We start from the raw sequence: 141,225 nt of genomic DNA, 5'->3' as shown, positions 1-141,225 counted from the left end.
TGTCTAAAGCTACACGTATAATTTGTTCGTGTATTATGTAAAATAGCAAAACCAAACTCAGCTTTAACTGTTTGAGTGACATTTTGTCTCAGTGAAACCTTCTCTGAAGAGGTGTATCCGAGATACAGATGCTTGAGGAATTTGGAATGTGACCCCCATTTGTTTGAGGTCAATTTAATTAAATCTGGCTTAATCTTCCCACAATTCTTGTTTATTACCAGAAGAATCTGCTGCTGAAAATATATATTTTATCCATCATGAAAGACTAAGCCAGGCCTGTTATTCTTCTTCTGTGTCATAACATACATATAGATCAGTGTTTCTCAACCTTGACAATTTTAAGGCATGTGGACTTCAACTCCCAGAATTCCACAGCCAGCAATGCTGGCTGTGGAATTCTGGGAGTTGAAGTCCACATGCCTTAAAATTGTCAAGGTTGAGAAACACTGATATAGATGTTTTGAAGAATTATTATGGAGTTGGGTGGCCATATAAATTTACCAAATAAAAAAAAGATTAAAGAAAAAAAAATGACTCTTTCCTCCCCTGTCCAAGTCTGTGCTTTCATAATACTGCTTAATTGCCAGTTTTATTCTGAAGCACAAGAATAATTATTCTGGAACTATTTGAATTTAACATAAGAGTTAAAATTTTAGAAATTTATCTCAAATATTCTTGTATCCATCAAGGCTGTATTGTAAGATTTCTGTCCCTTCAGGTTACAGATCAGACAAAGCAAACATATGAAAGCTATGTGCTGAAATAGGTAATTTCTGTGTTCTCACAAACAATATATCAGTACTCTGAAGTTGTTTTTATTTAAAAAAAAACACAAGCATCATGGGAATCTTGTCTTATGGTGTATAACAGACATAGTGTCATATAATTGCAATTTAGATGTGTCAGAGATTAAATTTTGCACGATAGAAGTAAAATGTACTTCAAGTCAGTTGCCTGAAGTTTAGTATTTCTGCTTTCTAATATTGGTATGACAGATTCTTAGGAAATACTAAGTTATTTTATATTCTTCAGATGAAATTTGATAATGGTATAAATTCAAAAACCAATATACACACAGACAAACTTCAATATATGCATATATATATATTTATAAAGTTCAATTGGCAGTTGGATAGGTATTAATAATATTAGTCTATATGCAGCTTCTTTATTAGTTTGAATCATACCATGATACAATTTACAGACTTTTTGATCTGGAATTCTTGAATCTAGAACAGTGGTTCTCAACCTTTTTAATGCTGCGACCCCCAACCGGTCATAAGTCGAGGACTACTCAACCAGTTGTAAGTCGAGGACTACTCAACTGGTGCAGCACCATTTGCAGAATGGGACTTTTGGCGGGCTCAGCAGGGCAGAGACAGCCTGGACAATTCCTATTGGCACAGCTAAGGAAAAGGGGGGAAAAAATGGTGGACTGCGTTGTTTGGCGACCCCCGTGAAATAGTCGTTTGACCCCAAATGGGGTCCCGACCCACAGGTTGAGAATCACTGATCTAGAATAAGGTGGCTATATTTTCTTGGAAAAAATAAACCAGAAAAATGGGCAAATCTGAAAGAGGTTTATAAGGATAAAAAAATAAATTATGTTTCTAATTTTTCTTTACAAAGGAAAATTCAAGAGCAAAAAAAAAAACTTTACAAAAATGCATATTCTAATAAAAATATTTAAAATCATGCAAAGTCATGCAGGTGAGATGGCCTATATAGAAATGTGATAAATAAAATCAGTATATGTAATTTTTTTTAAGGAAAAGACAATTCAATTTCCATATGGTTCATATGAATGTGAAAGAGTGGTGCCATTTGTACAGTAAAAGTTAAATGACCAAAATAAAGGACAAAAGTGAGATTTTGAAAAAAATAAATCTAAAACATAGTTTTCTGAAATAAAGGGCTATCCTTTATAATAAAGGATGTATAGTCACTGTAATCTACGATGGCTACGCAGCTGAGAAAACTAAATTGGTAATCTCTGAGGATCATGGTAAATTTATTTCACTGCACACAAACGGAAAAGGCAGTGCAGAAATTGCAAATATACAGCAAAAAAAAAAAAATCTAAACTCCACAATCAGCCAATGCACCTTTATTATGTTTTAAAACATAATAAAGCATATATTGAAAGAAAGTTGACTTGAATTTGGTTTTAGCAACTAAGGAGTGACTTTCTTTGATTTCTGAAATTTGCAGACTTTGTTACCCCAAGTCTGACAATTCCTAATATGTATGAACCAGGCATATATTGCCTCCTTCAGGCCAATGCACAAGATGTATTTTACACTGTAAAAATTGAGTTTTACGGAAGTCATGTAAAATCTTATCTCTGGGATATGTAGCACAATATAAATACCTGCATCCCTCTTTCTCTCTATGAACATTTAAAGCAAGGTAAATGGTATTTACCATTTGTATAGATTCCCAATACTGCAGTATCTGCTGGAGCCACATAGTTGAGGGTCTTTTCCTTTGGAATAGCCCTACTCCTTGATACATGGCTCATTATCTGTTGTTATGTGCTGAATTTTTAAAACATTTCATGTAAAGATGTTTCTATATTTACTTTCTCTCCACTTCCCCCCTTTTCTAAAAAAGTGTTGCTGATTATGCAAAATAGATTATTTTAAGAATTGTCACTGTAAATATATCTTGTGAACACTTAAGCATTGCCGTTGATTATAATAAATATTTCTTCTAGCATCTCACCACATATTCCTCCTTTTCTTTTTCTGATGTATTATCATTGGATAGTCTTGTTGATTGTTTGTTTTACTTCAGGAAAACTTTAAAATATTTGATGAGACTGCAGATGCTGCTGCTGCTATTGGACTATGCAGGATGCATTTAAATAATCCTCAGCTTATTTTGTATGGATAAGAAAAACGAAACCAAGCCAGGGGTTAGACGCAGGTGGCTGGTTTAAACTAACTCTTTGACCTACAAGTCCAAAAGGTTTCAAGAAACAAATCTATACTTTGAGGAGCCAACTCTTTCATCCGCATTTATGCAAATTAATTATTAGTCATACCAAGTTTTAGAAAGACATAGAAAGCAAACACCGAAACTAGAAGTAAAGTTTATCGCAATAGCTGCAGAAAGTTGCAATTCACTTGGCATACTGAAGGGGGAGTCCGCATTCCGCGGGAGAGCTCGCCGGCTGCTTCCGTCAACAAGAGCGCATTCAGCTTGGCGCAGGCGCAGTAGCAATTGAATTATCTTCTGGAGTTCTGTTGATGAATTTCCAAAACTGGGTACCAGAAAATTTCAGGTAGGCGCTGCAGAGGGTATTGCCTCGTCGGAGCTAAGAGCTCCCGAATATCTTTTGTAAATCAGCGCCAGCATCAGGTGAGAGGAGCCTTACTCTGCTGGCGTTTTTTTCTACTTTAAAAAGGGCTCCTTGCATTTCTGTTAGCTCCGGTGGTGTGGGTAGAGATGGTCTTGGTATTGCCGAGTGTACGTGCAAACTGAGCCACGTGGCATTTTTTCGTTTTACTGCAACATTTCAGGGAATAAAACGTGTCAGTGCAATTGCTGGCTTTGGACAGATTGAATATGGACGTATGTTTTTTGCAGCTTCACAGTGACGTCGTCAAGCCAAACTCCATGCTTGCAAAAAGGAAGGAAAGAGACTTGCAGAAATCCGACTGGCCTCGGGCACTTTCAGAGTCACACCACTCTGTGGGGAGTTGTCTAATTGCCTAAATCAGTTGTTAAAGAAGCTAGAAAAAGCTCCAGCCATTCACCTTGTGCTTCTATAAAACACAAAAGTACTTTTTATGCTAGAAAAAGTTAAAAGCTTTACCTTCTGGGACAAACAGTTAAAACATTAAAGAGCAACATTGACATGTTGATTCTGCAATGTGCTTTGCAGCAAATGCCTGTATATTTATTTGCCCATTTTTTTTCCTTTCGTGGTTCTTGTGCTTTTGAACCATTGTGTGTGGCAGAAAAAATAAATAGATGCAAATCTTCTCAGTTTTCTGAAACAATGGCTGAAAATATTTTAGACTTGACACCAAGGCCTTAGTTAAGAAAAACAAAGTGATCAGCATGTTTGGGAAAAAAGGATGTACAGCTACCCACTGAAAGTAATAATGTACTAGAAAAATTAAAGGATGTTGTGTGTCTCTCAGAGAATTACATTTTAATACTTCTTTATTGTATTATATGCTGTTAATTTGACTAATGTTAATTACTCCCAGATCTTATTAAAAAGTCTTGTTTTTATTTTCCACTGTTTAATGAAATCCAGACTTTTAAAAGTCTGTAATTTAGGATATATTCTGTTTACTTACATGCATAGGTACAAGGCTGTCAATTTTTTCTTCCCCATTTGTGGGAAGTTGATTTGAGAGACAGTTGTGTCTAGTGATTAAGGCATCAGGCTTAGAAAACAGGAGAGTGAGTTGTAGTCCTGCCTTAGGCATGAAAGCCAGCTGGGTGACTTTAAGCCAATTGTTCTTTCTCAGCCATGAAGTCAGGCTTCGGTGACAAATTGGTTAGTCAATTCCTATTGTAAACAATGGATCAACACCTTGGTTATCTCAGAAAAGTGGACCTGTACTTCTGGAAAAAAAAACACTAGAAAGAGAAAAAATTGTTGACAAATATAGAAAAAACTCCCATATATCCAAGAGTGATGAACATTTCATAAAGTGAAAATGTATATGAAAAGTGTGGTGAAATTCATTCATGAAAGGAACATAATTGTATCCTCATGCTGAAAGAGAACACTCCTGAAAACCAGATGAAGTAAAACAATGCTAGAGCATTGTATTTGTGCACCATTGTAGCATTATTGTGCCATTGGCAAGCTGTTACCAATAGATATTTTTCCAGTCAGACATCAAATGTGAACTATTGAATTAACTCAATAATATTTTAGAGAAAGAATGGACTTATTCAGAATTCCGGAGTTCTCAAAGAGCTCCTGAACAAATGTGGAGGAACCATTGAGATACAGAACCTTCAACAGCTTCTTTCTTCCTTTCCCTTTCCCAGAATGGAGGGCTGGTACTGACTTTTTGGTTGATTGTAATACAACACAACAAAATGTATATTTGTCTTGTACAAAATGCATACAATTGGTACAATATTCCCAATGTGGTATATAAAAGAAGCAATTTCCCAAAGCTCTATGAAGATGGAGAGTTTGGTTGCTTACAGTGAGTGGTATATTTGCCCTGCCTCAAAACATTTTTATATCAAACTTTATATCAAATCCCCCCCTCTCTTTGTGTGTGTATGTGTGTTCCTATTGCCTTTTATCTATCCTCCCTCCCTCCTTGTATTTTTCAGGCAAGACAGACAGAAAGTCACATGATGCCTTTAAAATGATAATGTAGGTGAATTACACAGGGCAGATTGCATTTCTATGCTACAGTTGGTAATGCAAGGAACAGTATTCCAACTGGTAAGCTGTGCCTGTGTATTTGTATATATGGAGGTGAGGGCAAGCTTTAAAAATGGAAGCATGTTCTCCAAGTTGACCTGTTAGGGGGAAGACTTAGAACAGCGTTTCTCAACGTTTGTGTGATGGCGACCCCCGTCACACGAACGTGCTGCGCATGCATGGCACGGCGCGCATGCGCGGAGGCGCCCCCTGAGGGGGGAAAATGGCGGATCGCATTGTTTGGCGACCCCCGTAAAATGGTCAGTCGACCCCAAATGGGGTCGCGACCCATAGGTTGAGAACCGCTGACTTAGAATGTAGGTCCGTGGTTGCCAGTTTCTGCCCTTCTGTATATGGGATAAGGGATATGTCTGGTTAATTTTTCCAGCACAGCCCATTTGTTATAAGATGTATACTAAATTCCTTGAATGCTCTGAAGCAGGCATCCTCAACCCCTGATCTGTTGGCTGGTACCAATCTGTGACCCATTGTGAACCAGGCTGTGTAACCAGTGGGTGAGTGTGCGAAACTCCATTTGTATAAGTGACAGGCACACATACACAAAACCATGGGTCCTCCCTTCTACTGCCGCTGCCAGTCTGCAGAGCCAGAAAAGTTGGGGACCACTACTATAAGGGAAGGGGATGTACAATAGGTGCATATTAAATAAGTTGCTTTTTCAGTTCATACCTGGGATCAGATATAAATGAAATGTGTTTTTGGCTTAGCATGTTTTCAGAACCTACATCATGGATTGAATTTCAGATCTCAATTCTAGCTTGAAATCATGATCAGTTACTGATTTGTCTACTTCAACAATTCTGTTGTTCTGGACTTTCTGTCAATTGAAAAGTCAGAGGGCTCCATGCAGTGGTCCTTCACGAAGATCATTGTGATTGTTGAATTGTGTACCACAACTAGAACTTATAGAAATGGCTGTGTTGATTATAATTCCTAATGTTTTTATGATGCTTTTGGTTTCATCACTGGACAAGCAAATGTTTGCAGATATACCATACTGGTCTTCTTGATATAGTTTATGTTTGCAGTAAAATAATAAAATAAAAATAAAATATTTATCAAGTTGATTGTCAGGATATTGAATCAAAAGAACAAATTTGACTTACATAGCCTTTTGGGGGAAAAAATTTACTCAAACCAAAAAGAGAGCTAGCAATATGCTGGTATTGATTCCTGTTTTTCTATTTAAAATACTCTTCCCCCAATTTCACTTGTCCTGATCTACTATTTGTATCAAACCATTGATGAATACTAATTAGAGGCAGCTTTTACTTCTGGACTGTCACCTTGAAGGCACTTTTTAAAAATAATCCTATTTTAACCATTTTTAAACAAGTATTTTAATATGTGTGTAGCGGGGCTGGCTGAAGGGCTTTGCGGGAGCCTGCCCGGGGAGAGGGAAGTTCGGACAGCTGCTGCCGGTTTTGGGCGCAGTGGGCATGAATTGGGCGGAAGGACAGAAAAAGGAGGAAAGAAAGGGGGGGGTGGTTGCTGTTGCTGTTGTGGGGGAGAGACCAGGGGAAGCTGAAGAGGGATTTGAGGTTTTAGCTGATCCCTTTCTTTGAAGGAGAGGGAAAGAGAGAGTGAGAAGGTGGAATTGTATTGCTTTCCTTTGCAGGGGGGATATCCTGAGTGGAGGCAAGAGAGAGAGTGAGGAGAGAGAAAGCTGTGGGGTTGCTTAATTCAGATTTTAACAATAAAGGAAAGGGGGGACGGGTTTTGACACCGACGAGATCTGAGACTGCACGCAACGACAGAAGAGAAGGAGAGGCTGGTCGCTACTGCTTTGGAGACTAGCGGCCATCTGAACTTTGATTACTGTTACTTGTGCAAGTTATGGACATTGTGGGGAGTTGCCCTCTCAGGATGAGCTGTTACTGCAGAACGCTGACTACCTTCGTTCGTGTTTTCCATTGCTGCCTGGAGCCAGGGCTTTCCCCACCCCCTTGTTTCCAAACAGTTGCTGTAAAATCATTGACTATTGCTGCTACGATTGCCTGGGGCTGTTAAACACTGCCACGCATTGACTATTGGGGTTAGGGGCTGGTCATCTTTGTTCCTGAAAGCCCCCCCACTGACGAGAATCTGCCATCTCCTCACTTCGTGTGAGCTCCCACTAGAAAAGGCACTTTATTAACACCTTGAGAGCTGCAGAGCGCAACGGAGAGTAAAGTACAGCCTAATGACTTCCTGTTTAGTAATCATTTGAAGTTATAACAGTACTGAAAAGGCCATTGCACTTACAATTATCATATCCCCATGTTTACGTGATCAGAATCCGGGCACTTCACAAATAGTGGGCACGTAGGCCTTTACAGCATCTTGTGGTCACGTGATGACCATTTACACGCTTCACACTTGCTCCCGACAAGTAGGATCAATGGAGGATCTGGCACTAAAATCAATGGGGACGTTATCTTACTTCAAATGAGTGTGTCTTCTTGGGCCCAGGTGACAGGCATAATCTATAAACCATGATCAACCTGCCTTGTCATAAAAAGAGGCAGAGGGGGGGAAAATGGACTGATGGAAAAAATAGGTCCAGAAAAATAACCTGTTATAATTTGAGTATGATAGAAATATCACAGTTCAATGATATTTGGGTCATGATTAAGTTCTGTGTTTTGAGTAATATGATCATTGCAATTATAGTTATTAACAATGAGAACATAACAGAGATTTCGGAAAAGCAAACAAACAAAGCTGTTTCCCCCCCCCCCGTCCTCTCATCAATTGATGGTCTGCTTTATAATTGCTATATTTACATGGAGACTGAAAACAGTATTCATTTGGAATCAAAAGCAGCTGCATACAAAAGGATTGCGATTACAATTGGAAACTTAGCACACAAAAAATATGTATGTATATTTATTCATTACCGTTTTTCTCCCTTAAGGATGTATATACTTAAGGTTATTTATAGAAGGCTGATTTGATTGAAAATTACAGCACTGGGTCTGAAATCTGGAATGGAGATCCTGTCTCTTAAAACTATATCTGGGTGATGCCTGCTTTGTGGCCTTGGATGCATTGGAATCAGTGAATAACTCAATACAGAATTGCAGAGTGGGCTATTAAAGTAAATAATGTGGGCATCAGCGCTTTGGTTTTCATCATGGTGGTGCAGCCAAAGCAGTTCTTTTTTCTGCTTCCAGTTCATACAAAATTTATGAAGCCACAATAGAAAAGGCTGGAATTAGCTACATCTGCAGTGGAGGAGGAAAGAGACAAGGCTGTGGTGATAAGAATAATGTAGACGATATGTTGGTTCTACATCTGCAGTGGAGGAGGAAGGAAACAAGGCTGTGGTGATAAGAATAATGTGGATGATATGTTGGTTCATGCATACACTGTTGGGAAATAAATTATTGGATGTGGTTAAAATACTTTAAAGGAATCATTTGGTTTTATTGGGAATTTGTATCAGAGATAATTGAAATGGTATTCTAAAAGGGTCAGATGGACTGCATCTTTCCACATACCAATTTCGGTGTTGTTTTATTTTTTACATAATAAAATGGAAACAGCTAGTGCAGTGCAGTGGTTAATGTACTGGAATAGGACCTTAAAACTCGATTTCAAGATTACCCTTACTGGATGTCTTTGAGCCAGTCACTCACATACATCTGAACCACCCTGAAGAAGGAGAAAAAAAAAATAAATGAGGGAGTGTTGTAGACTTAAACTTATGTGGAAATGTTGGGTTATACAACTGGAGAAACGAAAATAATATCTGCTAACGTCATGGGATAGGTTTGTGCTTGGAATCAAATAAATGCATTATTTGGCATGTTTTTTATTCACCATAGATGCAGTGGTGCATTGACAGCAAAATTCTCCCTACATATTTGTTAAATTTAAGGGCTGCGCAAAAGCCCTTTGAAAATGGCACTTCGAAATTATTTTAGCACAAGCAAAGCATTCCTTCCAAAAAGCCTTGAAGCATACTAATCCTTTGGATCTGCCACAGCTAGTTATGTATGTACAGTGTGTACTGCATAGAATGGTACACAAAACACTGGAACTCCAGTGAAGCAGGATGCACTACACACATCCACACAAGCATGTCCAGTCAGGTGAGAGTAGCCTTCATCCTTTGCCAATATTGTGGCTTTGAAAAGAGGTGCTCTGCTATTCCTGGACATGCTTTGTGAAGCCTCTCTTTCAAATGCTTTGCATAGCCCTGGCCATTTTGCATTGGGTTTTAGGAAAGTGAAAAGCACCTTGCAAACATCATAAACCAGAGGAGGGGAACTGTGGCCCCTTTATGACTTGTGGATTTCAACTTCAACTCCCAAACTTCTGGAAGTTGAAGTCCATGGATCATAAAAGGGCCATAGTTCCACCCACCCACCCCACCACCATCATAAAGCAAACTGAAAACTGCCATTTTAAATGTATGGGATCTCTGAGCAAAAATGCAGTGGGCTGAAAAAATGATGGGCCATAATAATAAACAACTGCATGCAGATGCTTTCCCCATTCAGAGAAAGGTATCAGAAGTGGCTTTCCAGATCCTATTGTTTTCCACTTGTAATTCTCTCATATTTTCTCGTTGCTGTATCCCATCACATTTTCTTAACTTGGAAATCTTTAAGGAAATGCATATTGTTTTCTATTGGTGGTGCTAAGGATGATCTGCTTGGAAGCTCTTATGGAGCTCAATAATGGTAGAACTGGGGGAGGGGGGGAATAGAGCAAAACATGTCACAATCTTGGTCCAAAAGAGTGGAACAGTACTGTCAGGAAAGTACAACGGACAACAGGTGCTCAGAAGTCAAATAGATGATGCTATTGAGAGCTTTACTTTGTAACACATTTTGAAGAAATTTTTGGCTGCAAAGGTGACTAAGAAATAGCTGAAGTCTGTTTTTTTTTTGACAACTGTAGTCATAACACATCTGGAGGGCACCAGGTTGAGGAAGGCTGTGCTAAATGATTATCAACAGGAACGGCTAGCTTCTGAATGGCTTACTCTGAAATGCTTTCTCAACATGATCTCTCTTTATGTCTTCTGTTTGTCTTTATGTAAAGAAATTGTTCTGTTGTAGATCATGCATGTTTGCTGCACCTCTCCAGGCACACAGTTCAGGTGTGCATGGGCTTAATTGCTTGTGTTACATTGGAAAGGTTCTTACCAATATCATAAAGTGATGTTATTATACTGAATGTGTATACTGGACCTGTATAGAAGGTTGAGTAGTAAGAAAAGAATATAGATAGTCCTCCTTTAGCGACTGCCTCTTTTAGCAATTGTTTACAGTTATGCTCGTGATGAAAAAATAACTTTTTGATCAGTCCTTGCATTTCCAACCTTTCCAGGTCTGTAAAGCAAAGGAAATCTGAAGTCACAGTTGCCATTACACTTAGTGACCATTTTGCTTAATGAGAGGTTGTCAATCTCAGTTGTAGTCACTAAATGAGGAGTACCTGTATAAAGATTGACTTTTGGCATGGAAGTATAGTTCCTTAAGCATAGACCTGTGCTTCGAATACTTGCTAGCCTCTTTGTGCTAAAATTCCTAAATTAGGTTTGATGGTAATAATTATCCTTCTTTGTCACCAGCATTCAGGGGTACGTTTCCTCTGTGTATTTATGGAATATATTGTGCCCTATCAATAGCTATAAGCTAGTTCTTTAGAGTTGTAGGGAAAAAAAACCCCACATTTCAGTATTTTTTGAAAAAAGGGCTCTTCTTTTAAAGCCATCTGTAATAGCTCAGATTTTACAGTCTTAAAAAGAGTAGCAGAACTGACACCAAACTCTCTTTCTGTAATCTAATATTTTCCCTTCAGTCCTTTGTGGTATTTTTGTAGAAAGCAGTTTCTGCCCTGTTTATGATTTGAAGGAGTTGCCCACAACCCAACCTCAATCAAAGTGGAACAATATGTCATCAAAGACCCCGTGCCCCATGGATGTTCCTGGAAAGAATTTGAAGAGAAAACCCAAGAGTTGTCTGAAGCCCACTTCCTTGGTTGCATTGCTGCATTGTGAAAATGAGCAGCACATTTTAGACATTTGTCAGGAAGATGGAGGGAAGCAGAAAAGATCTCCTGTCGTTTGGCAGTAAGTAAAACCAAATGGGATTATTTACCAAAGTAAATGGTTTATGCCCACACCCAGTAAATATTGAAATTGTGTACATAATTTCTTAGGTTTGGGGGTTTGCGGAAAAGAGAACAGAGAGATGATTTGCGGTTCAGGATGGACAATGCTATACATCCTCTTTGATGAATTTCTCATTTTTCAGCTTGTGTTTGACTTGTGTTTGGCTAGTCTAAAGAAAAGAAGAAACAGGGGTGACATGATAGCAGTACTCCAGTATTTGAGGGGCTGTCACAAAGAAGAGGGCATCAAACTGTTCACCAAAGCACCAGAGGGCAGGACAAGAAACAATGGTTGGAAACTGATCAAAGAGAGAAGCAACCTGGAATTAAGGAGAAACTTCCTAACAGTGAGGACAATTAATCAGTGGAACAGCTTGCCTTCAGAAATCGCTCCATCGCTGGAGGTTTTTAAGAAGAGACTAGACAGTCACTTGTCTGAAACGATATAGGTTCTCCTGCTCGAGCAGGAGGCTGGACTAGAAGACCTCCAAGGTCCCTTCCAGCCCTATTCTATTCTAAATTTCTAAACTATAAGTTCTTGCTGTGTTCTTGTATATAGCTCAAAATGAATGAATAAGTACACACGTCATTGGGCTTCCCATTTCTTGATCAGATGCCTTTTGGGCATATTTTCATCTCTGTGGATTTTTCCCCCCTGTATTGAGTTTCAGACTAGATCACAAAATTAAGAAAATTCATATTTCAGTATGCACCTATTTCTTCAATTCTTCATTGTATTAATAAAGGGTAGGATTAGATAAAAGCAAGTAAACGTTCAACAGCTGAGTATTCTTGTTTATTGTTTTAGAATGGAAATATACATACTTTTGCTGATGAAGTTCACTATAGTTTTCATATTATATGTATATGTACATGTATGCATACACATACATATTCACACCTATATACCTATTCATATGTATGTATGTATGTATGTATGTGTATATATGTGTGTGTGTGTGTGTGTGTGTCATAGTGTTGTAAAACAGTATAATGTAGCTATGTGTGTTACTGTATTCTGCTTGATAAATATTTCTTTATAAAGTAAAACTAGAGGAAACTAAGTAATCCCTGAGTAAATCCCTAAGTAAATAGGGATTGTCTTTGGAGAGGCTAAATGACATCCATAAGGGGAAAGAAATGTCCACTAGGAGAAAAGCTGGTGCAATTATAGATATCTAATGATTTAGATTAGCATTCTCCTTGTTGGTGCCTCTTAGTATTTCCGGGAAGCATGGACTTTGCTGGGTAGAAATTCCAGGAAGTATAATTTCAACACATCAAATTAATATCACAGGCCCTGTTTTTTATGCATATGGCTCCTTTTAATAGGTAAGTATACTTGTATGCTTGTGTTAAGAACTAAATCATTCCACCACATCATGTTTTGTATTCTCCAGTAAGTACTTATATATGGGTAGTCCTCAACTTACAACTATAGTTGAGTTCATTGTAAGTGGCTTAAGACCGTTTGACACTTATGACCTTTGCAGCATCTCCCATGGTTATGTGATCAGAATTTGGATACTTGGCAACGGACTCATATTTATGATGGTTGCAGTGTCCTGGGGTCATGTGAAAACTTTTTGTGACCTTCTTACAAGCAAAGTCAACGTGGAAGCCAGACTCACTTAACAACCGTGTTACTAATTTAACAATTGCAGTCATTTGCTTAACAACTGTGGCAGGAAAAGTCATAAAATGGGGTAAAATTCACTTAACAAGTGTCTCACCTAGCAACAAAAAAATGGAGCTCAGTTGTGGTCGTACGTCAAGGACTACCTGTAATTACTATGTATAAAATCAGTCTTCCATAAATCTTATCTAATTGGCTTTCCATAAGTCCCTATTAGAAAAGTTCTGGTTTCATCTGAATATTGGTCTAGAATTCTTTGTATCATTGTATGTATTTCTTTCTATTTTTTTTCTTTTTTTCACATGTTCACCATACATGATAAGATGTCCCTTCGTGTTTCTCTCATTTTCAGCATTGATTAGAAGTACCCTATACATAATTGATAATTTCTCTGGAGTCAAATACCAATCATACATCATTTTATGAAAGTTCTCTCTTAAATGGTAACACAGTTTGTGAATGGAGCACATACTTGTGAGTGGACCTATAACAACAAGGGATGTTTGTGAATTATAAGTAAGACTAAAATAGGGACAGGACTTGGCTTAGATGGCCTGTCGGCTTCCTATTACAACTATTTTGCATTTCAATTCGGTTTATAACGTATATGAAACCTCCAGAATTCTGGTTGACTTAGATCAGGGGTCTTCAAACTTGGCCTTTTTATGACTTGTGGACTTCAACTCCCAGAATTGCTCAGCCAGGCTGGCTGAGCAATTCTGGGAGTTGAAGTCCCCAAATCATAAAAGGTCCAAGTTTGAAGACCCCTGTCTTAGATTCTTACATACTTACATACTGATTTGAGTGGTTATGCTTTTTAAGATTGAAATATTTTTGTATTAAAGAAGTAAGAGGGAACAATACTTTTAGCTGATTTTGATCTCAGTGTTAAAATGTTCAGATGAAAGAGGTTGAACAATAGATACGTCTTAGAAAGACAAGAAGACGACACTGCAGTCTAACTTACAGCATTGGGTTATGACGTGTTCCAACTCAAATAACCTAAATATTAATGTGGGAAAAAATGCTAGGTACAAATGTAGTGGCAAAAAGATAAAGCATACTTTGCATTTTTACAAATTTGTTCATATTTTAGGCTTTTCTGATGATAATAGAAGATGCATTCACAGTTTAATGTATTAATTAAGTACATCATTTCACCACAAACAGCTGACATACCATAAGCACCTTGCGACAGACTATATCTTGGCTTGAGGCAAGAATTTAAAGAAACTGATACAAGAAGCAAACTACCATTTTTCTTTTACAGGATCATTTTTAAAAGTTGATTCTGATTCACCACCAGATGTCATCCCTGAGTAGGAAAATATGATTTTTCTAAAGCAACTCAGCATTCATAACATTTTTAAAGGTGGAAAAGTGAAAGGAAAGTTTGAGAGAGAAAGAGAGAGAGAGCAAATATTAGGAGGTGAAACACTCTTTTAATAGTATTAATGTGTGATTGTGTATATCCTTAAACACCTCACAAAACGCCTTTGTCTTTCAGTCACTAAGGAAATATTTCAGGTCCTTTTTTGAGGACAGATTTTAAAATATTGTTGATATTTTAAAATCAACATTTAAAATGAACAAAAACTTTAATTTTGTATGAAAAGCTATAATAGGGCCACATAGTCCCTTTTTAATCAATTCCTGAGCAATGTGAAGAACATCCAAATTATTTTTAAATTAAATTAAATTAAGCTGAACCTAAATGAAAACCGTTTCCAACAGCACTGAAACTCCAGAAAGTTTAATATAAATAAAGCTCAATTCAGTATATAGCTTTGACCCACAAATGGGATTAAGGAACAAATTGCAATGAAGGGGGTCTGGGAAGTTCTGTCCCAAATTTCACAGCAAAATGATTGAAAAATCACACCCCACCCAGCTGCTCAGAGAGAATGAGGTTGGGTTCCCACATCATGCTAAGCCATAATCACAGTGTCTGATATTATACAAAATACTGCATTAAAACCAAATGAAACAAACTATATTTTGGCTTAACGCAGTGAGCATGGCTCTTCAAGAGAAGACAAGGGTGACAAGGGATATCAGGGTGTCACTGTGCAAATGATATGAATGACATACCATATTCCATGATGTGGCTGATGCAATATACCTAATCCGTGTCACTTATGCAATGACTTCATGATACATGCAGCATTGTGGGTGCTACTGTGGATGCCTGAGATAATGAGTACATTCAACATTTTCTTTGTGCAGATGCAGTCCCTCAATCGTTAGGTTGAAGAGAAGCAAGGAATCTAGGAGATTTGGGGAGGGGAGAATTCTTTTTTGGGATGTACATTTTTAAGCTTTTATTTTGGAAATCGACTTCCCACTCAATAGAAAGAGTATGCTAAGAAAGTGGAATGAGATTTGGAAACATATAGGTTAAAATCCCAGTGCCCAGTTCCCAAAGAATAAGAAGAGAGAGGGACCTACCAGGAAAACTGAATAAAGAGATAGGTAACCCCCAATTTGATATCATACTGATCTGTAGAACTACAGTGTGGACCATTGCTGACTGAGGAGATCTGGAAGTTGAAGTCCACCCACCTTAAAGTTGTCAAGGTTGAGAAACACTAATGTAGAATTCTTACAGTTCAAATGATTATGGCTGAGGGGGGATTGTTCTCAGAATCATTGATCTATTGGATCTCCCTCTGCTTATCCCAAGTGGGATTTCTAATCCTAGTCCTCTGAGCCCGGATCCTAGCATGGATGCTACATACAGCACAAAGGATCATTCTATCTGAACCCCAGAACTAAATACTGTACAAAGCTTGTTGTCTTGTAATGCTTTCCAAATCTCAGGGATTAGGGCAGTGGTGGTGAATCTATGGCACGGGTGCCAGAGGTGGCACTCAGAGCCCTTTCTGTGGGCATGCGCGCTGTCGCCCCAGTCCTAGGCCTTTTCGCTTTAGGCCTCCGCCACCGTGTGCAAAAAAAAAAAAAAAAAGGTTCAATCAGTCAATTTCAACTTCTCGCAGGAAAAAAAAAGATCTTGCAAAGTTGGAATTGATTGATTGAACTTTTTAGTCCCACCCAGTCTGCTGTTACCACCACAGCCACGCCCACCCAATGGGCCACACCCACCCAATGGGCCACACCCACCCGGCACTCGACGATCCATAAGTGGGTTTTGGGTTGCAGTTTGGGCACTCAGTCTCTAAAAGGTTCGCCATCACTGGAGTAGGGTAAACAGCACCTTCACGTATCTCTTCTAAAGGATAATGAAATAAGAAAATACTTCTCCAGCTTCTCAATTCAAAGTGAGACCTTCCTAAGAGGGATGACTAAGGGTCTTTCCCTACTTGCACCTAACCATGGCTCATATTTGTCCTGGCAGTGTCTTCTGCCACATTATCTTCATCATGTCTCTAATCCATCAGCAGGACAGACTTAAATCTTTCATAGTTGTATTGGTAGCTAAAATAGTATTTTGCCCTTAATCTGATACCATCCAAGGGCTGTCTCAGGGTGTATAAAATCTGTTAGACTTTGTCACCATTTTCTTAGAGGGAAATCAGGTGATTGCATTGACTTGAAATCGAGGCAATAGAGCTAGGAAAGAGATCAGCAATAAGGATAGCAAATATCTTGGTGGTAGAATATTATCTTATTCAGGTTTATGAGAAAGATTGCAACACAGCAGTAGAGTATGGCCTAAGATGTCACAGAACTAAAACATTTTTGCTGACATAGAAGTCAGCATAAGGAGGACAGGGCAAATAGGAAATTGCCTCATTGCCTTATATTATTTTTTTTGACAGAAGCCTACTTGTAATACTGTAAACACTTTTGAATAATAACAATATTTACAATGTTATAGACAGATTGTTTATTTCTATTCATCTGGAGACAGTTTATCATTAAAATCTTGCTGCTTTAATACATCCTGCAAACATTTTTATCATCTCTGTATTTTTATTGACATAAACTGTATGATGCACATATACTGCAGAACTTTGAATCCTAAGTTTGAACTCAAATCATAGCAGCTTATAGGAGAAAAAGTGTGTATGTGAGGGGCAGATGTTTGTCTCAGCTTGTCATACAAGGTAAATTTAAACAAATCTGTGATTTAAGTTTAAACACTGAGCCAAAGTGGTTTGGATTGTTCTCATTTAGTTTGCTGGGTGATCCTAACCAATTGTGGTTTAGGAAATCAAAGCTAAGCAGATCATAGGTTAGCACAATGTACAAAAACAGCCAGTGTTTCACAGGAACCACACAGTAATGGAATATATTATTTTTTTGACCCTTTATTGTAGTGTTTTTAATAACAGTTAACTTACTCTGCCTTCTGCATTTGGTTTATTTGTCAGCCAAAGAAAAATATGCCTGTTATCTTGAGGAATCTTTTGGAATGAACAAAGATTTATTACTTAGTTTATTTTAAAAAACTGTTCTGAGTTCATGGACTTCCTGTTTAAGTTATTTACAAGCTATTAGGCTTCCTGTTAACTACTCCACTTGTGAAATAAGATACATTGTTTTTAGTATGAGAGCCTCCATAAGTCAATTGAAGAATAGGAGGAAACACACATTTGCATAATATTTTGATCTAATTATTTGTCTAGGGATTTTTCCCTATTGCATATCTGCTCTTTTGATTTTTTTGTTCCAAATGGGATTACCATTTTTAAAGCCATATTTCAGTCAACCTTGATTTTGCTAATTTAATGGGAATGTCCATATAATTTTCTTGGCAACAGAATGGAATTGCTTTTTTTTCATTTTTTATTTCCCAGTCTAGCCTCCAGTCCTAATATTCCCTGGTGTTCTGCCATCCAAATGCTAACCAGACCTGACCTGGCTGAGTTTTCTGTGACCTTCTAAAGAGCTACTCAAATCCATAAAAAGCTAGGATGTGACTTGTGGTGATTAAACAAGGGTCCTAGTTTCGCAAAATACTGTGTAGTAGCCTGCACCTGTTTAGTTCTTACTTCCATATTGCACTACAGGTAAACCTTTTTTGACTGTTACAGCTGGCCACTGGATTATTCAATAGAGGATTTTATCAATGTGTCCCGTGCTCTAAAAATGTATTCTGAAGAGCTTAGTCCAAATTACACTGGAATACAGATACTCCTTAGTTAATAGCTTTGTTGCTTGCATCTTATGATTTATAATTGATTTAATATCCTATGTCATTAAGTGTTGTGTCTTGTGATTTATGATGAATGTATTTTATGATTATGAAGTATGTAGACTGAGAGCTTATGCACCTGAGACAAATTCCTTGTATGTGTCCAATCACACTTGGCCAATAAAGAATATTCTGTTCTGTTCTGTTCTGTTCTGTCCTGTTCTATTTCTAATTCTAATTCTAATTCTGTTGTTACTGAGACTGGAATGTCCAATGCCAAGTGATGTGGTTGTAAGATGCAGTGTCATGTGACTGCATCATTTAGCAACAGCAATCCCAGCAGTCCCATTGTTAGCCAAATCTTACCTGGTCATGGGATGAGGATCTGTCCCAATCAGCGCCGTTTCCAGCTTGGTTCCTCATAACCAGAGCCTTGGTAAGGTAAGGGACTGCCTCCTCTTCAACTTCTCCCTTCCCCGTTTTCCCCATCTCTGTCCTTTTGGCCAGCCTGCACTCCTCTGCCCCTGTTCACCCTGCCACCCTGTGCTGCATCCACAGGTCTCACAAGGAGGATTCCCCGTGCAAAGGCTGCATGTGATTTGAACAACATCGTGCAGACCTGTGGGAAGAAGGCCTGGTGCAGCCAGCAGCTGCCTTGCAAAGGGCCAGGCTGTGCACGCTTCATCAGCAGCAGGAGGAAGAAGGTCCTCTGGGGGCAGCAGGGTGGTGGAGTGCAAGAGATTGGGGTGGGGAGATACCCAGGTGGTGGGAGTTGAAGCGCCCCTGCGGTCATAGGTGTGGGCTGGCTATCAAGCACTGACATATTGACCAGGTGATGGGGGGGAGAGCTTGCAATGGCCATTACTTCAGGGACTACCCATAACTATCATTTGTTCAGCCCCACTATAACTTTGAATGGTTGTTGAATGAATGATCATTACTTGAGGACTACTTGTACAGTAGTTGCTATAAGAATAGTGATACGAAGTATAACAAACTGGAAAGATGACGCACACTCTAAAAAATTCTGAATGAACGTCGAGTGGAGTTTAATAAATAGAGTGGAAAACATTGTTCTTGCCGCTTAGGGCTCTTCAGAGCAACTTGATGATCACCAATGAAGGCAAATATCCATGACCCAGGACAATGTTGCAGGATCCAATCTTGGTTGGTCACTGGGACCAGATTGGATCCTACAACTTGATGGCTTTTGTAAATTCTTAAAATACAATTTTCTGGCAAAGAGTGTACCTATCCCACACAAAAAAGTTCTCCTTATAGATGTTTTTTCTTTCTTTTTTGAGGAGTAGAGGAATAGAGTTTATTTAAAAACTGTATTAAAACTACTTTAAGACATTATGTAATTAGTAGGAAGAAAAGTAATAAAAGATGGCAAATAGTTTTTAATTTCACTTTTTCTGAAACTTGAATGTTACACAGGGTAAGGGGCAAGTTAAAAGTAAGAAACTCTGAAAAATCCCCTAAGATTATGCTGCCAAATTTTGGTGGAGCTAAGGATATCTGTAGGGTTATGTCGTTCTAAGCTACGTTGAAAACATTTTCTTCTTACACTTTCTGAGATGTAGGGGGGAACATGTTCTTTATAGTTTCTTTGCTTTTTATAGCTCCTTAACTATAGACCTTCCTTCCTTCCTTCCTTCCTTCCTTTTCCTTCCTTCCTTCCAATTCAAACTTATACTATATTTGAGTTTATGAGGAGCTTCCAGTTTCAGACAAGATGATCCTCTAATAGAAGAGCTCCTAAAAAGAGTTTTGTGAAACCTGGACGACTGCATGATTGTTCATGGGGTTTTAATTCAGCAAAAGGGTGTTTTCCTGAGAAATCAATGTCTTCCCCCAAACTCGATGTATTGCTCTTTGGAAGTAAAAAAAGGTGAGATTATGCATAAAAATGCATAAAATAGTGAGATAGAAATACAAATCATAACCATTGGAAATAATTATTTTATTCCTGAAAAGCGGAATTTCTCCCCCCGCTTTCAAAACCAAGTCCAAGACGAGTTTCCCAGCACCTGCGTTATCAGAAGAGAACCCAGCCGTCCCTCACACTTGTTTCCTTTTCGGCAAAGCCCCCGTCTCATCAGGGTGTAACCCTCCCCCGCCCATCTTACCCACCGGGAAGGCGCTGAGCTGGTCCCTAAAACGAGGGGCAGCAGCAGGCGTCTTGCAGGAGGCAACGCCCCCTCTCGGGGCGGAGAGGTTCCAGCAGTGACGGACAGGGGACCGGGAGCCGCGTTAACAGTTGCCTTCGCCGCCCATCAAGAGAGAAAAAGAGGCGGGCGCTTCTGCCAGCTGGATCGCGCTACCTGTGAGGCTCGGCAGCTGAGCTCGCAGAAGTGACTCAAAGCTGCCCCGGGTGGCGCGAGGAGAGCGCGTGCTGTTAGGATTCTCTCGAAAGCTCCCCTCATCCTTCTCGCAAACTTCTACCGCGGGGAGGAGGGCGAGAGAGAGAAAAACCATCGCAGGAAAGCCGGCTGTGTCCGCCACGTTTTTGGCCTGGGGCGGGGGGGGAGAGAGAGAGAGAGAGAGAGAGAAAGGGAGGAGTTGGATGATTAGGGGGGGGGGGTTGTTTTGCCTTCTCCAGCCCTTTCCCGCCCAGCTCATTCCTTTTTATTTTTATTTTATTTCCCCCCCTCTGAGAACTTCACTCCTGTGAGGAGAAAAGGGGCTGCTCTCACTTGTTCTTGGCGCGGGAGAGGCGCAAAACACTGCCGGCTACCGGACTGACTCGGTGGAAAAAGAGAGCCCGGAGTTAGCTCCCTGAACTTGCCTGGTCGGTCCAACCTCCCGCGCAGGAGTAGCGGGAGATGTAATCCGGGTGCGAGATCCAGAAGGTTTTGCACCTGGAGTTTGCAGAAGAAGGGGCCAGGAGGCCAGAACCCCTTGCGGCGGTACCCCCCAGCCCCCGGGGGCTGGTCGGAAGCTGGGATGGGGGTCATTGACCAGGAGGGAAGCCCCGAGCGCTTATCTTCCCTTCCCATGAATTAGCACCGCTGCCACCCCCGAGGGAAACGACGGGGGAGGAGGGTGGTGGTGGTGGTGGAAGCAGAAGACGAACGAGCTCCGGCTTCCACGGCAAGACTTAGCTGTAAGTGAACGTGAAGGGCGGCGAGCAGAAGCGGGAAAGCGATGCCGTTGAGGCTGCACTGGTTTTGGTGGTGGGCGGTGGTGTGTGGTAGCTATTGCTGCTGTCCCCTGCCTGGGCTGCCTCTCCTCCCCGCCGCGGGGGCGCTTCTCCTGGGCAGCCGGACCGCCGCGGGCTTCATCCCCGGGAGCGGTAAGACTCAGCCTCAGGCGCCCGTCTCCACCTCTTCCTCCCCGGCGGGCTTCCTCTACCGTCGCCTCAAGTCCCACGAGAAGCGGGAGATGCAGAAGGAAATTCTTTCCGTGCTGGGCTTGCCTCACCGGCCCCGGCCCGCGCACGGGCTTCAGCTGCAGCAGCCGGGAGAGCTCGAAGTTCCTCTCCCCCAGCACCGCCGGCGGCAGCAGCAGCAACAGCAGTCAGCGGCCCCGCCGGGCAGGCTTAACTCTGCGCCCCTCTTCATGCTGGATCTCTATAACACACTGTCCGGCGCGGAGGAAGCGGCGGCGGCGGAAGGAGAGGACGAGCATCGCGGCGGCGGCGGCGGCGACGACACCCGGCACACCTCCACTGCGCGACCCCTGCAGCGCAAAACTCTCCTCACCCACAACCTGGGCTCCCCCGGCAACCCTAGCCTGGCTAGCTCGCAGGACAGCGCTTTTCTCAACGAGGCGGACATGATCATGAGCTTCGTCAACCTGGGTGAGTGAGGTGGGTTGAAAAAGGGAAGAGGCGTTGGTCCTCACCTGCGCAGATGCCAACAGGTGGTGTGGTCCTTGTTTAAGGCAGGCGTGGAAAAATACAGATTTGAGCTGGGCGATACAGGTTAGTCCTCGCCTTACGACCACAAATGAGCCCATCATTTCTGTTGCTGAGGGAAACGTTTGTTGAGTGAGTTTTGCCCCATTTTAGGACCTTTCTTGCCCCAGTTCTTGAGTGAATCACTATAGTGGATAAGTTAGTAACGTGGTTGTTAAGTGAATCTGGCTTCCCCCTTGATTTTGCTTGTCAGAAAGTTGCAAAAGGAGATCACGTGACCTTGGGACCTTCAGCAACCATCATAAGTATGAACCACTTGCCAAGCATCTGAGTTTTGATCACGTGACCATGGGGGTGCTGCAATGGTTATCAGTGTGAAAAATGGTCATACGTCACTTTTTTCAGTGCTGTTGTAACTTTGAAAGGTCACTAAATGAACTGTTGTAAGTTGAGGACTATCTGCATTGTTAAAACCTCAAAGTGTCTTAAGGAACCCTAAACTCTGTTATTTATTGCCATATATGCTCTTGTACTACAGGAGACTAGCAGCTATCTGCCTGTAAACTTTTCTTTATCTTTTTTTCTCCAATGACCACTCTCATCCCCCTTCTTCCAGTTGCCGTGTTATGCCAAAACTACTTGCAATGATCCCATCCCCTCTCTCTAGCACATGCTAATGACCTCTAGTTCACAACAGCAGAATAGAGATCTAAATTATATAGTCAAACTGCATTCCTTGGTGTAACTACATATTATGGTATGAAGTTGGCCTGGAACCAAGCAAACAGAAAGTTACGTATCTGGGCTTGATTGGGATCCTGCTGAATGAAGACAGGTCTCTTATTTCAAAGATTATTATGCGATATCCATCATTTGGGTTAGTGGCCCACAGAATATTAATATACAGCAAGTCCTGTTAAGAAGATCCAACTTAAGGATGACCCATAGCTAAGAACTGAGCCTACTGTAGCAAAATCTGAGTTAAATACATAATGATTCAAGTTAATAGTTCAAGTTTAGTACACAATACTACTTACAGTATACAATATTGTACAATAATACCGTTCTGGTTCACACACTATAGAAATTTGATGTAAAGACCTTTCTGGTTCACATAGAAATTTAGGGAAAGGACAGACCTTGGGAATGCACCTCATTCTTAAACTAACCTGAATTCAAACTAAACAGCTTCTGTAATTGCTCTTGATAGACTGTTATTATCAGAAATAGAAATGGCCTTTGGTTCTTTCTCTTTCATCTTTATTATAGACTCATTTTTATATTTTGATATTCCAAAAAGCCCTTATGACCTGCATGTGTTCTCAAGCCTGCAGCGACCAAGCAACCAGAGGCTTGCTTAGATGGCTCTACTGATGAGATGGTCATTTTTGTCTTTCTTCATCTGGAGTTTGCATTTCAAGATTTTATCATACTCTTAATATGGAGTTTATATTTTTGTTTTTATTTGAGTTGATTATTCTTTACTGCCTAGAGTTGCCTCCAGTGAAATGGATGGCTATATCCATTTGATTAATAAATACATTTGCCAAGATGGCAACTTATACATTTAATAAATAATTGTGAGAGAGATATTCAGTATTTCTTAAACTTTGATATACTGGAAATTCTTGTACATGCATGGTATCCTAAATTCAGTTCCTAGTGCCTGTTAAATCAGTGAATTATTGATTTTAGATGGTGGAGTGTAGTATTTATTGAAGGTAGCAATGAGAAATAGCAATTTGTTTTTGCTATGCGTTGGCTTTATATGAAACCATATCTTTGGGATTAAAGTTGATTTTGTAATCTGGGAGAAATCGACCTACTTAATTTAAGGTTCTGTTCTCACTGATTCTGAATATCCTTAAATGCTCTGCACAATTTTGTAGTCATTACACATATATTACCTGAATTCACTGTCTGTATTATAGATTGCTGACATTCAATTCCATGCTTTTGGGGTACTGACCATGGTACTGTTTTGGTGCTACTTTGAGCAGGTTTAGAAATAACTGGTTTAAGAATGCTAGGGAGGGGGTTGGTTGTGGATGCTGTTCCCCTGAACAGATCTTCTGCTAGTTGTGTGGTTGTGCAAACAAAAACAAATGCAGGTACAATTCAAAGAAGGGATTGTTCTCTATCTGTATAGTAATGAACCTGCATATCGCTAACTTGGAGAAAAGTAGCTATTGTATACTGTGGGACTTACTTTTGAGTAAACAGGTAATGGGATTGCTTTATTATTCTGCAAAACGCTGTCTGTGTTTTTCAGAGTGAAAAGTATTTGATACTACAGCAAGTACCTGGGGTTAAGAATGCCCTGGTTTAAGGACAATCCAGAGTTGAGATCGGAGCCTATCTTAGCAAAATTTGAGTAAAATGCAAAATAATTCAAATTAAATACACAATAATTTAAGTTTATTATACAATACTACTTATACAATATGATACAATGATACTCCTCTACTTTACAAATTCAACTAAGGACAACAGGAAACAGACCCCCTTCTTAAACTAGGGACTTCCTATTCTTTTGAAATTATTGGTCTAACTTGTCTAATATTATTTATCCTGATTGAAAGTTACTGTCCTAGGTTTCAAGCGAAATCTTTCTCAGTTCTACTAATTGAAATGTGTACTACCATTGACTACAATCTAAGATTTCTGAATGCAAAAATACCACTAAACTATGATCTTGTGTTAGGCATCCTTTCTTCTCTGTCATATATTCTGCTACATTCCAGAATGTACTGTGCCTCTCTTTATTGTTAAAAAGTATTTAAAACATCAGTGAGTGCCCTGTGCAATTAAGGACTAGTGCACTCTCTAGGACAGACATGTCAAACACAAGGCCCAGGGCCCGGATGCGGCCCATGATGTGGTTTCATGTGGCCTGCGAAGCCATCCTGGAAACAGTGAGGGAACGGCCCCCACTGCCTTGGCCCTGGCCCTGGCCAGCCGGGAGCCAATGTACAATTTTGTGGTGGCCATCTATACTGAAACACATTCAGTTTTAGCACCACAAGGCCATCTGGAAACAGCAAGGGACCGGCCCCTGCCGTGTTGGCCCCACCCCCTGGGTGCATGCTGGGGAAGTGTCATCTTTTGTGAAGAATGAAGAAATGCACCATTGCCTGGAAGTGGCCAGCAAATGGCCCTTGCCTACTTCACATATCCAGCTGGGTGGGCTCCAGGGGAGAGGTTTCAGCAGGCTCTTCCAGTGGACTATGCCTTGGCACTTGCCTTGGTCCCACTCCCTTCTGCCAGAGACCCTCAGATCTGTCCCACTCCTGCCCAGGCCCCCACAGGCACCCTTAACGCGAATGATGTAAAGCTGGCCACGCCCACCCAGCAGGCCATGCCCACTCCAGCCGCACCCACCCAATAGGCCATGCCCACCCTGGCCACACCTACCCAGCCCCCCTGAAGACAACCGCAATGCTGATGCGGTCCTCAGTGAAATTGAGTTTGACACTCCTGCTCTAGGAAAGCATAACTGGTCTTCCCTGATGCAGGAAAGTAACTTGGTAACTTCCTCTTCAGCTTTCCTGATTTGGATGAACTGTTGCAGTTGTTTTTCGGATATGAAAATAGGAATGAAGTAAATTGGACGTAGAAGCACATATTAAGTGCATATAGCGTGCCCCTTTACTATTGTTTAGAAGAGATAAAGGCATAGAGATGGGTTTTCTTCTTCAGATGGAGATTTTTTTTTCTCCAAGGAAAGAGCTACAGTTTATTTACAAGTAATCCATGACTTATTATCAGTTACTTAGTGACAGTTATGATAGACTCTGAAAAATAGATTTATGTCCCAAATTCTGATATTTGCCTCCACCAGTCACATAAATGCATTTTGGGTGTTTGGTAGCCAGCCCAACATTTAAATGTCCTGTGGCCATGGGGTCCCAATTTACATTTTTTCTGGAAACTGGTGATTACTTTCAGTTTCCGGCAAAAAAACATGCCATAGCGAACAATAGGTTTGCTTAACGGTTAACCAATGCAGCATTTAATAACCACGGCATTTGCTTAATGACCACTGGTTGTAAAATTGGATGCGGCCACGTGATGACCTGCTTTATGACCGTCATGACTTGCAACCAAAATACAGGCTCAATTACAGTTGTAGTTGACAACCTGTTCTTGAATGTATTTATTTTGCCACCTCCAAGTAATATTATAGTTACGTAAAGTAACATTGCATAAATAACATCATAACAAGACCTAGACGTGTAAATTATTTCTGAAGACAAACATTACAATAGATTCAGCTGGTAAGCATTAGAGATTATTTGGTTGGAGAGAAATCTTGGTGATGCTGAACATTGTTATAGTAATCTCAGAAGACCCTAATTGCAATTTGAATACTTGTGTTCTTGGTATAAAGACTCAGAAAGTTTGTCCAGTAATAGACACTGAGCATGCTATCCCTGTGTTTCTTACATGTACAGGGCAATTGAAACATTGGTGCATCCCGTATTTATCCTCCTTAATCAACATAAAGTAGTGCAGAATAGTCATAGAGTTTGCATTTTGTGCACTCACGCTTAGGTTAATGTGATGGCTATAATACTCTCACATTTGCTTATCAAGTCTATTTTTGTTGTTTTGTTCTTTTGGTTGTGTATTATGATATAAATGCAGTGATTATTTACCTAGCTTGATCTGTATATTCAATAAGGATTTCAGCACATAGAAGATATGCTGAATCTGGATGAAAGTGCTCACAAATTGTGATTCCGAACTCAAAACTAAGAATAATGAATGACTACTAGAAAACCTAGAAAGACAAATGTAAAATCTACTAATGCAACTTGCTTAAAATGTTGAATTAGAAAAAAATATATAATGTTTCTGAAGAGTAATTTATGCTGCTCAAGAAGAGGGAAAAGAACTAAAATTTATTTCAGTGATAAATCAGAGATGTATCTTTTTTTAGTGATATCTTGATGCAGTAAAAACACTGATATTACATTTCAATAAAAATGATAGCTATTCGGGAAATAGTTTTCTTAATGATTGATGAAAATAGCCCGTGAATCCATGCTTTCAAATATGATCCAATATTATAATTGTAGCAATGAACAAAACACCTCTACCTGGCAGCCAACAGAGGAGGAAAAGAAGGAATGTTGTGTTAAGACATGTTTAAAGAAGACTGTTAATTAATTTCATTAACTTGTGTAGTAAATTTATTTTCAAAAAAGCCTAGGAATTGCTATACATATATCATTTTGCTGTGGGGAGGAATAGAATACTAGTGCCAGGACTGCATTACATTCATGTCTTAGTGTCTTCCTTGTACTAAGCACACTCTTTCTCAGTTATCACTTCAGAATTTAATAAGTAGGAGGCTTCCTTTCTTAGTATACTTGAGATTAAACTTCAAAATAGTAATGTGTGGTTCTTTTTCTCATAAGTAGGATTGTTGTGCATGTGGCCCCAAATGGGGTTTGTCTAGTTTAAATCTTCATGTCTTAAAACATTATCACCAATGAAGTAAACTTTTCTTTGCCGTTCATTCACGTATTGGATCAGTTTTGCCATATTTTAAAAAGACAAAGATTATGCTTTGGTCTTTTGATGCCACTTCTTTCCCACTACCCATCCCAATCTCTTTAGTTGTAGTGGAAATTCTACATGGTCATATTGGAGAAAATGAAAATTTAATTTGGAGAGAAGCTTAAGTAGAAAGACATAACAAGAAATGGGAATAAATACAAAATATGATCTGCAGGGATGTTTATGGCATTTGTAGGTGAAGCCAATCATGTATGATCTTAAGAACTGATTCTTGATACCCCCCCCAAAAAACCTGGAAAACATTCAATTTTCTCTTCCCTCCCCTCTTGTAATCTATCACAAATCGTCTAAGAAAAAGTATGGATATTTCAAATACTAATTTAACTTCAGGAACAGAATCTTTCCAGTTTCATCCAGGTTACTAGCTTTGAAAAAAGGTAACCTTGGTTTAGCAAGAAGTGTGATATTCTTTTCATTATTATTTTCTGTATGGTCATGTTTGTATTTTTTTAACAGTCCCTATATAGAATGTTAATAACATGCAAAAGAGATACAATGTTCGAAATATTGACTGGGAGTATCAGTATCTAATAACTCTCTCCCTCTCTTTCTTTCTCCCTCTCTCTCTCCCTCTCTCCCTCCCTCCATAACATAAAAAAATAAATAAAGTGTTATTTATTTAGTTAGATACATTAATTAGATACTCTAGTTAGATACTATATGACTTTAAAAGAATATTATTCTTCATATTTAAGCTGTTGATGTCTACATTGTTTGAATACTTCTGAGCAATGTACATGAACCCAGTGGATAAAAATATCCTTGGTTCTATTTAACAAAGTATTGTTTAATTCCAAATAATTATTGACCATGTATTTTATGAGCATCATTTTTTAAAAAATGAATTTATTGGTTGACTTCCAATTTTTCCTGGTGTTTATCTATATCTGTAAATATTTTACAATTGTTTAGGATTTTGGAATTTCACAGCCATATTTGTCATCAGTGTACTTTTAATAGGGAGTTAGTTCCAGAGTGCTAAGATTGTATAGTATTAGCAATATATTCATTAAGTCAAAATGTTAGATGATTTGAGCAAATATGATGAATCAGCCAGGAAATCTTTAATGCAAATTCTATAATGTCGAACTAATGAAATTAGTATTATATTTCTCTAATTGTTAATAAGATAAAAAGCTATGAAAATAGTTTTGAGAATTTTATTATTCTGCAAACTTATTAGAACTGCATGAATAGCAATTTTCTATTTGCAAAACATTTATAATTTAAGCTGTTGTTTTTAGTAAGTTTCCCAACAGGTGCACATGCAAAACTATTTATCTTCCTAGTTGTAAAAAGGTTCAATGCTTGTTTACACAAGGGCTACAGAGTGACATCATGTCTCTTCAAGCAAAGATATGTCTTCCACTAGCAAAATTTTAAATGAATCTGGAGAAAGAATTCTGATTTGCATTGGATGTTTGCACTTTAACATGAAAACTAAATAAAAATTATTAAACAGTACAGAAGACACAGCTCCATCATGTTTAATTAGCAATTAGTAGTGTCTGAAATTCACACCTTAAGCTAAGCCATGGTGCCCTGATAATCTCAAAGGTTTTTCAAACTATGTTCAGTGGAATTCAAGGTCTCCATGAGAACTTGATGGGGTTCCATGATACACTAAGGGAAGAACAATGTTTATTTGAATGCAGTCAAGGTCATTTGTAATGGAAAGAGTTTGATTTGTTATTCCATGAAAAACAAACCATGGCCTCCATTTTACGGATCAAAGTTTTTTATTTTTTTATTTTAACTAATAGGTTCCATGACTTGAAAAAGCTGTGCAACTCTCTTAACAAGTGCTAATGTAGGAAAGTATTTAGAATAAGGGTCTAGGACTTGGAAGATTCAGACATGAATTTATGAACACTGTGAATGAAAAATTGAATACATAATAATTAACCAATTAAAATAATGTCTTATTGGCAACGGTGAATGTGGGACTCATGCTGCATAGGCAGCTTTCTGTGGGGTCCTTTCCTCAACTGGAAAGGAAAAGGGAGAACGTGTGTCCATGGTTTTCTGAAGAGCTTTTTTGTAAGCTTATGGGTTACTTGGACATAAACAACTGCTTTGAATCTGTACCCCAAAAAGAGATATGAATAATTTTGTACCTTGCTTGTACTTCCCCACCCTCTGTTTCTAACTAAACAACTGATTTGCCTGTTTGCAGAATCCAGGAGTTTAAACTATAAAGAGAGCAGGCTACTTCCATATGGAACTATTTCTGTTCCTTCTAAACTACAGTACTTTGAGCTGGTTGTATGTATAATCATCTTCACTCTTGGACGTTTTAATACAGTTAGAGAAGAATACCAGCCAGTCAATGCTCCCTCTGGTCAACCAGAGTGTGGTAAAATTGACCAAGCAGTTTGTTTTAAAGTTGCAGTGGTGCAGAGCAATTTATGCTATAATTACTTGGGTTCTGAAAACTTCAGAAATGATTTAAAACACATGCTTCTGATATTGCATGAGTGCAACACCTCACTGCTATGCGTTACCTTTTTCAGGCTTTTGCATAAGTCTAAAATAAAGGGATTATTGCATATTGTTTTTAGGCCTGGGCGGAAGCCTGAAAAAGATCAGGCTCCTTAAACAGATAGTTTTGAAGTGCAATGCTCACACAAGGTCTGGAACACTTCTCCTGAATTGTTTTGAAAGCCATAATCATGAACAATCAGTCAAAATGTTGTTAATCCTCATTGGTAAATATACTGAATGTGAACATTTTTGAATATGTTGGAAAGTTCCAGATGGAACATATGAGAATTGGACTTATGTAAAATTTAATATTTGAGAATTAACTTATTTTCCATGATAGGTGATTTTTTTCTGTAAATATTTTCCACCATCATCTGTCTTGTGATTTTTGGGTTGGGACATATATTTCACTCTTTGTGCTTTTCTCTTCTTTCCAAGAAAGGAAAAATTAGAGCTGCCAAATCTAATCATGCAGCAGGTATGAACATCTTTCTTATCCACAAACATTCTGCACTTCACATTGCAAGAAGGGAACTCTATTGCTTAATTATAGAGGCATTAGAAACACTTTCATGTAACCACCAGGAAATAAGCAGTGATTACAGAGGGAATTCTTTATTTTTTTAAATTATTTAACTGATATAACAAAAAATACACATCTGTGGCTTGTCAACAATATGGATATAATTCCCTTCTTCCCATTTAAACTGTAAGAGAAATAGATTTTCACATTTACAATGAGTTTTCTCTTATACATTGAAGGTATTACTGCAGAAAAATATTCTTCTTGATTAACACAAGGAGAATCATTTCTCTTTGCTGCTTTCTTCAGTTATTAAAAGTATTTAGTATGTTGTAGTCTAATCTATTGATTGAATTCATTTGGTTATTATCCCATGTAGGTAAGAATAGATAAATTGCATTAATAATTGAGACAAAACATTCCATTCTATATTGGAGCATTTTTTCACTAACTTGGAAAATGTTAATTATAGGTTTCTTTTATGTGCTGTAATTATAAAGAGCTTACATTTGACAACAAACTATGGAAGGTGGATATTTGATGTAATTTTGCATTTAACATTATGTAGAAATAATATATAATGATAATTACTGTACTTACTGAACAGATTGAGACAGTACCTAAAAAATTAGCAAAATTCAAAGCATGATAGTCTTTGTTTCATGATTCTTGCTTCTGTTGAACATTTTAACTTGAATTCCTGTATTATTGAACAATTTATTATCTTGTCTGTCCAAGGAAATCTAAGTTGATAATTCAAAGGAATCTGTCTTCTTACTGTTGCATAAAGTCTATTCTTCATATCTGTACATCATAACAGTAAATGCTATTGATCTGGCTGTTCTAACGTTTGCCTTGATTGAAATGTTTCAATTTTTCATGAGTTTTCTAGGCCTCTCCATGATTTTTTTTTGCCTATTATTACAATTCTTTGAATCTTTTTTTTCTCAACACCCATCATTTTTATGAATTCTTGCGCCTAAAAAATGATCAACTACTTCTACAGACTCCTTGTTTATCTTAAATTTTTCTAATTTTCCAGTTGACATACTCCTGAATTTTCTTGATGTTCAAATGAAGCCCTACCTTTTAGCTGTCCTATTTTACTTTTAGAATGATCATTTTTAGGGCTTGTTCAGTTTCTGCAACAAGGTAGTATTGCCTGCTTAAGTCTGATTGCTGACATTAGTTTCTCCAATTTTGACTCCATCCTTTAGTTCCTCCAGACCTATCATACGTACAATGTGTTCATTTTCAGTACCATTCCTATTCTTTCCCTGCTCTTCTTTTGGTGTTTTGCAATCTTGCACGAAACAGATTACGTTCTTTAAATCTGAATAGCATATCTTTATTGCTAAGAAAAACCAAATGTACAGGTATGGTATAGGGGGCACCTTGCTCAATAGTAGTAACTGTGAGAGGGATCTCGGAGTCCTAGTAGACAATCTCTTAAATATGAGCCAGCAGTGTGCTGCAGCTGCCAAAAAAGCCAACTCAGTGCTGGGCTGCATTAACAGAGGGATAGAATCAAGATCACGTGAAGTATTAATACCACTTTACAATGCCTTGGTAAGGCCACACTTGGAATACTGCATCAAGTTTTGGTCACCACGATGTAAAAAAGATGTTGAGACTCTAGAAAGAGTACAGAGAAGAGCAACAAAGATGATTAGGGGACTGGAGGCTAAAACATATAAGGAACGGTTGCTAGAATTGGGTATGTCTAGTTTAACGAAGAGAAGGAGAAGGGGGGACATGATAGCAGTATTCCAATATCTCAGGGGCTGCCATAAAGAAGAGGGAATTAAGCTATTTTCCAAAGCACCTGAAGGCAGGACAAGAAGCAACGGGTGGAAACTAATCAAGGAGAGAAGCAAACTAGAACTAAGGAGAAACTTCCTGACAGTGAGAACAATTAATCAGTGGAACAGCCTGCCTCCAGAAGCAGTAAATGCTCCAACACTGGAAGTTTTTAAGAAGAGACTGGAAAGCCATTTGTCCGAAATGGTGTAGGGTTTCCTGCCTGAGCAGGGGGTTGGACTAGATGACCTCCAAGGTCCCTTCCAACTTTATTATTATTATTATTATGGATCATCGCACAGTCAGCCAGATGTTCAGACTGGATTTGGCATTTTGTCTACCTATCGAGTCCTTACCCAGGACCTGGATAGGCAGATGTGGATGTTTGATGGTATTACAGGTATCGTCGCAGGATGGAAGCAGTTCCTAATAAGGCCGCCTTTTGCAATTGACTAATAGCAAATTTGTCAATGCCAATGGTGTTCAAGTGGTGCTCCAGTTGTTTTGGGATTGCGCCCAAGGAGCCTATGACTATTGGTACTACCCTTGCTTGCTTTTGCCACAGTATTTCTATTTCTATTTGTAGGTCTTTGTATTTTGTTATCTTCTCCAGTTCTTTCTCTTCTATTCTGCTATCTCCAGGCACTGCCACGTCCACTATCCAGACTTTTTTGTCTTTCTTATCGACAGTTGTATAATAATAATAATAATAATAATAATAATAATAATAATAATAATAATAATAATAATATACAGGTCTCTTGCTTGAAAGGCAGCCCAGTAGTGCTAGTCACTAAGTCACCACTGGTAAGTCATTTTTATAGATAATCACACTCATATTATGGTGACCCTCCAGCTGCCTACAGCACAAGCAACCTATTGTATTTATCTAAAGAAAAGGCAACACTGAATTTAAGATGTCAAAGAAAAGAATTATTAGACAAAAAGAAGAAGCTATAAATATATACAAAAATCCTATGCATTATATTTTCCTTCCTATCAAGTAGAATGGCCTATTCCAAGATAAACCAATCTTGGAGAACTTTGTCCACCTAACAAGTGTGACACATCCATTATAGAGATATACACATTGGTCAGAAGTCACATGCAATAAAATGGCAAAGCCCAAACACAAACTTATTTAATTAAAAAATCATGTTTATAATCAAAGCTGAAAAAATGTTACATTGGAAACATGCTTTCAAATCGACCAAAAACATACTTTCAGGAATGAACAACAGAGATTTGAAATGGCCCATACCTTAGATCTGAATATTATATAAAATCTGCAGGGAGATCTTAAATATGTGCATGAGAAGTCCTTAAAAAAATCTCAAAAAGAAAAAAAAGTGTTTCAAAGTACAGGTTGGAAAGGTGAGCAGCCTTGTGCATTTTCTTATTTTTAATGTGTAGATAACTGCTCGTGAATATAAAAATGCTTTGAAATCTGGAGAAGGATGTTGTGTTTAACTATCTTTTGAAAAGATGATAGTCTAATAAGTCTTTACCTGCTTCTTATCAGACCCTGTAAAGGAAAAAGAAGGAAAGCAAAGTTGATTCCTATAGCTCAGTGGTTCTCAACCTTTTTAATGCCGCGACCCCAACTGGTCGTAAGTCGAGGACTACTCAACCGGTCGTAAGTCGAGGACTACTCAACTGGTGCAGCACCGTTTGCAGAATGGGACTTTTGTCGGGCTCAGCAGGGCAGAGAAAGCCTGGACAATTCCTATTGGCTTTTGAAAGCCAATAGAATTAGACTCTATTCAAGAGAGTCTATTCTATTGGCTTTCAAAAGCCAATAGAATAAAAGGGAGTAGCACAGCTAAGGAAAAGGGGAAAAAATGGCAGACTGCGTTGTTTGGCAACCCCTGTGAAATGGTCGTTCAACCCCAAATGGGGTCCCGATCCACAGGTTGAGAACCACTGCTATAGCTCAATGTTGCTCAACCTTGGCAACTCTAAGATACATGGACTTGTGCTGCTTGGGAATTCTGAGATTTAAAGCCCTTATATCTTCGAGTTGCTAAGGCTGAGAAACACTACTCTAGCGGCTTTTACTAATCTTACTAATTACACAGACATACAGGAGAATTTTTTTTGAGAGTTTAGGCCTTTAGAGCTAAGTAAGAATATCTTGAATTAGGTTCATAAATAAATTAGCATTCTAAGGCAAGGAAGCCAGAATTAAGGCCAGTTTTGTTTACATGTTACAGTCTTCCTACGTTTCTCCTTTTAAAACAAAAGTTATATTCTACTTAGAAGCTGTATTTTTACAAGTTGTTTGTTTTTTTGTTAATTGCAGATGGTGGCCTTATGGACTGACAGCTATGAAGCTGTAACTTATTCTTAATAGGACCAGATGTCCCATGCCAAAATTTTATCCTACCTATCATTTAGTTACTGCTGGACTTCTGGCCAATAAACTGTAATACCAATAACAACCAATTTAGAATTAATTGCCATAGTTTAACTGCTGCCAGTTAAAAAATGAAACACCTAGCAATTTGCTTTTGGCATGGTAATACAGAATGCTTTGGTACAATATGTTCTTGCAGTATTTCTTATTTACTCAGGTAGTCAGGGACCAGTCTATTAAGCAATATACATAGTAACTCTCCTATCTAATGTACAGACCAACTTTTAATATATAGCTGGAGATGTTTGCCTTATGATTTGAAATATGAATAGTAATGACAAAATAAAATGTATTAATAAAAACAAAATATTTTTTCTAAACTGGAAAAATGCCATTAATACGATTAGCAATAGGAGCATGGGTTAAAATTGTAGCACAAAACCTGGATTTTTGTCTGGGTTGAGGTTAGAGGTTTTAATCAATTGTTCCCCTTTCAATCTTGGATGGACTGATCTCTCGTCATCAGATCGGTACATTGGAAGAAAAACATAGATCAACACGTATGGGATAGCTTGTTCCCATGCAAATAGCGGGGAAAAGTTGCCAATTTCCTAAGGATTTTGCCTGCTTTCTTAGGATACAATCTGGATCATATTCTGCTTGGTGTTTACTTTTTGAAAGCAACTCATATTAATGTTAATTACCTGAATAGTTTCATCTTGTGGTGGCTTTTTTTTTGAAGCTAACTTAAGTCTTTCCATTGTTTGCTATATTTTAATAGCAGTTCCTGTGCCATTTTACCAGTCAATGTCAGCGCTATTGAACTGATATATTATTGCCTAAAGAAGCTAATTGTTCCTTCTCTGGACAAAGTATACTCTTAATCACATCAAACAGAGCACTATATTTGCTTTTATATGAGAATGATAAGTAAAACTCTTGTTTTCTGGGAATGAATCCTTTTTTTAAAATATTATGCAATTTTCCCTTGACTAATTGTGATTTACACAAAGCATTGTTTAAGAGCTAGGTCATTAATCCAAATCTGAAAACAAATGGCTTTCTGTCTTAATGCTAATAATAAGAACCTCCATTTACAAAAGGTAACTCTTTTAGGTCATACATAATAAAAGAAACGTAGGTGGATAAATGGGTGATAAATATTCTTTGCGTTGGGTAGCAGGATGAGTTTTTGAAAGTATGTTGTAAGATTTTTACATTCATAGGCAGCAATTCTGTTCAGAGAGGTAATTTTCCTAATATTAATCATGTCATTACACTACAAACTTAGTTAGAAAATTACCAGTTATTGATAGGATTATACTTTGCTTTGGTTGGTCAATGTTTTAGTTATGATGTTTCCTCAGGGTTGTGAAACGATATTGTACTAGTATAAGGAACAATAGCACACTCTTTTGTTTGATTTGTGAGTACATCAAGTGGTCTTAAATGAGTGTTTCTAACATTGTAAAAAATTTCTGTCTGAAAAGAATTTTTAAAAATATTAATAACTTAGATTGCTAGCAACTGAGCCATGTAACTCTAGTTGACAGAGTTTTTCAAAACCTTTTTTTCTTCTCCCCATCCCATTTTCTTCCAATTTTTCTGTGCAATATTTAATTTATTACAAATTTGAAATACTTGTAGTACACAGATGTTTTACAAAACTTGTTATTTTCTATGCAGGAGGTTATGAGTCAGATTACTGTTAAGTAAAATGTTTATGTGAAATCATTTCTGAGTCATATATTTGCATCATATACAACCTGTCTGACAATCAAAACATTCACCACTTTGCTAATGATTATACTAACTTTCCAGTGCTGTGCTCCAACATAACATAATTACACAGAAAAAATGCAATAAATTACCCTGACAGAGTTCTCCATTTGCCTTATTATGATTTTTTGACATTATCTCACCACTACCTGTGATTATAGAGCTGACATTTAGTTTTACATATGAATTCCATTCTCTAAAGATAAACTTCTTTTCCTGTTAATTAAATGAAGTAAAAGAAATTGTCATGCAATTAATAATCACTATAGAAGTTCCATGTAATGTGTGTGTGTGGTAACTCATAATGATAATACAGTACATATAATCAAAAACTATGTATTATCACTGTTTAGTTAAGGAGTAGCTGAATGGACTTTGTCTCTGATCTTCTTCAGATATCTTAGCCAATTATAAAGGGTGTTACCATATCAAGAACTTCTGTTTGATGATGCAGTGGCTCCTCTTGGTTTAGTCTGTTATGTGCAGTCAGTGAATTAACATTGGGAATTCTCAAGCATTTTTTGGTGGTTATCCATGGTTCAGTTTCCTGGAAGAAAAACACAAGGGGTTGTTAGAGATTTTTGTACTATAACTGTATTTACACATTGTACATGTTAAATACAATATGAAGGTTCACAAACTTGGGAAAATCACAGATCTTCATCAGATTTCATAGTACCAAATGGTCTCTTGCCAAAAGCTATTTGCTTCTCTCAAAGGCTACTTTTGTTCATATTCATGATCCATATACTCTGCTACTGGTTAGAAGAGCCATGAAAATTTAAGTCTTCCCTCAAATCTTTAGTGAAGGAAAATGAAACTCCTGGCTTCATTCTGTCTGATCTGTTGCACTTGCCTTCTTTTATCTTTAACTTTTCCCTTTTATTTACTATATTGTAAATTCTTTGATTCTGTGAACCACCCAGAGTTGTTGAGGGTTGGGCAGCATACAAGTTTAATAAATTATTAAATCATCACTGCTGTCAAGATTCATTCATAACAAGCAGTCTTGGTCCTGATTGCAAGTATCACTGGATATCAGCACCCTATTTGCAGCTGACAGAAATATAAAGTTAAGATTTACAGAAAGGAAAGTGATCCCCTGAAAATGTTAGCCAACTCTCAAACCCATAACAAGACATCAAATCTCTTGACATTTGTCTGCTCTTTCCTCTTTATGTTAAATGCTTAAATACTAATCCATTTAATAAAACAGAAAGCAGCCATCCTAAAGAAGAATATTTTCTAAATTTCCTTCAGTGGTGCTGGAGCAAAACTATGCTACTCTTCAAGGGCAGCTCCATCTAGAACATGTTACAGTAGTTCACTTTTGAACTTGTCTTAAATGTAACAATTATGGAATCTCCTGGTAAGTTCTACATTTTTATGGGATTATAACTTTTATGGAAGTGGCATACTAGTATTCTGGACATTCTTTGTATCTATGACAAACTGTCAAATGCCACAATAACCTTTTAAAATATATATGAGATAGGTCCAGCTTTCAGGACCATGATTTTCCTGTATAATTTGGAAAAGCTTTTTCCTAAACAAAATTTTTGAGTAACACAAGTGACCAATGTTTAATTGGACTAAGAGGACCAATATATTGTAACATGTAATGGAAAATGCCACAAAATATTTGCTGGATGAATTCCATTATCCTGAGTCAGTTCCTAGCTCTGTAAACAAACACAGCTGCTTAGTGTAGAATTAGTGAATAAGAATAGTAAAAATTGGTAGTGAGATCACTTCAGAAAAATATGTAATGCACAGTCCTGCATAAGGACTGAAGACTATCTTCAACTGAGATTGGTCTTTTCTGTTTATATAGTCCATATATTTATGACACTATAGGGTACAGTTAACACAAGCAAGTTCTCATTCCTGAACAGCTCATGCAAAAAGGCAGCCAGAAATTTACTCTGTTCAGTTGATGCTACCAAAATTGGAAAAATGGTCTTAGATTTTCTGTTTCTAAAATGATCCATTTTATATTTGGTAATCTCTTTTGGGAAGTGAAGAGACGTTCTTAATATGTTGTTGATTCAAGATTTCTTAATTAGATACTTGATTGATTCTTTAAACTTAACTGCAGTGTAGTTGTATAATTACATACTGTATCCCAAATAAGTTACACAGAAAATACTCTGCTACCTTGGAGCTATGTTTCTTAATGCATCTTCAATGTCAGTTTGTCTTACAGCAGTTATTTTGCATGTTTTGTCATTATTGAGATGTTTAATGGGTCAGCAGAAGGATATGTTTAGTTACATTGCCGTAAGTTATACATTTTACAACAGAACTCCTACTTCCGCTTCATATTATTTTTATAGTAGAACTACTGTAATTTTTAAATATTAAGTGATTGCGACCATTGGTATAATTTATCGCTTCACTTTTTAAAAGTAAAGAAAATAAAAGCCTAGATTTTTTTTTGAAAAAAGGATATCAGAATGAAGACAAACAATGGTGGCAAAAAATATGAGCACCCCAGAGATAGTTCTAGTTGACTACTGTGAGAAAGTATTTCAGATTTGACTTTCCCTAGTTGTTTTTTTAGGATAAAGGCAAGAAGAGGGAGGGACATTTAGAGTTGCAAGATTGATGTCAGCTCCTTAAGGTTACCTAAACTTAATTGGGAAAAGTTCTGATTATGATGGAATCATCATCTTGAAGACATGAAATCAAGTGTGTGATCCAACACATTCACAGAGTAGATTATTCTTGAGACAATGTTTTGATTCTGATTCATTCCTGAAATTCATGCTGTGACCCTCCCTTTTATTCATAGTAACCTGACCAGGTGGACATCTATATATCAGTCTAACTGAATAATACATTTACATGACAGAAAATTTCCTCTTTAGAGAAATAAATTTTGAGGTGTGAGGGATTAACTACGCAGACTGGTATGCTATGCTCTTTTTCTCATCAGAGTTGAATGAGCTTGTACAATAATATGTTATTGATCAGTTAATATCAAAGCATGAGCATCAGTCACAGTAAAATACAACATGAGATAAAGTAAGGTACAGTGAAATAAGATAAAATAGATTATAGTGATATCAAATGAATGGAATGGAATTCTGAAGAATACATTACCTGAAAAGTCATCATCATAGGTCTCTTGTTATAAATTATTTTTTTCCAATACCAAATGTTGTTTATTCTCTTGCTAAATTAACATCTTAAGGAACAAGTTGTTATTTGACATATATGATAAAAGCTTGAGAGACATTAAGCGTATAATGGCTATAAACAAACTAACCGACTAAAGATAAGGGAATATTCACTCTGTCTGATAGCCATGATTAAATATACTAAAAAGCTGTGTCTAACAATACAATATACAGTATTAATTGGAATCATCCTAAAATAATAAAAATATGAGAGTTTCAAATTAGGGAAAATTCACACTGAATGATAATGTACTTTGAGAATTTGAAAGCTGTTGATCAGTGCCATCATGAAATTCCATACTAGCTTTCTATATTTAACGTAGAACTTACATTTTTTAGCTGTGCAGCATATTTAGAATAAATATTATTCAATCAATAAAACATACCTGAGGTAGTTACTATGCTTGCAGTCATAAAATATTTACTTAGTGGGCAAATTAAGCCACTAGTTAAATAGTCTTAACTCATTTCTTGACCAATAAAAATATCAGGATCTCAGAAATGAAAAGATAATTCAGATTGCAATCCTATGTTCACTTCTGGCATACCTGAACCAGATTCATTGAACTAAATGCAATCCTAAACAATGAATGGGGCATCAAACTAAATGCAATCCTAAGCCATGAATGGATTATTGTTCAACACACGGATCCAGGAGACTTATGTCTGTTAAAGGGAGATCTATTAACTAAGGATGTAGTGTAATGAAAAACTACAGTTAATTTCAGCTTCTTTACTTGCACAATTATATACGGTAAAAGGAAGACTAAACCAGCTGCATGCAAGTACCAAAGCTCTCATGTTTTTATAATCAATGCAAGACCACCAAGACTTCTTTAATTGTGAACAAAAATTTCAATGTTTAATTGAAAGCAGTTTTAAATCTATTTGATTTGTATGTGTCTTGTTATGTTGACAATTCATGTATGTATTTTTAAATTGTTGATGAACTAAGAAAAGGTAAAGTTTCTTGTTATTTCTCTTATAATTGAGAAAAATTAGAAAGATTTGATATCAGATTAGTTTTGTGATTCTTGAGTGTCAGGCCATACATTTTGCTTTTCCCAATGGAAAAATTATGACTATCCAAAAGGAGTCAGATACTTTTTCAGAGAACTATATTAAGAATGATATTTTTAGGCACCAGCACTTAAGAGGGAAGGTAATAGCTTCTATCTTGAGAATGCTTCCTTCAGAGAGACACTTGGATGTGATTACTGGATGGTGAAGAAAAACCAGCCTGCATTCGTTCACAGTTGATTTTCTACCAAGAAAAAAGACAATGGCAAATAATTTCTATACTATTACCAAGAAAACTATATGGACAAAAATTATCTAAACTGTTTATGAAAGACTGAATATAACTAAACAGTGATTATTTTTCTAAAGGGAAAAAGGATTGAAGAAGAACTGAAAAAAGTGACTTATGACCATTTTTCATATGACTGTTGTAGTATCCCCATGGTCACATGTTCAAAATTCAAATGCTTGGCAATAGGTTCATATTTATCACAGTTGCAGTGTCCTGGGATCATGTGACCAACTTTTGCAACCTTCTTATAAAGTCAATGGGGAAGCCAGATTCATTTAACAACTATGTTACTAACTTAACAATTGCAATGATTCAATGGGGCAAAACACACTTAACAAATATTTCACTTAACAATATAAATTGGGGGCTCAATTGTGCTCCTAAGGTGATGACTTAGTATAATTTTCTTCTTAGAACATATTATTAACAACAGCAGCAGAACAATTTCTTTCCAATTTTGTATTGTTGCATATATGGTTTTTTTTCTTGTATGTTGCTGCCATGACTTTGTATATCACCTGGTCATTGATGTTCAATCTTCAAAAGGCATTAGAAATATTAATTCCACAGCACTGAGGAATAAAATGGTATCAGACACAAAATAAATAGGAGTAAACTCTACAATTTTTAAAACACGATTTCTTTTGCATAACCCTGTTGTTATCTACCAAAGTTCTGATTCACTTTGCTCAGTTTCTCATTTACAGTAGGTGTGAACCCTGAATTACCATTTAAAATCAGAATATGTTAGTTTCTACTTATTGTCTTCACCTTCAAGGCAGTAGCCTGCCTATTTGGTATAGCTTTGAAACCAAAACGCCATTAGTGTGTAATAAAATTCTGTCAAAGATAAGAAATATTAGAAGCTTTATACCAGCAAAACCAGAAAGTAATCTGGATTGCATAGGTATCTAAAAATGCAATTAAGCCAAATTATATGGCATTATTTAATAAATGGAGGAACTGAACTTTCAAATTATTTAGTTCTTCAATAGAAATTTCTGTGTGATTAGTCAGAAGTGTTCAGTAGGATTTTCTCTTAAGTAAATGTGTATATATGACTATAGACTAAAAACATCTTAGACAACAGTAGCTTTGTTATGTATTACTGTACTCCACAACAATCAATAACATTGTATAATTACTAAATGTAGAAAACTGTTTTGTCCACTGAGATTGATGGGAAAATTTTACTGTCCTTCTAGCATTTCTTCTGCAGAATGCTAAAGTCTGAGAAAAAAAAGGCAGTCCAGTAGAAGAACTCTGCCAAGAAAAGTGCCAAATGTTCACAAACAGTTTATAAAATTCATTGCAGAAGCCAATTGCAGCATATGGCTTTTCCCATCTGAAATAGTTGAAATAACTTTGTAATTGTTACTGGTGTTGTTAGTACGAGTGGCTGGCTGTATGGCTGACAACCAAATGTCTTATTTTCTTTGTGTAAATGTAAAATGATGTTTTTCGTGGTGTGAGGGAGGAAGGTTATTTGTACTATTTTTCATAAGTGTCCAGTTTATTTTTTCCCACATTTCATTGGCAGTGAAACCCAAGTTTTAATATAGTCTTGTCAAACTTTGCCTTTCTGAGTATTTTGAATTACCACTTCTATAGTAATCTCCGACCATTGACCTTATTAGTTTGGTCTAATGAAAACTGGAATCTATAACATGTGAAAAAGACCATAAATAGATAAGGATGTTTTAATGAAAATATAAGGTTTAAGCAATATTTGTTACAGCTCTGTCATCTGTATTTTCTGAACTGAAACAGTAGACACCTGTCTCTTGCCTTGAAAAAAGATTTCTTTCAGCATGTAAGAATCAGCATGTCCTCTCATCAAAGGAACCATACTTTTGTTTCTGGGAGACTCAGTGAAATGAGGCAAGTTTGAAATAGTGAGAAGTGATGGATCACTGGTATCATTAGTTATAAAATGACATAAAAATGTATAAAGCCATGGTACAATTGTTTTAAAATAAAATAAGTAAAACATCAATTGCTAAGCATTGAGCAGTGTGTGTGTGTGTGTGTGTGTGTGTGTGTGTGTGTGTATGCATGTATGTATGTACATATATATATATATATATATATATATATATATATATATATATATATACACATATATATAGGGAGTGATGTGTGTGTGTGTGTGTGTGTGTGTGTGTGTGTGTGTATGGAGTGATTTATACCGGAGGCAAAACTGAAGCAAAATTTAATTACTGAAATTGATCAGAAGAATCTGTCAAAGGTATAGAAATGAAATGACCATCATCTCCCAAAGCTCAGTTTGGTGCAGAGATACAATGGATTAATCTCCAATCAGAATGAGCAAGGGCAGAAATATCTCTCTTTTTTTTTTTTATTAAAAAGTTTTATAAATTTTATAGAAAATAAAAGACAATACAGAAACAAAAAAACAACATATACAAATAAAAAACAAACATTACCCAACAAAAACCCCCCTTCCCCCACCCCTACCCAAACCCCCCCTTTCCCCCCCCCAGGGCCTCCCAGAGCAGAATATAGGCTTAATTAAAAAAAATTAAAAAAAATTATATTTTAAAAAAAAGAATATAAAATGAAAAATATATGTATATATAATTAAAAATTATGAGAAAACTATATAATATTTTTTTATATCAAGTTTAAATTGTATGAATTTTATCCATTTATCCCAAACAGCAAGAAATTTCTCTTGCGTTTGTCCCTTTAAGAAAGCCGAAATCTTTGCCATTTCCGCCAAATGAGACACTTTAAGAAACCACTCCTGCAATGTAGGCAAAGATTCCTTCTTCCAATATTGTCCTACTAACAGCCTCGCAGCTGTAATCAAATTTAACATCAATATAACCTCCTTTGTATCACAATCAATAACTATACCTAACAAAAATAATTGTGGAGTAAATTTTACCCTCCTTTTAAAAATTCTCTGGATATTCCACCATATCTTAATCCAAAATGCTTTTATCTCTCTACACGACCACCAAATATGATAATAAGTAGCATCCATACAACCACATCTCCAACATTTAGGTTGTAAGTCGGGGTACATAAAAGACATTTTTTGTGGATCAAGGTGCCATCTATAAAACATTTTATAAAAATTCTCCCTTAAATTCTGTGCTTGTGTAAATTTGACATTTCTCACCCAAATAGTTTCCCAGGTATCCAATGGAACTGGCTCGCCAAAATTCTGCGCCCATCTAATCATACAATCTTTAATTAGTTCCGTTTCTGAATCCAATTCAACTAAAACCCCATAAATTCTCTTAATGTGGGTTTGTCTTGGATCCTTCACTTGCTTGATAAGATTTTCATCTTCTCTGAGAAAACCCACCTTACAATCCATCTTCCATCTATCTAATAATTGCCTATATTGGAACCAGAAAATATATCTCTTATTCAGACTTTATACTGTACTTCTTTAATTCAGGGTAGAATCAGGGCGACTGGATGGAGCTGAGCATTTACTGGCCGGATGCCCTTCCTGACACCACACAGAGATTCTAGTAATACACAAACTCTTAACAATCACATTTTAAGAGCAATTATTTTAACTTTCAACTTCATCTATGGAAATTCTGCTTTTTTAATGTAACCTATTATCTTAATTCTCATGCTTTCTTTTCTTGATATAACAAAGGGAGAGTAAATCCAGATTTTATCAGTTTAAGGTAAAAGATTAAAGATGCAGAGATCTGGGATACAGTTAAGATACAATCAAATATAAGTGGTAAAATCAAATTTGTTGTGAAATCTGCTTTGTAAACTTTTATTATCCTGGGACGCATCTACATATTAAAATACAACAAGTTAATTTGAAGGTCAGAGCCAGTTATCAATTATATTCCATGACTTAATAACCAGGATGTTTCTATTTATAAGAATGAAAGCTATATCTAATAAGAGTTTAAGTATTAAGCATTCCCACAATCTAACAAGGTGATTGAAGTAAATTTAAAATAACTAACAGAACTGTAGCAGAAGCCAATTACAAATAAGGCCAAAAGGGTCCAAATTAAAAAGGGCAGAAATGAGTTCATTCTGAAATATAGCTGCTGACACCCACAAAAACCAGGAAGTTTGAAGACAGCAATGCCCCTTACTAAAAGAATCAAAATCTAGGGTTTGATTCAAAATAATTGTTAATCCCCATTACTAAACAATTATTTAATAGATTTTGAAAGACAACATAATTTTTATATTATATCAACAAAAAATAATTTGCTTTGAATGTTGTTTACAGTTGAATATAATCTTCTATTATGAATGAAATTACAATCATGTGATGATTAAATTCCTACACAGTTCAGAAACTATATTGTAATATTCTACCGTTTTATGTCTTTCTACTGTATTGTTGAAACACGTTTCCTTTCATTCATTTACCATGTCGTTAGTCTTTATTGCATTTATGTCAAGCTTTTTTCTGAAAGTTCAAATTAATATAATTGAGAGTCTCCTAATTTTATCACAACTATCCTTTTAATGGCTAGGCTTAGGGGAGTTGAGCCAAAGTCATTAAGTGAACTGAACGTGTATTTTGCCAGTCCAAGTCCTAAACGTTAATCTTACATTATTTTGAAAGAATTTCAAAATAAACCTACCTTGATTTTGTTTGGTTTAAGAGGGATACTTTGGCAGACTTTCAGGATTCTGTTTTTTTTTTATATATATTCTATAACTGTGGTGGTGAACCTATGGCACGTATGCCACAGGTGGCACACACACCCTCTCTGTGAGCACGCACCCCGTCGGCCCAATCCTTGGCCTTCAGCTGGGTTTTATAAAACCTTTTTGCTTTAGGCCTCTGCCACTGTGTGCAAAAAAAAAAAAAGGTTCAATCGATCAATCAATTTCAACTTCTTGCGGGAAAAAAAAGATCTCGCAAAGTTGGAATTAATTGATTGAACTTATTAGTCCCATCCAGTCTGCTGCTACCACCGCAGCCACGCCCACCCAATGGGCCATGCCACCAATGGGCCATGCCCATCCAGCACCTGACAATACATAAGTGGGTTTGGGGTTGCAGTTTGGGCCCTCAGTCTCTAAAAGATTTGCCATCACTGTCCTATAACAATAGAATTCCAGTTGGCCTTTCATTGTCTATGTCATAACCTGGCCTACTTTGGAGAGCTGACAAGTAATATATTAATTTTTGTATTTACTGTAAATATTTATTTTTGTAAATATTGAACTATTATATGCTGAAAAATAAGTCAGTTATTAGTGATGTCCCATTAGTAGCAATAGTACTATCTAAGATTAAAGTATCAATATTTTAATAATTGTAACTAACTTAGTCTGAATTTAACCCAGTGTGGTTTCTAATAAAAATGTATATAGTTGCTTTGTTATAGTCTGTTTACATGGCCTGAATAATAGTAGAACAATATATCTGCTGCTGAAAGGAATCAAATTTCTGGGCTAAGAAACAAATTCATTCAACTCTACTCCTGATTAGTAAGCAGGCAGGCAGGCAGGTTTTCCTCAGAGTACATTGTAACTGAATGACAGCAACTAGGCCATCTGTCTTGTAGTTCATCATGATTTAAAAATATAAACAGTGAGATCTTAATAAAAGAAATGTTTTGCTCTCTATAGATTTTCCTTTGAAAAATATTTTGAGGCAAGAACACCATAGAACAAGGATCTCCAACTCCTGGGCCACAGAATTGTGGCCTCTTAGGAACCATGTTGCACAGATGGAGGTGAATAGTGGGTGAGCGAAACTGCACATGCGTGGGATCTAGATTGTGTCCGCCTTCTCCCCCCCTCCCCCAATCCATGGAAAAATTGTTTTCCATGAAACTGGTCCCTGGTGCCAAAAAGGTAGGGGACCACTGCCATAGAAAACTAGACCAGCCTGGCTTTTTAGAAAAACAAATTTCGATTTTATATGCTAACCTGTTTTCATATCATCTACATCTGTCTTAAGACTTCACAAGCCTCTGACGATTGATTTTTGGTCACATTTGAGGAAATAAAGTAAATTTTGTATCACTAAATATAATTTCCTGTTTTTAAAGTCAATTACGAAGAAACATGAAGAAATATCTAGAGATGCCTTTCTTTTTTAAAAAAGTAAATAAGGCATGTTATGACAAAGACTGTGGGCTTTCTCCAATAATTCAGCTTCACATTTTGAATGTGAAAATGTTATATTGGCAATCTTTATTCAGACAGTAACAACTTTGAGTGATGGATGTTGTGAATGAATAGTGAGTAGGAGAACTTAGTGGCATTCTGAAAACTTAGTTTTAGGTACTGGATATCCTGGGGTATACATTTTTTCAAGACTTCTTTGAACATTGGGTCTTTCAATGTAAGGGGGCTCCTAACGTTAATAATTAAAAGATAATTATAGAAAATTCATTAAAGAGAAGGAAACTTAAGAAAAAATAAGGAAATTAGATTATATATGGATTATATAAGGAAAATACAAAAAATCATGGAACGATAAAATCCCCATTTGAAAGCATTCCTGACAGAAGCAGGAAGAAAAATTGCTACAAATAGCATATATATGCTTCTCACTACATATCTTTCTTGCATGTTAAGGCAGATAGCATTAGGAATGACGCCAGTTTGTACAGTTTAAACAAGTACTTGCTAATGAAGTTCAGTGGTACATAGGCTCCAGACTTGAAAATACAAGACAAATTAAACTATTTCACTAGCAGGTTCAAAGAACTGATCCCAGCCAACAGGTAATTGCAACTGCCACGTGAAATTTGTGAAATATCGCTTGTCAGACTTATCAGATTTATGGTACTATAGATTGTGATAGCAAATAATAACTGTTGCTCCCAGATCTCTCACAAATAGAATGGCCTGTCCCCTCCCTTTTCGCCTGAATTTGTTCCATTCTGCTGGCTAGATACAACTCTCATTAGCTTCATAGATTCAACTATATAAGTAAGAAAGGCAAAATATAAAAATCTGGTGAACAAAATATGGTTCCTGAATAGATGTTTCTCAAATAAATGCAATAATACTATTCATGTATGTCTCAAGGCTTGCAAATCTGGGCAGAGGAACATACCTACTCTTTGTAGCATGTGTACTTTATCCTTTGGTTTTTTTCTCCCCCTTGGATCCATGAAATAGAACTAATGATTAAATGAGATCTATAAAAATGCTGCATTCAACATATTTTGTTGGACACACAATTAGAGTTGAGTATTTTTTGAGTAGTTACTGCTGAAAATGGATTCTGATGAGACCAAACAATGAACAAAAATGTGAGGTATGTCATTTATAGACGTTTCCTTGTTTTTGTTTTGTAAAGAATATGGCCCAGTGTCAAAATCCAGACAAAGACTGTAATAAAACATTTCTCCCCCCCCCAATGAAGTGATCTTTAAGGACACAAATCTCAAAACTGTTCAGTTGAAAAATAGGTTTCCTTTTTCCAGCTGGTATATTTATTTTGTTACCTCAACCTAATAATTCGTTACATGTCATTCACAACCTTCTTGTCTTATCCAAGCCTGCGTGTCCTGTCTGGCTTCAGAGCTGTAAATTTTCAGAGAGAAAAAAAGAGAGAGATACTTTATGGTGTACTATAATACAATGGTATTCTCTTTGTGGTGATTCTAGGAGCCAATTTAATGAGAGTCACATAAAAGCATATCTTAGATGCTGTTAACACGGATTTCCTGATAATATCTGCCAAAAATGCTTTGGCTTTTTTGATAATTTGAGAAAAAAATACTGCTGCCTAGGAGTACTGAACATTTATTTGCTTCTAGAGTTTCCTCTCTGGGGTATGAAACATTGCAATTCTGCCAAAAAATAAAAAACTAAGGAAAATGCAGGGTAAAAAAAAAGGATTTTATTTATTTTTTTCAAAAAAATATGTATATGGAAGTGATTTCAAATCTTGCTTATTGCTTTGAGTTTTGTACCTGATCATTGGGAGAGATTTGAGATATATTACATATAGACTTCAGTTTACTGTAAATCCTGATAAGGCTTTATGCAGTTATCTCGTTCAGGGCTTTTCAACCGGTGGTACGGGTACCACCTGTGGTACATTGGCACCTGGCAGGTGGTATGCGACCATCCTAGAAAAGTGGTAGCAGGGGAGAGGAATGAGCTGAACTGGTGGCAGCACCGCACAAGCCTGAGCGAGAGATGACTGGAGCTGCAGGGCTGTCAGGGTTCAGCAGAAGTGCCGGGATCAGTGCTGCTTTCCAGCTGATGGGCACTTTTTTGGGGCTGTCGGGGCTCAGTGGAAGCGCCAGGATCAGCGCCAGGCTCCAGCTGGAGCTCGGCACTGATCCTGGTGCTTCTGCTGAGCCCTGAAGAAGCACCAATCAGCTGGAAAGCAGCACTGATCCTGACACTTCTGCTGAGCCCAGAAAAAGCGCTGATCAGCTGGAATGTTGCAGCATCTCCAGGGTCTTGTGATTTACATTCAGATGCTTGGCAACTGATTCATATTTATGAAGGTCACAGTGTCCGAGGGTCATGTGAAGTGACCAAAACCTGCTGCAACCACCCAGCAGACAGGGGGAATAAAAACCAAACACCCCCACCCCACCCCCACTGCCAATCCTCAACAGAAATGCTCACAACAATGAAAACCTCAGACAGGAGGAAGAGCGCGGCCAGGTGAGCACGCAGATGTCTTGCTCGGCTGTGGCTTGGGAGGCACTTTTTTCAGTGCCATTGAAACTTCAAACAGTCACTAAGCAAACTGTTGTAAGTCGAGGACTACCTGCACTTTATCAATTTTTTCTTTTTTTTGATCATCAAGTTTTTGACACCTTCCTAGGCGTCTGGTGGTACTCGGATATTGCCATATTCTAAAAGTGGTACAATGGGTGAAAAGGTTGAAAAGCCCTGATCTAGTTGTCTCTCCTTTTAGGAAAATGTATTCCAATATGTTCTGGGAAAGCTTTGCTATTCTCAGTTAGGAAAGGAAATTGATATCACTTTATTTAGGCTTGCCATTCAGGCCTGTGGTCCATGTTTTCTTGTGTAATTTCTTGCTAGTACTGTATATATAATGAAAAGGAAAAAATGGCTCAGATTTGCCTTTTAAACAACCTGATTCCTTGGACCAATTCAGAATTATTCTGGAAGGATAGTGATTTGACCTTTTCAGAGATGATTCCTGTCCTGTCAGTTGTACACTACAATGATGAACTGCCCACACAGGAAATTTCCATTCAGATGTTGCGTTTAAAAACACAAGCAGTAACTCTCACCCCTCTAACTACAAGGGAAAAGCATGACAAGGAGGACAGAGGAGTATTGTGTTCAGGATTTGGATCTGGATTCCAGGTGGATGACTGGGAAATCTCTCTGTATGTTATGTGTTTGAGTTGGCAGAAATAGTAAACAGATGAATAAAATGAGTAGGAGACACGAAAAGTGTACAGAACAAATAATAGCTGCACTTAATCACTATTTAGTCATGTGAGTAACTATGTGGAAGAATTAGGAAAATTGATGGACAAATTTAAGCAAATCAAACTTCAGCTATGCTTTATAGAGCTTCTAAAGGGGATAGAGACTATGATGATCTGTGGAAGCTTATGGTATTTGCATATAATTAATACTTTTAAACATTTATTTTCCTACTTTTACTCACCATGTTTCTTCCTTTTGACTGTATTGTATTAATTCACTGTTGGAAATAGAGGATTAAGTTACCTCACTAATTCTATAGATTTGAACAAGTTCTTCAAGAAGGCAAAGAGGATAGATGCAGCTATAGAAAAAGCTTGCTTCTGAGCTCCCACCAGATGACTACACTTAATAGAGGGATCTGGAGGTAGCCTACCTTATTTCATCTAGTACAGGGGTGGGGAACAATGGCCCTTTTTATGACATGTGGACTTCAACTCCCAGGATTCTGGGAGTTAAAGTCCACAAGTCATAAAGGGACCATCATTCCCCACCTCTGATCTAGTGGGATGGGTAGACATCCTGTGAAACAATTGTATGAAAAGTAATCATGGACTGGGAATAACTTCCCTCTGAGTGAATCGTAGCTGAATCTTTTTAATTTTCAAAAGAACCCTAAGAGTAGATATAATGTGTTTGTTTGTTTATTAAGGAAATTTATATGGCTACACATCTCATCTATAATAGCCCACAGCAATAACAACATATAAGAAAAAGCATCCAAAAAACAGTGCCCAGTGCTAAAATAATGCTTCTCAATAATAACAACAATCATGACTCCATCCTCAACCCATCCCAGTGCTTGGGGGAAAAGCCAGGTCTTCAAAGGCTTCCAAAAGTCTAGACTCTAGAAGATTAGAGGTCTATCAGATATGAGGGAGAATGGTGTTGCACATGGTAGAATTAAAGAATGCCTTATGAAACCTATAGAAATAATTCAGCAGATGAGGCAACATGGGAAGAACAGTTCTCTTAAAGTTTGAAAATTACAAGTTCTTACAATGGTTTGATTTAAGCAAACAATGAGATAAAATATGCAGAGTTTTATTGCACTTCCAAAATGTCAGGATTGTGTTTTGTTTTTTAAATTAAGTGGCAGCTGGAAGATTTTCTTTCTTTCTTTTTTGGATAAGAATAACATAGTAAGTACAATGGAAAAAAACAGATGTCTTGGCATATACATGTACCAAGTTTATAGAGATGGTATGCAAGTTATGTCACAATGTGATGATAGTTTGCTTTTATTTTTTTGTATTTTAAAATATTTAACGATTTTAATGTGTGTGTGTGTGTGTGTGTGTGTGTGTGTGTGTGTGTGTGTGTGAGACAACCCGGGGAGGGACTGTCTTTGAAGCAGTCTTGATTCCTGATTCCTGGAAATTACATAATCTTCAATTTTTGGGGCAAAAATTTCCATAGTGGTTTGCCACTACTTTCATCATAAGGTTGAGAAGGTGTGACTTTCCCAAAGTCATGCAGGTAGCTTCATGCCTAAGGCTGGACCAGGCTCCTGATTTCTAACTCGGTGCCTTTAAACACTACAAGGAGCTCTCTCTTATTTTTTTATACATCATCCAGTTAACTGTAATAAATAAGTATGAAAGCTGATCTCTTTTTAATAAATGGACACTATACAAATGTTTTATAGATGTATATTTTTCATCCCTGTTCTTTAAACTGCTTTTGAAAATAGAATATGCCTTTGTAAAAAGTGTTTAGAAAGTTATCAGTGAAAATACTATTGCCTTATAATTTATGCCAGTGGTGGCGAACCTATAATTTACGCCAGAGGCGGCACTCAAAGCCCTCTCTGTGGGCACGCGCGCCGTCAACCTAGTCCTAGGCCTTCAGCTGGGTTTTATAAAACCTTTTCACTTTAGGCCTCCGCTGCCATGTGCAAAAAAAAAAAAAAAAAAAGGTTCAATCAGTCAATTTCAACTTCTCACGGGGAAAAAAAAGATCTTCAAAGTTGGAATTGATTGATTGAACTTTTTAGTCCCACCCAGTCCACCATTACCACCACAGCCACACCCACCCAATGGGCCATGCCCACCCAATGGGCCACACCCACCCAATGGGCCACACCCACCCGTCACTCGATGATGCATAAGTGGGTTTTGGGTTGCAATTTGGGCACTCGGTCTCTAAAAGGTTCGCCATCACTGATTTATGCTATCCTATGTGAGGGCATGATATTTCTGAAGCCCACTTTATCTGCCATGCATTTTTTTAACTAAATAATTAAAGTAGTACAAAATTAATATAGTTGTGTTTATGTGTGCAAATTTGCATAGCTTTTAAGCAACTGTTTATTGAATGGTAAATATTTTGACAATATAATATGGAAAAACCAACATTTTAAGATAGTCTGTGTTTACTACAAAGGTAGATGATAAGAGCTACAGCAACTTATTATTTCATTTTTGTTTTGAGAATTTTTTTCTTTTCCCTTTTAATATGTTTATTGTGCATGAGTATGGAACTGAAAAAAAAACACTTGTATATAAAACAGCTGCTAAATTAATCTCCATACACTGAGATCAAGAGAATATGCAGAATATGTAGAAATTCTAAATATCTTTCAGCCAACTTGGATTTTCATTCAAAAATAAGTACTACTACAACTTTTGGGTAAGTTAGTTACTAAAAAATAAATTGAGCTACTTAATCTTTAGCACCTAATACTTGTTCCAAATATCCAAAAACTTAAGCTCATGCATAGAGTGGAAAATACATATTTTACTAGTAATCATGGAACTTGATTATGGGTGTTCTAAAGCAATGCTGGATGATAATAGGGGTCAGATTTTTAAATTTCTTTTTACTGATTGATCAAATCTTGTAGATGTGCTGAAATACATGTTTATGTTTAAATCTGGCTATGCATTTTATAGCCCTTGCTAATGGTCAAACTTATGGAACAGCTTTAGAGGATCAAAGTAGGTTATTGAAAGTAACACTCACAAGGAAGACATTTTCTGCTATGCTGCGTCACCCTTTAAATATCAGACGTGCCCCTAATGAAATGGCATTTTTGAAAGCCTTAAAAATCAAATAGTTCCAGAGAGACTAGTCCTTGATATGATTTTGCTGGTTTTCTTTTATGCTATTATGTGTGACAGGTATAAATGATTATAATCTAATTGTATTTTGATGAAATGGGGTTATTTTTGTTCTTACACTGTGCATGCTTGATTGCTTGTATATACCGTACTTTCCAGCGTATAAGATGACTTTCAAAAGTGTTGAAATCGGCGTCGAAATCGGGGGTCGTCTTATACGCCGAGTCGTCTTATAAGCTGGAATATACGGTATTTAAGTTATATCTTTAATTTTTAAAATTTTGATGTAAGGCACTGTGCCATGTTTTATTATGGCATATCAATTCAACAAATAAACAAATAAAATATTGGTAATCCATGTCCACATTTACCAAACGACTCAATAATCTTTCCAAAAAGAAGCAAAAAGAACCTAAAAAGTATTATGCAGTGTATTATAGCATTATAATTTTGGAGTTTCATAGAAAACAAGAACAAGGAAAGGGAAGTAGGATAATAAGACCTAACCCAGATATAATTTATAAAATAGTAAGTTAAATGGGCACTGTGCCAATATAAAGAGAAAATGTGGGAGAAATGCCTGCAGCGGTACGGCCATGTTCTACAAGCAGTACCCCGCACCATTGCCTACATTGCCTTCCAGTTTAATATAGATGGCAAGAATGGAAGGTCGAAGCAGAGATGGCAAGATACAAAAAATACAGACATGAAAAATGCCCAGTGGGACCTGGATGCAACATTTGATTACATATGGTGGTATTTGTTGCCCCCAAAAGTAGACTCTGTACTTGCAGGAAAAACACTAAGATGATGATGATGATGATTAAGTTAAGTTTTAGGTCATGTTATTCTTCATCTAAATTATACAGGACTTGTGATAGGCTATAAAGATCTGGCATGAAATCTCATAAATTAATTGCTTTTGCTTTTTTTAAAAAAAGTAAAATGCAGGGCTTTTTTTGTCATAGAACGCCCAGAACAGAGTTCCGGCACCTTTTTTGGATGGAACCTTGTAGGGTAGGCAAGGCGGATTGTATGACGTGTGTGAGTTCTGGCACCTTTTTTTTTTTTTTTTTTTTTACAAAAAAAGCACCGGCAAAATGTATATAGTGCATTTAAATGTGCTTTTGTGCACATATATGAAAATTTTAGCTTGACTGGTAGTAAAATGGAGATTCATGCATGACTTGTGAAATACTGCTTTGACTGCCTCCCAATATTAGTATACAACTACATACTAATAGAATAACAGAATAATGGAGTTGGAAAGGACCTTGGAGGTCTTGTAGTGCAACCTCCTGCTCAAGCAGGAGACAAATCTATGAGTGAATTAGTTGCCTGCCATCAAAGAAGTTTCTCCCGTAGCAACTTTAGGAACAAATGCAGACCTGTTGATCTATTCCTTATGATAATCCATAGTTCTTCCCAAGATGTTCCAGTTATCTCTTTGATCCCAACCATTTATGTTATTTATTATTTTGTGTTTCTTCTATTGCCCTTTATACTGCCAAGCATAAGAATTTTTTTTAGTCTGTCATTCACTTGCATACATGCCCCAAGTATATGAGCTGACTTCAAGTAGCAGTCAGTGTCTATTTGTCATGAATAATTTATTGGTTCTTCTTTTAGTGTATGGTACTTTTACTATCTGTATCAGATAATGTGATGGTATCTATCTTTCTCTGACTTTTCTCAATGTTTTGCCAGAGCTGAATTACAACAAGAGAAGCCATTGCTTTAAATATTCTGTCTTTGTTGTTATAGGAACGTCATTATCCTTTATGAACTTATCCAAGTTTGCCATTACGTTCCTCCATAGGATTTATCTTATTTTTCCCAGCCCACTGTCTATTTCTATTTCTGAACCTGAAGAAATAAAATCTATTTATCAGCTGCAGTTCTACACCGTCAAGTGTGGTTTAATAAGCATGATAGTTATCTTTATTTTTCTCTTAATATTTAACATTAATTCAGATGTTTCATTTTCCGTTTTTCACTTTCATTGTGAGCTTCAATCCTGCCATTCTTATAATATATTGGCTCTATGTTTTAAACAGTCACGGGGAGAATAAACATCTTTATTTCTCCTCCTCAATCTGAGCTATTCCAAATTCCATTCTTACAATAGTTTGTTGTTCATTGTAAAGATTCCTTAAAATAAGAACCATGTGTTCTGTCATACTTGTTAATATATTTTATATTTTGATACGATCTGCTATTGCAGTAGTAAGAAAGGTAAATGTATTTCTTAAATTGTATTTGTCATCTTCATTAACTGTCTTACATTAACCCATTCTGCCTTTTCTACCTGTTTCTCTCTCCACATATTGCTCTATTTTTGTAAAATCGTAGCAAAACATCTTAGCACAAGGAAAGAATGGTATAATAGTTCATCAATCTGTATATTCTCCTACATTATCTTTGGTATAGCACAGTGGTGGCAAACCTATGGCACAGGTGCCAGAGGCGGCACTCAGAGCCCTCTCTGTGGGCACGCGTGCCGTCACCCCAGTCCCCTGCCTTCAGCTGGGTTTTATAAAACCTTTTCACTTTAGGCCTCCGCCGCTGTGTACAAAAAAAAAAAAAAAGGTTCAATCAATCAGTCAATTTCTTGCGGGGAAAAAAAAGATCTTGGAAAGTTGGAATTGATTGATTGAACTTTTTAGTCCCACCCAGTCTGCTGTTATCACCGCAGCCACGCTCACCCAATGGGCCACACCCACCCAATGGGCCATACCCACCCGGCACCCGACGATGCATAAGTGGGTTTTGGGTTGCAGTTTGGGCACTCGGTCTTAAAAGGTCCTCCATCACTAGTATAGCATATATGCCATATTTTCCTATTTCTAGATCACACACTATTGTTCCATATTTACTGGAACAGATTGGTTAAGATTTTGTCTTTCCTCCTGCAGTTCAATAGGAATTTCTGTTAGCCTATTGATAATTGACCATATACTTCAGTTTTAGCAGAATTGTTTCCTGAAAATGCTGTCTTGTTTTCTTCAGTTTCATACTCTGAACTGGATATCTTTCCTAATCTTTGTTTTATAAGTCTTCATTCAGCTAGAATAAGTCCTCCGAGTTGCTTAAAGTTTTCATCCACTGTTTTTTCCTGGCTAACATTATTGTTTGTTCTAAAAGAGACTTGAATCATTTCTTCTTTGAAATTTTGGGTACATTTATTTTAGTACATTTTTCAGTATATATTTCAGTACATTTTCATTTATTTTCAGTACATCTTTTTTCCATGGCAAACAAAATTCAGTTAATTTACGCATGTTGAATTGGTTTCCTACATTGATCTCATAGCCTAAATGAATATCGTCCAGGTCAAATCTTCTTCTTGGCAACCCTATTACCTTTGGTTAACTCATATATTTGACACTAGTTTATAACATTTAATTGTACTCAAATGAATTTATTTCTTGAGTAATTTGATTACGATTGTCCCATAAGGTTTAATGCACTCTAGGCAGTCCTCACCTTATGACCATTAATTTAGCGACTGCTCAAAATTACAATGGCACTGAAAAAGTTACTTAAAACTGGTCCTCACATTTACAGCCACCAAGGCTTCTCCAAGATCATGTGATCACTATTTAGGGACTTGGCAACTGGCTTGTATTTATGATGATTGCAGCTTCCTGGGACTCCATGATTGTCATTTGCGACCATCCCTCCTGGCTTCCGACAAACAAAGTCAATGAAGGAAGCTAGATTTGCTTAGCAACTGTGGCAGAAAAAGGTCGTAAAGTTCGACACGGTCATATGATGATTCACTTAACCATATCGCTTAGCAATGGAAGTTCCGATCCCGATTGCAGTTGTAAGTCAAGGACTACATGTATAGCGTTCCTATACATTCAAATGCTTGTCCGTCCTTCTATGTGCAGATCTAATTTTCAAAATCAAAGGAGCAGGTTTATCTTCCTGAAGCTTCTCCAGGTTTTTCTTGTAATATAATACTTGTAACCATAAAACTCAAGGGTTTCTCTTTTTTTCTTTTCCCTTTCCTTTGTGAGAACTCACTTTGGGGTAATTATTTATAAAGAAGGGTAAGAAACAGGTTTTCCCCTGTATCGCCCTGCAACACTTGAATTTTGAAAACACAAACATTAACAATTACTTTAAAAATTAGTTTCCATTTTATATGTAATTGAGATCTGGATGTATAGTCTTGGTGCTGCCATTAACACTTTTGTATGTTCATTAATTGTCCTCTCAATGTGTTCTGCACTTGGTGTAGTCACATCCATAGCTTTGCGCAAATACACTGCAATGTTCCAGTTGAATTTTTAATAATAGTTTCCTCAACTTCCATTTATATATTTTGATGCTTGATTTAGCACAAACACACCACAAGAGTACTTCTGTGACACACTTCTTTGGTTTGCCTCATGTCTGAGTGTGTGCTTTCCAGTAGGCTGACCTTTCTTTTAAAGCTGTATCCCTTTAAAGTTTCTCAGGAGTGCAGTACAGATGTTTTATAGTTCACTTCCAAACAGCTGCCTTCCCTTTCTTTAGTCTGTTTTTCCTTATTTATCAAATCCCACGGGAAGTCTGTCTGCTTGAAACTTTGGCAGTTGCCTTCTCAGTGAAAACATTTGAAAGCTGCACAAAAAGAATGCTTCATAAGTAGCACCTGTTGCTAAGTAGGTTTATAGATTTAACAGGTTGTTGTTAGGAGTATCAGGGATTAATGTGTGCACTCATATATGTGAGAGAAGGAGAAAGTATATGCAAGAATATTACCCAAATTCCATCCGATTAAGGAAGCTTACAGCTTCCTCAGCTATACACCTGACATATCTGGCATTCCATAAAACAAAGTGGAGAGAAATGGAAATATATGGATAAAAAAATGCTTCTTGGTTTTTTTCATCAAAGGCTGAAGCCTCACCCCCATCTGGGAATCTAAGGCACACCAATTTAAAAGGCTTCAATTAGGAGATTTATTTTATTATATCCCGAAAGTTTGATTCTAATTTACATAGCGTAATCCCATTTTAGTTTGATTTCTCTGAAACATGTACCGTATTTCTTAACTTCCAATGCTATCTAGTTGACCAGAATGCAGAAAAAAGAAGGCACCAGCAATGCTGTTCTTAAACTCCTAAGCGCAAATTCTGGAATAATCTTTCCCTCTCCCTCAGAATGGAAATTGGTGACACTGGTATATGTACAGTATTGTAGGATCTGTTGCTTTGGAGAGACCTTGAGTTTACTATGATGTTTATTTTCACCTAAACATGTTCATTTATGTAAGCACATAAAGAAAAATTCAAATAATTTATCCTTAAAATCCAAACCAAAGTTAGCATCTTCAGAAGAAAGATATCTAAACTGGGAGAATGGTATAAGAGGAAATAGTAAATGCTTTGTCTTAGTCCTGCAACTCAAATCCTGCCCATAGTCTCTTAAGAAGAAGAAAAAAACAGTATAAGGATAGGTTTAATGAGTTCTCTTGTGTTATATGGTTTATACCTGATATGTAGATAAAAGTATTATCTCGCAATGAAGGCAAATATACACTATGTGTCCCAAAATAATGTTACAGGATCTAATCTGACTCTTTGGTCCCAGTGATTGGATCCTGCAAATCTATTATCTACTTACTGAATGGCTGGATGGGAGGAGAACTTTTAAGGTTAAAAATAGGTTGATATAATAGTTAATTACAATTTTGGGGGGCAGTATAAATTCTGGTTTGGACAAAACTCAGCAGCGCTTTTTCGTGCAGCTGCTGATAAAAACAGGATCACCAACATGATCGCCAACGTCCGATAACGGATATGGCACAAAAAGAAGAAGTATAAATTCTATCCTTTTCTTGTGGAGAAGAGACACCAATTTTTACCCCCAAACTTCAGTATAGCTGGCAAGCAAGGGTGGGGACAGTTGGTTTATTTACTTTGGCTCTTTCAAAATTTAGGATTCCTGAATGAGAGTGGTCTTGTGCCAATTATTATCTCAACGATTGGGAATTGATTTCAGTTGAATTCCCTAATACGTTTAATTTATAATTAGGAAAAAATATTTGAGAGGGGGGAAAAAAGTGGAATGACTTCACTCAAACATGTTCACACTTAAAATGAAGTTTGGAAGCATCGTGTCCCTTTCTTTCAGATGTTATTTAGGAAAAAGATTTTCGTTTGTTACTTGACATGTTCCTTTTTCATTATTGTGTCTTTTAACGTTGCACTATTGCTGAGAAAAGCTGTTTTGCTAAGCTGAACTTTCTCTGGAATTTTGTTGAATTCCTGTTTTGGAGTCAAATATCTATGCAGCCCTGTAAATTGATCGCACTAACTAAAGACAGGCTTTGTTCGGAGTTGAAACACTCCTGACATAACCCTTGCTATTCGTCAATAAATAATGTTCCTGGCACCTCTTGAAATGTTTCTCTTGTATCATCTTTAAGTTGCTGCTTGTGTTTTGCTGTCACTACACTGTTGGCATTATTCTTCTGGAGGGGAAAAGAAAGTTTTGACCCAAAGCCTGATTTGAAGAGTCTTAATCAAGCCAAAGCTTGTACTGTTCAAGTGTTTGGTGCATTTATGACTTACAAATAGTAGAGCAAAGTGTTTTCCGTGTTACTTTCCCTATTTCTTCCTTTACTGGACAGAGGTTTTGCCTATTTTGCCTTGCTCCTTTCCTTTTAAGTAAATATATATAGCATGCATGATTAGGAAGTCTCTATAGTTTTAGGTACAGTGAAAATAACTACTGCCAGTTCCCCTCTCCAAGGTCTGGGAAATATGCCTGACTTTTTCTAGTATCCTTGTTTCTGGTATCCAAATTTTCTTGTTTGCATTGTTGTTCTCTTTGCAATTTGAATCTTATGCTTTAATAAGGACAGAAACGGGAATGCACTGAGATATCTTTGTTATATACTCTTTCTATTGGGAGTGTGTCATCTGCCTCCAATCTTAAATAACTCTTATTACTCAACTTTTAGTAACCTCACCTTGACTACAGTTACCTATATTTTCATAGAAAAGAACTGGATTTTCAATGCTCCATTCAAGCTGGTCAGAAAGAGTAATTCTGGACTACTTTGTGTTTCTTGCTGTAATTGGCGGGATAAGATCTTGGTTTTTGTTCTGTTGCCATTAGCAAAAGGAAATGCATGTATTAGAGAAGAGGAACATTCTGCTATATCAAGTTTTCTTCTACAGTATTTATCTATAGATGTGTTCCTTCTATGTGTTTGTCACCAAAATCTGTTTAACAGGGATTAAGAACATGTCTTATTAGTCTAAGCCACATTTCTGACACTCTTTTCCTAATTTCTCTTCTGTGATGGCTTTTTACTAGCAGGTAAAAGCTTCTCTGCTTAGAAATGGCTTTAGCTTTACAGACTGAATTTTTGTTTAGGTAATATTAAGGTAAAGTTTTATTGGGATTTTTGAAAACTGATTGTTCTTTATATTATTTAAATAAATGATAATTATTTATCATTTATTTGTAAAGCATCTTTTGTTCCCAGACGGATCCTAAAGATACTTGGATGGACATGGTAAAGGGACAAATTTGCTTTTTTGTATTGTGTGAATTAAGCTATTTTGATTTGTAAACTATGGTTTAAAGTTAGCATACTCAGTGAATTTAGCCCTTTGTGGCTTATTAAAAATGGCCTTATAAAATATGCTGAACTTAAGTATATATTCTTCTTGCTAGGGTTAATATTACTTGTATTATTTTTATTTATGTATACATGTGTATGTCCATAGAGTTTCCTTAGCAACATTTTCAGAGGTGGCTTCCTTCTTGCTAAGGCTGAGAGCGGGTGACTAAAAAATCTTCTGACTAGCTTCTGTACCTAAAGCAGGACTAAAACTCAGTTTCTGTACTTCTAGTCCAGCATTTTTAACCTCTGAACTAAACTGGCTCTCTCCTATATCTATAATCTATGTGTGTTTGTTTCATTTTTCTTTCATTATGCCATTCAAGAATGAGCACACCAAGTTTCTAAGTGGTGTATCATTCATTGTCTGCTCTCAGATCATATTTCTATAAATTGGCTGAATAAAACAAAGTTATTTCCTCTTTCCTTTGCTCTTGCTTTCCTGGCTGGTAGAAATGAAAGCTCATGCCAGTCTTCAAGTCTCTAATGCCAGACCATGTAGTGGTTGTGGTGAGTTTGTTGGCTGGGTGAAATGGGAGGAGATCTTAAGCTACTTACACCTGCACTTTCTCTGGCCAGTACATAGAAGCTAGCTGGCCTCATTCATTCCCTCACTTTCTATTATTAGCTGCTGTGACTTCTAATGGAAAAAGGCATTGAAATTATACAATTGCGGTATTTAAGTACCTGTATGGTTTAATTGCTGGTTTAATTATTGTATGTACAATTTTCTGATTGTTTAATAAATGTTATTAGTATTTTGAAGGCAGAATAAAAAGTAACAAGAAGTAATATTTAGAATGAAACAAGAGGAAAAAAGGAAGGAAAGAGCAAAGACACAAAGCAAATCTGTACAAAAGAGTACAGAAATCAAAGAAAAGAAAAAAGGATTATAAAAAATGATTTCCAATTTTCTTTTAGAGAGGTTATAAGTGTAAATATAAATTAACTTTTACTGTTATGTCTACAGCACTGTTTACATTTTTCTATATATTATTTTTCTTCCAATCATCAAAACTATGTATCATAACTTTATTTTTTCTATTTCCTGCAAAAAGGCAATAAGAGCTTTTCAGTCATCATTAAGCTTAGAAATGACCTATCTTTAATTAAAGCAATCATTTTGGTCATCTGAGCAAGTTCCATCATCTTCACCATCCATTCATTCATTGTGGGTAAAGTCGAATCTTTCCACTCTTGTGTATATAATACTCTTGCTACAGTTGCCGTATATAAAAATAAAGTTCCATAATTTTTTCCATTTGCTTATCCATCAGTCCCAAAAGAAAAGTATCTGGTTTCAATTGTATATGGATCTTTAAAATTTTCTGTATTATTATATGTAATTGAGTCCAAAGTTTTTTGGCCTTTTTACACGTCTACCAAGAATGATAAAATGTCCTTTTTTTGTTGATTACATTTCCAGCATAAGTTTTAAGAACTTTTATACATTCTAGATAGCTTTTCCGGTGACATGTACCAACAATACATCATTTTATAAAAATTCTCTTTTAAGACCATAACATAGTGTAAATATCAGTCCTTTCAATTACATATTCTCTCACTGTTCCATTTATATATCAATATAACATTACCTGACTGAAATATTGTGACAATTTATGGCTATCTTAGTTTGTTATTGGAAATTATAGCTTATGAAGTCCTATGCATCAATGTCTCAAAGGCAATTGGACTTTACTTGTTTTTCCTTGAAGATGCTTTGCTTCTCATCCAAGAAGCTTCATCAGTTCTGATTGAATGGTGTTGGGGATGGAATGATTAATTCTGATAGGAAGTTAGTTCTGACAGGATGTCAGAACTAATGGAGTCCTTCCATTCCCGCATCATCCAGTCAGAACTGATGAAGCTTCTTGGATGAGAAGTGAAACATTTTCAGGTAAAAACAAAGAAAGTTCAGTTGCCTTTTGAAAAAGCACCTTTGAGACAACCATGACCTGGATGATGGAGAATCTCCATAAATATTCATGCAATGGATTATTGTATTTATATTTCATCAATAGTAGCACTAAATCCCTTTCAAATGTAATTTTAAATGCTATATTGTTATAACCTTGTCTATAGTTCCAAACAGTACTGCCTTGAAAATACTTAAGAGGTATGCATTGTGCTACACAATAGAGCAGATTGTCACTGCTAGTGTTTTTCTGCCCAAAACTTTCCCAGAAGCAAAAAACATTTCCAGAAACAACCCCCCCCCACAAAAAACAACACCCTTTCTGCCAATGAAGGTGTGGATTGATCTTGTTTTAAGTTCTTGCTAAATTACTTTATTTCTTACCAATGAAACAGGAAACTCCAGTATTCTTTTTTTTCCTTTCTCCATCCCCCTCTCCCTTCATTAACACTGCTTTATGGATAGAAAGAGTAACATCTAGGGTGATAGTGAAATAAATAAACATTATTTTGAGATTTTATTTCTGAAGTCTGCATTTATTGTTTGCAACACGTACGTAACAACTGTGCTTTTCTTTCTTTTTTCTTTTTTCTTTTGAGCAGGAATATGCAGTAAACAGGAAAGCTTTCTGCTCAGAATTCCAGAAAAGCAGCTGTGTTCAGTCTGATTTTTTTTTTTTTTTTGCTCTGAATTGTGACCTAAATGCTGTGTGACTACTCAAAGCTGCCAGTTCTTAGTTTTTTTCAGGATCTTATCAGTTTGCCCAATTAGTTTAGAGTAAGATGAAAATGGGATAATAATTCTGGAATCTTTATAGTGTGTCTGTCAGCAGTGACGTGGCTTAAAATGCAGTATGAACTGCATGTTGCCTTACAAAAGATATTCAATGCTTTATATCTTAACAGTCTTGACAATTATCTGTAAACTAGGAGTAGTGATTATTTACCCTGATCAGAAATAGCAAAACTCTTACTGTATTTCATTACAATCCACCATTGCTGCCCTGGAAATAACCTGTTATATTCTTTCTTTGGTATGGAGAATAGTAACATTGATGATTCTCAGTAAAAGGTAGACTGTGAAGCCTTTTTTTATATATTGATTTTGTTGTTGTTGTTTCTTTGAGTCATTATCAATGAGAATTCACCATTATCCAGTTTGTAGCCTGGTCCTTAACCTTTTCACCACATCCTTTCCTCCCATTTGAAGGAATGGGCAGATACCTAATGTTATAAGGTTGACCACTATGGGTGCAATTTGTAAGTCAGGCTGAGTGTCTGTCTGAGAGAGAGTGTAGTACTAATGAATGTGCATGGCTAAACATACTACAGGAATCATGGTTTCTCTAGTCTCAAGCAACACTATCACCACTATAGAGTGGTAAACTCTATCCTTAATCTGTCTTTCTAAGATGTCATCTGTAGAAAGCTGAATATCTGAGTTGTGAGTGATCATACTATTTTTGATAAACATCAGGCAGCTTTGGGTGGTAAGGGCTTACACTTTTGGTTGTGTGTTGTTTGTGAGACTAGAGATTGAAGGTTTTTGATTATGAAGAAGCAAATAGCAATTTTGTTATTTCTGGAAGCTATGTTTGGGGGGATCAGACAGGATTTTATTTTGTTGCATTATTTGTGAGATTATTCAGTCAGTTTTCCCTATTTTTAACATACTGCCCCATTAATTTGTTTACATTTAAGTCAGTTTATCAAATTTATAAAAAGGGAAAATACAAAAGCATATGGAGTCCAAATTTTGATAATGATAATGATTGATCTTAGCAATAATATGTAAATTATCTCAATTATGACAAAGGCAAAATGTATTCATATGAACTTTGTGCAGTTATAGTTGATGTGTAATTAGTATAAATACTGTAACTAATAATACTGTGAAAATAAATAAATTAACCTGAAGGATGAGTGAATGTTGACTTCTAGACCAGCGGTTCTCAACCTGTGGGTCGCGACCCCATTTGGGGTCGAACGACCATTTCACAGGGGTCGCCAAACAACGCAGTCCGCCATTTTTTCCCCTTTTCCTTAGCTGTGCTACTCCCTCTTATTCTATTGGCTTTTGAAAGCCAATAGAATAGACTCTATTCAAGAGACTCTATTCTATTGGCGTTCGAAAGCCAATAGAATAGACTCTCTTGAATAGAGTCTAATTCTATTGGCTTTCAAAAGCCAATAGGAATTGTCCAGGCTGTCTCTGCCCTGCTGAGCCCGCCAGAAGTTCCAGTCTGCAAACGGTGCTGTAAGTTGTCTTCAGCTAAGGCGAGCTTTCTGGATGTTTCCACCCCTCCCTGCTGAGCAACTAATAAATGTAAGTAAAAGAGGGCCAAGGGTGGGAGGTGGGAGGCTGGCGGGCGCAGGGAGGGTTGCTGGCACGCGTGGACCCAGCGGGTGGCTTACTTCCCTTGGACTGGACCAGCTGGTGGCCCAGCCAGTGGTTGCCCTGAGCTCTTGCTGCCATGAGCCATGTCTGCCCAGGAGAACTGGGCCTGCCTGCTGCTGCACCGAAAGTGCGGTGACCAAGGTAAGGCTAGCAGGGCAGCGGCGGGGGCAGGGAGGGTTGCTGGCGCGCGTGGGGGCCCGGTGGGTGGCTTACTCCTTTGGCCTGGGCCAGCTGGTGGCCCAGCCGGTGGTCGGCCTGTGCCGTCACTGCCGCTTGCCAGCTACGCCTTGGCCAGTGCAGGGGGTGGCACCATGCATGCACGGTGCTCTTGGGCTGAGGCGGTTGCTGGGTGATAGCCCGCGTGCACCCTCAGCCTGCCCAGCGTGTGCTCCAGCCGCAGGAGAGGAGGCGGAGCATGCGTGCCTCCTCCTGCCCCACCCGCAGGGAAGTACAGGTAGTCCTCGACTTACGACCACATGGTTGGGGGTCGTGGCATTAGGAAGGTTGAGAACCACTGTTCTAGACTGTCTTGATATCACAAACATAAATATCAGCAGTGACTTCTCACAAATATCTTAAATGGCACAGTGATTGTAGGAGCAAGATACCAGCCCCCCCCTTTTTTAGATATGTGTGTAATGCATGTAAAAAGTAGCAGGATTTTGATCATGCAATCAGAGCCACCATCATGATTTTTCTGACTTCACAGGTACTCTTGGATATAGAAATTTAGTCTCTGTTCCTTAATTAAAGAATATTTGATTGGGAAAAAAGAGACTCTCTGTGATAGAAGATAGTCTTTTTTTCAGTCATGACATCATATAGACTGTGCTTCATTTGTCCTCTTGATAATTTTGACTAGATTTGTACATAGTTTAAAATAAATGACCAATTAGTATGTAAGGTAATATCTAGCCAAAAAGGAACCCTTCTGTCAGAATCCAATTATATTTCATCTTTAATTATCAAACATAGAAACTCCCAATTCTGCCTTCTCTGGATTCTGCCATAAGAGGGAGAAAAGGGGGAGAGCAAAGGGGCTTTATGGCCCTCACTTCCTTCAGCACACTTCAAAGGACTGAATGTGTGTTTATTGTGGCCTCTAAGCTTTAACATATCAAAGAAGAGTAATTGCCTTTCATGTAGTTATCTGAAGTCTCCATCCAGACGGAAGAAGAAAGGGGATGGAATTGTGATACTTGAAACTATCACTGGAAGGGGGGTTGATTGGGTGGGACTACTGGGGAACCCCTTAAAACCTTGAATGGGAGAGCTTGAACCCCAAGTCCTGTCTAGCATGCCTGCAACCATTTTCTCTTAATAAAGGATTCCTGTTGGAAGAATTATTCCAAGAGTTCTGTCTTCTTAAGATGCAAAGTGGGGTGGGTCCTTACATTAGACAGGACTTGCAAAATTAATCCACCTGGAAGGTAGACCCTTGCCGGGGGATTTTGCAAAAATTTACCATGTCAGACAACGAAGCAAGAGAGGGAGAAAACTCCCTGGAAAGAGAGCCGCTGACCCAGTTGGAACCTTGCCAGATGTTGGGATCCGAGAGGCCAGATTTCTCAGAAGAAGAAGTGGTGGAGACACAGGACCACAAGCCTCGCTGGTCGATGGGCGTTGGAAAGAAAAGCGAGTGGGGAAAGGAATCAAGAAAAGTGACCCTGAGACGGGGACCAAGCAACCAGAATGGAAGCAGGAGATGGAGAAATCCCTGCACGCAAGTGAAGAGGGAGGAAGCTGTATGCCGTACTCAGACTGGATCCTAGAGAGAGCTATTGACCTGATGAAGAGAACTCTCAGCTCCCTAGGAGAGGAGATTCCTGAGCCCTACGCCCGCCCCAGTTCCTGGAGCCACAAAGGGAGAGACACCGAGGGGGACGTGGAACCTGCAACCCCAGGGACATTTACTGATCCAGGAGCTCCCACCCCCTACCGGACCACAGATGGAAATCTGGACGGAAGACACTACCACCCACAATGGAGGCACCGATCCATTCCAAGACGTCCACCGTTGGAGGTGAAATTCAAAGGGGAGCCAACACGCTTGGGGTTTTTCCTAACCCAAGTCCTCAGCTACATGGAGGAATATGGGCAGGACATCCCCAGCGACAAAGCCCGCATCCGGATCGTGCAATCTGCCCTGGATGGACCAGCTGCAGATTGGGTGGTGAACCTGCATGACTCCAATGCCCCAGAACTCAGTAACTTCAACCGTTTCATGTCCTCGTTGAGAAGACGGTTTGAAGACCCCCTGGCTGATCGCAAAGCCCGTGAAAGAATAACAACGATGAGGCAGGGCAAACGCCCAGTGGCTGAGTATACACAAGAATTCCGAGCCATTGCCAGCAAACTGAATTGGCCAGAAGACATCCTCCTTGGCCGTTTCAAAGACGGACTAAACTATGATCTATATGATGCTTGCCTGCCCCGAGGAGACCCACATCGACTTGAGGAATGGTACGTCTTGGCAGAGGAAGCAGAGATCGACATATTGAAGAGGCATCGCCGAGGAAAACAATGGAGCCGCCCCCCGCCTGAGCTGACACACCAACCGGTGAAATCATCGGATACAGCCAAGAAGCAGATGGGGTGTTTCAAGTGCGGAAGAGAAGGGCATCGAGCTGTAGAATGCCGCTCAAAGGCCCCCCAGCACAACCCAGACAGATCCCCAATCAACAAACCCAGAGGGTATTCAGCTAAGCCAAAAGAAACAGCCATGAAAATGATGGAAATTGCAGAAAACCCCACCTCTGCTCACCAAGGGGAAAGAACTCCAGCCTACACCACAGGGACGGTGGATGCCTCAGATGACAGCTCGGAAGGCGAACCCCTGGTAAGTGGACGCATCACACCCATCTTCAAAACAGTGACTATATTAATCCCCCCCATGCCCGAAGCTGTGAAGGTGAAAGCCTTAATAGACTCTGGCTGCACCCGCTGCCTCATTAGCCCAACACTAGTGGGGAATCTGGGCATCCCATCCAGGAGACTGGAACAACCAATCTCATTTGGCCAGCTAGATGGATCCATAGCAGGGGGGGTGCCAGCTACCCTAGCCACTCTGCCAATACACCTCTCCCTGGGCAACCATGAAGAGGACTTAACGTTTGTGGTGACCCCAGGTATGGAATGCCCAATGATTCTAGGGATGGAATGGTTGAAAAAATGGAACCCCTGGGTAAATTGGAGGACGACAGAAATCAAATTCCCGAAGGGGGACCCTATGGACTTAAAACCCCAAGAGAGGCTACCAGAATCAAGAATAGAAAAAGCATCCATAGGAGAGGAAAAAAGATTAACAGAAATACCAGAGGAATATAGGGACCTTGCTGAAGTCTTCAGTGAGGAGAGGGCGAATGAGCTTCCCCCCCACCGACCCACAGACTGTACCATTGAATTCAAGCCTGGGGCAAAACTCCCGAAAGCCCAGATTATACTCCATGAGCCCAAAGGAGAAGGAGGAAATGGAAAGATTTATAAAAAAAAACCTGGAGAGAGGTTTCATTGAACCAGCTAAGCCTAAAGTGGCTGCCCCGGTCCTTTTTAGAGAGAAGAAGGATGGCTCTTTACGTTTATGCGTGGATTATAGGGCCCTGAACACAATCAGTGAAAGCAACCTATACCCGCTGCCCCTCATGAAAGACATGCTGTCACACCTATCGAAAGGGAAAATTTTTTCTAAACTAGACTTAAGGGAAGCTTACTATCGCGTGAGAATCAAGGAAGGGGACGAATGGAAGACTGCATTTAACTGCCCCATGGGGTGCTATCAATTCAAAGTCTTGCCATTTGGATTACAAGGGGGCCCTGCAGTCTTTATGCAATTAATCAATGACGTTCTAAGGGAGCACCTGTTTAAGGGGGTCCTTGTTTACTTGGACGACATTCTTATCTTTACCGAAACAAAAGAAGAACACGTCAAACTTGTCAGAGCGGTTTTAAAGAAGCTGCGAGCCGCTCACCTATATGCCAAACTCTCAAAATGCGAATTCCACCAGGAAAGGATAGACTACCTAGGCTATCGCATATCCCCACAGGGCATTGAAATGGACCCAGAGAAGGTCAGAGCAGTATTAGAATGGGCACCACCCCGCACAAGAAACAACTACAAAGTTTCCTGGGCTTTGCAAATTTTTACCGCCAATTCATCCCCTCATTTGCACAGATAGCCTTGCCCCTCACCAACTTACTAAAAACGAAGGGAACATCCTCAGTAAAACCTAGCCAGCCACTAACATGGACAATGGAGTGCCAAGCAGCGTTTGAGAGACTAAAGAGACTTTTTTCTGCCGAACCAGTACTAAGGCACCCAGATATGGACAAGCCCTTCATAATACAGGCAGATGCAAGTGATGTGGCAGTGGGGGCTGTGCTATTACAAGAAAATGATGATGCAGTATTGCAACCCTGTGCATATACATCCAAGAAACTCACGGAAACAGAACAGCGCTGGCCCGTATGGGAGAAGGAGGCTTATGGGATACGTTGGGCATTACTCACGTGGCGACAGTTCCTGGAAGGCAACAAAATCCCCTTCCAGGTATGGACTGATCACAAAAATTTAGAAGCCCTGAAAACTTCCAGGAAACTCAATCCCAAACAAGCCCGCTGGTCCCAGCATTTTCACCAATTCCAATTTAAGCTCAAACATTTACCAGGAAGAAAGAACTTCCTGGCAGATGCACTATCTCGCATGCCCCAATATAACAGCGCACGAACCACAGACTCTAGACCAATAATGGCAGAATCACAACTGGCAGCGCCAGTAACCACAAGAACCCAAGCCAAAATAAAACCACAACTGGACAGCCAAACTGGGATTGAATTCAGAAAAAGTTTGGAAACAGATGATTGGTTCCAGAAAAACAAACATGTGTGCACAATGAGAGACGGATTGCCTTGGGTAGGGGAAAAGTTATATATACCAACAACTCAAAGACTAACTTTCATGCAACTTTGCCATGACACAAAATCAGCAGGGCATTTTGGATTTGTAAAAACTTTACACTTAATAAAACGGCAATTTTGGTGGCCATCAATAAAAAAGGACATAGAAAGTTATGTTGCCAGCTGCCCAACCTGTGCATCAGCAAAGAGGTTGCAAGGGAAATCGCCAGGGCTGTTACAACCAGTGGCAAGTCCCTCAGCCCCCTGGAGGGAAATAGCCATGGATTTTATAGTGGAATTGCCTGAAAGCAATGGGAATACTGTTATCTGGACAGTCACGGACCTATTTTCCAAACAGGGGCACTTTATCCCTTGCCAAAAAATTCCCACTGCAAAGGCCTTAGCAAAACTTTTTATCCAGCACATTTACAGATTGCACGGGGCACCCCAACGCATCATCTCTGAGAGGGGAGTGCAATTTACGTCTACATTTTGGAAGGAATTTTTATCCCTCTTAGGGACCACTCAGGGACTGACATCTAGCCATCACCCTCAGCCAGATGGACAAGCGGAACGCTGCCAGTCGGTACTTGAGCAATATTTGAGATGTTTTTTAAATTTCCAACAGAGTGATTGGACGGACTTACTTCCTTTTGCAGAAGTTGCCTACAATAATGCAGTCCACTCCAGCACAGGCTACACTCCTTTTCAAATAGCCAACGGCCAAAGTTTCAAACCTATGCCAGAGTTAACCCCAAAAGAACCAACGATCCCTTCACTGAAAGAATGGATGGAAAGCCTACAACACACCTGGCCAATAGTCAGAAAATCACTAGATGAAGCTAGGCGGGCATACAAAGCACAAGCCGATAAAAAAAGGGTTGAGCCTACACCATTCATTATGGGAGAAATGGTGTACTTATCTACAAAATACCTAAAGTCCCTACAGCCCTGTAAAAAACTTGGACCAAAATATATAGGACCTTTTCCAATTAAAAGGATCATAAATCCAGTAACAGTAGAATTAGAATTACCCAAAAACCTCAGGCAAATACACCCAGTTTTTCACTGCAGCTTGCTGAAAAGAGAGCATCAGTCACCTCTACGGCCAAAAATTCCCCCCCCACCACCTCCAATCATGGTGGAGGGGGAACAACACTTCGAAATAAAAGAGATCCTTGACTCTAGGAGATATCATGGAACAACTCAGTACCTAGGTGCCTGGAAACACCTCCCTGCCTCACAAAATGAGTGGGTCCATAAACGTCACGTCAGAGCCCCGAAGCTATTGAAGAAGTTTCACACAGAGTATCCTAACAAGCATAACTAAATTTTTTACTTGTGTTTTCTTTCAGGTGGATCTCTCTTATTGTTAAGAGGTGCCGGATGTCAGAATCCAATTATATTTCATCTTTAATTATCAAACATAGAAACTCCCAATTCTGCCTTCTCTGGATTCTGCCATAAGAGGGAGAAAAGGGGGAGAGCAAAGGGGCTTTATGGCCCTCACTCCCTTCAGCACACTTCAAAGGACTGAATGTGTGTTTATTGTGGCCTCTAAGCTTTAACATATCAAAGAAGAGTAATTGCCTTTCATGTAGTTATCTGAAGTCTCCATCCAGACGGAAGAATAAAGGGGATGGAATTGTGATACTTGAAACTATCACTGGAAGGGGGGTTGATTGGGTGGGACTACTGGGGAACCCCATAAAACCTTGAATGGGAGAGCTTGAACCCCAAGTCCTGTCTAGCATGCCTGCAACCATTTTCTCTTAATAAAGGATTCCTGTTGGAAGAGCTATTCCAAGAGTTCTGTCTTCTTAAGATGCAAAGTGGGGTGGGTCCTTACACCTTCTGACATAAGACCACACCATATAAAAATGCATTTTTAGACCTCATTCTATCCCCAAGGCCAAGTACTTTCTTACTATCATTTAGGAGAATAAAAACTGCTCTTCTACAGATAGAAGAGCCCCTGATGGCAGTTTTGGGGACCTGACTGGTGTTAGCACTGATAATAAAGTTTTATGCTTATTTTAGATATCTATTGGCTATGACTGCAAGCTGCTTAGACTGAATCCTAAATATATTAGCTTTCAACCCATCTAGTTTCTGCTACTAATCACAAGTATCATGTGATTTCTTTAGCAAACTGTTTCCCTTTCAGTACTTGTTAGAACCATGTGTCTGTTAAGCAATAGTATAAGAAAATGAATTATGCATAAATGGACAAAATATCAAACACCTGTTTCCACTGACACTAATTCAAAGAGATGAAGTTTGTTTATTTCAATCTTCCAGTTTTGTTATTCAGCCAATGCTCCAAATACTTAACACTTCTTGAACTTTCACAGTTTGACCAAACTTGTACAGCTTGCAAAGATAATCAAATGCCTAAATCCTTGGAATGTTTGATTTAATGGCAATTTTCTTTTAATTTTGGCAGATTTAAAGAAATTGAGTCATTACAAACAAAAAGGAAAGAAACATAGTCCTGTTTTGGAAAACAAAATGCTTTTAATATTCTACTTATGGATTTCCCCCAAGCTGGACAGCTGTTGGTGGCTAAGTTCTCCATGTTGATAGTCTCATCTCATTGCCCTCAATAGTTACTTTTTAATGAATTAAAAAATATTACCATAAGTAAACTTACAATTTAATTTTACTTCAATTTGGAGGTTTTTTGGATAAATCTGAAACAAAAACAGAATTAATCTGAATACTGAACATGAAATGTGAATATATCAGAACTTCCAATCTCATTCTTTCCCTCCCTCCCTCTCTCCCTCCCTCTTCATATATGAACAGAGAAATGTTATTTCTGTTTGAATCCAACATTTTTATTCCAGAATTGCATTAAAATTAGATATGTAGCTTAGTAGCTTTTTGTGTAAGGTTTTATAGTAATTAGTACAGACACAATCCGAGGGTTAATTATAAATGAATGCTGTGTATAAACTACCACTCCTAAATCTCAGAATAACTAGTGTTTTATCAAGCTAAAATTACCTATGAAAATATTTTTGATGAGTAAGTGTAAAGGAACACAGAGATAAGATATACAGAGATTAACAAAACATGAATTCAGGGGAACAAGGCAGCATGAGGAAAAAAAAACCTTAAAAGGTGCTCTGCCTTGATTCTCTTTGGGTATAAGAGAAATAAAAAGAGAAACATGATCAGGCTTTCAGGATTGTTTATGCCCATTTGCAGCATCCCTGGTCACATGACCACAATTTACAACATTACAACCTTTACTTCTGTTTTCTGGCAAAAATCATCCCACAGTTGACAAGCATCTAAATTTTGACCGTGGGGATGCTGCAACTGTGTGAAAACCTGTCACAAGTCATTTTTTCAGTGCGGTGTAAATTACATGGTCACTACACGAACTGTTGTAAATCGAGGACTATCTGTATATCTATTGCATCTGGAGGCCCGCTAGACAAACACAGTGAACCTTAACACAGATTTAAAATGGGCTGTATCTGCTGCTGTCCTGGTTCATAATACTATCTATTTTGGGGAGGTATCAGTACTCTACCAGAAGTTTATGTTATTACAATAATCAAAAAAATTGTCTTTAAATGTGGTACGCTAGAATTATATGGACCAACTGCATTATTAGAAAGGAATTTCTAAAGAGAGATTTTTTTTTAGTTCACCATAGTTGCAAGAAAAGGATGCATGGAAAGTCCTTATTTAAATATTAATTTAAATGTTTATATTTTAATTAGACAATAATCTTAATACACATTAATTCAGTTCTGTTGTTCTGTACCTCTTTCTATATAGTTGTCAAGTTCTTTGATAGCTGTTTAAAAATGAGAATAATTCTTTTCCAAGCATGATTCCCACAGTGTTCTGTTGAGCAAGATTTATTGAGATAAATGGGATGGATGAATTCCAGCAACTAAACTATTTAGAACCAGTACATATAGCCCACGTACTTTAGAGCATAGACTTTGTGATTTTCTTTCAAATTGGAAGGATTGGGGAATGAATTTGTTCACTGAGAACACAGAAGCTTGCAGCTGACTATGTATATAAAAGTTCCTTGAATCTTTATCAGCCAGGGAACCACTATTCCAGGCATTTTAAATGTTGTATTTGTCCATATAGTTTTGAAGTTGGTAATGTTGTGGAATTAATTAATTCTGTTCAATCTCAAGTAGAAAAATGTTAATGTTGTAAAAGAATCCATGTTGTATTTCAAATTTCAGCATCACCACCCAAAAGGTTATCTGTTTACAAGTCTGTTATTTTGTGTCACCATGAAACTGGCTTTTGATAATGAATTTAGTACTTTAACCAAATTAATCTGCTGCATTGGGGCAGTTGTCTATCTGAGCAGGGTATTACTTATTACGATCAATGATCCACATAAATATGTTTAAAAATAAAAAACATCAGGGATTCACTATTGAATGGTATGTTTTAATCACAGCAACATAAATCTTTATTTCAGGACTAGTAATGCTAGTGAGGGACTTGGAAAGTAGAAGTTTATTTCTACTAGTAAAGAGTTGTTCATGCTGGATACATCTCAGGATAGACATGCTATAAGTCTGTACAGAAATCGCAATACAATAGTGCATGGGCAATTAGAGATGAAAATTTAATTTCATGACTCAGGCCATCCTGCTCAAAAAGGTTAAAATCCTGCTGTCTGCTATATATGGTACTCAGATAGGCTGACTTAAATTATGTTTTGACCTATTATTATTCATTCATATAATTTCTATACTGTTGCAATCAAAGGGACTCTTGTGGCTTACAATGATATAGAAATATGAAAACATCCATGATAAATCTTAAAAAACTGTATCAATCTAGAATGAAGTAAACTGTCAATTCCAAGTGAACCAGGATTAAAAATAATGGAAAGAGATAAAAAGAAAATATTCCTAGATGGTTAAAATATTTTCTAGAGAAGTTTGAATGATGGCATCCTCCTGAATGCCATCAAGGAAGGTCCCAATTTGTTCTCTACAGGGAGACTATTCCAGAGGACTGGTACTGACCCTTGAAAAGCCATGCATTGTGCCTTCAGTTCCTAGAAGTAGGGAAATAGTAATAGTAATAGTAATAGTAATAATAATAATAATAATAATAATAATAATAATAATAATAATAATAATAGAAGTTGGAAGGAACCTTGGAGGTCATCGAGTCCAACCCTCTATTCAGGCTGGAAACCCTACACCATTTCGGACAGATGGCTGTCCAGTCTCTTCTTAAAAACTTCCAGTGTTGGAGCATTCACCGCTTCTGAAGGTAGGTTGTTCCATTGGTTAATTGTTCTAACTGTCAGGAAGTTTCTCCTTAGTTCTAGGTTTTGCTTCTCTCCTTGATTAGTTTCCATCCGTTGCTCCTTGTCCTGCCCTCAGGTGCTTTGGAGAATAGCTTGACTCCCTGTTCTTTGTGGCAGCCCCTGAGATATTGGAACAATGCTATCATGTCCCCCCTCGTCCTTCTCTTCGTTAAACTAGACATACCCAATTCCAGAAACCGTTCCTCATATGTTTTAGCCTCCAGTCCCCTAATCATCTTTGTTGCTCTTCTCTGTACTCTTTCTAGAGTCTCAGCATCTTTTTTACATCGTGGTGACCAAAACTGGTTGCAGTATTCCAAGTGTGGCCTTACCAAGGCATTGTAAAGTGGTATTAATACTTCACATGATCTTGATTCTATCCCTCTGTTAATGCAGCCCAGCACTGAGTTGGCTTTTTTGGCAGCTGCAGCACACTGCTGGCTCATATTTAAGAGATTGTCCACTAGGACTCCGAGATCCCTCTCACAGTTACTACCATTGAGCAAGGTACCCCCTATACTATACCTGTACATTTGGTTTTTCTTGCCTAAATGTAGAACCTTACTTTTTTCACCATTGAATTTTGTTTTGTTAGATAGCGCCCAGTATTCAAGTCTGTCCAGGTCCTCCTGTATCTTAAGCTTGTCTTCTGGAGTGTTGGCTATTCCTGCCAGCTTGGTGTCATCCGCAAATTTGATGAGTTCCCCATCTATCCCCTTGTCCAAATCATTGATGAAGATATTGAAGAGCACTGGGCCTAGAACAGAGCCCTGGGGCACCCCACTACACACTTCCCTCCATGTAGATGCGGTTCCATTGAGGACCACACGCTGAGTACGGCCGGTCAGCCAGCTACGAATCCATCTGGTGGTGATGCTGTCTAACCCACTTTTTTCTATCTTATCGAGTAGTAGGTTGTGATCTACTTTATCAAATGCCTTACTGAAGTCCAAGTAAATTATGTCCACAGCATTCCTCTGATCCACTAATTTTGTCACTTGGTCAAAGAATGCAATAAGATTTGTCTGGCATGATCTATTTTTGACAAACCCATGTTGGCTTTTAGTAATGACTTTGTTTGCCTCTAGGTTTTCGCTCGTTCGTTGTTTGATTATCTTTTCCAGAATCTTCCCAGGTATTGAGATCAGGCTGATAGGTCTGTAATTTCCTGGATCCATTTTTTTTCCTTTTTTGAAGATAGGAACTACATCAGCTCTTTTCCAGTCCTCTGGTAGTTCCCCAGTGCTCCAGGATCTTTGAAAAATATAGTTCAGCGGTTCTGAGATCACATTTGCCAGTTCATAGGTCAAAAATGGCACTTTAAATTTTACCTGGAAATGAGGGGTCCTTGGTGCTCTCTAAGCTTGGTTGTTTTCTTGCAGAGGTTTCATTACCCAAACTAGGTAATGTCATTGGTGCACTGATGACATTACCTAGTTTGGGCAATGAAATGTTTGCAAGAAAACAATGAAGCTCAGAGAGCACCAAGTACCCCTTATTTCAACCCTGAGCTATAAATATTCTCCTTTATTGTTACCTGGAAATGTGTGGATACCAGCACTTCTTTCTTACAGTCCAGGGTGATGATGTGCAATTGAATATCATCAGCACACTGATGATACTATAGCTTGCACTGTCAAACAAACTCTCTCAATAACTTCACCTAGATCAGTGGTTCTCAACCTGTGGGTCGGGACCCCGTTTGGGGTCGAACGACCATTTCATGGGGGTCGCCAAACAATGCAGTCCGCCATTCCCCCCCCCCTTTTCCTTAGCTGTGCTACTCCCTTTTATTCTATTGGCTTTTGAAAGCCAATAGAATAGACTCTCTTGAATAGAGTCTAATTCTATTGGCTTTCAAAAGCCAATAGGAATTGTCCAGGCTGTCTCTGCCCTGCTGAGCCGCCAAAAGTCCCATTCTGCAAATGGTGCTGCACCAGTTGAGTAGTCCTCGACTTACGACCGGTTGAGTAGTCCTTGACTTATGACCGGTTGGGGGTCGCGGCATTAAAAAGGTTGAGAACCACTGACCTAGATGTTAAAAGTAGGAGAGAGGATAGACTTTTGTGCGCTCCACAAGATAAAGGCCAGTGAGCTGATCAATTCTCTTCTACCACAACTGCTGACTGAAGCTACCCATTGAGGAAGGAGCAGAGAACTCCAGAACGGTGCTTCTAGTTCCCAGCAGATGGTCCAGGAGGAAAGATGAGAAGGTACCAATAACTCTATATCTTTCATAGTTGTTCTACCACCCCAATCTCAACAGAAAGGGGACTTTGGATTGATAGTTGTCTCAAATTTCCAGGTCAAGAGATGGACTCTTCAGAAGCGGGCACCCCACAGGTCTTTCAAAGTTGATTGAAATAGTATACTTTTTTGTTACTCAGATTTGATATTCTGTGAGTTAGTCCTGCTGTTGTATGAATTAACAAGTAGTGACCAAAGGACAAGAATTTCTATTTCAGAATAGCAAATGGTTTGTATGTGAGAAAAATTGTTTTCTCTTTTTTCTAAGAATTGTAATAATTCTATTATTATTTCTTTCCCTCTCACTTTTTGAACTGTGACAATTTTCTGCATTTAAATCATTTTCTTCATAGTTTATGACTGACTCATTGAAATCTAATAGAGGCACTCCAGTAAGCAGTGATGTTGTAGCTTAGGATCATGCCAGTCCATAGCCACAGGAATCTTAATTAAAACAAATTTCCATAAACAAGTATAATATATTTTTGGAATAAATTTGGAATAAACTCCTTTCTTTATGGTGAAGAATTTGGCTTCATTGTGTAAGAGGACAAAACAGCAGGTGGGAGCTCACAGGATTGGTTTATCTTGATGTTTTCATCTGGTTTCTAGAGATATTTAAGAAGCAGCATCAAAATGGGTTGTTTTTCTTAAAATGCTTGTTAGATTAAATGAAGCGGTTTCCACCAAAACATCAGAAGCAATCTGGAAAAAAGATCTCAGAGGAGCTTCAGTATTAAATTGTCTCCATATGTGCCTTTGCACCTGCTTGGCAGTTTTCAAAAGAAATCTCATGTGCTCTGTAAAAAATGACAGACACATAATTCACTTTTCTGTAACTCCATTAAGACAAAGTTAAATCATCTAGAATAATTATGAATGGATGGAATGTTAGCTATTGGGAAGGTTATTGGTATGAAGAACTGCTTTGCTCTTAATAAAATACTTTGAATAGGGCAGAGTTTTAAATCTGTCAGGATGTCAGCAGATTAGTTTGGTAGATTTTGGCCACAGAATCCTGGTTCAAAGACCCATTCTGAAATTAAGTTCACTCAATGATCCCAGGCCAATTAATATTTTTTGTCCTAATTTATTTAGGCCACTGGATTGTTGTTTTTAGTTATTTATAAAATTTTGTAGGTCCCCATATTCTTTGATGGGGAACAACAGTATACAAATCTCACAAATAAATGAGTATACTTGTGCTGTGTGGAGGAATTTAAGTAATATGGATTGAGTTCTAGAGAAGTCAGTGTTGACCAATGGTGGTCCGGTTTTGGTTTGTGGGTTTCTTGCCGTGAACTACTATATCAGAAATAATAATTTCAGAGAAGGAATGGCTGGATTTAATTGCCATTGGCCATAGTTATCTACCCTGAAATGACTTGTATATAGATCTGTGCCTGAACATTATTCAGAACATTCAGATGCTGCAGAATACCTTAAGAAGTCTGTTAATGAATACTGATTGTTGTGAATAGTAAATTGTCATCAATTTCTAATTCTGCACCTTCTCCCCCTTTATCTCCTTAATATAGATTCAGAACCAGTCTCTGAAAATAGGTGGATGAACTTTTTTTTGTGTTGGTAATTCATATGTTAGAACTGCTATCCTATCTTGTATTTGATTAAAAAATGACAATATTCTGTTTAAAATTATGTTAAATGTTGTTTTTGCCTGCTGACTCAATCAATCTATCACAATAGAGCTGGTAGGGATCTTGGTGATCTTCTAGTCCTTCTTTTCTCTAGACTGGCCATACCCAATTCTTGAAACTGTTCTTCATATGTTTTTGTCTCCAGGTCCTTAATCATCTTAGTTGCTCTTTGCACTTTTTTGTAATGTGATCAAAACTGGATGTAATATTCCAGGTGTGGTCTTACTAAGGCTTTATAAAGCGGTACTAATACTTCATGTGATTTTGATTCTATACCTCTGTTTATACAACCAAGGATTTTATTAAGCTTTTTTGGCTGCCACTGCACACTGCTGACATGTTTTAAGTGATCATCCATTAGGACTCCAAGATCCCTCTCATATTTACTGTTTTTTTTTTATTTAAAAAGTTTTATTGAAAGTTACAAAATAAACCCATTTACCCTCCCCCCAACCCCCACCCCCCGACTTCCCGGAGCCAAATACAGGGTATTTCAAACATATTAAACATAATCTAATTAAGTTAACAAATATATTAATCATAAGCTAAACAAGTTTAATAATTTATACAACAATTAAAATCATACTTAAACCTTAACTCCCTTTAAACCTTAATAACATATCATAAACAAATCAGTTTATAATCAATTGTTATATAATAAAAAAATTAATTTAAATATTATTAATAATATTATTTAATCATAAAATAAGTGGAACTTTTCAGTTCCATATTTAATCTTAATATAATCTATCCATCTTCTCCATACCATAATATATCTTTCTTGTGTATGATCCTTTAAATAAGCAGAAATTTTAGCCATTTCTGCTAAGTTAGAAACCTTAAATGTCCACTCTCCTAATGTAGGCAACGAATCCTTCTTCCAATATTGACCTATCAATAACCTTGCTGCTGTAATTAAATTCAACATTAAAACAGTTTTTTAACATCAAAATCCTCAAAAATCCCTAATAAAAATAGTTGAGGAGTAAACTTTATCTTCCTTTTGAAAATATTTTGAATATTCCACCAAATCATGATCCAAAAGGCCTTAATATTTTTACAATTCCACCAAATAAAAAAAAAGTTGCATCAAAATGACCACACCTCCAACATTTGGGCTGTAAATTAGGGTACATACAAGATAACTTTTTAGGATCCAAGTGCCACCTATAAAACATTTTCATATTTACTGTTTTTGAGCCAGGTTTTGCCTAATCTGTACTTGTACTGTATCTTTGGTTTTTCCTGCTCAGGTATAAAACCTTGCTTTTCTCCACATTAAAGTTTATGTTGTTGGATAGGGTCTATTGTTCAAGTCTGTTAAGATCTTTTTGGACCCTGAGCTTCTATTCTGGGGTGTTAGCTATTCCAGCCAGGTTAGTGTCATCTGCAAATTTGATGAGTTCCACTTCTATTCCCTCATCAAAGTCATTTATGAAGACATTAAAGAGTACTGAGCCTAAAACAGAACTTGTAGTATTCCCTCCATACAGAAGTTGTACCATTAAGGACTACTTGTTGAATATGGTTTGTCAGCCACTTACAAATCCAGCTAATGCTGTCTATCCCACATTTTTCTAGTTTATCAAGAAGTAGGTTGTGAATGCCTTGCTGAAGTCTAAGTATATTATGTTCACAGAATTTCGCTGGTCTATTAATTTAATCACTCTGCCAAAGAATAAAATAAGATTGCTTTGGCTTGATGTATTTTTAACAAACTCGGGCTGGCTACTAGTTATATCTGTTTTTTTATTATTTTTCTTCTTTATTTTAAAAGTTGTTGTTGCGTCCTTGGCGGGAAAACAGACACGAGAAGCAGCTGGAGTTCTCAGTTTCTTTTATTCAGCGTTCAGCTTACAGGAAGATGGCTTCAGCTTCGCCCAAACGCCTCGCAGCCTCTTATATAGGCAACTCCCGGGTAAATGGGTTACTTTTCCCGCGCCAGCACCCGCGCATGCGCACGGCGCTGGCGACAGCCTGTCTGGTCCCGGGCAGCTTTGCACCTGCCCGGGACTGCCTGCAAACGCCCGAGCCGTTTGCAAAGGCTCGGGACATAACACCCCTTTCCCCCGGGCTAAAACTACTACCAACATACAACATTTATTTTATATGACATTTTGCTCCCCAGTGCTCCCACTGTTTACTGGCCTTTGCCTTGCCAGCAATGTTATGTAGTCTTCTAGGTACTTAGGAGATTTCTTTGCTCTCTGTGACCTTCTTAGCTGTGGGTTACTGGCATAAGTCCCCTGACTGGAGGGAGGCGTGAGCCTGTTCTCTCTATTGTGCCCTGGTGTCTTCCAAGGACTGTGCCCCGATGCCTGGCCTGCTTGCTTGCCCACCGGGCTCGTCAGGCCAGGGCTTCTGTTACTTTGTGACCTGGTTGACCTACCTAGCTGTAGACCCTCAGGCCCCTTGAAGTGATAGCCGCTGCTGGGCGTCTCTGTAGAACCTCCTAGGTCAGTCCAAGACCTGTCAGGAGGCTGTCCATTCCCTGAACCCCATTCTGTGTTCGGGCTCGTGTGGGTTTCTGTACTTTCCCAAAACTCAGGTGTTCCCTGATTTGTGCTAGGGTTGTTGTAGTCGGGACTTGGTTCCTCGACTAGCTCTGTGTATGTTTGACCCCCTGTAGGATTTGGGGTAAGGTCAGGCCAACTTTGGGGATTGTGTGCCAGCTCTCTTGCGGGGAATGATTTGTTGGGATGCCCCCGGGTATCCTCCGTGACTGGAGTGCTGTGTGACGTGTGTGGAACGTGAGTATGCCCCCGGGGTGACTCCCTGGCTGGAGTAGGCGTGGATGCCTGGTAGTTAGGTAAGCTCATGGAATTCTTGTTCGGAGCTCTCGCGGAACCCTGGGATGGGCCGTTTGTGGCTCCCTCAGTGGAGATGGGCAGCAGCTCGTGCCCTTCCCTTTGCTCCAAAGGGTCCCCCTCCCCCCCTGGAAAAGACCCAGGAGTCTCAGCAGAAAAGTCTCGCCTAGAGCGAAGTTGGTCGATGTGCCGACGTAGGACACGACCGTTGTCCAGGGCAACCTCGTAGGAGAGAGGACCTGTGATCCTGGACACAGAAGCGGGGACCCATGTATGACCAGGCCCGTAATTGCGAGCCCAAACCGGGGCACCCACAAGTAGTCGTCTAGGTGCCCTAGGATGTGAGGTAGATGAAGGCAGTCTGTCCGGATGCAACCGGTCAAGTCTAGTAGTAAGTTGGCGCCCCCAACGAAGTTCAGCTGGACTTCTCCCTGTAGAAGTGGACGGTGTGGTGCGATAAGAAAGGAGAAAGTCAGCCAACCTGTGATGCCAGTCCCCGTAGGTGAGTCTCTTCAAGGCGTCCTTTGCGATGCGCACCATGCGTTCAGCCATACCGTTGGTGGACGGGTGAAAAGGCGCAGACGTGGCATGACGAATCAGGTTTGCCTGTAAGAAAGCTTGGAATTCGGAGGAGGTGAATTGAGGGCCGTTGTCGGACACAATGACATCTGGCAGCCCGTGTGCAGCAAAAATCCCCCTCAGTACCTGAATAGTCTTTGCAGTGGTGGTGGATGAGACAGGCACAACCTCAAGCCATTTTGAATGGCTGTCAACAAGGACCAAGAAGAACTGGCCCTGAAAGGGCCCAGCGTAGTCAATGTGCACCCTAGACCATGGGGACTGTGTTTCCTCCCATCTATGCACAGGAGCTTGGGGCATCTCTGGGCGAGATCGTTGGCAGAGGTGGCATGCGTGCACCTTAGCCTCAATATCTTTATCTAAAGCAGGCCACCACAAGTGGCTTCGTGCAAGAGCCTTCATACGGACAATGCCAGGATGACCCTCGTGGAGGGATTCTAAGACCCTAGTCCTCATTGAGGTGGGAATGACAACTCTGTTTCCCCAAAGCAGACAACCCTGAGAAAGGGACAGTTCGTTTCTTTTGGACCAGAAACTCTGAAACTCAGGACTAGGGCAGTGCTCAGGCCACCCGGACAGGACCCAGGAGCGGACACGTGAAAGTGTGTGATCTGTACCTGTTTCAGCGGTAACATCCCTGGCACTAAGAGGGAGCTCGGGCAAGGCTTGGATTGATAGAATGTTGACAGCTGGCGCGGGGTCAGCTTCTACTACTGGCAGAGGCAACCTACTGAGGCCATCAGCATGGCCCATTTCTTTCCCAGGCTTGTGGAGTAATGAAAAATCATATGCAGACAAAAAATAGACCACCTAAGCATTCTAGGGGAAATGATGTGGGGAGTCTGCTTACGTGTGGTAAACAGTCCCAGCAGAGGCTTATGGTCAGTGAAGACCGTGAAATGCCTGCCATATAGAAAATCGTGGAATTTTTTAATTCCAGCAACAACAGCCAGAGCCTCCCTGTCTATCTGAGCGTAGTTGCGCTCGGCAGAAGACAGTGTTCTGGAGTAGTATGCAATAGGAACCTGAGTTCCATCAGACCTGAGGTGACTCAGGACAGCTCCAACCCCGTAGGGGGATGCATCACAAGCGATGCACACAGGAAGAGACTCGTTGAAATGTGCAAGAACACTGTTAGAAGTGAGCAAGGCCTTGACTTCTTTAAAGCAAGCCTCATGTGCTTGTGACCACAGCCACACAGCTTGTTTGTCTAGTAGCCTGTGAAGAGGCTCAGCTACACTAGCTTTATGTGGAAGAAAAGAATTGTAGAAATTCAGGAGGCCTAGGAAGGCCTGAAGTTCGGCCTTAGACTTTGGCCTGGGTGCTTGTAAAATAGCAGTTAGTTTGGATTCAGCAGGATGAATCCCAGCAGCATCAATTTTGAATCCCAGAAATTCAGTAGAAGGCACCCCGATCTTGCATTTGTCTTTTCTGAGCTTGAGGCCTGATTCCCTGAATCTTAACAGGACAGCCCTAAGTCTTTCAGCTAGAATGTGTGTGGAGTCTCCTGCAATCAAGACATCGTCAAAGTAGGGGCAGACCCCTGGTATACCTCGTAGTGTGTTTTCCATTACGCTTTGGAAAATCCCAGGAGCGACATTTACTCCAAACTGTAGCCTTTTTACTTTAAAGGCTCCCCTGTGGGTCACAATGGTCTGAGCTATGGCAGCATCATCATCAACAGGCAGCTGTTGATATGCTTGAGCTAGGTCAAGCTTTGCAAAAACACGCCCCCCCTTGAGAGAGGCCAGGATGTGACTGACCACAGGAACAGGATAGGCATGTTGCTGCAATGCCTTATTGAGTGTGCATTTGTAATCAGCACAAATGCGAATGTCCCCATTTGCCTTTAGAGGCGTGACAATGGGGGTCTCCCACGGGCTGGAATCAACAGGTTCTAGGATTCCCTGTTGGATTAGTTTGTCTAATTCAGTGTCAATCTTACTTTTTAAAGCAAAAGGGACCCTTCTTGCTTTAATCCTAATGGGAGTGACAGTGGGGTCTAGCTTTAAGGACACAGGTGGTCCTTTGAATGTGCCCAGCTGGGGGCTGAAAACATCTGCAAATTCTTTGCAGACTTCCTGTAGGTCGAGTGTTTGTAAACTGTTGAGTCCTGTGACGTGTATCCCCAGGGCCTCAAACCAATCGAGTCCTATGAGACTCGTTCGTTCACCCCCTACTACTAATAAGTCTAGTGGACCTTCAAAACTCTTGTATTGCACGTTAAGGGTGGCCTCCCCCTTAACACACACTCTTGAGTTCTGAAAATCTGTTAATACAATATCAGAAGGCCTTAACTTGGCCTTAGACCCACTACTGGAACAAATCTTCCTAAATGTATGCAATGAAATGATGGACAGGGCAGACCCTGTGTCTAGTTCCATAGATAATGGAACCCCTTGTAGCTTCACGTTGAGTGACAGCTTTTTCTTCATGGGCTTGTGTGTGCCTGTTCTACAGATGCTTCTTCGCGAAGCGCAAAACCCTACCCTATTCTGGCTGGGGAATCTGGTACCTTTCAGGCGTTCTTCTTGGGGTTGTGCCTTTCGTCGGCTCAGACACACAGCTGCAATATGCCCTTGTTTGCCGCATGCCCGGCAGGTAGCGGAGCGGAACTTGCAGTCGGTTCTCCTGTGGCGACCTCCACAGCCGATGCACTTGAGCAGAGCCGAAGAGCTTCCCTTCTGGTTTCTCTTCCTTCGCGGGGTGTAGACGGTCGACTTCCTCGTCCGGATCCTCCTCGGAGTTTCGTCGGACGTCTTCCTGGTGCACGGACGCACCCTCTGCACTGTTTCTGATCGGCCGCATGTTTTTGATGGCGCTGCCTGCTGCTTCTTCTGCGGTGACTTCCCTTAAGGCGTCTTGGAAGGATAATTCTTCCTTGGCAAAAAGTCTCTGTTGTAGCTCTCGATGCCTTAGCCCGCACACGAATCGGTCCCTCAGTCGTTCCTCGAGGTCCTTGAACTCGCAGGGCTTGGCAGCCTTCCGTAGCGCGGCGATGTATTCCTTGGCTGTTTCACCGGACCGTTGATCCCTCTGCTCGAAGGTGTGGCGCCATGAGATAACGGACACCTTGGGGTGGAAGTGCTCTTTCAGCAGCTTCTTCAGGTCTGCGTAGCTTACAGACTCTACTGGAACAGGTGCTACAAGATTTTCTGCGATTTCGAAGGCGTCTTGGCCGCAAACGCAAAGCAGGGTGGCGCCTTCAAGCTATCTTCCCTCACTTGGTTTGCCTTGAAGTAGTTCTCCATTCTGGATACGTAGGACTCCCACCGCTCTGGATGTGAGACGTCGAATTCCGAAAGCCTTCCGATTTTCGCCATCTTCGGATCTTCAGGAGACGGGTCTATCAGCCAGCCTACCCCCGAATGCGCACCGGATTGGCGGGTAGCTGCCGAGTCGACGCCGTTCCTCTTCCGCCGCTCAGGACTCCTTGGGTAAGCTTACACTTCTTCCTTTCCAGGTAGTGCAAGGCATCCCATCCTCGTCGCCAGTGTTGAGTCCGTGGCGGGAAAACAGACACGAGAAGCAGCTGGAGTTCTCAGTTTCTTTTATTCAGCGTTCAGCTTACAGGAAGATGGCTTCAGCTTCGCCCAAACGCCTCGCAGCCTCTTATATAGGCAACTCCCGGGTAAATGGGTTACTTTTCCCGCGCCAGCACCCGCGCATGCGCACGGCGCTGGCGACAGCCTGTCTGGTCCCGGGCAGCTTTGCACCTGCCCGGGACTGCCTGCAAACGCCCGAGCCGTTTGCAAGGCTCGGGACATAACACCTGTTATTAACAATTTTATCTTTAAAATGTGTTAATATTGGTTTGTAAGTTACCTTCACAGATTGTTAACATCGAACAGCCAGTGTAAATTCCTTAAAACAAGCAAGTTCTCAAAGGTGCTTATTCAAAATACTGTTTTTCTGAGAGTTCATTTCAGGTTATATAGGAATTACAAAACCATAGTTTATTGCTTTCCTTGAAGTCATGTCATCATTATTGTCTTCTTTGCTGAATATATCATCTCACCATATTGCTAAATACATCTCTAAAAATATATTTAGCTTGTCACAGAATCAGTTCATAGATAGGGAGTACTTTATAATTAAGAGAAAATTGTATTGCCTAGGCTTTCAGTGTAGTGCCCATGGGTGGCAATGTGATTGTATATTTCCAAGAATGATTCTAAAACTCTTAGAAGTAGTTAAAAATAAAGTAAAACCAGTCACTGCAGCTAAGGATTCTATTTGGAATAATTTCATCTGTCCTGCACAGAGTTATAAACTGATATGGCACACAGCATTCTGGAAAGCTAGTTGGGTGGTATTTTAACCAACTAGCCTCAAAATGTAGGGGTTGCCTGCGCTACAGCTAAGATGGGTTTTGAAGAAATGAGGAAGCATTATGATCCAATATGCCTTTTCTAAATGTCACTTGTGTAATTAATTATAGGATTACATAACCTGTTTGTTGACAAATGGTTGTGCTACTGGCAAATTGAAAAACTGTCTAGGAGTGTTGAAGGCAAATCATCCTTGTCAGTCAATGTTCATTTGGAAAGTTAATGTGCTATAGTTTATGAATATATATAAGGGAAAATATTGCTGATGTGCATAGAACCCTAAGAAATTTTAACCTAGAAGGATGAAATAGTCGTGCCTGCTTGGTGGCTGATGTAACAGCATATGAGAAACATGGTTAACAACAGTAAACAGAATTTTTTTCAGTATATTTGCAAAGCCAACTAAAAGGTTTGCAAAGCCAACATGAAGCTTTAGAATCATATTTTGTTGAGTCATATTAATAAATAGGACTAACCATTGATGGAAGATTGGCTCATACCAATAAAAACAATCTGGTAATATGAAAACATATGAAAATATACAGATACATTTGAGCTCATCTATAGGATGAGTGGTGGTGGCGCAGTGGTTAGAATGCAGTATTGTAGGTTAATTCTGCCAACTGCCAATAATTTGATTCTGACCGGCTCAAGGTTGACTTGAGCTCAAGGTTGCCTTTCATCCTTCTGAGGTTGGTAAAAATGAGGACCCAGATTGTTGGGGGCAATATGCTGGCTCTGTAAACTGCTTAGAGAGGGCTGTAAAGCACTGTGAAACGGTATATAAGTTTAAGTACTATCACTATTGCTACATTTGCTATACTGAAAACAATAATTTTTATTAAAAGCTAAATAGTGAACACACATGAAGATATGATTATATAACATTAGGTTAATATATTTGACATACAAAATTGAGGATTTAAATGCAAAATACACATATTTAAGGCTGTTACAAGTTTGTGCTATGTACAAAAGTGCTTTCAATGCTCAAACTGTGGTATCTTGTCAATGGCAAGTATTATGCACTATCCACAGTATTAAATTAATGTACACTTACATTAAAACCTGCCTTTGGATAAAAAAATTCTCCTACTATTTTGCAGATTGTGGTATGATATTGATGGAGGATCAACCAGATGAGCTTCCCCGGGAGCCTTGAGATAGAATTGCTTCCTACAGGTGCTTCAGGAGTTCCCCAACAATTGGATGCTGGTGGGGGAGGTAGAGGTGAAGATGACATAGGAAGAGAAATCTTTTTAGTGAGCTCCTTACAACTTACTTTAAAAGTTTAGTTAATTTCCTTTTAAATTTGTTTGTTTAATTTTTCCCATTTTAAGTGTTTTTTTTTAATTATTTTATTATCTCCCCTCTTGCTTTTTATGGCTCTTTTAATGACCGTATCATTCTTCACCAGAGTCTTAGGTTAAACTATTTTGTTTTGCTCTGACTCTATTGTGTGTCAGCTGGTGTTAAGAGGAGGTAACTACTTTCACAACAGAGAAGAGAGAAGGAGGGAGGGAGGAAGAAAGAACGAGCAAACTCAGGAATAAATCTTTGGATCATACTGACTAAACAACCTAAAACTGAAGAATAGTTAGAATATAAAAAAGCATCAGCTGTAAGTACTAAAAGCCCTCTAGAGTTACCTCAAATCATTATGAAACCCTGGAGTCAGATCTGCAGTGGTAGCGAATGAAGGCAAATACCTGTCTCTCTGGATAATGTTGCAGGATCCAATCTGAGTTGGTCATCAGGACCAAAAGTTTATTCTTCCAAGCTTTGGGGCTTGTGCTGGAGCCCATCATCAGGGAACTTCATCAGAGGTGGTAGCCAACAATTTATAGAACTCTCCTCTTTATGGGAAGAATTCATCTCGGTGGATGGATCTACCGCTTTAACCTCTTCCCTGTGTGAGGAACCACAGTTAGTTCTGCAGCTGCGCTTTCTCTGAAAGGCCATGGGAATGTGAGGATTCAAAGAGCAGGAACAAGATTAACTTTACATTGGGATGGTGCTTGTGGACTGCATGGATTGCTATTTCTATCTTTCAACAATTGTCAGAAGTAAATGGAAGGTGGACACTCTGAAACTGCCAGTTGATGCACATTCACTGTCTTGAGTTATTTATAAAAATAATAAAGGTGGGATAAAATAAATCAATTTACAAAAGTCTACTAAAACTAACTGGCAGAGATTTCAGAGGCTTACCTCTTCTGTGCAAATAGGAAGTGCTCGCTTCTATTGAAGAGGCAGGGACTGTTCCCTTCCTCAGATCAAACAAGTGGAAGAACCTTGAAGAGGAGGAACTCATCAATCAGGAAGCTATAAAGATGAAGAATGAATCTAAAATATACACTCCCTACTAACTAATCAGATTGTTTTACATCTAATAACATTAATTGCAATTGATGGGGATCAAAAAATGTTACTCTTTCTCTGAGCCAACTCTGCTGTGAATTGAACTTCCTTTTACAAGCTGAATAGTTGCTAAGTAGACTGGGCAAAACTTATTTTTTAACATTTCAGCAGTGCATCATTGCTTGTATACTGTTAATATAAACCCCTTTGTGTACTTTTGCAGTCTTTCCAATATGAGTGTTTCATGAAGAATGGGCATCCTTCTAAATTTGTCTCTTCAGCTTGATGTGGTCTTTTTAAAGTCTACCTGTAATATGTCAAAGGGAAAAAAATTGCAGGATCTCCCAGTGATCTGGCAGGCAATTTGACCACACACCAAGTCAATCTTTGAAATTCAGAGCTGATGTGTGTGTGTGGGAGGGGGGTGAATGTGATAGACCTTTTTTTTAATCCAAAAACTTACAGTACCAGCCTCCATGGCAATTCCAGTTTTAGTTATAGATGGAATCACATTTTTTTCTGAAATAGCAAGTCTATTATCTGGGTGTTTGCTTGGACTCACAGCATCTACCTGAGCCACAGGTAGACGTGGTGCCCCGAAAAGTTTTTATTTAGATTTCGTGGATGGTCCAATTGCAACTCTTTTTGAGATGCATAAGGAATTGCCAGACTTATCACCTTGTGTTTGGTTTATTGTAATGTACCCTGCTTTGGCTGCCTCTGAAGACTACTCAGAAACTGTAGTTGATGCAAGATATGTTTGTTAAGTGAGTGAAGGCCATTTAAGCCATATGATACCTTTAACACTGGCACTGATATGGTACAATTTAATATTTGTTATAAACAACAAACATTAAGTAATTTACAACTTGGGTCCTTGTAAACTCCCAGAGTTTCTGCCAGTCAGATAGCACATACATTTAAACAACCACAGCAGCAGCAGCAGCAGCAACAACTATAAGACTATATTCTCCATGTGGAATCTGTCCATTTCTGTACATGTGAACATCCTGCTTTGCAGGGATACTCAAGTCATATGTTCTTGTTGCTGCTTTGTTAATTTGCATTTGTGGATTCATGGAGCTTCAGTATAACCCTTAACTTATAATTTGTTAGGTAATGTAATCCTGGCACTTAATGTTCCCTTTGAACTGTTTAAAACAACATAAAAGGGATATAATTCCACTACTTGGTCTCATTGCTTCTGTCCCAGCAGTTGTCATTCCATTTCCTTTCCAAGAGGTCTTCATGCACCAGCAGTAGCAATTAAGAGTTTGTCCTTGTGCCTAATATGGCTTTTGTATGATCCATCCATTTCTCTCTTGTGAATCTACAAGGAAAGTTTGAAACTCTCAGTCTGTCTAGAAACAGTAGCTGTTATTCATATTTTCATTATATTTTATTTCTAATACACTTAATCTGTGGTGGGCTGGGGCGCATGGTTTACAGATTTACTAAGATTACTCTTAGTTGCAACTTGTGCTTAATGGAAATTATCAGGAAAATAATTTTAAAATTTAGAGGAAATGAAGGAGCAGAGTACTTAGATCACAGTCATACCCACAAATATAAAATAATAACCTTCCCATTCCCTGGACCTACTCAATAGACAAGAAAGAAAGAAGTTTGTGACTGAGCACATACAATTGTCACACTCCAACTTCAGACAGCATCTGCTTTTCCTATCTTTGTTTAGTTGCTTGGCTCTATGAGCAGATTATAGGTAAACTCTTTTAGTCTAGGCTTTCTGGCTTTATGCTTCAGTTCTCTCCTATTTTTAAACAGAGCAAAATGTACTAACTGTAGTATCACGTTCTATAGAAATAGAGAAAAAGGAGACAGTTTTGGATTAAAAGAAGCCCAGCAAGAGGCTAACATACAATAGAGAAAATAAAGATCTTCATAGACAGATAGACAATAAATAATTTAGTCTTTGTCCAAGGGGAGCAAGCAAAAACTCTTGGTTGTCCTCCATTAGAAATATCCTCTCCAGTGTAATCAAAGGTTGAATTTATTAGTTTGCTGCTGCACCATAGTTTTTGATTTTCTGTATTTGAAATCTCTGGCAGGAAGATAAATGCTGTGAATGGTCTCCCTTATTTGGAGGCACACTGAGGCACCTAAATTTAAGCAAATAAAGAGGATGGCAAGGAAACGATGAGTGATCATTATTATGACTTCTTATGAAAAGATGCATCACCAAAACATGGGTCAGAGTTCCTTTGCTTCATTGTCACTGGTCAGAGAACATTACTGTTTGCTTCTGCATCTCAGCTTTTCTTGAGACATTATTTTCCTTTTGGTCTTTGCTTATTATCAAATACAGAACTGAAATAGATTTCTGCCTGACAACAAGTGACGTGAGTCAGGTGGGGGAATTCTGGGAATTGAAGTCCACAGGTTGCTAAAGCTGGGCACCCCTGGTTTAAACCAACATGGTATAACAAGAAGGAATTATACTGGCATTCTGAAAGCAAAATTTTCTTTCAGAATAATCACTGTTCTGGAAGGCATTTTTATGAAATTCTATTTAAAATGAATACAAAAGAGTGTGCCACATTTGTGGTTTATTTTTTAAAGCCAAACATGAAATTTATTCATTTTGATTATAATAAAGTAGCATAAAATAGCCAAAAAAATCTATGGTCTAGACTAGTTTGTTCTACTAATTTTTTCCTTGGGTATTTAAAAACCACAAGGATAGGGAATGTTCAAAAATTGCTGTTTGCCAATACACCTACTCACTGAATATTTTGTTCTTCATTTTACCTCTTGTGAATATAAATATGAATATAAGAACATAGAATGAATATTTTCTTCCTGAATGAAAAACATTGAACTTGAGGTATTATGTACATACATACATACATACATACATACACACACATACATACATACTTACATACCTATATACATACATCTCTGGGAGAATTCAATAATGATTTAGATAACTTTCCCTGGGTAAATATATTATTATGGTTCTCCAGTGTTAATTATATTTATACTTCCACAGTATTTAAAGACTTAAACTTAAACCAATCAACAGGACTGACACAAATTATGTATCATAGCAAGCTTGTGTTTTTGTATAATGTTAACTATGAATATATCATGATTTCCTATATTAGAATAAGCAGTTTCTTTTGATATATTTAACACAATAGTACTTCAGTGTTAGAATTAAATAAACTATTTTTACTTGTGGGTAATACTATTTGTTTCCTTTTTTCACATGAGAAAGAATATTTACCCAGAGTTTGGGCTTTATAACCACAATGTATTCTTTTCCTGACTTTTTGTGAACTGCTATTTATATTTATAGAGAAGTGGATTTCTTGAAGAAATTTTAACTGCATATTTTACAGTAAGAATGGAACTGGATTGCAGCATCCAATCTCTTTATCAGATGGACTGAGGCATTTCAAGTATGTTCTAACTCATCAGGGATATTAATTTAAAAACCCTATGTGTGGAAAGAGAATCTGTAAGCTTTTTTATATCTCTTTTCAGATAATCATATTTTATGCCACATCTGCAAAATCATGACTACTTACTATAGGCTTGCTAACGTGGAATAGTTATTGGTTATGCACTGAATAATGAAAAGTACAGCAAATTTAATATTCCTTATAATGACATTGTATTACATTTTATAGTGGACTGAGTTTTCACCTTTAGAGTAAGTATATATTAAAAATGACTTGTGCCAAAATACTACTGTAAAATGAGTAGCTCCCATCTCTTTTTCTTTAAAAAATATTCTTCAAAATATATAGCTACATGCTAATAAGCATTCTATTTTTTTCTGACAAGACAATTAAATAATAAATGGAAATGTTATTGAAAAGCGCAGTTTTGATGATCAATGCATCAATATGCTGATTTAAAGCTGCATTTAGCTTATCATTGAACTAATAACAATATAAGTTTTATAAGTAGAAATAAAAGAAAGCAGCAGATATTAGTGGATTGTATACATATGTGATATAATGGCTTTCAGGTTTTTAGCATAATTGTTTCTGTCATTGATTTACATCACATGCACAAGGCATGTGAGTTTTTGTTTGCTGATCCCTGAGTCAAGGAAGCAATCTTTATTTCCTCACAAAATTAATGAAGGTTCTACTTCTAGTCCATAATTTAAAACCACCACCTCTTTTTCTTTCCTTATCTCTCTAGCTTTCACAGCCATATATGAAAAGAGCACTGATTTAAGTGGTCTGATATTTATTATTATAGATATAGCCTTATCTTGTTTATGTTTGTTATTGCTTTCCTCCCTACAATTAATTGCCTCTTTGCTTTGCCAGCATATCATCAATCTTCAGGTGTGTTTAACTCTTAAGAAACAAAATATTTATTACTGTTATGTTGTTGCCATCCAGTGTAAGTTCATTGAGTGTATAGGTTGATGTTTTACCTTTATCATCCTTATTTTTCATGTTAACGTATATTTTTCACTTTCTGTTTTTATTTTCAAAATATACTTTTTAAAATCTTTATTGCTTTCAGATAATGAAGCGACAGTGTCTAGATATCTGCTGTTGCTGCTATTTGGACCTCCAAATTTCATTTCAGCTATCACCTTTTCCAGTGTGATCATTTTTATAATATGTTCACTGTATAAGTTAGAGAAATTATTTTATAAATTTGTCTGTGATAAGACAAACTTACTAGTTTCATATTTCTTTCACTTGCACAGTTGGATAACTTCTTTTTTTTTTGTAATAAGATTTCCCATAAAGGGTTCCTATTCTATCTAATGCAGGGTTGTCAAACTTGCAATGTCATGTGATGTGTCGTGACATATCGTGACATTGCCGGCAATGGGATGGGTGTGGTTTCACTATGATGTGGGCCAGCAGTTTGGCACCCCTGACCTAATGAGTTTGGATATTTGTCAATTTTTAAGTTAATTAACTCAACATACTAAAATTTGTTCACCATCTCCAGATAAAGGTTAGGCATTGGGGTTTTTTTTTCATTTATGTGAAATACATATGGATTGTGGTTGATAACATAGGAAATAAAGGAAGATACTGTTGAAAGCAGTTCAGTAAGCAGGATGTACAAAGCAGGTGGGTAAAACTAGGCAGGAAAGAGTTATCTGCATTCCATCAAGTAGATGAGAACATGAGCAACTCTTGATGCCTGCTTTTAAAAAGTATGGTGTGCAGTAAGTTAGTCCCCTCAGCCAGAGAAAGTGCTACATCAATGAGAACTCTGAAAAATTAGAATCCTTTGTAAATGAAAGGAAAATAAGTCTAAAAGATTAACTAAAGGAACTAGAGCCTATGTGTGCTTCCCTAGGAGGAAGAGTCACTAGACTTAGTTTGACATGCTGCCAGGAAAGTGTATATAGATTTCATTGTATTCACAGCCCAGCACAATAGCTCACTTATTTTCTTTTTACAAAAAAGGTCAGCCCAGTACCAAAACAATTCCATCCCTAGCTTACATAGAGCAAGCTGGGTTAAACATATCTGTTCCATACAACTGCAGCCTCTGCATCCTTATCTAAGAATAAGAGCTATAGAACTCAATGAAACTTAGTAACATACTACAGGTTGAACATCAATAGAAGGCTAGAAGGAGTTCTTGTTTTAGATAAGAAACAGGGATATGGAAAAAAATAATACCAAAATAGAATGGACAGTGGCAGTGCCCACAGAGCAGAAAAATGCTGAATCAAGAAGGCATTCTTTGGGGATCTTGACTGGCACTCAGTTAGAAAAAAGGCCAAATACAAGAAAATCCAAAAAAGGTATAGGATGTGATCAAGGAAACATAAAGTTCACCCTTTTACCATAGTGATAATAAGTCTAAGCCACGTGAATTAAGGTTTAAACTTCTATTAGCCATAAGCAGATTAGAAGTAACTTTATTTGTGTTCGCTGTGGTGATTTGATAAGTGTATGGTATTAACTGCATTTTAAGATCAAAGAATCTTTGAATTTTTCAGCTAACCTATAATTGAGATACTAAAGCAGAATATTCAAACTCATTGATCCAAGTCTTATCAGAAGCTAATGCTGATTTTATATGTTCATTTCAATTTCTTTATATGAGTGAACCCCAGAGTATAAGAAGCCTTTAACGTATGTAGAATTCCAGTTACTAGTAATAGAAACCAGTAATTTCTAGTAATATCTGGATCAAAAAGTTTCAGTGGCAGTGTCTAAATTGTTCTTCATCCCAGGTAAACACTTAGTAGCAGCTGAGTATTGTAGCTAACAGAAAAGAACAGAACGACTCCTGCAATTACTACCGTATTCCTTTGGTCACTTGATTTTTTTTATCATAATATTCATCCTGGAAGTGACAGAAATGAATTATAAGTGATTGGAATTATTATTATAACGCATGCTGTTTTGGGTGAGCGATACTGCAGAGGATGTGGAAAGTGTTAACATGTTCATTATGTTAAATGGAGCAATCCATTATGCTTCCCTAACTCATTCTATGCAAAGTTCTGGAGGAGGAAGCAGGCCCAAGGCCTGCCGGACTCTCTGGGGAGGCAGAAAGGCTGGGGGGATCTGGTGTGGTGGGAAAGCAGGCTTAAGGGTGGGAAGATGGCTGGAGGAGGCCTGGGACAGGTGATAGATCTGTATAAACCACATGCTAATTCTTTGGAGAAAAGCCAAAAACCAAATAGAACAAATATTGTTTCCATTTTTGCTAACATAAAATTGCCCAATTCTGATTATTTTTTTTAATAAAATATTATTTTCCTAGATGTCTCAGCTGCCTTATTTTAGTTTTTCTGAGGCAAGTTTGTCATTCAAACCAAACAAATGTAATCTTTATTTCTGAAAATTAGTCTGCAAGGGAAAGCATAGAATTTATGGTTAATTTATAATTGTCATCTTCTTGCTTTTTATACAGTTGAATATGACAAGGAATTCCTGCCTTATCAGCATCATCACAAGGAGTTCAAATTTAATTTGTCTCAGATTCCAGAAGGAGAGGCCGTTACTGCTGCTGAATTCCGAATCTACAAGGACTGTGTTTTTGGAGGCTTTAAAAATCAAACCTTTCTGATTAGCATCTATCAAGTATTGCAAGAATATCAGAACAGGTTTGTCCTTACTGCTAAAAATGTGAAACCAACATAAGCATAAAAATTCAGATTCTATCATCTCCTACTTCTTGCACCATTTTGTTTTAATTCTGTGGAATTAAAGCTGTTTATTTTTTGAAACGTCTTTATTTCTGTTCATACTCTTTGAAATTTATACACAGAAAAGATTTAAAGTCTTTTCAAAAATAATGTGTGGGATCAGTACAAAACTTGTTTTTCACTGCCAAGATTTAGAATCTTAATTTAAAAACTTGTTCTTGTGCCATGCTGTTCTAGCAATTATATCCCAGAAAGTTATAATATAGACACATATATGAACATACAAGAGTTATGATTTTTTTCTTTTTCACAAGTTTAATTAGAAATACTTTTATTCTATTTGTTGGCTTCGCCCTTCACTTAATTTAAACTGAAAAACTGTTTAAAAAAAAGTAGGGCTATCATATAACTAAAGAGACACGTGTTGTTTTTGAAATGCAGATAGACTGGGATCTATGACCGTAATGTCCATTATGGTTGTATGTTGTGATAGTCATTAAATGAGATTGCTTGGCTTAATGGCCCTCACCCCGTGCTCTCCCTGATGAAGTCATTTAAACAACCACAGGGTGATTAAGCAGAGCACATGGTAGGGGAGGCCTAACATAGACCTAGGCCCATCTGTCCCAGACCTCCCAAGGCTTCTTCCACCCCGAGACATCCTATACTCCACTTCCTGCCCTTGGGGTCTCCACACTTTTTGAGCCTGCTTTTCCACCACCACCGGGTTCCTATAGTCCTTCTCCACCACCACTAGGGCCCCCCAGATGGACCCTGCAGGCCTTGGGCCTGCTTCCTACTCTGGAGCTTTCCACCGTGCTGCAAAAACTGTGTTAGGAAAGCAGAATGGATTGCTCCATTATGGGCTGCACAGCTGTATCACAAAAGCAGCTGCCATTTTGGTGCAGCTGCAAGGAACTGTGGCTGCTCTGAAAATGGCAGACACCTTTAAGACCCAGCTGTGCGGCCAGGCATACTTAGGGACTGAATGGCTTGCCCTCTTTCCCCAGTGTAAGGTTTGGTACTCTGGAGATCCTCAAAGGATAAGTGCTTGATGGGTGGTGGAGAGGAGACTCAAGTCTTGGGAAGACCTGGAGGAGTGGGGAGGAAGCCTAAGACCTGTGAGGACCTGGTAGGGTGGAATGGAGGGGGGTAGTTGAATGTCTATGTGTAATGATGTGTGGGAAATGGTTTGGGAGATGGGAGGAAGAGATGCAGACCAAGGAATGGTCATTGCAGCTGAAACTGCAGAAGAAATGGGAATATGGTAAATCCCTCAGAGGGGACCGCCCCCCCCTAGTTTTTGGACTGTAACTGTGAGGGGGGAGAAATGTACTTTCAGACTTGCAGGTTTCTATTAATGTAACCTTAAAATAAAGATAGAGCAAAGCAGAGTGTGCCTGTCAAGGCTGCCATCAATCTAGCAAGTCCAAAAGTACCCTCAAGTCCACTTTTCTGTTACAAATGAAGGGCACAAAATCACCATATTCAAATACCTTATCAATTATAAAGGCAGCTGTAATCACAAACCATAACTAGGCAGAAGTGTCAAGCTTGGCTTAGTATGGCAATTACGATTGTCTCTTTCCCAAGGGTAGCATGTAAGAAAAAGGGAATGAAAAGGGGAAAACAAAGTGAAGGAAAAAGAATAAGATGCGGACAAACAAATGGAAGGTATCTTGGGAGGTTATAAGGAGGAGAGTCACCTCCATGAGGAAAAATGTTTCGGTTTAGAATGAGTCAGTTGACTGGGTAGCCCTTCAGTTTATTGTGTATACAGTCTTGTTTATGCAGAGCCTTGTGTTCCATTAAGGAACATGGAAAAGAAAACAAACAGAAATGGGAGCAGCCTTTGAAACCCAGAATTTTGCTATAAAAGACAGCAAACACATCTCTGTTCAGATAGCTTATATTTTTCCTACATTCAAAATATTATACATTGCTTTTGTTGCTCACACTTATATTGTAAACAAGCCCAGCAGTTATTGCCATGTGTCCACTGAACAGAAATTACGTCATGAATAATTATTGCCATTGAAGTATCTTCTAGGTAGAATGGACTCTACTCTAAATCCCACCCAGGTTTGTTATAATAATGTAAGAGAGAATGTACTGTGAGGGACTTTCAGCACCAATACTTCTGTATTATTGCTATTGTAAATATTAGATTAGATCTATCCTGACTGTAGAAGTAGTCCTCAACTTATGACCACAATTAGAACCAGAATTTCTTATGGCAGTTGTTAAATGAATCACCACAGTCATTAAGTGAATCATGTGATGGTTAAGCAAATCCAGCTTCCCCAATGGGTTCAATTTTAAGTCTAGAATATGATGATGCAGTTTGCTGGTAAGATTCACTACTTAGAAAATATGTAATTTCCTCAAAAGAATTGAAAGAGAGATGCATTTATTTAGTTTGTTTCATTGTATGTTGCACCAATGTTTAACTATACTTTTCAAATAATCAAACATGTGTTAAAAGACACTTGCAGACTGTACTTTCATGGTTTGCATCTATATGCAAAACTCAAAAAGTTATACTATCCACCAATTTTATTACTAATATTAATCTTGAGCATTTCAGTTAACTCATAGGAAACAGCAGCTGCAAAGGGAAGCCACGCAATCTCCGAAAAAGACACAGTTGCTTTCACAAGTTACAGACAGATACTGTTTGTGTTCCTTTGCTTCAAAGAACGTTTTTTTCTTTCATATCTGAATCACTGTATAGTTCAAGAAGGCAGTTTCTTGTGATCCTAACTCAGAAATAGCTCAGAAGTGGAAGATGGAAGTAAATGTCCTACTTCTGAAAATGTATTATTTGAGGATAGTTTCATTTCACTTAATCACCCTACTTGAAATGAAAGGCTACTCATAAAATGGCATTGGATTGAGGTGAAAATATCAGTGACGTATGAAGCAAAATATCTACAGAATTAATCAACTCATCAAATTTAACCACATAAGGAAAGACACATACATATATAACTGTCACAGCTTCAGGTTGTTTTTTTTTTTTTAAAGAAGCCTGAGGTTACCAATATGCAGAGTCTAGACTGTTATGTCAATGTGTCATTGAAGAATAGTAAACATCCAAAAAAAGTTGAGCATGAGGAAAGTTTTATTGAGTAAGGATAATTAATAGCTCCACAAATTGCTGTTGATGTGTAATGGTCCTGTTAAGCACCTGGGTAACAGTGACCTTTGAAGACAGGCCAAAACCTGCAGTTCTTAAAGGGTAATTAAAATAAGAAGGCCTCTGTTTGAAACTCAACAGATTGGGGAAAAAAAGTCTGTTTATTCAACCTGAATTTAAAGAAATATATCTGACTAGTTGGAAAAAAACAACTAAAGAGTTGGATAGTAACTGTAAGAAAAAAGGTTTTTTGAGAGTATACCTAAAGCTTTTTTATTACTTGATGTGATGTATATCTCTGAGAGAGAGGAAAAATATTTTTGTCTCACAGCTTCAGGATTCTTTCCAACGGCCCTAAATAGAATTTTAGAAAAAGAAATTTCAGATTGTGTTGGAAATACTGTAATCAGTTGCAAAGTACTTGTCTCATGAATGCTGTAAATATAGTCAGGATATATTGGTTAAAAATAGTAAGTAGGGTTGATATTTATAAAAAAGCAAATGAACACTCTTCTTTCAAACCTAGAGCTAATTTTTCCTTTCTTGAGAGCCTTGTGGTCTAGAAATGTGGGATGGAAATTCCAGAAATAAATGATTTCTGTGTTAGCAGCACATCTATCTTGCTTAGGTAGACTGGGCGCTGTTTTTTCTAGATCATCTGTTTGCTGACCTTATTTACTCTTACAGAGGTTTTCTGCAGTAAAAATTGTGTTTATAGACATACACACACACACACACACACACACGCACACCATCTTGTAGGGAAAAAAAAAAGAAGTAAACTATAGAACCCCTTAACTTCTTGGCTAGCTGAAGACTGTATTTGACGATGTTTTAAGAGTGGATATTACAGTAGTTCAAATGGCAAGACTGAAGAAAACCAATCAAATTCCAATAAATCTGGAAACATAGTGGTGACTTTCATTCTAATCCACCTCATAGAGTGAGAATTAAATATGGGGAAATGAAGCCAAATTTTTGCTCCTACAAGAAAGAATATAAATGTAATATGTTTCTTAAAAATTTTCTCTAAGTAAGTGCATGTTAAAGTAATTTACAGTCACAATCAATACAAAGATAACAATGAAAACAAAAGTAATAGGCTATGACTCATGGAAAATGTTTTGTGAAAAAGTATTTTGAATCTTATATGAGCATAGAACTTCTCTACTATTAAACAATGTCCTTTTCAGGGTTCAATGTGAGTCCCCTCCAAAAAAGCTAATTCCTTAAAAGCAGCCAGGTTCACATGGAATCCTAAAAGATGATGCTACTTTAATGAATAGCAGAAAGTGGCTATGTTTACTTCAGTCCAAACCATTTATAAAGTTGCTGTTTTCTATTAAAAAAGCATAGATGCCTTCAGGAAGGCTGCAGGGTATAGGGAAAAGATGATGTTTATCATGACACCACCAGACAAATAATTCACTATATTGTGGTATCATTGATTTGTGTCATTTGCACAATGACATTATGATGCATTATCATTTTGATTTTTGTTACAGACTCAGCTGCTAATAAACAGTGAGTGCCCATTTGATGTAGTGGTTAAGGTGATGGACTAAAAACTGGGAAGGCATGAGTTCTTGTCTTCCCTTATAACATGGAAGCCAGCTAAGGAATTTCAGGCCAGTTATTTTCTTAATCCAGCCCATTTAATAGGGAGAATAGGAGAAGTGAGCATTATTAATTCTGCCTTATATTGAAGTTTTACCAGGAGTTTACCAAATTTAGAGACTTTATTCATGAAACATGCTTTGAATACATACCACTGAAATGCTAGTGTGAAGCTTAAGAGAACTCCAGATCAAGAGAATAACAGATTTGTCCATTTTGCATTTTTATTTATTTTCTTTTTTGGAGTCCTTGATCCTCTCTCAACTTGGTGGTTTTCTTGCAGACATTTCATTATCAAACTAGGTAATATCACCCATGCAGATGATATTACAGATCAATCCTGAACTGCAAATATTCTACCATTTAAACTTTCTCATTGTGCTAATGGCTAAATCTGCATCCTGCCTTTGCTGGGGGTACAGCCCTATTTTCCATATTTTTTTTAAATAAACCTAAGTGCAACACCCAGATTGGAATGTAAATTTGGGACAATCCCAGTCAAATTGGAATGCCTGGTAACCCTGTTTCTCTTTCTCTATTCCTCTCTCTTATCCCATATACATTTTTCTGACCATTTTGTATTATATTACTTTTTTCTTTTTGCAATCAATCTTAATATAAAAATGTATTTGCAAGGATACTTGATACAGTATGTACCTTTTTAATGTAAAATGAACACATTAATTGATTAAAGAGCGGCACGATAGCCTAGGAGATGCGCAGTGGCCTAGAGGTGAAGATGCTCGCCTCCCACTTGAAAGGTTGAGAGTTTTCAAACTTAGGCAGCGACAGATGTTTCTCTATCAGGGTGCAAAGAGAAAAAATATCTGTTGCAAATGCCACATAGGCATCAGGAAGGGTATCCAGCCAGTAAACGCTCAGCTCCACTCAGTCGACCTGATTCCATCCCGTTAAAAGGGATTACAGGTTTGTAAAAAGAAAAAAAAAATGATTTAAAAAATACCTGAAAAAAAGTATATGGCCAGTTCAAAGACATGAAAATTAATGGCTCATTTTGGTATTTTAGTTCAAAATTGAGGAAATCTGCATTAAAACAAACAGAGTATGTAGGTTTTTTTTAGTGCAATAGATACATTATTTACACATTAGTAATTTAAATCCTACTAAAATATTAACAATCCCTCTAGGTTTTCACTGCTGTAATTTATAATAGGACAAGTCTTTTCTCTTATATAAAGCAGTGTTTCTCATCCTTGGCTTGCTAGGGAATTCTGGGAATTAGTCCACATATCTTAAAATTGATAAGGTTTTGATATAAAATAATTAGGAAAAGTTAAGTGAGGTCAGAATTAGGAATGGAATCATGCAGCATGCTGCCACCTTGAAGCACCTCCGTAGAACACAGTCTTGAGAGCATTGTAAAGAGTCCCAAAGATGATTTTTCACGAGGCAACTGGACTTTCTTGTTTTTCTTTGAAGATGTTTTGCTTCTCATCCAAGAAGTTTCTTTTAAAGAGTGTCTGGTTGGGGAATTTGGGGAGTTGAAGTCCATACATCTAGAAGTTGCCAAGACTGAGAAGCCATCACATTACATGTAATGAGGTGGTAATAGAATTTTAGACTGTATTTCTCCAGAATAAGGATATGAGTTTCAGACATTTGAACATTTCCCATAAAATATGGGAAGAATATGGCCCACACTTAGTGTATTTAGTATATCTGAATGTGAAGAAACAATCTATTGATTTGTTGAGTTGTGTAAATTTTTGAAGATGCCTTGCAATATGCAAGATAACATATGAAACATTTCTTTTTGAATCATGAAAGTAACCATGTCTTGTTCCAGCTTCATGCATTATTCTCACTTCCTTAATTTGTAAAAGCATACATCTAATTATATATCCTCTAACCTGGTTTGTTGTAGTAATAACACACAAGGTTAGAGATAATATAACATAATAATATAATCAATACTGGGAAATTAAAAGAATTATAATCCTAAACATTAAGTAGAATCCCATTTGGGAAAGGCCATTACAATAAAGATAATTTTTGGCTACCATATCTCAGTTGTAAATTCTGGTTGACCACTAGGTGTCAGAAAACAGTTTGAACTTATATCTATATTAATATTAGTCTTCTGAATCTTTTCAGTCTAGATAGGATAGTGGTTCAATCCTTATAAAAGTAGGATTAAAGAGCTGGATAAAATAACAGTGATACACAATGAAATTATTTTGTTTTCATTGCTTTAATGATTTCAGTATTTAATGCAGTCCTTTTTGTACTCCTAACTTTTGTTTTCTACTTTCAGAGATTCAAACTTGTTTATGCTGGACACCCGAATAGTATGGGCCTCAGAAGAAGGATGGCTAGAATTTGACATCACTGCTACTAGCAACATGTGGGTGATAAACCCTCAGCATAATTTGGGACTCCAGATGAGTGTGGTGACTAGAGATGGTAGGTATTAGACCAACGTATTCTAAACATCTGACCTTGTCATTAAGTGAAGCTATGTTTATAACATTAAGCTATCTATCTGGCTCATGCAGTCACACAGCTGTGATACGATATAGCTTTGGCTCTGAATCCAATAGCACAGATTGAAAGCTTCTTGATTATTTTATCACATGTTTGTAATTATGAAATACTGAGAATTCCTGGCTTGTGAATATTGTTGGCGGTTGTTGAAAAACTCTCTGAAAGTACTTTTTTCTAGGAATGACTACTACATGTAGGGTAACTGAACCATTGCCTAGGAGGCAGATAGAAATGTCAATGTGTTTTCTTGACTGGATCAGAAATCACACTGCTTTTCTTTGTAGACCAGAAGTGGTGATACAGTGTAAAATATTGCATCAGTCTATAACAGGGGTGTCAAACTGCCGGCCCACGGGCCGGACACATCACACAGAAGCCGTGCCCACCCCATTGCCAGCAATGGCAAAACTGTCCCAACACGTTGCACAATGTCACGTGATGTCGCGAGTTTGACATGTTTGGTCTATAAGGCTGTACATCTGATAAATCTATGGTACTTAACTTGTGTAATGCTGGTGGGGGTCTCATGCTACATTTCATTTTATTAATAATTAATAATTAAACAGGTTGGTAGAATGCCTTTCAGCTTCAATTGATGGGGAAGTGTACCATTTTTAGCTGCTTAGCTAGATTGGTTTTGTTCTTAGTTCTGCTTTGTCAATCCAGCTATTTATGTTTCTGAACTATGGTTTATTGATTACCACCTTCGCAAGTCCAACAGATCCAGGCTGATACGATGTGATTTAATTGCTTTCCATTTGTTGTTAACAAGCCTTTTTTAAAAATAATGCAGGAAACATTATGCAAGACAAAAGAACTGTGCGAAATAAATTTGATTCAACTGCCATTTTCATGTTATAATTTTTAAATAATGATAATAGCTATTGAATAGAAAGAACGAGCAGGGGAAAATTAAAGAGGGTCAGTAAGATGTTGCATGTATGAAAACATCTGCTTGTCTCAAAAGAACTATTCAGAAACACTGTACACTTTATATGACATACTATCTTTTTTGGTTTAATTTATAGGTCTCAGTATAAACCCTAGAGAAGCAGGACTAATAGGTCGAGATGGCCCTTATGATAAACAGCCTTTCATGGTGGCTTTTTTTAAAGTGAGTGAAGTTCATGTTCGGACTGTTAGGTCAGCACCCAGCAGACGCAGGGACCAGAGCAGAAACCGCTCCACACAACCACAAGATGTTTCCAGGACATCCAGTATCACAGGTAACCTCTTATATACCTGCTGGGCTATGTTTATTCATTACACATCATTTTTGAGCATTTTAAGATTTTTTTTTATTCACATCTATTTTTATCTTTGCTTTCTCTTCTGTAGTTATGTTCAATAAAAAAATAGCCCTAATATTTTAATTGGCCCTTCAACTTTATACACATGAAATCATCATTAGTATCTTTCTGCAATATTTATTTTTAAGTACAAGTTGCTCAACTGGTTGATTCACAACCAGTTTTGAAGCCTACCAATCTCAGATTGCTTTTGGTGCAAAAGTTGATCATTTAATATATGTTCCAACCCAGTTATGACAGAACTTTAACTTGGCTTAATGTTTTGTGATCATACTGTCATTTTGATTAAATAGAAAAGTTACTGTAGCAAAAGTGAGAATTGTGACTCTCAATGCTGTAATATAAATTTCAAAATTGTAAGTTTTAGGTAGCAATACGTTCTGTAAAATTTGATTAATTTTAAATGCAAAACTATTTATAGGCTTAAAAAGAGAGCTTCTTTTTCATTCAAAGCCTGATTTATTATTTCAGATCATAGTCTTAAAATTAACGTAATCAACAAAAAATACTGGAATTGTTGTAATGACAGGAAGTTGTGTTACTTCAAACAAAATATACAATGCTTTTTAGCAAGTTTTGTTTTACTATAGTTTGAAAAAACAATGGACTTCAGATAATATAGTTGAAACACACACACATCTGAATCTACTACTTGAATAACTACTAGGTAGACCAGGGCTCTTCAAACTTGGCCCTTTTATGACTTGTGAACTTCAATTCCCAGAATTCCTTAGCCACGCTGGCTAAGGAATTCTGGGAGTTGAAGTTCACAAGTCATAAAAGGGCCACGTTTAAAGAGCCCTGAGGTAGACAAACTGGTCAATATACATAAGCTTGAATGTGTATAATAATCAGCCCAGATCAATCCATTGTAGGATGAAAGCCTCTTCATTGAAAGCTATAGACTAATCTGCACACCAACCCAATGCGGTTTGGTAAATAGATGTTTTTAATTTCCCACTCTAGGACTAGAGTGAGTGACTAAGTCAGACTCACCCAAACTTTCATGCTTAAGTGAGAATCTGGGTCTTTCTGTTTCTAGTCTTACCGTAGCACCTTCACTATTACACTATACTGGCTTTTTAAAAAACCAAGAACTAAATAATTGTGTGTGCTTTGGAGATTGGAGATTAAATCTTACTTAGAAACTGGGTTATTTTCTTCCAGAGTTATTGTTTATTACATATCTTCAAGTCAATCCTGCCATTGATTTTATCTACAAATGCTCAAATCTCAGCCTGTCTCAGGCATTTTTTATGTTTCCTTTATTCTCAATCTTGCCAAGCACGCTCATTTTTTTCCTAGTTTATCATCTGCTTGAATCACTTTGTAAAGAATTTGAGTGTCTGATTCCTGATCATTACCTCAAAGGAGCAGTCAATCTTCATTAATTTCATTTTTGGAGCTTATGGTAATCTTAATTGTCTCAAAATCCTTAATTTGGAGAAGCCCATTTTCTTTCTCTTAGTCTTATTGAAGGTTAGTTTTTCATATTGATATCTTACTACGGGGGGGGGGGGTTGCTATGGCTGTTGTGATCTTTGTTGTTGTATATCCTTTTTCTTCATGAGCTTATGTAAATTTGTCATACTTTCATCTCTAGTATTGATTAATCCTTTGTTTGTCCAGCATTTGCTCCATTATTCATTCTTGAGCCCAACAAAGTTAAATATCATCTTCATGTTTTCCTGGTCAACTCAGAATTCACAAAACATGATGGCATTATCTGTGTCATCCTAATATTTCAAATAATTCCAGATTTTTCATTTTTTACTTTCATAATGAGGTCATCTAAGTTTCTTAATATTCATTTAAAGAATTAATGTCAGCTATATGTCTTAAATTATCAGTGTTTCAATCTCCAGTTTTGATTTCAGCTGTCACCTTAAAATTCTTAAATATATATTCTTAAAATATATTTAAAAAGGTATGGAGACAATATAACTTTGTCTTACTTCTTTCCCTATTCAGGACTATTTGTTGCTCTACATTCATGTCTTACAGTAGCTTTTTGTTCATTTAAAAAATTCCTCATAACAATAATCAAGTTTTCTGGCAAATTTGTTAGCTTTAATGCATTCCACATTCTGTTCTGATCCACACAAAGGCTTTGCTGTAGTCAATAAAATAATAAACTCTCTTCCTTAAATTATCTTGCTTTCTCCATAAACCATTTGCCTGTGCTAAGGAAATACTTTCTGGGATAAAACAAACAGGGAAGATATTTGGACAGCAGAACACCAACAATTGTCTGTAACTTAACTCCAAGCAGAAATACTCCTAAACACCTCAATTTCCTAGTGATAAGAGAAATCAGAGACTGATTTAGAAGAGAGTGTATTTTACAAAAGCTCATACCTTTTAATAAAATTTGTTAGTTTGAAAAAGTACTACTAGGCCCCTGATTTTTGACTATCATAGAATACAGGTAATCCTCAACTTATGACCACTATTGAGCTCAAAATTTCTGTTGCTAAGTGAGACATTTGTTAATTGAATTTTGCCTCATTTTATGATCTTTCTTGCCACAGTTGTTAAGTGAATTACTCCAATTGTTAAGTTGGTAACACAATAGTTCAGTGAATCTGGTTTCCCCACTGACTTTGCTTGTAAGGTTGCAAAAGGTACTCACATGACCCCAGGACACTGCAACTGTCATAAATATGAGATAGTTGTCAAGCTTCTGAACTTTGGTCATATGACTGGGGCTGCTGCAACAGTCATTAAGTGTGAAAAATGGTCACTTTTTCAGAACTGTTGTATGTTGAGGACTGCCTGTACAGTTTTCATTCTAAAATGTCTACTTTGGGGAGGCAGATTTCTGATAGATTATAACAGCTTCTCTCTTTTAACCTGTGCTGGTGCTATGTCGATTATTTAGGACAGTGGTGGTGAACCTATGGCATGCGTGCCAGAGGCGGCACTCAGAGCCCTCTCTGTGGGCATGCGCACCATGCCCCGGAGATGGCAACCGTCCTCTTCAACCAGCCTCCCGCTAACTCACCAACTCACCAACTCACCCACATGGCCGGATGCATCCCAGCACCCATGTGCTCGCTGGCCTGTGTGTGTGGGGGCCAATGGTGTCAGGCAGCAGCCGCCCCGACCCTTGCCTCGCCTTGCCCTGCGACAATTGCATCCCTGCCCTGCCTCACTTTGCCTCACCTTATCCCGCAGGACAAGCCTCCTGCCCACCATCCCACCCACCAGAGACCCCCTGGATCTCCCCCAACCCTGCCCAGCTCCCACAGGCGTCCATCCCCAGGAGCAACATCGAGCTGGCCACACCCATCCTGACCATGCCCACCCATCTGCCATGACCACTGTAATCACACCCACCCAGCGGGCCATGCCCACCTGGCACCTGGCGATACATAAGTAGTTTTGGGTTGCAGTTTGGGCACTCGGTCTCTAAAAGGTTTGCCATCACTGATTTAGGAGGATAGATCTGAGTGAAGTCTGATATCATCAGGTCACCCTATCAGAACTCAGTGATAAAAAAGCAAACCAGCCCTTTCATCGAGGTAGAATAGTAGAACAGCAAAGCATTGAAGACTGGGAATACAGGATGGGGGGGGGGGAAAGGGACTACCCATAACACATCCCTGTTGCTCTGATGACCACTTATCTCTCTGGCTTTTCCAAAACATTGCTGATAAGAACAACTTTACACATATTAAATAGGACTAAACAACCTTAGGTTACAAAAAATAACCCAAACCTGTGCTAGCCTAGTATTCCTTCAAATAATTTTAATCTCCTGCCCGGTAGAATTAAAAAATGATTTTGGATTTCCAAAATCCAAAATAGGCCCTGTAAGGTTCTGAAGTTATGCTTTCAGATCATTGCAGTCAATAACCTGCAAAATTTAACATGTTTTAAAACAGGTGTGGATTGTCTGTGATCCATGCAGCCTCTCTACTATGCTGCTTAATTTTGCACTTTTGAGTGCTGAAAATCAGCACTATACTACATCCTAAGGAAACTGATCAATGCTAAGGCTATGGTTTTTAAAACTGCTTTCACAGAATTAAAAACAATGTTTATTTTTTATTCTTAAAAAATTCTGCAAGAAAATAATGTGTGTAGCAATGCCCCATTTATGTAGTAGCTGTTATGGTTTTTGTCTTCCATGTGCTATGTGCACCTTTGCCTATTAAAAACTGCATACCTTTGCTTTAGAACTTACATCAATCTACAATTTCCAACAGTTTTTTATATATACCTCCTAACAGATTATAACAGCAGCGACCTAAAAACAGCTTGCAGAAAGCATGAACTTTATGTTAGCTTCCAAGACTTGGGATGGCAGGTATGTGGTGTTTCTGTCTTAAATGTAGCCTTAAAACAGTATCTGGGATATTGATGCTAGTTTTCTTTTTAGCAAATTTAATGTGTTCATGTTCTACCAAAGTACATACAGGGAAAAAGGAAACCTTGAATATCCTGTTCAGTGATATATTTGACATAATCTTAACTTGGATCGAAGAGCAAATTTTAGTTATAGCTACAATAAAATGCTTTTTCAGTTGTTTTCTAGAACATATTGATTACTATTTTGTTTACTTTGTAATATTTAAAGTCCTCTCCATTCCTGATGGATTTTGAGCAGAATCAGCAAAACTATCATTTGGTTTGTCAGTTTTTAAATTTTAATAATTCCTATTATAAGTTCTCCATTTGCTTGTAAAGCCCTCTGACTGTAAGTTCCAAGTGTCTAAAGTCTTGCATAGATCTTACTAAAATGGCTTCCTTCCTTTTGAATTAAAATCTGTCTTTCTGTAATTGAATCTTGCCTTGCTGGTGCATGCAATAGTGTGTAGTAAAATGGTTCTAGGCAAGGAATCCTTTGTTTCTAGCTGTAGAAGCTTCCATTTAAAAATGTAGCTTATATTTATGTGGAGGCTGTGTGCACATGTATTATAACGTTATATATATATTATACTGTTATGGAAACAAATGCACTTTCCATACACAACAGTCATGCAAGAAATGTCAGGATCCCTTTTGTAGTCTCTAAACCAGGCATGTCAAACTCGTGACGTCATGTGACGTCGCACGACATATCGGAGCTTTTTCTCCACTGCTGGCAACGGGTGGGCGCTGTTTCTTGGTGATGCATCTGGCCTGTGGGCCGGCAGTTTGATACCCCTGCTCTAAACGCTCACAATAGGTAGAACCAAATTGTGAGTTTTTTTGTTTGCATACACTGGGCATGCAAGTGTAAAATGAGGACCAAACACTTGGCGATGTTGAAATCGTTGTTTGCAACCTAACAACCTAATGCAAAAACTCTTTTGATCATTCTTTTAATCCCTTAAAAATCCTGAAGCGCCCTTCCAGAACATTCTCTACCCTTTCCTACTTTAGGAGTGGATCCTTTGACATGGCACACAAAGCTGAGGTGCTGGAATCTGTGGTTCTGTGTTATAGACATTCACCATGTCTATAACTTAGTGACCATTTTTTACAGTCATGACCTTTGCAGGTCTGTAAAGCAAAGGAAAGCTAAGTGAGATCATAAGCACAGTTGCAATTTCACTTACTGACCATTTCGCTTAACAACCAAGTTGCTGGTTCCAGTTGTGGTTGCTAAATGGGGATTACTTGTATATGAGTATACACTTCACAGGATTGGCAGAGAAGATTCAGCATTACTTTAATAATGCATGAAAGTCAGTATTAAAAGCAATGATAAAGTTTTTTCCTGAAATCAGTGTTTCTCTGTGAATTTGGAGGATGTTATACAGAATGGTTTACTATCTCTTACATTGGTTTTTTATATTACATAAAGACAACTTTGTACTACAGAAATTATTTTTATATTGTCTAAAATTCAAGACATAGTAAACAATTTTATAACATCCTGCAAATTCATAGAGAAACACTGTTTTCAATGTCCTTGTTGTATGTATATTTAACCTGAGTTGTTCTAACCCATGTAATATTCTTTTTAAGGATTGGATAATTGCACCAAAGGGTTATGCAGCAAACTACTGTGATGGAGAATGCTCTTTCCCTCTCAATGCTCATATGAATGCCACAAATCATGCCATTGTGCAAACTTTGGTAAGTATATGTGTTATTGCATAGCTCATAATTGTAATTGTTATGAAGAATTTAAACTTGTGTCTTTCTTCCTGAAGTTGTTACATAGCTGATTTCTCCAGCATATCTATTGGCTAACTTAAACTTTCATAGAAATAGGAAGATAATCTTGACATTAATAAATTAAGTCATCAGTGTTAGAGGTGGGAAGGCTAGCAGGATTATAGAAAGCAGAGGAAGATCTAAGACGGGCAAATTCTGATTTCATTAACTTTTTACGAAAATGTACAACTGCATCTAACTTTAAGTAGCTAAAAATAATAGTATAGGCTCCCAAATTTTGCAAAATTGAATAAGAACATAGGGTGGCTATGAAGACATGGAGGTACTCTTATAAACATGCCGCAATCTCAGATGGCTCAGATAAAAGTTTAGTTTAGGAAGGACTGAATTGAAATTACAGGTAATACTATCAATTTTTTTAAACAGGTTCACCTAATGAATCCGGAGAATGTTCCTAAACCATGTTGTGCTCCTACAAAACTTAATGCAATTTCAGTTCTTTACTTTGATGACAATTCCAACGTCATTTTGAAAAAATACAGGAATATGGTGGTAAGAGCTTGTGGGTGTCACTGACAAAGTATCCTTACAAGAAGCAGCAAAGGAAAATCTAATGCTTCTGGAATAGCATTTGTGCCTTCAGAAGGAATAATGAAAAGCAAAGAATTCTGTTACTACTTGTTAAGTATTTGCACAGTCATTGCTTTTTGATCTTATAATTTTAAATAGGCCAGAGCAAGTTATAAAATATGAATCCTGTGAATATAGACTGATCTGACAAAAGTAACCTGATGTTTCAACTACATTTCAGTCTTACTAAACAAGCATCCCTCACATTTTGGATAATATCTCAAGAAGAAAACAGGAATCTATCTAAGGAATAAAAAGCACAATTTTAACTTGAAATTACAACCACATAGATATTAACAAAACTATCTTTGCTTACCCTTAAGGCATAAAAACCGAATATGTGAGATCCTGGAAACTACTGCAAGAAAATGTCTTCTGTTTTGATGAACTGTTTCACTTAAATTGCTTCCTTTAGAAGCTAAAGACAGCTTTTATACACTATCCTTTCAAATAAAAAAGAACTGGTCATATGTCTCTTAATCTGATTAGGGCAACCTTCTTTGAGCTACCATTTTGGGGATAAGGGGTTGTTTTGGAGGCAAGCTTATCAGACAGATAGGAAGATGCTTCTGTGTTATTTTCAAAAGCATTTCCTACAGTTACATTCTATTGCTAATCCTAACCAACTTTCTTAGTATTTTGGCAGCACCATGACCAAATGTGCACATGAACCCAAAATCTATTCCTCAGACAAAAAACATGTAACTCCACTGGACATATGGAGGAACTGAGAAGTTTCAAACTACATGTTTTTCAAAAAATCTGGTTTCCTCAAATGGGAAAGAAAATGAATCATACTAAGTTTACTAAAGAAGAGACATTTACCCGATTGCTCTTCAGAATAATGTAAGTTGACAAGATGAAACTGAGACAAAGCTGCAGTCAGAGAAGTAGAACTGCTTTACATTTACTCATAATAATGGGGCATATCCTTAGTTTGAGAAAAATACATTCAAATGATATATGATACTTATTCTAAGGTCAGATTCCAGATAAATGCCCAGGCAAAATTTCAACAAAGTGCACTTCCCTTTGACTACTTTTCATTTTAAGAAGATTTTTGTAAATAACTAAAGGTATAATTTATTGCAGTCATCAGATATATTAACCTTGATGTATTATTTAGTAAGACCATCATTTTTTTAAAAAAATTTATTCAGAAATTGTGTAAACAATTGTACCACTTGATTTTGTACAAGAAACTCATGAATTACAACTTAGCCAGCTCATAAGATTGTGCTTCTTTAGGTTTTTAAAATGAATAAAAACTCCTTTTAAGGCAGAAATATGTGTTGATTTCTCTGCCATATGTGATTAGCCCTTTCAGTTAACTTCCATAATTCACAAATGTTTTTTCCAGCTTTGTTCTGGACAAATTCTCTAGCCTTCCAAAAATGAAGGAAGGACAAACTAGAATACAAAACAGAGCATCTAGACATGGCTATGAATATTGTATATCTTCTGTATAGACCTGCAGATAATGACCCGTAACTCTGCCCCAGAAAGATGGCAATAATCCATATGCAAATGAGATCAAGATTTAGCTGCTATAGTTCGATCTTGTATCACTACTTGCACAAGAAAGTCTTTGGCTTTAATTCTCTTCTCTTAGGGCATACTAAATTGGAAACAGGATTGGATGGGGCTGGAGAATATACAAACCTACAAATCATCTAGAAAAATTCTATAAGCAAGTTTGATTTCTTTGTTACTGTGGACCTGGGAAAAGAGAAGGTCTTTCATAGACTTCTAAAGTTTTACTTGTTCATATTTAAACATGGATTCTAGCTAATCTGAATTTGACAGGTTGTAAATAGGGGACAATCCTCACCCAGTAAAATTTTATTTATACTCTTTGGAATTGAAATGAACATCAAATCTATGTGAAGACAGCCAAGTCATGCAATTTAATTAAATGGAGTGTTGGGCTTAGCTGAGAAGTAGCATCATCCAATATCTAGACATCTGTAGTACCATTAATTTTCAGTGCACGTCCTCATGAGAGGAGACAACAACAGAAAGCAAATAGCCAGGGATAGCTTCCTAAGTGTTTGTGTGTCTGTGTGCTTTAGAATTTCTTCTAATTTGGTTTCTGAAGGAGATTATGTTAGTGATGCAACAGGTTGACAAATGGAGATTAAATTCTGCAAATTTTATGTAGCTGATATTGTACTAATGTGTTATCTGCAGTGAAACTAATGTGTCCTGATGTTAAGCCTTTTTTCTCTTAATTTTTGTTTCAAAACACAATTTTTTCATCATAGGACAAGTGGAAATTCATTGATGTAACCAATACCATAAATACTGGTTCCTAATTTGAACAGTTACTATTTGTTGTAATCTTCCCTCAAGTTTAGCAGAGTAGATAATAGAAAACACAAACGTATGCATAGACGATATCACATTTTAGAACATCCAGTTTCCCGCATAACCACTATTGGAAATCCAATAACATTACCATGATTCAACTTCAAAGTTTACTGGACCCAGCTAAAGAAGCAGCAACTAAGCAGGTACAATTTTACAGTTCATCCTTGGCCTGTCCCAGAACAAAGTTGTGCAGTGATTCGAGATCTCTGGCTCCTGTGTGTTCAGTTATTTTCTCACCACTACGGAAAAGTAAGAGTGTTGGGTAGCCATGGACCTTCAGAAAGAGAAAAAAAGAAATCAGAAAACACCATCATTTTAATCTTATCACCTTATTCAGCATATATTCATTAGCAGAACTCCATCACCACCATTCCGGTTGCATTAAATGCAATTCTATACATGTCTAAGGCATATTTAAGTCAAGCTAAATCTCTGTTGTTTTCTTTGGCAGCAATATAGATATTATTTGTCTTGACCATCTTCTGCCCTTTTAATTTCCTAATGCTATAGTCCTAGGAATTTCCCAGAAGTCTGCCATCCAAGTACTAACTAGGCCTGCCCTTTTCTAGGTGTTTCAAGATCTCCAGGTTTCCTCATACCTGTTATACCTTGTATGACAGGTATGAGGAAACCCTTTAAATCCTAGTATATGGCTTTAACAATAAAGCAGTAGGACTGACTAAACCAGAGATGGGGAGCTATGGCTCCTTTATGATTTGTAGACTTCAACTCCCAGAATTCCTGAGCTAGCATGTCATAAAAAGGCCATAGTTCCCACCCCTGGATTAAACTAATGGCCACTAGCAATTTCAACGTTTAGGACAAACTCTGGAATATCATCTAGCCTTGTGCTTACAGAAAATCTGTTGCAGACATTGCGTTGAGCAGTGCAGTCTACTTCTGCTATCTTGACATTCACTGGTCCTGGAAATTTCCTTTTTGAGAGGTTCTCCCATGTGGGAGCCAGGTTTTTACAATGTCCGCACCTGAAATGATGAGTAAATTTTATTTCGGTTTTGATAGTTGATGTAAGAAATACTTAAAAAAAAGAAAGAAAATTGAAAGAAAATCCAGCTTAGGCATATCACAATACAGTCTGTTATTAGTCACACAAGAACATTAAATACAGATATAAATATGAAGTCTTTCAGACAATCCAATTCATATCTGATGACAGAAAATTAACTTAAATCACATCTACTTCATTACACTTATAAGAATCACCATCCATTTTTTGTGAGTAGAAATCTGTATCATCCTACCAGAGGTTCATAAATATTCAACTACTCCCTTTGAATCTGATAAGTTCATTATGAAGGATTCAGGAGATTGCCTTTCTCTAGATTTAGGAGAATATGGCACAACCATCTTAATTTTGCAATATTTCTTGGAAAACAGAAGTTTGGAGAATTTGAAAATGCTTCTGAAATGCAAGATCTAAGACAAAACACACTCCCCTCTTGGTATTTGGGGAGGGAGAGGATCAATGACAAGCCAAACAGTCTGGAAACCTGTATTTCATCATTTTCTGTTGCAGTGTAAAAGTAAGCTACTTTAACAGCTCTTGTGTTCTTTCAGATTATATAATAACTGAGTTAAGGACAGTGAAAAGAATGTACCATTTAAACAAAACTTTTTCTAAGGTACTTTAAAAGAAGTTAAATTTTGCTGAATGGGATGACAAAGGCCTTTCTCTTACCACTAACTCAAGCACAATGATGGCAAACCTATGACACATCTTTGAAAGGTGACATGACACAATGTTTTGGGTAACACCGCAGCATTCATCACCTCCTGACAACTATTCTCAAATAGCACACCCTATTTTCACACTACTTTTGGAGACTGCACAAGAATGGGGTGTGCTCTGTGTGACTCTGAAGCTTCTGAAAATTGTATGAGAATGGGGTGCGCATGAAGTTTTTGGTGGCTTCAGAGGCTGTGGAAGAGCCTTCTCCAAAGATACTTCAAGAATGGGAGCCTGGTGCAACCCAGAGGCCCTTCAGTAGAAAGACAGCACTGCCTGAAGGTAAGTGGCACATGGAAGATCCTGGGGAGCACCTATGGACTGTGGGGGCAATCGTGCTGTTCCCCAAGCCTTGTGGGTCCTGGAGAAGAGTGTGAGGCAACCTTTTTGAAGGGCAGCAGTGGCACAATGGCTGAAGTTGAAATTCCAGCCTTTACCTCATGCGCAGCCTCAGTGCTGCTACTGAATGGCCTAGATGGGGGGGGGGGCGAGATTGATAAATTGTTTCTTTTTTGTTCGGGAGTGGGGGTGACACCCCAGCAGAATCAAGTTAGGCATTTTCTATTTTTTTTTTTTACAAAAAAAGCCCAAAAAATTCATCATTACTGCTCTAGCAAACTCTAAATTTTAAAAGGCAGAAATAAAGCATTTGTACATGTATGTGTAAAATGCTACATATACAAATGCATTAGTTAAAAGTTGCAATATAGTACAATATATAACTTCTTAGCAGCTCAAAAGCAATTAAAAATGAAAGTGGTGCTTAAAAGTTGGACAACAAAGATAAATAAGTAGCTGTTGATCATTTTTCTCAATAAGTAAACTGTTTTTGACTCATTTGTTTTTCTGGTTTCCCTAACTCTAGTTTTAGGACTTGTGTGAAGAAAAGACCACATTTTAGGTCATAATAGTGCAAAAATTCAAAAGGTTCACAAATTTTTAAGTATACTTGGTATTTTGTACATTTAGATTTCTTTCGAAGATTATTCTCTTTTAAGCTGCTAGCTTCTCTTTACTAGCGTGATAAATAAAAATAATTACATCCATAAATAAGGTCAATGTTTTGAGAAGTTCTAGCTGTTATATTGATTTCTACATTTCTTTCCAGTATTCCCCTAAGTAAATTTTCTTTAAAGCAGTGGTTCTCAACCTTTCTAATGCCGTGACCCCATAATACAGTTCCCCATGTTGTGGTGACCCCCAAGTGGGTGTGGCCACCAATAAGAGGGAGTAGGACAGCTAGGGAAAAGGGAACAAAATGGTGGACAGCATGGTTTGGCGACCCCCATGAAATGGTCGTTCGACCCCAAATGGGGTCCCGACCCACAGGTTGAGAACCACTGCTTTAAAGAGTATAGTTACAATTAGGACTAAACTTTATCAGAAATATTTAATCAGTGCCATATACATTCTAATCTTTTTTTTGCAAATAGTTTATTGAGAATGACACTTGAAAATCTGATTTATTTTTTATAAATTTCCCCATTTGAACTATTACATCATGAATACACTCCAGTAAGTGTTAAACAGTTTTATAAACCCTGAGTTACATCACAAAATATAAACTATAAATTCTGGAGTGATCACTTCCATAATAAATAGCACTGGAATAAGCATATAAAATTAATATTCTTCTTACGAAACAATTTTCATAAACTAGCAGTTAAAGGCTGAATTTAACATATAAATTATTAAACTCTCATGACATCTAGTTTGAAAAGAATTTATTCAACTGTTCCATACTGTATTTTTATACATGCCATCTGTTCCCTATCATTATCTCAGATAATAAAATTGTTCTTTTAAACAAGCTTGCTGTATATGCAGAGTGTGCATTACAGGCGTGGATTGTATATATTGAAAGCTACTAAGATAAGATGTACTTCTTGTTATTCAGCTTAATGTAAATATTTAGTTAAAGTAAACAGCAAAAGTAGCCTCCATAAACTCTTGGCTACTTAAACAAATATGTAATAGTACATATGGAACAGAGAAGAATATGACCCAATTTCATGCCATCATAGTTTTATAAGTGAAAGATATATACGCCTATTCCCCAAAGTTCAATATTTCTTCACCTATTGTAAGGTACTGCTAGGATGGGTCAGATGGGAAGCTTCAGACAATATGAATATGAGCACAAATGTTACATATGTGCCCAAAGATGGTCTATTCTCAATTGGAGTAAAATTCAAACCACTGAACAATACAGATCACGATCCCATTATAATCACCCATAAAATCACTGAATCCCGAGCAAATCTTAGACCAGTTTACAAATTCATATTTAATCACTTGATCATTCAAGTATATGTGATTATTACAAAATTACCAAGGAAGGTAAAGCCTATTAGAGTAATATGCTGAATCCAACATAATCAGAAGCATGTAATAAAATCAATGTCATCATTAACTTAACTCCTACTACTACTGTAAGACTAAGTCTTGATTAAATCAATTATTTTTAGCAAAGTTAAACTATCTGTATTCATTATCAATCAATAAAACTTTACAAATGTTTGTGTGACTTAGCCTTTAAAATGTTCATATTACAGACTTCATAGCCCTATACTTTCTGACATTGATATAGACTAAATTAAATGCAATACTTGCAAGGGAACAAACAGTTCTCTGAGTTACATGCAGCTGGATAACAGACAAAAAAAATTCTTAATTCTCCTTCAGGCAAAATATATTACAGGCAACCTTGAGGTTCACACAGTATGTCAGCACTCAAGACGTAAAAAATTCAACACTGATGTCTATGAATGGAGGTGGAAGTAACAGAACTATTTGAATAGATGCAAAGTTAACTACTTTCTACTACTAACAAAATAAATGAGGAAAGGAGTACTATCTGAGGACATTAAAACACTGTAAAGGGATGAGTTCAGAGAAGACTACATTACATTTTTAATAAAATTAAACAATTCTGCCTAATATCTAACACTAAACTGTAATCACAAATTATTCATAGTTATCAAATTAGAAGTTAACTATGGGTAACTTCAGTTTATCTCAAGGATTCCACTGATGTCACCAGAACAGGAAACAATTACCTGTATATAAAACTAGTCATTTATTCTATGCTATATTTTCCAATTCTATAGGATGAAGTAGGTAGCTTGGCTGGTAGTATATGCTCCACAACAAAAAGAGAAACAGAAGTTAAATACTTGTAGTATACTTTTTTCTCTGAAAACTTACCATGGAGCATAAAATTTGATGAAAGTGATCCCATTAGCCACTTCTTTATCAAAATCTTTTTCAGAGAGGGAAAGAACTTTGCCCTATAAAAAGAAATAAAGGTTAGAGTCAAATTGCCTTACCCAGGATCCTAATTATAAGCTCTTTATTATGGATATGCAACATTGGGTAGCTCCAGGAACAGCATAATCCAAACGGAAACAGAATGTTCCGGAGTTCTCTGGAACATTCTGATGCCACACTGGCAAATTCTTTAAAGGCGAAGTGGTGCAACATCTTTCCATACCCATTGCTGTTAAAACTATGTGACAGGTAAACAGATGTTGAAACGAACTGAATTTAAAATTATGGAAAAGCTAATGAACTTTTTACTGGTTTTGGTCCAGTGATCTCTTCGTTTTCCCATGGTTCTTCTTTTTGGACAGTCTTGTTTATTGTTATCCCGTCTGACCTGTCCATTTGTACCCTGTCACCTTGCTGGGTCACATACTAAGATAGAAAATACTTATGAGTATCTCAACCTGGCAACAGAGTATGATGTCACAAGGATGATGATTGAGTAAAAAAAAAAAGCAGGGAAATTTAATTTGCTGCCAACCAACAGGAAGTAAACATACTGCCTTTAAATATACGTACAATATATGAGTAGCCAAACAAAGTGAGAATGAGGAACTATTTTGGTTTTGCAAATACAGGCATATATTTGGAATTTGGCCAGAAGCCTGGCCAAAAGAAAATAATTTTTAGTGAGAGGGGAAAAAAAATCTCTTTAATGCAATAACTTTCCAAAGACCTACCTCAGGACTTGTTTCTATAGGTGCTTTGGTAGGTTTAGCATCATTCATGGCTTCCTTGGAATCTTTTAATTGAGATTCAATATACTCTTTCAAAGAATCTAAATCTCTCTTTCCTTTGTATTGGTCAACCTAAAATCAAATCACAATTATTGCTAGCTTAGCAAACATTTTCTAATGTCCTATTAGAATATGGTTATTTTAAATAGTTATTGCAGGATACAATAGCTGATAAATATATTATTTTACCAATGCCTTTGATATAGCTGGATTCCTAGCTTAATTATTTTTAAAAACCTTGAAAATCTGAATGTGTTGAAAGTACGATTCTTTGCTGAACAACACTTGAGGGAGTCATACTGAAATCAGAATTTGGTTTAATTAGGCCTAAACGGACATTAGGCAAATCAAGATCGGAGCTTTAGAGGGGGGGGGGGGAAGTAGTTTGACTGTAGTTATATACATGGGCAAAAGGAAGAGGTTTTTTTTATTCCTAGGAAAATGAATCCAAAATGGCAAGAGACGACAGAGCCAGAAAATAAAGGAAATGGCTTAAACTAAAGAATACATTCAACAGGTAAAAACAATCTTACTATTAGGCCTAAAAGAACTAAGATCTCATTATTCCAATGAGACTTCTTCATTTACACTTTGCCTGAAGGCTATCGTGACCACCTTTTATCTTCCTAATGAAATCCAGAGTTCAGAAAAGATTGCTTTTGTAAGATCAGCCTAAATAAGATTGGAACTCTTACAACAAAGTTTATTTTTGTCTAACATGCTTATGTGTTATGATTCAATAATATAACAATTTAACTTCAACAACTAGAGTGCCAGGTTTTCATAATCACATTTGAGATAGGCCTAAAAATAATCTAGCCTGAGCAATTGTGTAAAAGTAAATCTGTAATTTTACAAACAAGCCCAATTCACAATATTCTTACCTTTTCTCCACCTCTGAACCAAAGCAGAGTTGGATAACCTCGCACCTGATTTTCTGAGCAGATTGCAGCATGCTGTGTGCAGTCCACCTAGGGATTCAAGATTTTTTTTTTTAATCCACAAAACCCAAGATTATAGTGTAAATTTATGCAGTTAAGTATATCCTTAATAGCTGTTTTATAATGTTTAAGTCCATACGGTCAACTGTACAAAAGGAGCAACTATGTATGGAGCTAAACTTATTAGGAATGGTGTTTAAATAAAATACATAGTTCTACACTTACAGGCTTACAATTTCAAAACACAAAAGAGGAAATCAGAAAAAAATGCTGGCTAGAGTGAAAAAAAGGAGATATGTAAAACCAATACAATAACTAAAATGAGAATAGAATCAAAGAACGTAAACATGAGACTCAGTGTTGAAGAAAGCATAAAGATATGAATAACTTTTTAAATAATTTATGTAAGCGTCATAAAAAAAATGTCAAATCCTAAACAAAAAAAAAGAGTTTCATGCATAGAAAGCCAGGAAAGAGAGAAAGAACATTTAGAAGATGAAAACAGCAAATAATAGTAGAAATTTAACAAACAGTTTAATATTTATTGAATGGAATGAAATAGGGGGAAAACAATTAAAAGATAAGGTAAAAGATTATGAAAATAAATTGTATGCTACTAAGAGATGTACAGATGGAGCTATCCGTCTCTTGTTCATATTCTTTACGTTTTTCAAACATACATTGTGACTAGATCTTTTCAAAACCTACCGGTAAATATGGTCAAATAGAAAAAGCTACTGAGGAGAAACAACGCTAAATGTAACATTTAAACACGCTAACAGAAACACTAAATGAGTGAAGAGTTAAAAAAGCTATAATGGATTTAAGATGAGAATCAAGCAGTCTGGAAGACAAACAACAGTGTAATCAGCATGGCATGAAGAATGTTTTTTTGAAAAGAAAATGCACATTTTAAAGCATTATAAAGAGAATAGACAGACCTCAGCTAGAGTAGTAATGTGAGCCAAGCAAGGCAAAGAAGAATCAGAGAGCATATGCCCAAAACTCAACTTGCAGAGAAGACTGAAGAATTAAGTTGGGACTGAAAGAGAAAAAGAAGATGAAAGTGACAATTTAAGGGGAAACAAATCCTGTCTTGTGTACACTGATTTTGAGACAATGATAGAGCCACCTCCAAAGCAGAAACAGGCCTAATTTAATGGAAAATATTAGATAAACATTTGTGTTTAGAGGCAGTGTATCACTAAAAATCATGCTTGAGGATATTTGCTTGCATATAGAAGTTTAATTTTTTTTTTTTGAAAATCTAACTGAATTCAGCAGATTATGCTTGTTTTCTGTAATACAGAGACTTGGATAAAAACACTGGGAAACATTGTCTAATGATAGTGGGTAAGGACTAAAGAGGAAATAGGATTATCAAAAGTAAATATACAGTAAGTTTAAAAAATCAACAATTAAGGAGAATTGACAATAGTTCTTCTGTTATGACACAATGAAGATCATTAGAGACACTAAACAGAGCAAAATCTCCCTCAAGACAACTTACAATCAATTACATAAATGCCATGATAAAAACTGGAGTCTAAATATTTAAATTAAGAACTTAAAATTATTAAAGAAAACAATTTAAACTAATGGCACAGACTGAAACATAAAAAGTTAAGATTAACTAGAAGAGTAGGTAAGCATTAAATGTTCAATTTAAAGTTACAGGGCTTGGGAGAATAAAATAGATTTTTGCTAGAAAGTAAGAGATATGTCTTTCTGGGAATTTGCAAGACAGCTCTGAGAATGCATGCGTATTCTTAGCAGCTGCATCCCACTCTTCAACCTGACACTTCAACCTGAGGGGAGGGGCATCCAGAGAAGACTCTCCAAAGATGATTACAGGGCTTAGTGGAATATACAAAATAAGATACTGTGATCCCAAATCATGAAAGGCTTAACAAGTTTCTACCTAAAATGGATCCAGAAATGAATTGAGAGAGAGACTGAAATATTGGGATGATATGATCCTAATAACCCAGTTCTTGTTATTTCTGTAGCTGCTATATTTTGTGCTACCTAGTGTTTTCAGACAGTGTTTAAGAACTCTGCTCAGCTGAGATGTCAACTACAGTATTCTTCTGCAGAGGATATAAAAAACTGCCAAAGAGGTTAGGAGAACCAGCACTCTTTGTAATGAATGATGAGGGGCAAGGGCTGAGAAGAAAGGTGACCGGCTACTGTGTATTTTGTCAGCATCCTTCAGCATTAACGGCATCCAACAAAAGTAGTGATAGGAACTGAACAGAAAAGTTGGTAGCAGAACAATCAAGGTTAAGATATGAAGAACAAAACAATAAGATTTAAAATGTAATTGGTAGAATTTATCAGAATAAAAAAGGGATGAGAGCAAATCTTGAAGGCAAGGAAAATGTTAAGTAAGGAATCATACATAGGGAAATAATTAAGGATAAGAGCTAGAAGTATGGAGAAAGAAAAACCAGGATATAAAATCAGAAAAATGAGTAGGAAAAAGAAATGGCAGCAATTTATAAATTAAAGTAAAAAAAAAACCCTTAACTTTGAAATTAGGAAAAAAAATGGAAAGGGGAAAATAAATAACCAAAAAACCTTCATAAAAAGTTGAATTGTTGAATTATCAGCAGAATTGTTGAATTATCAGCTCTAATATATATGAGCTTGTATGCATTTAAATCAGGGTGCTGCTCAACTCCAGTTAACTCTGAAGATCTAAATTTATTAAGCACAGAAATTATGTTTCTATTTGACCAAAGCAGGGAGGAGAAAGAAATTAATTCATTTATTTTAAAAGCAATCATTTCTCTGTGCCTAATGCTCTGATGAAATGAGATAAGATAGTCAGGTCAAACAAATAATACTTTTAAGCCTATTGAACTCAATGGAAATAGACCAAATTAAATACTTTTGATTTCAACAAATTTTAAAGCAGCTTTCCCCAAACTAGTCCATAGGGACTATAATTCCCAAACAACATGGCTTAAAGAGTGACTCATAAGAAAGAAAATAAGTGAGGAGCAACATGAAACAAGAAAAAGAAGTTAGCAGAGAAAAGGTTAAAAAAATTACCAACCCAAAACTGTATTTTTAAAGAAGGTAAACATTTTTTTAAAGAGGCTTTCTTACGCATGGTTGAGAATTTTTTCTCAACTTTAACAGTGCACCCAATTGAATACTAAGACTAGCAGCAGGGTTTTTCCCCCAATCAGAAAGTGCTACTCCCAAAGTAATTAATTTTAGTTTATAAAATAAACAGTGTTCTTTTTTTTTTTGGCAGTGCTACTCCCAAAGTAATTAATTTTCAATTTAAGAAGATTGAACTACCTTGCCAATCAACCTTACCTTGCCAATCTTGACGGACTTTGACTGTTCAAGGGACTGAGACAACTGTTCCCAAGTAGGTGCCAATGCCTTGCAATGGCCACACCAAGGGGCATAGAATTTGATGAAGTGATTGCCTTTAAAAGAAAAGAAGGGCTGTAGTACTCTCACACAAAACAGAGTGTATTCATTCACTGAGTTATTACATACCTTTCCTTATGCAGTAAAGCTTCAAGAAGAGGCAAATCTTTGGCTTAGACCACATTCAGATTTCCATTCTCAAAGAATCACACTTTTATATTCCTGCATTACACATTAATCTTCTAGCTTTATACTTAATATCTTTAATGATTTACTCTGGATTTCTCCATCCTAATAATTCACTAAAAAGGAGAGTATTTGTTTGAAAGTCACCTTTCCTGATCTGCACCTTATAACAGAATTCCCTAACCTTTCTGGCTTTGTGGCCCAGTTGGAGGGGGAGGGGGCAAGGAGATGGTTCCACACAAGGGGCAGGCAAATGGAGTTGTGCAAATGGAGTGCAAATGGAGTGCACGCAGTCACTCGTGACTTGTGCAAGTAGGGATACTCATCCACCACTTCTGCAATCCGGTTCCAAACGGCTCAAGGCCTGGTAGTAGGCCGCGGCCTGGGGGTTGGGGACCCCTGCTTTATAATGATATATATTTTTTCAAAGTTCTCGGTCAAGTTTCCTCAAATAGCAGGAATTAACACTTGCTGATGTAGCTTAATTCTCAAACTTTACTTCGAACTTCCAGTTACATTCCCCTTTAAACCTTAAAGATCTGCTTGGGTGGATGACAGCAGCAATTGCTGGTGAATTCTCAATGGAGGAAGGTACTGGAAATGAAATCTTTTCCAATCACGTTGCAACTAATAACTCATTGGGTGGCATAAATTTAATAAAGTAGAAAAGCCCTTCAGAATACCATTCGGAACCGAACTGCCATTCACACCACAGAATAGCCAGCCGTTGCTCCCACTTCAGTCTTAAGCTGAGAAATGAGTAGGATTCATCATCGCTACTGATTTAAGCTAGACCACAGGACGGCACAACTCATGGAATGTAACATTGTTAAATGTTCCAATAATGGAGCAACTGCTACAATCAGACTATTTATCAAATTGTGGAAGGTCTATGTTAAATTGCTGTCTGGTCCAATTTTTTTTCCATTATGGGATACTATAATTAAATATTCTTTAAAATGAAACATTAAAAAGAACATTCAATATCAATGATCACAATGTTAAGTTTGATAAATGAGGGTCTTTGGTGCTCTCTGAGTTTGGTTGTTTTCTTGCAAACATTTCATTGCCCAAACTAGGTAACAGCTAGTAAAGAATGGGGCTTGTTCTCAATTCTAGTGGCTTGTGCCCTGTCAGTATTGATGGGAGTGGTCTTGGAGGTTTTTTGGTTGAGCTGCTTACTGTTAGCTTGTTTGGCAGTTCCTTGATTGGGGTATTGTTTACTTCTTGATTGTTGTCTGATGTTAATCTTGGTGTTAATCTATGCTCAACTGGGTGTTAAATGCTGGTGGGGAGGTGTTTAGGTCTTTTTGTTCCCTTTTTGGCTTGTTGGTTGTCTCTTTTGCACAGTATGTACATGTTGTTTATATCTATGGGTCTATTGATGGCCTATTTATCAGACTGCCAGGCTTCCAGGAATTTTTTAGTGTTTTTGGACTTGGCTTGGTCTAGGATGGTCACATTTCCAGTTGAAACTATGGTTAAGTCTGCCCATATGTTGTGAAATTAAAGAGTTTTCATCATGTCTTCTGCCTGCTAGTTGATGTTTGTGGATGTATTCAGTTAATCTTCTGCTTATTTGTTCTATGAAGTGGCAGTTGCAGTCTTTACATTATATGTTGTAGGTGATTCCTGTTTTTTTTTCTGGGGCTGTTGGGTCTTTTGGTTTATTTAGGATATTTTGGAGGGTTTTAGTTGGTTTGTGTGCTATCCTAATATCCAGGATATCATGATCAGCAGGTAGTGAGGTAGCAATTTATTTTCTTCTTCCCTAGTGAATTGGATTCCTTTGAAGATGTTGATGGTGTTGTGGTGTCTCAATGGTCTTTTTTTTTTATTATGGTGAAGGTGTCATCTACATATCTGCTCCATATTTGTGTTGTATTTGTGGGATTGCTATTGATCCTAGATATTGCATTACAACCTCCGCTATGAGTCTTGAAAGTGGTGATCTTATCAACCTCTGCCTAACCACATGCTTTCAATTCGACGGACAAATTTGTCAACAAATTAAAGGTACACCTATGGGATCAATATCAGACAAACAATCAAGAAGTAAACAATACCCCAATCAAGGAATTGTCAAACAAGATAACAGTAAATGGCCCAACCAAAGAACCTCCAAGACCACTCCCACCAACACTGATAGGGCAATCCACTAGAACATAAATTGAGAGCAAACCTCATTCCTTACTACATGATGTTATCTAGTTTGGATAACGAAATGTCTGCAAGAAAACAACCAAGCTCAGAAAGCACCAAGGACCCCTCATTTCAATCCCGAGCCACATATATTCTCCTTAATTTGTTTGATAAATAAATAAATAAAATTACCTTCTGCTACATGTTGCTTGAAATTTGCTTCTGAGAGCTCATAAAGACCTTGCTTTATATCAGATGCTTTTGATGGCTTCAATTTAGGTTCTTCCTCCTTATATTTAGCAGCAAGAAAAAGAACATAAAAAACAGCATGCTTAAACTTCAAAAAAATAGAGTTACAGGTAGTCCTAGATTTTTGATTGGTTGTTTAATAACTATTCAAAGTTACAAAGGACTTTAAAAAAATGTACTTATATCCCATCCTTGAAAATACTGGACCTTACAACTGCTGCTCTCTGCCCCCAGTCATGTGATCATATTTTGGGCAGTTGGCAACCAGCTCAGATTTACAACTGGATGCAGATGGCACAGTCTCATGATCGTGGTTTGCAACTATTTTGTCAGTTTGGCCAAACTTTGGCATGATTATAAATGAAGACATCCTCTTTCCCTACAGCATTTTTTTTCACAAATGAATGTCCTGGGACCACATCACCCAGAATTCCCTGTTCACATAGATATAGGTAGTGAAGTTGGAGAAATCACTAACTTAAAATTCAGAAACCACCTTTTTTCAAGAAAAATGAAGAAAGGCTGACCACAGAAGCAGCTCCTTTGGGGAGTAGTTTCTTCATGCATATATAAAAGTAATTTGTCTTTGGTCCAGTAAAGAAAACAATGGCTCAAATTTTATTTATTTCAATTTCTAAGCATCCTCTCCCCATTGTCATGAAGACAGCAAATCCTGAATTTTGAGTTACCCTGAATTTTAGCCAAAGTAATTTCTCTTTCAATATTCTTCTCACATCTCCATAAAGATAAGATTCCTGGGCTCATAAACTTTTATTCCAGAAATGTAAACACTGCTCTACTTAGCATCCTTTAACAGTTCAACTATATATTGTCTCTTGAATAAAGACTGTTTCTGATTACTTACATCATATCCCTCTCTTAATGTCTTCAACATCCATTTCTCTAGTGACTCAAGTTCTCTAGGTCCCTGATATTTTGCATCTTCTTGGTGTCGTCTAAGTAATTTTAGGCTGCAAATTTAAGAAAACAGTAAGCAAAATAGGTTCATAGTCATTTAAACTTGAAACATTTTTAAAACAATCACCAGGTTACATTGGATCTCAAACAACATTCCTCACAATGGTTTATTAGTATTAATTCTAACATTTCCGTTAATTTCAATAGCACAGCCTTGGACTTTCCAAATTTAAAATGCCATTGTTCTGTAGACTTACAAAAGCTCTTTTAAAGCAAAGACAAAAGCCAAGTTAACTCCCATGAAGACACTATCAATAAACTTTCTTTGCCCCTAAAACATAAAGTATACTTCTGTTCTAAACAAAGCTATTAAATGATTCAGATTTCTAGTTTACAAGGAAAATAATGGTTGCCTATGATGTTATTAAAGTATCCATATTCCCTTTTTTTCTCAGACTTTGGATCCATTATGCAATTCCCTTTAAAGTGTTTGCATCTTTCTTAGAAAATATTAAAAAATGGGAACAGAATGCCTGAAATAATATGGCAGAGATAAACCAGATCTGCTCTGGTATTTATTTGGTTTGCAAGGTAGCCAAACTGGAAATTAAGCCGTTAACTCTCTAGGTGAAAAACTCACTACTGTTGTAATTAGGAAATTATTTGCCATCGTTCTTATATTAGCATTTATAAAAATAATAGATTTTAAAAAACAGATCTCAAGAACTAAGTGTGATCTGCTGTTACATGTCAAATCCTTCTACCTGTGGTTTGCTAATAAAATAGTGGATGGTTTACTATAAATCAAAATGGAAAACATGATGTCATCAATGTCATCAGGTTGGCCAGGATGAATTTATGAAACTTCTACAAAAGAGAGGGTGGGTGGGTGGGGGAGTCTTCAGAGAGGAATATTTCTGCTGACTCTACCCTAATAGCCCTTGCTAATAACCTTAGACAGAGCTTTGGAATTATACTCTAAATTTCCTGGCTCCCTGCTGTTTTGATCTTGATTTAGCAATAGTTTCTTAATATAAGAAAATGATTAATACTTTTTTAGTCCTAGTCTATTACAGCAATTTGTCTACTTTCTGCTAGTTATAAAACTGTTGTGGTATATTTGCACAGCTGTGCCAAACCGAGGTAGAAACATTTGTTTACTATAAACTGAAAAGGGTCAGGTAATGAAAATATTGCATGCTCATCATTGCTTTTATCATCTTATACTGCTTTTACTACAGCGAGCAAAATAATTAAGGCAACAGATATTATAGAGACTTTTGCAGGTACTCTGGTTTTACAGTTGCATAACCTATTGCTACTTACATGGTATATTCAAAGAAAGGGAAGGAATTAATACAAATACAGAATGTCATGTATTTACAAAATAAACATTCAGAAGCTCTTTTCAGATCAGTAAGAGCTGAGGGAAAATACATAAAGTCAGTATTATTTTTTTACACATACGTTGGGTATCCCCTGACATCATGTTCAGAACACACTGGAGTATCTGCAGTGCAGTCCACTTTTGCAACATAGACCTGTGTATTATCCATGTTGTTGTATTTCTTCGCAAGTTCATTCCAAGTTGAATGAAGACTCTTGCAATGCCCACACCTGCAATTTTTTTTTAAAAAAAATATCCTGGTGAAAAAGTTGTTAACAATTCTGAATCTACTATTCTATTTTATTGAGATTAGTGACATTAGGAATTCTACAGATATCTAACTTATATTTTCTCTTCCATACATTGGATTTTATCTAAGGATAGAAGATAGGTCTTTATCCAGGTTCATTTTTTTTTTTAAAAAAATCCTTTGGTTCTTTCAAACTTTGGCAGAATTTTTTAAATATAAGGACAATAAAGATTACAGTTATTCTTTTATTGCTAATGCTACATTAGTTGATAAACTAGATTTGACAAACCAGTCCATTGGAGTAAAAGCGACATCGTTTCTTTTATATCTACTTCTGGGATAAATACAATGTAAATTTTTACTGTACTGACCATTGATTGAATGTCTATATTTTAAAAAAACTCATTGCTGCCATCAAAAAACAAAATAAAACAAAAAGAAATCGACAAAGTTCTTTGACTGGCATTATTTCTTCTCTTCAGCTCTTTCCCTGTCAGCACAGTAACCAAAGAGGAAGGTACTATATTCAGCCTCTCATTTATTCCAGGATCATTCAGTTTTAAACAGCTAGCATTTCACTTAACAATCATGTTGTCTGAATGGATAGTGTGTGACAAATTGTTTTCCTTTAATCAAAGACCTTAATAAAAGCCCTCCATCCTTAATTAGAAATTATGCATTTTGTTTGTCCTAAGAAGCTACTGGCACCTTCTGTTGTCTATGCATCAGTTCTTTGATTTCTTTCCTTCTTTTTACTTTGTCCTTTGCTTTCCCTGAGCTGGTATTTCTCAAGCAAGGATGGCTGGGGAATTCTGGGAACTGAAGTCCACCCATCTTATACTTGCCAAGGCTGAGAAATACTGCCCGCAACAAATAACATTTTGGCTTATCAGGAAATATCAGTTAAGTCTTTAAGTTATACTAGAGCAGCAAACAATTTCATCTCAAGGCATATTCGTTGTGAATTGAAAGCTCTATTAGAATGGAGCAGACAGCAAGATCCTGAGTCACTTCCAAAGGGAGGAGATAGGGATAATTTTATTTTTTTTTCTCCATAGCCCCCCCCCCCGTTTGATCTATACCAGGGGTGTCAAACTCACAATGTCATGGGACATGTTGTGACGTATTGCGACTATTCCATTGCTGGCAATGGGGTGGGCACGGTTTTGCCATGACACATCCGGCCTGCGGGCTGGCAGTTTGATACTCCTGATCTATACCAATTCCGAACTCAATCAATCTTTATTTTGCTGGCTTCTCACATCAAATTTGGTTCTGTTGTATTTAATTTTCATACAGTTATTGTTTTGACTGACAATAATTGTCCCAGCCTTCTTTACATAGGGCAAGATTTTTCTGAACCCAGAAAATGTTTTAAAGAGTGTCTTGAATATGGAACATAGAAAAAAGAATCAGCAGCTGTCTTCCAACTTATAAAAACCTCCACATTAACAGTCTAAAATCTATGATTTTGGGTGCCAGCAACCAGACAACAATTATTCTGGTTCAGTATGGCATTCCTCTTAAACTAATGAAAATCCAGGAATGGTTCTGAATTTTTGCAAGTCTGACAAAACACTCAGCAGCAGATCTTATGAGAAACCACAGGTCCTTACCCATTCTTTGAAGTTCCTAGAACCTCACATTTTTATTTAATAGCTAAATATAGTATTTATTTAGTATATGGCACTAAATATAATAAATACAGTAGTATGTTATCGTGAAGTTTCAGTGCTCTTTATAAAATACATGAAACAGTCTTGGTCTTTTTATTCTAATTCAATCTATGTCTTTCTTAGTGAACTAACATAAAGAAATAAATCCTATAAATCTCGGGTAAGTGGGGTGGACATGGAGATCAAATGAGAAAAAAAAAGACTTCATGAAATTAATTATTCTGGAACAGCACTGAAAAATGATAGCAATAATGAAGATAAAAAAAATCATACAAAAACAAACTTCTGGATATTTTGGTTGATGAACATGGCACTGATTATTTGAAAATAAATACAGTTATCACAATTTTTGCTATAAAATTTTTAAAATATAATAATTTAAAAACCAACATTTTAAGAAATGAAGAAGTAGCTATGGCTACAATGAAAACTATGAAGTATAGTTTCTAGAACTTTATTACAGCAAGTCTCATTGAATGTAGTGGGATGTGCTCCCATGCAACTCTATTGAAGAATATAGTATTAGTATTTCATAGAATTACAAAATTGGAAAGATCCACTTAGGTCATCAAGTCCAATTATATGCTCCACGAATGGATCCAGGATAAAGCATCTGTAACTGATAGGTTCCTGTTACAAGCTAAATAATATAGCTATCTTTGGAAATTGATTCCACTGTCAAACTGTCCTTAGTATTAGAAAATGTGCTGTGAAGCACAAAAGTGGCTTTCTTGGAACCTTGCATCCATAATTATATTTCTAATAATTCCATAATTATTGGAACAACAAAAATCAAATGTTGATTTTCTTCTGGGTAATAGAACTCTTGTTTTGAAGAGTGGCATACAAACACTTGAATGCACATACACATTCTTTCTTTTCAGATTCTTGAAGAGTGCTGATATCAGACAGTTCTTAAGATAAGCATTCTCACTTCCTAGGACTTAATTTTTAACCTTGATCACCCTTGCTGCCCTTCTCTGAACTGTTTGTAGTTTTTCTGAATCCAAACACAATATTCAGGGCAGAATCTAAGGAATGCAGAATAGTGGAATTACTACTTTCCATGATTTGGCAACAATTTTTCTGTGGGAACCTGAATCTGCATTTATTTATTATTTTGGCTACATCATGCTATTGACTCATACTTAGTTCATAATCAATTTCTGTTGAAAAACCTTCTCCACAAGTAATATTGCCAAGATAGGCATTCCTCTTGAACCTGAGCATTTACTTTTTGTTTCCTAAGAAAATTCTCCAATCATTTCTGCTATATTTATTTTCTTCACATTTCTCTAAGGAACATTTTATATGGATGTGGCCACATAAGACACCAGAAGTCCAACTCAATTGAAGACCTCATTTTATATTCCTCAATGACCTCAGGTTTTTGTGAACTTTCATTTTTCCCTCATTGGAACTTTCTGTTAACTATGCTTATGTTTATAGTATCTCCTTTTCTTTCTTTCTTTTTAAAGAAACACTGATCACTTTTTTTTCATAAGCAATCTCTTACTATGGCTTTCTACTTATCAATAACTGAAGTTTATTAAAATCTACTTTCTTGAAGTCTAAGATGCATAAAAGAGATAGTTGTCCACAGAAGAGGTCAGAATTCACTGAAGGTTTGCCAACAAGATGCTGGGAAGATTAAATCCTCCCATTAATAATGTGTCATATTTGTATAAAAAAGCAATTTTAACAGCAACCAAGTTATGAAATGAAATCAAAGCAAAACTTCAGGACTGATACAAAATGATTGTGATTTCACATGGGAAAAGTTAAATTTAGCAGAACAAGATCTAACGGAATAATACACTATGTTCATTCAGTAGAAGAAATTTTTGCTGGTAAAATTACAGGGGAGACAATGATTCCTATTCCACCATGACCCGCCATATGAGTTCCAAAATCTGCCATAGCCTCCCAATTTTCATAGTAGATTTTGAAGTCATGCAGAGAGGGTTGCAGAAGAAAGTTTTGCTGTTTGCAAAATATAGCCTATTTGGCAGAAATTTATCATACATACTCATCCTGGTCTAACTCAATTTTCCCATTTTATTGATGTGGAAATTTGACCATGTCTTGAATGGACTATTTCTTTTATAGAATCTAAAAACTGTTTCGATCTACACATTTTATCCCCCTAAGTCTTGAATTATTTGATTCACCATTCTCATTTACCCAAAGGTACTGTTGATATTTTTTAGACTACTATACTATGACTATAAAGTCATCAGTGCTGAGAACCAAGCAGAAATATTGACAATCAAATTTATACATGCCATCCTTATTCCATTCTATTTTATTCTTGCAAAGTGTAGATCTCACAAAGCAGTCCTTGTCATTAGAATGACTTTTCTCAAGAAGGAAATCTAGGACGCTATTTTAAGAGTAGCAATTAGATGGTTATGGGAAAGGCTGACACTGAAATATTATGTCTCATATGCCAAAATACTTTAGGCCAGCTCTTTGAATTCCTATTTGTGTCTGTATCAATGACATTACAAATAAATATTTTTAGAGCCAGTTCTATCTACTTTCCTACCTGAGCTATGAAAACCTAAGAAAATCACAAACAGAATGCTGGGCTGAGTTTGGTTTAGAAAATAGTGTTTTTAGGGATTTGTGGGTATAGTCAATACTTTCAAAATAAAATTCTAGCCATGCAGTTAATAAAACTCTAAGTATTAACTTAGAACAACCAGAGCTGATAGAATATAAATTTACAAACTGGATAATTCCACAAACAAAAATTTTCATTTTTCCCCCTCCATTCCAAACTTTCTATGTCTGTCTCTGTTTCTCACTTCTGAAATCTAATATTATGAGGGAAAGATTGTGAGGGTTGCACTCCCCACCCCAAAATCTCACAAAAATCTGTGTTTCAAACCTCAATCTCTTATCCAGGATTTTATAAGGGACTATCTATAAAGTTTGCACCCCTACAAACTGTTAGGATTGACAATAGCAGAATCTGTAACTCAGGTTGAACTGTGTGACGGGGGGAGAGTCCTCTGTGCTGGCTGAGCTTAGTGGTTTGCTTGCAGACATTTCATTACCCAACTAGGTAATATCGTCAGTACAAGCCAATCAATTCAATCTGTTCCCTTTTCATTTCTGCAACTGACTCCTGCAGTATTTTCTAGGTCCCAAGAAGTCATCAAGAAAATATCCCTGTTAGACTCTATTTTTTCCCCATTTAAGGAAATATTTCAGTTGACAAATATATATTTGATATATTTCAACATACCGGTAGTTGGTTTTTTCCCTTACTTTAGGGTGGCCTGACTGGCTCCCAAACTAATAAATACTGTGCTATTCAAATAGCATTATTTATATACTATTGACTCTTTACTGTACTTCCCAAGTTTCTTTTGTTCACCTCAAAGCAATTTTGAATAGGGCAGAGCTCACATTATGGTTACCCATAATGTCCCCAAAGCCCTATTCACAAATATTTACCATGTGCCTTAACAAACTGCATCTCCATGTTACCTCCTATTTCCCCAGCAGCCCTTGGAAATAAAAACAAGCAAATGAGCAGTGTGCTCTGAGTCACATCTGTTGACTCCTCCTACAAGCAAGTACAGCTGAAAAATATGGTTGGTCTATCCATGGTTCATTTAGTGTGTTGTCTGAGCCGTGGAATCTGGCTTGTTTCCCTTGGAAAAAGTCAGAAAAAAGAAGCTAAGGACAAACTGATGAACATAGGATTGGCTGGACACATAATTTAGTAAAAAATTCCATCTATTTTTCCATCTTTAAATTAACTTTGAAGTGGAAACATAGAGAATATCACATAAAATTCATTTAAACTAATACAAGAATCAGAACTTATAAACCATTCTTATTAAACAGGTTACAAAAATCAATGTTGGCTACTAGAAATTGGATCTAGAAAACCTGTTTCCTAGATAACATTTAAATTATGAACACAACTCTGCATTTACTGTATTGCCATTCTTGCTCTAAAACAAATCTGAGAAAAGATACGAACACGTAATTAATTGTCTGCCCTTACTGGAAAAGTTACAGTTGTCTTCAGAGAAACTAGCATGCAAATAAATTGTTGCATGGAGATACAATAGTTTATGGCTTCTTAAGTAGTTTGGTTATATTCTTAATAAGTAATTCTGCATATTGAGAAATGAAGTTCTATGGAATACCAACTCAAATTTAAGGCAGATAGATGGGGCAGAAAGCCCTATGGGCACGTGTTTTGCAGCTAACACATTACTCGTGAAAACAGCTTCTATATTTTTTTGGGGGGGGCGGGGTGAGAGCAATTAAGTTTTCAGGGAATACATCCAATGGGGAAAATATCCCGATACGTTGTGCGACATCATATGACATCACGAGTTTGACATGCCTGTTGTAAAGCAACCATTTATTCAGCAATTATTCAAAGTTACAGTGATACTGAACAAGGGAGATTATGACCATTCCTTGTAATTGTGTCCATTGTGGCATCTTGGTGGTCATCTTATTGAGATCCAGGTACTTGGCAACCAGCTGGCAATTACGAGTCTCAATATCCCAGAGTCCCATGTTCACCATTTGTGACATTCACTGCCAGCTTCCATCAAGCAAACTCAATGGGGAAGCTGGCAGGAGGTCACAAATGGCAATCCCATGACTGTGAGATGCTGCAACTACATGAGATTTGCCTGACGATGGCAACTGGGACTGCCGCCACTCTCTTGTAAGTCGGCACAGTCATGTGAAGTTTTGCTTTATGACTGGATCATTTAGCAACAGAGTTGGCGGTTTCAATTACCGTAATTAAACAAGGATTTACAGTAATAGCCTGCTAGATAAATCAATGCTTAATCATTTCAGTATTCTGTTCTCAAAATGGCCAAACAGGTGTCTACAAATGGTTCCCAGAAACTGTATTGACAGGCATGTCATACTCAGGATAACACACAGTAATCGTGACTAGTAGATTTTGGTGTAATCCGCTTTAAGAAGGTTGTGGTGATCACTGTATTTTATGGCAAGAAAACTTTTTGTGCAAAAAAACCCTTTTTGCATATTTTATTTCTACAAAAATTATACTCAATACTGTAACCTTTTTCATAGAAGAACTGTCACTGAACATTTTGTCCAAGTGTTTCTTGCATTTTTGCAGCTTTGTATCACTTTCTGAGGGTGAGCAGGACTGTATAAGGTTCAGCCAGTTTTACTTTGGAGTACTTTCCAAATAATGTTCATCAATACAAATCTGCCTATTTCACAACAGTCACATACCGAGACAAAGCTTTCATCGTACAATTCGGCACCATCCCAGTATCAACCTCCAGTGAAAGATAATCACATTGGTGTATGAAGCCTTCCTTGTTTAGGCCCACCTGCTCCCAAATTTAAGTCATCAGTAGGACACTTTGTGGTCCTGTCAAGGATGTTTGACATCAGTGTTTTCTCTGTAGTTAAGCCCCATTACTGAGTTGAAATAAGTCCTGTCCTTACTACAGTCTAGGATGAACTCAACATGCGTGATTTCAGCCCTATGAATGCCATCATTTTAACTTTGGTATGAGAGACTTTGAGTTCTAGTCCTGTGTTACACAATAAACCAGCTGGGTCACCTTGGACAATCATTTTCTCCCAGCCTTAGGAATAAGATAATGGCAAAAACCTTGCAGGACCTAATCCAAGCAGTCACCAGGAGTCAAAAACTTAAAGGAGCGTGCACACATGGACACACAAACACCACCACCATCATCACCTTGCCCTGGTTTTTTTTTCTTTTTGTTTTGTTCCATGAATATCAATCTGCAGTGCTAGACATTTGTCAGTTGAGCATCTATTTACCTTTGGAACTGATGTTGCTATTTTAAAGAAGCCTTTGTAATCTGGAATGTCTCTGCTTCACCTGTTAAAAGTTGCTGAGCTTTCTATGCCATTTGCATAAGGCCAACGAAGATTGATACATTTGGTTCAATTCTGCAGGAGCTAATATTGTACATGTTCAAGGATGTGAAGAGCTACTACAGTCAAAACTGATGGCTTCAGAAACTGACTCTAGGATGGGTTTCTTTTGTTGTATCATTCCTTTTCTCCTGGCCCTACCCCACCCATACAGCAAGTCCATCAACCTTTCTCTTCCAAGGGGAAGCTTACAAACAAGGCAAGGTCAGAAAAGATGGCTTCTGTGATTACAAACATCCCAGGATGCCTCTCTCCCCCAATTTTAAATGTTTATGTACACAACAGGAACACTTTTGGCAAGTTTTCCCACTTTTGGTCTCATCCATTCACGCCAGCGATCCCGGAAGAAGTCCGCTTTACGCCTTTGGGGAAGACAGTAACTTTAGCTCACCAGCTAATGCCAAGGAGAGATTAAAAGATTTGCTTGCGTGGAAGTGAACTCTCTCCCAAGCCTCAGCAAATCCCAGCCTCTTCCTGGCACGGTCTGCGGCTGTGGGAAGCGGGGGAGTGGGCGGGCACGCGGTTTGGGGGTAAAGCTAATCGAGGCGGGGCGTGGATGGAAAAGAGAGCCCCCTCCCGCCCCGGACTTTCCCGGCGGCTCCATGCCATCCCGCCCTCGCCGGCTGTCTCTCAGGCTGCCACAATAGAGAGAGCCGGGAGAGGACCGCGGTGTACCCTTTCTCCCTGTCCAGGCCGCTGCCGCCGCTGCCGCCGCTCACCACGGGGCGAAGAACATGATGAAGTGCGGTGCGCTCTGGACGCCATGGCGCAGCATCTCGGCGTTGTAGAGGTGCCGCGTGTAGGGGTCCGTGTCGTCGCTGTCCTCTGTCTCCATCTGGTACGCCCACGCGGAAGCCCCGCGCAAGACGAGACAGCCGAGCAACATTGCTAGGCAGGCGGCAGCAGAGGAGGCGCCGGGACGGAGAGCCGCGGCCATGACGGCGTTGCAAAGGCAGGAGCAGAAAGACACCGGCCCGGGCAACGTCGACCTGTCTTCCGCCCGCCCCGTCCTCCCTCCAACACCAGCCTCCGCCCTTAGCCCGCCTCGACGGAGAGTCAGAGGGCGATCAGGGGAGGGGCTGGAAGGAAAGGGCCGGCGACGACGACGAGGCGCGTCTTAGCTTGCTCTCTTCCCGGGGATCGGCTGTGGCCGAAGAGGGCTCGGAGGAGGAAGCGCCTCATTGTTGTATTTCAAGAACCGGCAGCTCCAGAGTTAAGGTCGGATAGGAAGTTACGCATAAAGTGGCCATGGGCAAGCCTTCCCAAATACGCGGTGGCGGGTCGCAATCTCTACTTAGGGTTCACCCCCAGACTTCTTTTGATGAGAGCCACGGTTTTGAACTGCTTTCATTCATTGTCAGGAAGTCAGTGGGCACCTTTGCCAACTACGAGCGAAACGGTGCCAGTCTAATTCCATTATCTGTAGCTTTCTATTAAGGAGGTGGGTTATCTGCCATGTGAAAGAGAACATAATATTTATTTGCATGGCCCTATACCAGAGAGATAACAATGAAGGTAACAAACCCACAAGGCGGGATTTATTTTGGGGGGGCAAATCACGGTAAATGGCCATCAGAAAACTTTGAATTTTTTGTACTGCAAAAGAGCTTATAAGAATGAATTTGTGTATTAGTATCCCCAACTGAGCAGAGGAATCCATTTTTCCAGCTTCTTCTGGAAAGCCTGACAGGTTGTAGAATCACAGAGATGGCAGTTCAAAATCCCACTTATCCATAAAATTCATTGGATGAACTTGGGCCATTGGTATCACTCTTCAAAACCTATCTCAAAAGAGTTTGGAGGATCAAGTGGGAAGAAAATTATCATCTTGCCTACCTGAAGTTCTTGAGATATGTATATTATAAATAAACTAGCAAATCTGTGAAGTCTGAGTGTAAAATTGCATGCTGAGCAAGCTTAAGCCCCATTCAGGCTAATCCAATTCAGTTGTGAGCAAATTTACATAGGATTGTGCTACGTATATTGAAGTTTCATTAACTGCATTGAATACACTATTAATATAATGATTAATTCCTCTGAGTAGGCCCTTGCTTTAAAATTTATAAACCTAAAGTTGTCAACCAGGTATCATTAGGAAATTCAGGAGAGTAGCTCTTTTTTTCCTGCTACCCAGCATTTTATTTATTTATTATGGCATTTAAAATATACTGCCTATGATTGAAGAGATGGTATACATTCACATTTAATTAATTGGTCAAGCTAGCTAAATCTCATGTTTTTACAGAGTTGCAAGAAGAGTTTTACTTGTATGAATTGAAAAATATTATGACTGAGCAATACGTGACTAGTGTAACTTGTGGACATGCCCATACAGTTTTCTAGACAGCAATACAGAATTTACCATTGTTTTGTTCTAAGTTGGATTTTGGAATTCCTTCTCTTAGATGGGCTTCTCTCTTGCTTGCAAAGCTCTACTTGTTCTCACCACCACTAAAATTACTCTTTAGAACAGTGGTTCTCAACCTGTGGGTCGGGACCCCATTTGGGGTTGAACGACCATTTCACGGGGGTCGCCAAACAACGCAGTCCGCCATTTTTTTCCCCTTTTCCTTAGCTGTGCTACTCCCTTTTATTCTATTGGCTTTTGAAAGCCAATAGAATAGACTCTCTTGAATAGAGTCTAATTCTATTGGCTTTCAAAAGACAATAGGAATTGTCCAGGCTGTCTCTGCCCTGCTGAGCCCTCCAAAAGTCCCATTCTGCAAACGGTGCTGCACCAGTTGAGTAGTCCTCGACTTACGACCGGTTGGGGGTCGCCACGGCATTAAAAAGGTTGAGAACCACTGCTTTAGAAGGTCCTTCTTTTTTACCATCAAGATTGGTAGCAGTTCAGACTTCTACTGAGGGATTACAGTATTACATTTTCTGAAGCCTCTCATCACATTAAGGTAGTAAGAATACTTAACAATAAAGATTACTATACATAAAGCATTGATCTTTACATGATTATGAAAGCTGGATGTTGAGAAAGAGGGAAAGAAAATATAGACATCTTTAGTTTATGAACTGTGATGGTAACTTAAGAGTACCCGAGACCGCAGATGAATTAATGAGTCATGGACCAAGTAAAGATTTATTGCTCCCTTGAAATAATAGCAGCAGGCAAAACCTCACACACTTTGGACATGGAATATGAACAAATGTTCAACTAGAAAAATAATTATGCTTGGCAAAGCTGAGTGATGAGATCAAAGAGATTATTGAACTTTTCTTGGAGGAGCTGTGGATTATTGGTGGAAACAGAGCAAGATGTTGAGAGTTTGCTCATGCAGCTGAGCCCATTTTTATAGCAGCAAGCAAAATGTAAGCCATGAAAACCATACCTGATGACCTGGGCGAATTTATCAATTCACTTTTACAACTATCTATATTGATGCCCATCCTTACACCTGAATGGCAGCAAATCTCAAAAGCTAATTATGCATTGCATAAAATGTTATTTATCCTTCCTTACATTTACCGTAATTTCAATGAGATTTTAAAAATGTAAACATGTCTGTGAGAAAGACAAACCTCTCCTTTCACACTGTTCACATCATTTACGGGTTGAAATCCTTGCTTTATATCTCCTTTTACTTTTGATTTAAGTTCAAAATCCCCAGTTATTGTGGCCTTTCCCTCTTGGGTAGCTCTTCCTAGTCCCTTAATCGTTGTGTTTGCTCTTTTCCAGTTGTAGAAGATTGTTTCTCAGGTGAAGTGTTGATCAAATTATAAGGAGCCAGTTGGGAGTAAAACCATCTGCAGATTTCA

At 37.7% G+C, this 141,225-nt stretch overlaps 2 protein-coding genes and 1 long non-coding RNA gene across 4 annotated transcripts; 2 read left to right on the top strand and 1 right to left on the bottom strand.

The window, feature by feature from the left end:
* The first annotated feature begins 3,178 nt into the window (after positions 1-3,178).
* LOC120311130 lies at positions 3,179-5,071 on the top strand. Its single transcript, XR_005557534.1, has 2 exons — positions 3,179-3,286; positions 3,592-5,071. It is a non-coding gene; the product is annotated as an uncharacterized LOC120311130 (long non-coding RNA).
* Positions 5,072-20,863: 15,792 nt separating this feature from the next.
* BMP6 (bone morphogenetic protein 6) lies at positions 20,864-113,598 on the top strand. Of its 2 annotated transcripts, XM_039350287.1 has the most exons (8): positions 20,864-22,078; positions 96,657-96,849; positions 103,923-104,071; positions 105,181-105,378; positions 109,698-109,774; positions 111,421-111,531; positions 112,000-112,125; positions 112,527-113,598. In XM_039350287.1, the coding sequence occupies exons 1-8, from the start codon at positions 21,424-21,426 to the stop codon at positions 112,530-112,532; spliced, it is 1,515 nt and encodes a 504-aa protein (XP_039206221.1). In that variant the 5' UTR covers positions 20,864-21,423; the 3' UTR covers positions 112,533-113,598. The 2 variants fall into 2 exon arrangements, with proteins under 2 accessions (XP_039206221.1, XP_039206212.1); XM_039350278.1 differs by having other exon boundaries at positions 112,000-113,598.
* Positions 113,341-139,283, bottom strand: TXNDC5 (thioredoxin domain containing 5). The gene is made up of 10 exons (XM_039350296.1): positions 138,174-139,283; positions 129,675-129,824; positions 128,155-128,260; positions 127,233-127,329; positions 124,653-124,768; positions 121,266-121,352; positions 120,325-120,453; positions 119,528-119,610; positions 115,430-115,559; positions 113,341-114,847 (listed from the first exon to the last, which is right to left on the bottom strand). Exons 1-10 carry the CDS (start codon positions 138,389-138,391, stop codon positions 114,725-114,727), a joined length of 1,239 nt encoding a protein of 412 aa, XP_039206230.1. The 5' UTR covers positions 138,392-139,283; the 3' UTR covers positions 113,341-114,724.
* Positions 139,284-141,225: the final 1,942 nt, after the last annotated feature.

Source organism: Crotalus tigris, unplaced genomic scaffold, assembly GCF_016545835.1.
Source record: "Crotalus tigris isolate CLP2741 ecotype Arizona unplaced genomic scaffold, ASM1654583v1 scf7180000017567.3851432, whole genome shotgun sequence".
Lineage (NCBI taxonomy): Eukaryota > Metazoa > Chordata > Lepidosauria > Squamata > Viperidae > Crotalus > Crotalus tigris.
The sequence above is the reverse complement of the archived record's forward strand: the minus strand, read 5'-3'. Positions and strand labels throughout refer to the sequence as shown.

Coding starts and splice junctions, on each gene's coding strand:
- BMP6 (XM_039350278.1), top strand. CDS start 21,424: ATGCCGTTGAGGCTGCACTGGTTTTGGTGGTGGGCGGTGGTGTGTGGT. Junction 22,079..96,656: donor CATGAGCTTCGTCAACCTGG/GTGAGTGAGGTG, acceptor CTTTTTATACAG/TTGAATATGACAAGGAATTC. Junction 105,379..109,697: donor CAGGACATCCAGTATCACAG/GTAACCTCTTAT, acceptor ACCTCCTAACAG/ATTATAACAGCAGCGACCTA.
- TXNDC5 (XM_039350296.1), bottom strand. CDS start 138,391: ATGGCCGCGGCTCTCCGTCCCGGCGCCTCCTCTGCTGCCGCCTGCCTA. Junction 128,261..129,674: donor GATGTCAGGGGATACCCAAC/GTATGTGTAAAA, acceptor TTAAATTTGCAG/CCTAAAATTACTTAGACGAC. Junction 120,454..121,265: donor GGTTCAGAGGTGGAGAAAAG/GTAAGAATATTG, acceptor ATTTGATTTTAG/GTTGACCAATACAAAGGAAA.